Here is a 140,047-nt window from a genome sequence, read left to right as displayed (position 1 = left end):
GTGGATGTGTTAGTGAAGTCCTGCATGTGGAAAAAAAAAGCCATTTCCACATGCATGAAACAGTACAAAAAACTTTTAACTTTCATTTTAAGTGAATTCCTTGTTTATCAAACATGAAAATAAAAAGCCAATACAGAAAAATCCCAAGTACTCTCCCCTTTGGCAAGCCATGCTTCAGCCATTGGACTGGCTGGTTAGTTTGTTTTTTCCCATTGTATGTGAATCTGGGAATAAAATTAGAAGAGATACATGATTTGTAGGAGGAAAGAGGCCTGAGACTGATGAGATTGCCCCAGCTCAAGGTTATTCCATGGACCCATGCAGGTCTGTACTGAGACATCCAGATGGCAGGACGTGGTATTTGACCCCGTCCCAAGCTTTTGCTTTGCCCAATCTCCTTATTTTTTACAAGTATATTGACATGTTTATAATAAGCTTTTTTAAGCAGTGACAGCCGAATTACAAACCATCGGGAGAGAGAATTCACACATTGCTGTGTTAGCAAACAGCATTCCAGTTTCTTTCTTCTGGAAAAGCTATTGCATGGTAGGAAATGTTGAAGCAGGATGAGGGCTTAGGAAGATGTGCCGTTCAGAAGAATCTGCTGGGTATTCAGCCTTTAAACCTGCAGACCATCAGTCTGCTCTTAGCAGACAAAGCAATTAATCTGTACAAGAGATGCAGATACTTAGGTCAAGGTCTTTTCTCCCAGTTTATGTACTCAGAGTGGTTTGAGAGGTACAGGAACAAAATGTCTAGAGCTGAGGATAATTCATCCTTGTCTCGGACATATTGCAGACTTGTTCAAAGGGGCAGTATTTTAGTGAGGGTTTGACAAACAGAACAGTAGTCAGATGTCGATGCAGAGAGAAGCCAGTGGTAGCTCATGTTGAAAATAAAGGATCTCCTGGGCAGAATGACACTATTTATACTGCACCTGCATGATGGGTCCCAATCAAGCCTGGCTGCTCATACAGGGTGCATCTCTCTAGCCTGAACAGAGCCAGGTCTCGCGCATCTATCCACGCTATGACTGATTCATGATTTGATCCAGAAACCCAGCTCGTGTTTGGGGTCAAGAGCTCTGAGAGGCTCTCGACATAGGAGCTTGGTCTCCTGTCTCCTGGTATGTATTCTACAGCATTGCACATGGCGAAAACAGAAGTGGACCACACTTCACAGGAGGGGTTAGTCCCATGGAGCTGTGATGAGGATGCCTTGAGAAAGGGTCGCCTCCTGAGGCTTGGGCACAGCTTTGAAATGTAGATAGGAGGTAGGTGAAGAGCTGCTTAGTAATGGGAATATGCAAAGCAGAACTGCAAGTACCTCCTGCAAACGCTAAGGCCTACGGGGCTATTGCGTGGGAAGTTTTCTCATTGCAATTTTAGATGTGTGTTATTTTGGATCTATCTCCATCTTCCATATTTCTGTGTTGCTAGGAATCAAGGTGCAACATGCACTTACTAACAGGATAGCTTGTTCCTTTTGGGGTCAGGTGTCCTTGGACCAGCTTTTGTTTTGTATCAGTCAGAGGTGGTCAAGTAAAAGGCTCCAGGAAGCACATTTGGGCTCTGGAGTGGCTGTGAAATAAAGGCTTTAGAAGAAAGAGCATATCATATTTCAAAACTGACAGAAGGAAAGAGCATGGATATGAGGGCTCTGTGGAGTTGCTTTGATGTTTTCTGTTCAGAAACGTGCATGGAAAGCTGTGCTCTTCTGAGCTTGCCGGGGACCTGCCTGGTCTGCGCGGTGCCGTGGGGAGGATCACTGTGCTGGTGTGTGCACAGATGGAGATATAGAAACGTAGTTGTTATGATGCTTCTGTCTCTGCTCGGAGTCAGGTGGTTGAGAGGGGCATTTGCTCACTTTCTAGCTGTGCAGGGATGCAGTATGACAGAAAGGGAAGGACTGGTGGGATTCCCTGAAAATGAAGCAGCTTGTAGAGAGGGGCTCCCAGCAGGGTCTGTTAGCTCAGTGGTCTGAAAGAGAGTGACTCTGAGACAGAAGGACTTGCCTGTAGGATTGCATCTTTGATTTTCCTGGAATGTTTTAAAGACCAGGCTTGCAGCCTAGCTGTCCAAGAGAGATGGTCAGGGAAGTGGTGTGATGCTATCAGTGGGAATCCTTTTCATGTTTTAGGAAGGGGAGGACTTACCTTCAGGTGTGGTAGGAAAATCACTTTTAGAGTAGTGGAATCTGGAAAGAAGACCCTCACTGCTGCTAGGTCACCTGAGTTGCTTTGTTCCCTGGTGTGAAGTGGTTGTCCTGGTTTCAGCTGGTATAGAGTTAATTGTCTTCCTAGTAGCTGGTAGGTGCTATGTTTTGAGTTCAGTATGTGAAGAATGTTGATAACACTGATGTTTTCAGTTGTTGCTAAGTAGTGTTTAGTCTAAAGTCAAGGATTTTTCAGCTTCTCATCCCCAGCCAGCAAGAAAGCTGGAGAGGCACAAGAAGTTGGCACAGGACAGAGCCAGGGCAGCTGACCCAAACTGGCCAATGGGGTGTTCCATACCATGTGATGTCATGCCCAGTATGTAAACTGGGGGGAGTGGGGGCGGGGGATTGCCGCTTGGGGACTAACTGGGTGTCGATTGGCGGGTGGTGAGCAATTGCACTGCGCATCATCTGTATATTCCAATCCTTTTATTATTACTGTTGTCATTTTATTAGTATTATCATTGTCATTATTAGTTTCTTCTTTTCTGTTCTATTAAACCATTCTTATCTCAACCCACAAGTTTTACTTCTTTTCCCGATTTTCTCCCCCATCCCACTGGGTGGGGGGGAGTGAATGATTAGCTGCGTGGTGCTTAGTTGCTGGCTGGGGTTAAACCACGACAGTGGTCACGAACAGATGTGCCCAACAGGAACTGGTCAAGTTTAGCAAAGACAAATGCAATGTCCAGTTCTTGGGGCAGAACAACCGCATGCGTTGGCACAGGCGAATGACTGACCGGCTAGGTGGCATTTCTGCAGAAAAGAAGCTGGGTTCCTGGTTGACAACAAGCTGAACACGTGTCAGCCCTGGGACGCAGCCCAGAGAGTTTGTGCAATCTCTGTCCGTGGAGATTTTTAAAATTCCGCTGGGCAAAGGCCTGAGCCTTTTGGCTGGACTTTGAAATTTGTTCCATTTTGAGTGTAGTTGGACTATGTGAGCTCCTGAGGTCCCTTCCAACCCAAATTGTTCTGTGACTCTGTGACCACAACTAACCTCCAATTTTTTCTTATTATTTTTCCCCTGACCCTTGTCAGCAAATTGCTCACCCGTGTGGTTCCCTCACTGATCTGTGTCTCTGTTTCCCTTGGTTCAGACTGATGCTCTTCCAGTGTCTGCACTGCTGGCACAGCCATGCCAGCTGTTTGCTGCAGCAGGGAGGGGACAGCACAGGGAGCAGCAGAATGGGGCCAAGAGCTTCCCGTCCTGTTCATGGTCTGATTCCCTGCAAAGGTCCTTCGCTGCCACAGGGGACAGGTGCTGGCAGTCTGGCACAGGACCAGGATTTGAAGGGGATTGTTTTGAAGTCAAGGAAGAGAAAGAGAAATATCATGGAGCAGTGGGAGGGAGAAAGTGACACCTCTGTCTGCTTCTCTCCCCTTATTGTCACCTGCTGTCACATCCCAAGCGTCTGGAACAGGCAGGCACGGGTGGCACATACCATGTGAAGGAGTACAGCTTACTGCAATTTCATCCTGCCCCTCATCTTTGCACTTTTCTCATGTGAAAAGATATCCAGACTTAAAAACTGTAGAAAGAAATGGCCACTTCTAATATTGCTAAATGCATCTTTCTCTGAAACTCATTCACAAGGATAAAGCCAGCAACTTCTAGTTTTACCTGGATCTTTCTAATTTCCTATGGGTGTAAATACCTATGATAGCCCTTGGTGCAGGGAACTTCACCCAGTACTTTGTCTAAATGCTTAGGGTCGGCTTGGATGTGTGCCTCCAAGTTCCTCCTAGGCTGAGGAGACTGATTTGTGGTGGGGTTGTAAGCAAGCCCTCCGCTGCCCCTAAAATCACCAAGCCACGAAGCAGCTCTGTGTTAGCGCAGCCAGCATGTACACAAGGTGGACCAGCTTCCCGGGAAAGTGCCAGATCTCCCTTAGCCAGGCAGCTGCCACACTAATCCTTGTACTAAATCAGACAGGTAGGGTTGAGACCCAGCCTGACACCACCTTCTGCCTGAGACTGCCATCCACAGTGGGCTGCCAGACCCCTTCTGCCTCATGTAACCCCAGGAGAGGGAAAACAGCTGAAAGTCCCACAGGGAGAGGTATGTCCTGTATGCCATTAAGTTAAATGTCTGTGTCTCCCAAGTGCAGGGTCAAGACACCATCTGAATTTAGCCCTCTGGTGTCTCTTTAGGAAGCGTGGCTATTTGCCATGGGCCACCAGGGTTGTGCTGTGTCTCTGGGGGCAGCTGGCTGAGGACCTGGTCTTCACAGTTTGTCTTTCTGCAGGGACATGTGGTAGTTGAGATAATAGAGCTACAGACTTTGCAAAGGTTTCTTGACCCCCGTATTATATCGAATTATGTGAGAATCAGAAGGAAAAATACAATCCTTTTTCTTGGCAACAGATCCTTTCACTGCTATAGCACATTTTCAAAATTTAGGGCAAAGTCCTCCAAAATGTCCTCTGGCAGGAAAAATTTGCATGGTTTTCTGCTCTACAGAAACACGTATGTTACTGTGCAGACAGAACCAGCCTGCAGTGCTGGACAAACACACCCCTCTCTTTCCCTATTCCTGATCTGAGACTGAATTGTGTTCCAAGTCAGGTCAGAAGGGGCTTTGAGCAACCTGATCTAGTGAAAGATGTCACTGCCCATGGCACAGGGTTCAACTAGATGATCTTTGAAGGTCCCTTCCAACCCCAACCTTTCCATGATTACAGATTCTCCCATTACGACTTGATTCCTTATTTTGCTCCTGTGGCAACTCTAGTATTCCTGTCCCACTGTCCGAAAGCTGGAATAAAATTGCTTTCCCTTCATTTCATTGCGTTTGTCCGGGTCTGGTCTGTGTGCCAGCCGATGGCCATCAGTTATTGCCTCCTTTAAATAGACATAGTGGTGCTGCTTTGCATACAGAGTAAAGCCACCAGGACAATGGTTGAACATACAACCAGTTTATAAAAAGGGATTAGAACCCATATGGTGTTGTGTTCCCCAGACCCTCCCTGCTATTACCAGAATAAATGAGGGGACAGCAAAGAACTTGGCATTTACCGCATCTAATACAGACTAAGGTTTTGCAGACTAAGGTAAAAACAAACTTTCAGTGGGTGTTTGTGTGCATATCTTTTTCTTAAGCGGTTAGAGAAAACATCCCTTGCAACCCTTACCAGATGTGTTTACAAGATGCTGTGTCAAAAGTTACTGCCGCATCTGGATGCTGTCAACTGAACTAGATTTAGCACTTTGCATTGCAGCCACTTGCTTCAGCGGTGCCCTGGGTCTCAGTGCGGTTTCAGGGGGATTCAAAAAAGAAATTAAATAGCTCAACTACATGCTTAGGTTTTGACGTAGGCATGTGGTTGTAGATCCTTTTTTAAAATTCTTCAGGCTGCTGCTACTCGCTTTCTTGTACTAATCCCCATTGGGGGGAAGCTTATTTTTTAAAGATGTCTTTGAATAGAGACTGGGAGAATAAGGAATGGGCAAAGATTCTGCTAATCTGACTTAGCTTCTGAAATGCAGTAGAAGATTGTGTTGCTACAACTTGAGAGGGAAAGAGGAAAAAGAAGATAGTTTTATGCCATATTACTCTTCTGCCCTTTCCACCCCCCTTTCTTTGTTCTTAAAGGGCTATTTTAACCAAACAATCACAAGGTTGCTACAAAGCTGTGATCTCCAAGTATCACTGACTTATGGGCTGGAAAAATGAATAAGTAATTTGTTGCAGGTGATACTGTACTTCACTTTTCCTCCCTGTCCAGCTTGGACTGCAGTGACCATGGCGTTTTGTGCCTGCAAACTGGTCTGCACAGTCCTGTGGCCAGCCTGTTCTGCCTGCAAAGCCACAGCTGGGAGTAGTCAGTGCTAAATTGTGCTGGTTAGCAGGACTTCTGGTAACACAAATATGCAGCCTACCCCTCTGAACAATCCTATATCCCTGCCCTATGGAAACTGATAGGACAGCCAAGGATTTTTTTCTTCTGCTGAAACTCTGGACTATTTATACAGTTAGGTTTTGGGATCTCTCAGTACCAGAACAGTGCAATACAGCTTTGGTGGGAGTCAGAGATCTCTGCCACTTAACACAGAAAAGGCTACATCTTTCCACTAGTACATGTCGTGATGCCGTCCAGAACGTGGATTAAGAGTGTGTCCACCAACGGCATCTCTCCCATGTGCCTGGACAGCTGGGTGTAGAGAAATCATGGTTCTTCTGGTCAAAAAAGAGGGGATTTCTTTTCAGCAGCTTGACTGTGATAGATGATGTAGCAGTATCCCTCACAGCTGATCCTCCCCTTAGATCCCTGGAGTATGTTGGAAGGCATGCCCAGTTCAGGCTGTTTCCTATATAATACATTAAGCTTATAAAGGTTGGGTGTTGCTTGATCAGCTGTCTACAGAGGACCCTAGAGAAAGCAAAGAAAGGTGAGGAAGGGGGGCACTGGTTGATAGACCCTACAGAAAAAAATAATTTGGAAGAGGAACCAGTGGAGAAACCATTTCACATGCTGTTAGTAGTGAGGTTCCTGTGCTGGAAGAATATGAAAGAGCAAAATAGGCCTGGGTAGGAGGAATGGTGACAAGAAGAAGGTTAAGAGTAGGCAAGTGTGTTTAAAGAAGGTAGAAGCAGAGGCTCCCTCAAAAATTGATGAACAATGAAGCCACTGAGATGGAAAGATCTAAAATGTTGTCCTAAGCATAATGGGCACTTTGTGCTTGAAAAGCTGCAAGTTGGAGATTGGAAAGGAGGAAGCTGTTGGTCAGGGCATGAAGAGTGATGCTGAACTTGCGTTCCCAGTCTCTTTTTGGTCAACACGGTGTAACAAAGTGGGGGAGGTAGGGGTAGAAAAGGAGATGGCGATGAAAACTCTGAGTCAGAGACAGGAATGAAACTTGTATAGCTGGGAAGGTAGAAATAGCAAACCAATGCAAATGGCTGATAGGGGGTGTTACAAAGTGCCTGAGGGCCAGGCATAGGATCATAGAAAGAATCATGTTGGAAGGGACCTCTGGAGCCATGTAGTCCAACCTACTACTCAAACCAGGCTTAAATTCAAAGTTAGAGCAAGATGCTCAGGGCTTTGTCCAAATAACTTAAAATTTTTTTCAAAGATTTTTTCCAAAAGTTGTGATACCATAACTTCTGTGGGCATTTCTCCACTAACCTTGATGAAGGCCAAGGAGGTCTTTTTGCTAGTGCTGACTATCAGTAAAAAACTTCTTCCATGGAGGCCTTTGTATTACCAGTTCCTGAAGTAATCCATGCAGCTCAGAGGAAGCACGTTCTGTTACACTGCTATATATCCCAAAGGGTGGCTAGTGTTAGGCATTGTGAAAATGTTCCTGTTCCCTTGTCTGAAGACTAGAATGGAGTGTAATAACTTGATGTTAGCTATCTACATTGCAGTCACCCTTAAATCAAACAGCGTTAAGGGAAAAACAAATGTTAAGTGTTTATTTATAAAAATCTAAACAATGAAGGTGTTAATGCCAAAAGGAAGAAACCATGTTTCATGTACTTCCTCAAATTCAAACCTGAAAGATTTCTGTCCTCTTATCTTAGAAGTGTTTGCCTTGCCCACATGGCCACAGACTACTTGAGTCTGAGTTTTCCTTTTGAGGAAAGGACCATGAAGAACAGTGCTAACTTTTATGCCCTAAATCTTATTTGGAGCTTGCTTTGGTCTTCATTGAAATAATCTCTCTCCCTTTACTCACTGGACTTTTATCTTTCTGATTTCCCTGACTTTTAATACTTGTTCCTCTGTCTTTCTTCATGCCTCGGGAAATGGTAATGTCCTGTTCTTATGCCAAGACTAGGCATCTCCTTCCATTGACAGAACCATTATGAATATGAAACTTTTCCATGTGCTGAACCTTCTAGTCCATACAAATACAGACGTGCTTCATATGTACAAGTAAGATTAAAGTGTGTATCTTGCTACTGGCTTTTGACTGAGAGTTATTTCCATCACATCCATGTTGATACTGGATATAAGGTAACTAACTCACATTTCAGTCTTTAAGAGGTATAAGGCAGTGCAGGGAGTCAGGAAGTTTCTTTAACATACTAAGAGATGGAAAAGCAGAGAGATTATAAGAACAGGTTATAGGGAAGAGCTTGGTGAATACAAACTACAACTTAATATCAATAGAGCATGACACGAGAGAGTGGAGACTAATACTGATCTGTTAAATGGCATGATCCCAGTGGGAACAATTAAAGTAAATGTCTATCAGAGACATTAAGTATAGGCTAGAAAAACAGCAATCAGTCTGAGTGATAGCAAGCTGCTGGTGTGCATACAGGATGAAGAGAACTTCTGAAAATGATACAGAAAGTCAGCTGTGTAGGTAAGTCTCTCCTGAGCAGAGCTCAGACATGCTCCATATAAACTGAATGGCAATGAGCACGTTGGGGGAACCATGGGCCAGACATTAATGTCGTGCAGCTGTCACTGCATACAGCAAATGTTCTGAATTGTACACATTATTCCCCTGACAATATGCAAAATACTGGGCAGATGGGGACCCATCCCAACCACTTATATTATGAGAGATTTAGAGTGATAACAGTTTCCATACATTACAAGATTTTCAGATTTACCAGAATCTGGGTGAGTTTTAATCTCAGAATTCCAGTTCAGATATGTTATACCTGTAAATATCACAGAAACAGTTTCCACTTGCAAAGCGAAACTGGTAAAGATTTGTCTAGAAATACTAAAGAAAATTAATAGTTACTGTCTCCAGTGTGCTTTGTTTTGTGTATTCTTGCTGCTACAATTAAGGATTTCTTGTCCTTATCACTTTCTGTGTGTCACTATAGTTTTCTATAATTTATTGGGGAGAAAAGAGGGAAAGACATTTCATTCATCATTGCAAATTTCTTTTATGTGTGTTAATATGCTTTGTATGAGGTGATTACACTGACAACAGCAGCATTTGGACCCTAATTTATTATGCAAATAACTTGACCTGCATTAACTAATATGTGCCCTCCTGGGGCAGAATCAGAATTGCATGGCTTTGTCCAAACTGCTTTGAAAGGCCATACCTGACATCTCAAGTGGACACAAATGAATCATTTTCCTTCTCTTGCCTGCCTCCTCACCAGATATTTGCTACAGAGATGCTTGTTAAATGTAGACAGCTTGTTCCTGTGCCTGATGGTGCTCTCATCCATAAGCTAGATACAGATTTCTAGGCTGAGCCACGTCACCTAACTTTAAAAGACATCAGTGTTGATCCCTACATCTCAGGTCAACAGCAAAACTTTCTGAACAGTTATCAGAGACAAATAAGGACTTTATAGTGTTATTTATCTGACTTCATTTTGTACAAAATATTCAATACATCTCCTGTCAGATGGTTACAAAATTAAGACTTTTTCTTAGTCAAAATTTTGAAGCCTCATCTTCACCGACTGACATTTTACCTTTGAGAATGCCAGCTGTTCTTTTGAAATCTTGTCCTCCCCTCGCTGCTGTGATGCTTTTCCTTCCTGAGTTTCCTGCATTTCTAATCACTTTGTGCATGTCCTTGAGTGAGTTTTCCTCCCTTCCCTTCCCTTCCCTTCCCTTCCCTTCCCTTCCCTTCCCTTCCCTTCCCTTCCCTTCCCTTCCCTTCCCTTCCCTTCCCTTCCCTTCCCTTCCCTTCCCTTCCCTTCCCTTCCCTTCCCTTCCCTTCCCTTCCCTTCCCTTCCCTTCCCTTCCCTTCCCTTCCCTTCCCTCCCCTCCCCTCCCCTTCCCTTCCCTCCCCTTCCCTTCCCTTCCCTTCCCAAAATTCCCTTCCCAAAATTCCCTTCCCATTAAAATCATGGTTCTTTCCCTCGGCTACCTGGCAGACACAACTCCCTGTGGTGAAAGCAAAGTTTGATATCTTTCTGCAGCTGTAGGTTTTTATGACTTGCTTGCTGCAACATTTATTTTCCTTTGGCCTCAGCAATGTAATCTAACCACATTTATATCTGGTTAGATACTTATATCCAGGGTGCTACTGCAGGGGTTATCTTCCCAGCTTCTCACTTTCACTGTCTTGCCACTCTTTACATTCCTCTACTGTCCCTCTCTTTGTCACATTCCATTCGTCCATTGTTTTCAAGGTCTTTGGGATGTATCGTGAACCAATGTTTAAGTGAAGGCTAAAGGAGGTCACAAAAAGTCTGGGAAGTGACAAAAAAAAAGTGTATGTGATGCAACAGCCAGCAATACCAGCTTTCTGCATCTAAGACTTACAGGGGTGCTCCTTCTATTCTTGCCCAGTGTGTGTGTCTGTGTCTGGGCATGCAGGACCCTAGATGAGAGTGACAGGCTCCTCCAGGCTCATCTGATCCCTGCTTTACTTCAGACCACTTCTTATGTCCTTGTCCTTTTTTGGGCACTGAAGGGAACCCTTCAATACTGCTCTCCCCTGGGCTTCTTCCTTCGCACCTTCTCAGGAGCTGCTTTTACACTGAGAAAATGCCTGTATCTCACTTGCTTTCCCAGTAAAGGGGGAGAGAGCTCTACTCTTAGCTTTTTGTGCTCTGATGCACCTGCTTGTGCAGAAGCAGCTCTCGTGCTTTATAGCTGGCAGGGACCCCCTGCAGTTAAGGGCTACTGTGCACGGGCAGCATGAGTCAGTTCAGGGTGCTGTGCTGCTTGGCCTGGTGCACTTGGTGAAAGAGGTAAATAAGACTCTGAAAGGTTTTACTGATGGCTTTGAAGTTCTTGTAGAGATGGACCCCACTGTTCTCAAGGTAAGAGCCACCCCTGCATCAGTGTTGCTCCTTTCTGGGCTGAAATTAGGAGGAAAGAAAAGCCTAGTTTTGAACTGCGAAATAAGCAACTTGCCCTGTGGTCACCCCGATTCACCAGATTATCCAACCTGCATGTGAGTAGTATGAACATATGGGCATAACTGGGCTAGATGATGTCTGAGCTATAGTGAAATATCAATATAAGTTCTGTATGGGTTGTCTAAGCCCCAGTTCTCTTACTCCAGAGAGTTGCGAAGATTATAGTCATTCATGTCAATGCATTTGGTCACCGAAACCCTGGATTTGTTGTTTGCTTTTATTTTAATAGGAAGTTTTTGCATGCAGATGGGTTGCTGTGGTTAATAGATAGCTGAGCTAATGTAACCAGTGATAAGAGTCATAAGTAAAATCACGGGCTGCAAGACCTTTCACAAAATACCATTTGCTTTTTATTTGTTCAAAGGAAGAGGGGGTTTAAGGTTGCAGTATCCCTGTTGTACTTCTGCACTTGCAGCAAGCCACTACTGGGGTGTTAATACTGTAAAATTATTAGAAACTTTACAATGATTTTAAGCTATTTTCAAGGTAGCCTTGATTAAATTACTCTAACCTGTGACTTTATCATAGTATCAAATAGCTGGTATTGTGTGAGTCGACTCTCAAAACTAGACATTTTTCCTGTCAACCATAGCTGTGGCTTTAAAAAGCTGAGGATAACAGAAAGAGTAAGCTAGAGACATTGCAGTGGGATTTCTTGTCCTGTCTGTTTTTTCTTCCTGTCGCTTCCAGTAAGTAAGGTGGTCTAAGCATTTTATTCTAGGACTTTTAGATAAAGCCTCCTGGGAATTGATGGAGAGTTGCCCCTCTGACTTTTGCAAGCTCTGGATCAGGCTCTGGGGAAAGTGGCTTAGCCAGCAGGGCTGGACGGGCCAGGTCTGATATAGCATGAGAGAGGAGTGGAGGTGCTCGTAGGTCTGAGGGCATCAGGACCTCACTGTAGGCAGCCCCTCCATATAGGCAGCTTTACGGAGGTACGTCTGGGCACTGTCATGAAACTTGTCTTTTCCCCTTACGCAGGTTATGCCTATGCTTTACCATTACAAAACAGCAACCCCAATGACAGCAGTAGTTTTTCCTTTGATTTTACAAAAGCAAAGGCAAGAAATTTCCAATTCACAAGAAAATAAGGTGGAGAGATGTGTCATTGCAATATTAGTAATTAAATAGCTCCTTCCAATGCAGAAACACTCTGTATTATCACTCTAGCATGATGGCAAGCTTACCTTTGTTGTAAAACTAATGCCCTTTATCTAAAAAATAAAAAGAAATCTTCTATCACAACAATCAGTGATATCAATGTATTTATTCTTAGCTATGTCTTTGTCTTATATTCCTACTGAAATTTAAATTAAAAGGAAAACTACTGAATCAAAGCATAAGACAGTAGAATAAATTACTGTGAAATACATACTTTTGTGAATGATTTTGTGCTGCTTCATGTGATGTCTGGTTCAGAATCTAGATCAAAACTGAAATAGTGATTCCAAGCTAGACAGAGTTTGGAAATTATTACCATTAAAAATAGCTCATAGTCTGTTGCTGAGCCATCCTGTCTCCTCAGCTAGTTCATCTTTGATGCTTTGTGCAGAGCAGAAGATGGAGAAGCACATTTCTCATCACATTCAACTGCTCAAACACGCATCAGTTCTTAATGTCAGACTTCTCAAACCCTTGGATGAGTTCAAAGTATAAACTTTCAACCAAGGAACTGCTAAAGCATTCATCTCAGGGAGGCAGAGTCCTTTACAGTATGCTGCAGCGCTCTTCGGCAATCATTCAAGTTGCAGTCTGACAATATCTAAAGCTCTGTTAGAACAACTACAGTGAATCCTGCACTCCTGCTATTGGAAGGCAAATCCTGCCTTCAGTTTTCCATTTTCAAAGCTCCCCAGCTTTTCATGCTGCCTTATTCTTCTAGTTAAAGATGGCAAGGATGAGAAACAGAGAAGAGGTTGTTCGTCCTTTTTTTCCCCTTGCTTCTTGCTTAGTTTCCAAAAGTGATTTGCAAAGTATATAGTCTTGATATATTCTTTTGTTGTCTCTAAATCTAGCAACACAAATCTGCTTTTTTTCTTTCCCTTTTTCTTCCTTTCTAAATCAACGTTCAGTGCACAACATCCCTTTCTGAGGCCTTGTTTGTGAGTGCTGTCCATGTTTTCACCTTCATTAATGTACATGTTTCCTCTCTCTGGCCTCATGGCCTCTAAAGTCTCGCCCACATCAGATTTCCTAATATACCAATACTGAAGTAATCCCTTGACTCACAAGTAACGCCATGCCTGAGTCCCTTGAAAATACTAATACTTTATATTTCCCATTCAAGTACTTTCCTCAGATTATTTGCTCCTCACTGCAGAACATTATGCAATCTTTTGCATATCTGCATTTTTTTACTTCTAACCATCTCCTTTTATGGCTCTTTTTTAATCAAGCTTTGGCTTTTAAAAAGATATCAGCCATCTTGGGGAGGGCTCTGTGTGAAGGAATTATGTGAGATGTGAACTCGAGCCTCAGAGAACAAGCTATCTCATCATCAGGTCTGCACTCCTCCAGGGGGTGGGTTACTCACAAGCCTCAATGGCCAAATGCTGCTGACTTTTTCAATGAGTCCTTGAACCCTCTTAGGTTCTTAGGTATCCACAGATGTTGCGGACACATATTTAGCTAACGGTCGCAAAAGTATTCCAGATGCCTTTAGAAGGCCTTGAACAGAATAAACAAGAAGACAAAAAAAGGAAAGATGCCAATTAGAAGAACACAGGTGCACATTCCAAGATAAAGGGAACTTGGCACGAAGAACCTCAATTCGGCAGTTTATCTTAACCAATTAGGCTGAGACAAGTTTCGGATGTTTTAGTTAGTATAACCAATTGTGTCCTATGTTTAGGCGCGTGGACAGAGATAGTATAACCAATTATATTTTAGCTTTTGGCACGTGGACAGCTGATGTTTAGCTTGACAAGGTATATAAGCACGCTATTTGGGCAATAAAGGGAGAACAACTTTAACCGTATCGGTGTCCGGTTGTTACTCGGCTCACGTCTCCAGATGGTTCCCTGCTACACACAGAGGAACAGAGCATGACCAAAGACCTGACCTCCACAGAGCTTAAAGGAATTACTCTTAGAATTTAACAGCTAAGCTTTAAGTCTACCTGAATTTTCTGAGAGCAATTTTTGGTCCCTGAAAAATAGATTCTTTTTAGGCATCTCAGGATGGGGATTTTGACATAAAACCCTTTAGTAAATAGCCTGTCTGGAAACTAGCCTGATGCTGTTTTTAATTTACCATAACAACCGGTTTCTAGCGTGACCCTTTTCTTGAAGGGTTATGCCCTTCAGGAGAGCATGGTTTCTTTGAGGAATGCTTCCTATCTCCTTTTTTATTGCTACTCTAATGATTTCTGCTGTGTGTACTCAATTCACATCTCACTTTCTTCACTCTGTATCCCATATTCTGAGGAAGGATCAGAGGATGTTTTATTTAGAGTTCATCACTGCCTCTCACCAGGCCACCAGAATGAGAGGCTATATTTCATCTGGCCTAACTGTTTGGTTCCCCGTCTCCCTTCAGATTGCTTCCTCTCAAATTGCCTTGAAGTTAAATTACTGCAAAGACACTGGAAACTAGCATCCCTATTCAGAGCATAAGAAATATTTTTGAGTTCTCCAACCAGTGTAGTATCTTTTTTAATTAATGAAAAAGGAATTAGACTCTCCTTCAGTATCAGCGCTCTCTACTCTGGTCTTTGTGAACTGGGATTGGCAGAGAGAGCCTCAAGTGGAGCATTAAAAGGCATCTGGTTCTGGTAGGGGGTTTAGTTTAAGACCTTCTATGGCACTGGCAAGAGAGAGCTGTCACCTACAGCTTTTAACACTGCATGTGGACCTAAAGGCAGTGCCTATTACAAGCCTCCATGGTGGAGGCCAGAGGATGTCTGGTCACCATGTGAGGTTACTATCTGGCTAAGTGCAGCCAGCATTTCAGGCAGTACCTAAGATCGGAGAGGGATGCGGGAATCCTGCCCCTGGGCTTGACTGGTTTCACGGTTTGGCAGACCAGAGGAAAACTGTTAAAGTACCTTCCCCTCTGCTTCCTCACAAAGTGACATGGTCTCCTCATCTAGATTAACTTAAGCCTCAGACAAAGAAACAAAGTTTCTAAGGGAGTCAGAGCATCACATTGTCTGTATTCAATTAAAATTAAATGAAAAGAGACTGAAATGCATACTAAGATATCTCTAGTCCATATCACCTTATTCTACATTGCAAACATGTTCAGTGAAAGCAGTGATTTACCACGTCATTCACTGAAGCTGAACCTTTTCTTGTATCAGCGTATAGGAGGCACATTTTTGAACATGGGCTTGAGTTTTGTTTCTTTTTTTTACCAGTAAAGATCTCTAACCCTTCTTTCTGAGGCAGTGCTATTAAGAATACACTAAAAAAAGCATGTTTATCGTGCACTTTTCTTGGGTCTCAGGCTGTATGTGGCAAGGATGTAAACTAGAAGGTGATCTGCAGTGAAAAACATTCACACCGATTCCTTTTAATGAAGCAATGCTGATTATGAAGATTTAGCTTATCTGTATACTATGAGTTAAAGGAATTACTGTGATTAATCTGTCTCTTTCTGTTGATATCTCACAGATTAAATAAACACAGTTCTGCAATCTATGGCACTGTTCCTGTTCTCTCTCATTTCTCTTACAAAACCTGAAAGATATGGAGCCAGCTTGCAGGCCACAGTTACATTTATCACACCACGATCCCTAGTAGGAGCGTTGTTAGGATGCCCAGAGGTCTTGCCTCACCTCTGCTCTTCCCAAATAATCCTCTTAGTTGAGTCAATCCACTTGCCCAGGCCAACATGCCAGGTGGTCTCCTTGGGGAACAGGCAGGAAAAAATACGGCGGTAGAAATCACTTCTCACCCATCTACCCAATCTAATATGTGCTTGGCTTTGTAAGGCATAAAGGCCTTATAATAAGGCATTATTGCTGTGTGACTGAACCATTTCTGAATCTACCATCCAGGCAGGATGCCCCGCAGGGTCGTATGTACCTCTGCCTGTGTCAGCAGCTCCCTAGATGCTTCTGACAGTCAGGGTGAGAGCTTGAAACCACATCACAGAGAAATATCGAGTGGATCTTGACTACGAAAGATATTGTGTTTGGTCTTTCCCACTCTGAAACTTCTAGGACAGAAGAGGCCAAAGCACACATTAAAAGAAATCCAAGGTCCTCCCATTGTATGGTCTTTTTTCTCACTTGGTGGTATCCAACACTGTGACATATGCTTGAAGATAAGCTTGCTTGGTGTTGCCTGTGTGTCTGCAGTAACAGGGACCTGGAGGGGCATTTGTGCTTGAAAATGAGGTAAGCGGCAAGACAAGCTGGTAGTTTTACACTCCTCAGAGGGTTTGCTGTCAAGATCAGTGACAAAGACGGTGGCTTGGGATGTCAGGCACATTACTCAGTATTTACAGCTATTTCTGGGTCAAGGGCTGAGACAAGAATTGCATATGAAATTACCCTTCCCTCTTAACACAGTACTATAAAATAAAGAAAAATGAAAAGCAATTTCAGGAATCGTGGGGTGAAAATTGGAGAGAAGTAAATTATTCAACTTGCTGCCAAAAGAGACAATTATGGGCAGTCTCTGTGGCAGTCAAATTCTCTTTAGAATTATCATTCAGTGCTGTAGTGCCTTGGAGCCCTTTCCATGGAGCAAGACCTCATTGGTCTCAACAATTTTTTTCCGTGAGTGTTCACCATTTCATTAGAGAAAGACATGCTCCCATCCCCATGTGGTTTTTGATTCTCTATTGTAATGAAAGGAGGAGACTCTCCTATAATACTCCACATGCAGAGTCCAACTGGGAGTGTTGCGGCAGCTTCCTTTAGTTTGCTGGATGCTGCCCACATGAAAGTGCATCGGACTGAGCAACAGCACTGCAGGAGAAAAGGGCAAAGAAAGCCCCAAGGTCTCTGGAGCAGCCAAAGGCTGTCGTTTCTCTGTACAGTGTGTCTGTAATATCAGCTTGAGCTATGGCTGCTCTTGTAACTAATGGGCTGATACAACTGTCTGTGGGCCTAGTCTACAACCTGGCTTCTGGAACTGTCCTACCTTTAAAAAGCAAAAAATATGCTTTAATCTTACTTTAAAAACAAAACCAACCCATTGCACTGCATTGAAGCTCTGCCTAAGACTGTTCAAGTTATTTTTGTATTGGTCTGATGCATAAGGACTGATAAACTAAAGGCCCAGAATTTTAATTCCTGCCCCAGCCAGGTGATCTGAATCAGTATTTATGTCTCATTTTGAAAGTAGCTGATTTGAAGCTCCCTGGCATGTGCATCTCTGGACCTTTCCATGTTGAGCAGGCACCAGAAAAGACTTACCTATTTCTCTCAAAGAAATGGTTTCTAAAAAGATGTGTTTCCAGACTCAGCAAATCAAGGACAGGATGGATGTTATCACTGCTGTGAGCTTCCTGTCTGATAAAAGTCTTTGTTTGCAACTTCTCAAAGGAAAAAAAAAAAGCATGTAAAAGCCCCACAAGAAATGAACTGAATGAGTTATCATTTCACATGTATAACAGCTTCCTCACAAATCATTTATTAGTAGTAGTTGTCACTAGAGAATTTCCCAGATGAATGATCCTCTTTATTATAGTGATGAAGCTGGGGTGGGGAGAGGGAAAATGGATGTTTCTAAACCCCATCCTCCTGCTCTGCCAAACTACAGCTGAAGAGATCACTTGTTTTTAAAGTAGCTGAGCAAATTAACAAAATAACTATCACTCAGGGGCAGACAACACACGATTTGCTATTGAATATGGAACAATGGGTGAATCATTCTTCAATCCACCACAGTATCCTTGTTTGTTTTCATTGCAAGCTGAGCTCTCCTTTCCGAGGCAGGCTGTCAGGATCCCCAATGACACAGGGTTTCTTTTGTTGCTGCCAGAAGCACTCTTTCTGATGGACAGTAGAAAGTTGTCTGGTTTTTCAATTCAGGTGCTCACTGCACAATTCAGGCACAAGCAACTAATAACCCAGGCATTGCTGCTACATTGATTTTTGGGCAAGGTGTTCTATCATTTTATGGCACTGAGTTTAGACACAGTTGCTTTAATTTTCTCCTGAGGAAACATAATGAAATTTCTATGAAAGAAATATGCTTTTCCCCGTAATTGCGTCATTCTTTGGTTTTTTTTTCCCCTGCAATTTCTCCAAGGACTGACATTTTTATTTCTTAGACAAGTCATTGAGAATTCCCATGCCAGTCTAAGTAATCCCTCAGAATCGAATGTAAATGACTGCTCAGCAGTACCAATGGCAATGGAAAACCAGGTTGTTTCAAAAATGAACAGCATAAGAATTAACTGAAACTAAGTACATTTTGACTTGGGTGTACACCCTCTCTGTCCTCTCTCCAGCATCCTACTGGATATTGTGCTTCTTTAGTATGAAGACTTCAGAACGTGTTGTTAAAATTGAGGTAAGAAACTCTCTCCAGTGGCACTGTGGGAAAAAAAGTTTCATATTCTCAAACAACCCCTTTTCCCTAGTGAAACATTGCCTTTTGCTTAAAGAAAACAGCACAGGATTATACTGAGTGGAGAAGATTTTTTCCAACCTTTTTCATACAAAAATAAAATATCAAACAGAGCGCTGAAGGCAAGCAGTGAAGGTTAGTAGCATGGAGGTTTATAACACAGGTCAGGTGGAGAGTCACCAGTTTCTTTCAGAGAAAGTGTAAAATGCACCATTAAATGGGAAATAATAATTCGTTCTGCAAGGTCAGCGCCTCCCTGCAGGAGTTCAGCAAACATCAGTATATCTGAAGCATTACTGTTTTATTAGCGTGTTTAATTTTGGCACTGAGAATGAGGTGACTGAACAGAGGTGCCCAGCTGGCCATTAAAAGTGGTCTACCAAGGACTAGTTCTCTAGGCTCACTGGATATTTTTGAGCATGTGAGGAGCTCTCAGGCACTCTAATAACTTGAAAGAAATAAGACTGAACTTCCATCTTTGCCTGCTTCCTCTGAGAAAATCCTTTTCTTGGATGAGGCAGGAAATAAAATTAAATTATGTCATCCTTACCTTAACTGCTGACTTCAAAATTAAAGTTAGCTCTCAAAAACCCCAACGGCAGAATGATCATATTTATAAAATAGCTTTCTAGTTTCTCTCGTTCTTCAGTTTCTGAGATTCTAGAGTGTATTTGCATCATGGTTTCTCTCCTAAAAACAGGAGTACTGGAAATGTGTTTTTAAATGAAAATTTACAGTACCACCTTATTAATCATGTGGAGGGTTATAGCTATCAAGAATAACACCAAATAGTGCAAAAGCTCACACCCTGCTTTGAGTTCTCTCCTTTGTCTGTAACTTCCTGCTGTAGAAAACACATTCCCTGTTCTCACCCCCATACTGGAAAAAGAAATTGTCCACACCTGTCGCTAGATTTAATATAAATCTATTAAGCCAAGATGCCTGGCTGTGTGCTGAGTGAATTAGGGAGCACCCATCTGAGATGCTGTGCTGGCTGCCTGGAGCAAGTGGTAACACTGGGATGCAAAGAAACCAGTTTGTCGGTAAGAAAAGCAGCACATCACTATCAGTGAAGAGGCTTTCTTTACTGGGCCAAACATGCGCTTTTCTTGCTTCTCCTCTCTCAACCAGTGTGCTTTGCTGCATGGAGCTAAGGGTTGAGCATAGCACTAGTCCTGCTGGAATGTCTTTTGTGTCCACCTGTTTGCTTTGTAAATGGCTCCCCAAAGGGGGTTCACGTGCTGCTTTTCCAAATGGTGCCTATGAAGCTCTATCAGTTATCATTCTCTACCAAGCGGTGATGTACAACAGGTTTTTCCTGAGATGTTGTTAACTGTCACAACATAAATTGAACAAAGATACAAATGTAATTTATGTATTTAATACCGGTAGGGAGATGATGATTAAATTATCATTATCTCTTTGAAAACATACTGTCCCATGCAAATAGCAAACAAATTGCGCAAGCACTTTGCTCAGACTTTTACCTAAATAACGTTATTACTTGGCAACTGTGAACGCATTTGGCGTCAGACACATTAACAATGCTCTGATCTCCTCCCAAAGAAATGATGTCTCAAATAAACATTTGCTTCACCTGAGATACAGCAGCCCTGTCAAACACTGTTGGCCAACTGTAACTTGTAAGCGCTCGAACGTGCATATTTTTTAATTTCCCTCCTCCCACCCCAAGCAGCTAGCACCCTGCCATTACAGAAGCCACAGGCTAGCACGGACGCGCCAAACCGGCTGCAAACGGGGCAGAAAGCGGCTGGGAGACCGTCTGCAGGTGGGTGGGGGCAATGCGGAGCAGCAGGCGCTGCGTGGCACCGGAGCGTGCGAACGTTGGTTAGGCCACGCCTCCCTCCTTCGCTTCTCGTTAGTGTCGGTCCAGAGGAGGAGGCCGGGGTGAACCCCGGGTAGTTTCAGCCCAGCGGGAGGGGCGAGCCTGGAGGTCAGTATCCCCATCCCGGGGCTTCGTGGTCCTGTCAGTCAAGCAGCACAGGGGTCCGCTAAGCTGCTTGTGCCACCACACGATATTTGCTGTGACCTTCACCTGCGAGGCCGCGGAAAGCCTTCCACAAGTTGACTTTGATTTTGAAGCTACGAGGGAAGTTGGGGAAACTCTGTCGTAAGACCGAGAGCGTTACGGCCGGACGCTGGCTGAAAGCCGGCCTCCGGGGGCACAGGGATCTGCCGCCTCACCCCGTACGCGGGAGGCGGGCTTTGCTTCACCCCAGGGAGGGCGCTGGGACCCCGGAGTGCCCCGGCCCGGCGGGGAGGCCGCTGTGCCCCGCTGCACCGCCGGGAGGAGCCGCCGTTGCCCGTAACGCCATTTACGACAGTCTCCCGGCCTCGCTGCACGGCGGCTGCGCGGCGGTTGGTTTCCGGCGGGGACTGGCGATGGCGTCTGGGTTTGAGAGCGAGCGGAGCTTGGCGGAACGTAAGGAGCAGCGGCAGGCGCTGCTGGCGCAGGTGGGGTGCCCGGCCCGGTCTCGCCTTTCCCCGGGGACCGCTTAGCCCCTCTCCCTCGCTCCCCCAGGCCGGGTGCTGGGGCCGTCTCGTCTTGCGCGGGGTCGGTGCGCTCCTGAGGGCGGCCCTGGCCGCCGCCTCCCGCCCGCAGGCCCGCCAGCGGCAGCTGGAGGAGGGGGACGCCCTGGGGAGAGCCCCTTCTGCCCCGAGGGGAGCTGGGCTGCGGTACCGGCAGTGGCAGAAAGCAACCGGGAACTCAGCTTTGAGTGGCAACCGCCTGAGTTCATGCGTTTTGCTCCTTGTAGTGGTATTGAGCTACTTGGTTTTTCACTTATTACGTGCTTCTGTGCGTACGCCTTTGGAAAGAGTCAGGGTCGGTCTTCTTTACACCCTCTCTTCAGATATTTGTATACATTGATAAGATGACGCCACCCCCGCTCCCTGGCCTTCTCCTCTAGGCTAAACAGTCCCAGCTCGCAGCTTTTCCTTAAATGAGATATAAAAGGCAACTCTTCTTCCATCTCTTCCTGGCCTGTCTTTCCTAAGAGTCAGTATCCCTCCATTACAGCACTCTGGTCATGGAGTAGTAGTAACTTGAACAGAAGTGGGACAGCCTGTTTTCATGGAGCCAGGATGTTACTTGCTTGGTTATATCTTGCTGTAATGTTAGTTGAGAATTAGGAGGCTCCTACTCGCAGATGCTTTGATAGAGTTGCTGTGACTTTGAGACCTGTGCTAATCCTGATGCATTTTATTCAAAATCTGCCTATACACCATGCTTGGTACTTGTGTAGTAAGCTGCTGATTCTTGTTGTAACTTGTAGGTAGACTGAATGATAAAATAGTAAATGGCACATCAGTTAGATGACATGACTTGTTTTGAAGTTTAAGGAGTGGGTGATAACTGTATGGAAAGGAAAGTGTAAGAGGAGGACAGGGTATGGAAAAAGTATGAGGTTGTGATGATGGGCTTTTGAGAGGGAAGGCCAAAGTAAGCAGCAACCAGATCTTACTGGGCAAAGATATTTTCAGAAAAAAAGTAATGAGAAAATGGCCTGAATAGCCTGAGGCTTACACAGTAGTGATGTCTTTTCTCAAGGCAAAGAGGGAAGACAGAGATTGGACTTCAGGTAATATATTGTGTCTCTCTTGCACAGTTGTGGAACTGTTTCTACGCAATAGAAGTTCCCTTCAGTGACTTTGCAAGTGTGGGATGATCCTGCTGCACTGTGTGCTTCCCCCTTTTTGAGAAGCAGTTGAAGGGAAATTCCTTTAACTTAGTAATTGTTGTGGACACATATTTAGCTAACGGTCGCAAGAGCGTTCCAGATGCCTTTAGAAGGCCTTGAACAGAATAAACAAGAAGACAAAAAAAGAAAGATACCGATTAGAAAAACACAGGTGCGCATTCCACAATAAAGGGAACTTGGCACAAAGAACCGCAATTTGGCAGTTTATCTTGACCAATTAGACTGAGACAAGTTTCGCATGTTTTAGTTGTTATAACCAATCATGTCCTATGTTTGTGCACGTGTACAGAGTTAGTATAACCAATTATGTCTTATGTTTATGCGCGTGGACACTATATGCTTGCATGCGGCAACCAATCAGAGCTTTTAAGGAGCTTAGAGTTTTGTATAAGAATGATCAGCTATGCTCAATAAACTGGCGACTTTGATCATCATATTGGTGTGCTGTCATGCGTCCCTGCATGGAATTTCTCTACAAGTAATAGTGAATCATACTGTCCTGCAAAAGTTTGTTGTTGTTGTTAAGATGTCTTTTGCTTTACTTGAACTGCTGTATGATACATTTAAGAGTGCTCCTTTGCTCCAGTCAACCTCTTGGATGTTCAGAAAATACTCTTAACTGGAAGCGAAACTTATGTAGGAAACCATTATACTACTTTACCTTTTCTTCTCAGTTGGTGCCACTTGTACGGCAAGCTATCTGGGGCAATGCCACTCTCTTAGAATCATAGAACAACCCTGGTTGGAAGGACCTTGAAAGTTTACCTGGTCCAACCTTCTGTGGGAAGGGGAGCCTAGATGAGATTATCTAGTGCTCTGTTCAGTCACGTCTTAAAATCTCTAGTGATAGGGATTCCACCCCTTGTACTCTACATGTGGCTCCCTCCTTGTGAAGGGAGAGCCTCTGTCCTCTTTACAGGTGTCCTTTAAGTCCTGGAATACTGGGATGAGGTCCCCCCCTTTAGGTCTTTTCTCCCTGGAGAAGAGACATCTAACTCCTTCAGCCTTTCCTCATAGGGCAGGTTCTCCAGCCCACTGATCATCTTCGTGGCTCTCCTTTGGACCCTCTCCAGTCTGTCCATGTCTTTCTTGAATAGTGGGGGCCAGCACTGGACACAGTACTCCAGGCACGGCCTGACAAGCGCTAAGTAGAGTGGGATGATCACGTCTCTATCGCTGCTAGTGATGCCCATGCAAATGCAGCCCAGGATCCAATTTGCCTTTGTTGCTGCAGCAGTGCACTGCTGACCACTGTGCAGCTGGTTGTCCACCAGGACCCCCAGGTCCCTTTCAGCAAGGCTGCTCCCCAGCCACACAGATCCGAACCTGTACTGGGCTCTTAGGTTACGTCATCCTAAGTGCAGGACCTTGCACTTGTCTTTGTTAAACTTCATACAGTTCTTGCTAGCCTGCTCTTCCAGCTTCTCCAGGTGTCTCTGTAAGATGTCTCACCCTTCTGACGTGTCCACCTCACCACCCAGTTTGGTGTCATCAGCAAACTTGGTGAGGGTGCTTTCAGTCTCATCATCCAGATTATGAAGATGTCGAGCAGTGTGGGGCCCAGTATTGATCCTGGGGGACCCCACTTGTGACAGGCATGAGTAAAAACATTGGTAAATGGTTACTTTTTGTAAAAGCTTTTTACAGTATCAGGTGTTATTGTAGTAGTTTATTAAATAATCATTTTCCTCTGTTCTCATTTGCTTCTATTCGCATCAACAGTTTAACATGAAATAAAAGTGTTCTGTGAGGATGTTGTTTAAAAATTTTGATGTAACTTCCTCTTTCCAAATATCTGTGGATGGGTTTTACATTTTTGTTAATATCTCTAAAGTACTGTTAATTTGAAGCAAGAAGTCTAGCATTAAACACTTCTGTGATGTTTTTGTAGTAACTGGATTGTGTTATTAAATATGCTGCAGTCTGTGGAAAAGGCAGTAAATTTGTATTTAACCTCTCATTGTGTAAGGTCAGTCTCAATTCAGGGAGGTAGTAAAGCTGAGAAAGGAGGTTTGGTTGCAGTAGTGTTGGGAGAAATGCTACAGCAATGAGCCAAACTACTCATAGAGAAAAGGTTGAAGTCAGGGATGAGAGCACTTACTCATACAGATGATGTGCAGGGAAAAGGGGCGAAGGTTGGTTTTGGCAGAGTTTAAGTTGGTACTAGAAAGCATGGTATCTTGAGCGTAGGGGCTATGCTTCTTACTGTTAGGATATGTCTCAAGAGGTCTTTGATGGTAATGTAGCTTCATAGGTCCTAACTCTCAGTGTTAATATGTTCTTGTAGGTTTAGATGCTGCTCATCAGCCTTGTTGAAGAATATTAGAAAAACTGTTTTGGAGGTTTTAGAATGAAACTAAATCTGGTGTGTTTTCTTATCAATAGGATGCACTCTATTACAAGGTATGTATATAGGACCTGTGTTGAATTTTTTTTTTTCTTTGATTTGAACAAGAAACAGAGCATTGTATTGTTCAGTGTGTTTTTAAAATGCCATGAATACAAATTACTCCTAGATGGAAATCTTAAAAACATATCTGCAACTTTTGTGCGATGCTAAATAAAACCAAAATCACAACCCTAATTTTCTGTATACAGCAGTGGGCTCAGAGTTGACTATTTACCACTCAGGACTAATGACTGGGGATTGAATAGCTCTATAAAGATGCTACATCATTGCTCAGACAAAAGCTAATCAAGTGTTAGAAGTTGCTGGGAAAGCAACAAAGAACAAAGGAAATGGTTACACAGACAAATTACTGATTTCTGTATAATATCAAATAGCATATGCAGTCCTGGTCCCAGCATCTCAAAGAGAACTGAATAAACTTGCAGGAGGTGGGAAGAAAGGTGTCAGAGATGATCTTGGTACAGACTGTCCAAGGAGACTAAAGGTTTTGAGATGGGGAAAAATAGGCTGAAAAAAGTTAATATGAGAGAGTTCTGTATAATCATAAGTGATATGGAGAAGGGAATAGAGAATTGCTATCTGCTGTTTCTTTCAACACAAGAACTATGTCCCATTAAGGGATTTGCAGGTAGCCAGCTCAGAGCAGACAAAAGAAATGAACTTTCAGATGATGCACAGAGAACTTGTAGGGCCTCTTGTATAGCATGTTGCAAATACTGACACTTCACTTCTATCCAGACAAGAGTAGCCTAAAAGCAAAAATATATGTTGGTAGTTATTAACTGAAAAGCTGCTGAGCCTCAAATTGCTGGAGGATACAGGAATATTTTGGAGATGTCTTGCTTTGGGCTTAACCCTGTATTTACTTCCGTCAGCTTCCCTGGACATTACTGGATGTTTTTCAGTTGGGGTACTAGCTTAGATTCTCAGTTCTCAGAATGACAGAGTGCTGAGAAATTCAATCCAGGGAAGCAGGATGGAGTAAAATTTGTGAAATACCAGGCACTATGGTTTTACAAGTCAGTTTTTTTTGTGGAGTGCAGGAAGGGGTCTTGAGACAATGACATTGTTTTCTACAGGATTTAACCATTAGAGGTGTGTGGTCCCTATATGGCCATTGAGAAACTCTTGCAATATGACTTTTCAGCTTCTTTATTGAAAGTGCACATTCTGGAGTCTGTGTTATTTTTCCATGGTATTATCTTTCCACTTTGAGCAACCTAAAGCTAAGGCAGACTCCATGACTTTCAGGGATTCGCTTGGGTGCATTGGGTAGCACTGAAAATGTACATTAGTGATCAGATGTTTTCCATTGCTGTTGCTTGTGGAATTGCTGTGTTCATCATCATATGTATGTCCTTGAACTATTTCTTTTCCTTGCAGTAAGAACTAAAAGTTGAAGTAAGGAGAGGACATGCTGAAGGTTGGTAGTTTCCCCCCCATCCTCCTTTCTGTACCAGAGTTTTAGAATGTGTTAGCAAAAGTGTATAATAAGCAATTTTATCCTATTCAAGTTGATATGGGACACAGGAAGTTATAGAGTTTCCTTTATCCCTATTTTGGCTGATAGAGAAATTTAGGAATGAAACTTTTTTTTTAAAGAAAAAAACCTCTTTACATGTTTCTTCTTCCCATTTATGGACTGAACAACCTAACATTAAGCTATGTAAAATGGCAAAATTTTTAAGACTTCTTATGTAGCTACTCTGTTATTTCTGTGCAAAATCAGTTTAGCATTTTGTAACATGGAAGCATGAGGATGTCTTGGTTGCCATGTCAGTACTCTGCTGTCTGCTATTCAGAAATGGAACTGACTTGCTGCCAACTTTTTGCTGACAGAATAACATTTCTGTCTTCCTTGAAGTTGAGACACGCTGTAACTTGCAAAGCCTGGAGATGAATATATATATAAAAAAATATATATATAGAGGCTATAGATGTGTGTACATATAGGATATAGATATATATGTAATGTGCTAGTATATATGTAATATGTACTGGTACTTCAGACATGTGGTGACATACTACCATTTAAAATAGCATTTGATACAGTGGTCAAATCTATATTTAGCTTAAATAATTGATGTTGTCCCCATTAAGTATCACACATTTAGCAATAGTCAGTACTTAGCTAAATTTGAACTCCATTTTTGTTTCTTATGTTTTGAACTTTTCTTAATAAACTCTCTTTGGAATTAAGTTAAAAACAGATTTTCTTATGTGCAGGCATGAAAATCTTTCTTCTTCTCTGTCTGTTCAGAAAAAGAAGAAAGCAGAAAACAGACAAATGAAAATAACTAACTGCCCCTTGGGGGTGCTCTGCCTGAAGTTTTATGCAGGAAAAATGTTGCAAATGGCAAATTAGTTGGTAGGGTTTTTTTGCTTCCCTGCTTCTTACTGGGGAAGGAAAACCAGTCCTCAGTTGAAGAAAATGAAGTATTTCTGAAGTTTATGAACTCCTAAAGATGTTCATCTATTCATTAGAAGAGGTATATTATTGATAACATCAGTAACTGAGAACGGATTAATGTTTTAAGTGTATTGACTTTCTCTGCTTTACCCAGGTTACTTTGATTACGGTTAGACTGCCTGCTGCTATAGTGGTGGAATAGAACTGGGAGAAAACTACTGCAAGGCTTCATCTCAGTGCATTTTGGCCGTGTTGCTTGCAAAGGCAAAAAAAAAAGACACCCAGGGACTTTTCGCATGTGGCTGATGTAGTCAAGACAGTTATTTGGTGGTTGCAATCTTGGAAGCTCCTGCTTTTTGCTTTGTGAAATACACTTGGGAAGCTGCATAGGTTTGTCTTCTGATAATCCGAGAAGTTTGCAGAAATGACTGTACGTCAGCAGTTCTGTTTCTGGAAAGATGAGATGTTCAACCAACTCACCTTAAGGAGCTTTGAGTTATAAAATATTGGAAATTGGTCTGTCTTCTGTTCTACAGAGTATGTAGTTGGGGCTAAGATAAAAGGGAGCTCTTTAACTCTGGTTCTTGATAGTTAGGACACTGAGGAGTCTGAAGGAATCGTCACAATCTCTTCAGAAGTAATTCTCCCCCAATCACCGAGGTCAGTAGAAGAATCTGGGATTAGCTCACTCTTGCAGATTCCATATCCACAATAATCAAGAAATAACATATATAGTAGATTTTGAAACAGTTATAGAACAGATTAATACCTTTTAAAATAAGCTAAACAGAAGAAGTTGCTTCTTGATTTTTTTAAAAATTTATTTACTGTTTAATGTTTTTGGCCAGTTATGAACTTACACTTCTTCTGAAGAACCAAAATGCCACCAAACTCATTGATTGAGATTTCTCTTTTATATTTTGGAAATGTATTCTTTTATTTGTGTAGTCTGTCCTCCCAGCTGCATTGGTAAAACCCAGCAGCTGGTAATATTTATGATAATGATCAGTAATCACATAATTAAGTGTTGACATGCAAATTGTTATTAAGCTCCAGAAATAGCATCTTGTTTTGATGAGTGGGATAGTTTGTGACACTACTGTTTTAGTTTGCAAGTTTAGAACTAGAAAATAATCTGATGGGTGTTTTGGCAAGTTCAGGGATGTGTACTTTACCTAGACATGAATGTTTTTTTTTTTTTGGTAAAAACTAGCAATAATTCAATTTTGAATTAATTCTTGCATCTGTGCTAAGACATGGTATTTCTGTACTTCAGGGTTACTCTTCTGTTACTTGTTTTTTTTCATGGACTTTGAGTCTTTCACTCTTTGGTCTCTGAGGGTGATGTGATTTGACCGTTCCTTGTGCACAAAATCCTGCCTTTTAATTATTAAGGATTACTGATAGATTACAAGTTTCTCTTGATAGCAGTACGTATTGATTTAAAAAAAAACCAAACTTGAGCATAGGTAAGAAAGACCTCACTCAGTATTTCAAACAAATAAGATATATCCTTGAAACGATGTAAATAAAATGATACCTTGAAACAGGTTCATTGCACAAACAAGAAATGGTGTGTTTAGTTTTACTTATTTAGGTTTCTGAAAAAACTGATTTGAGATGTGCAAGCCATTACTTCTGGAAACATCTTGTTTGATGCTTTTTACTCAGACTTCTACCTTTATTTTTGTTTTATTTTTTTTTGGTTTATTTTCTTTGAAAATACAACCTAAAATTTAAAAAAATCCTAATGTGTAACAATATCACTGGGTTCACTGTATTTGAGCTCTAAACGAGCTGTGAAATCAGCAGGTTTTCTGGTGAAGTACAATCAGGTATTTCCTCATAAAAGCCTTACCATTGGGTTGTTGCAGTGATTAGCATTTGCCAAGGTGATGGAATGCTTTGGCAGTATTTTACATGGCAGTTGTCAGCGGAAAATTACAGAAATTTCTCTTTAGACAGGAATTAGTAGCAAAACATATCACTGTTAGGGTTTATAGAGCTGTTATTTGTTGGAAGTTGCTTTGGTGCTGTAATACTAAGCACCTCCTTTTTGTTCTTTCTCTTTTTTAAATCCTTTATGAAGTGTTACATCCCTGACTCTCTGTCAAAGGAAATAAGCATGTCAATATTACTATACTTACTTAAATCTTTGAGTGATATTAGGATAGTAACAGCACTGAGAAATGAATATTGCCTTTTCACAAAAGGTTTTCAATGACGTTTGACAAAGCACCTCTATAGGCATTTTTGCAAGCAACATCTTTGATTTAACAGACAGGTCATTGTAGAAGGTGAGTGATGAAGACAGATGTCTTCATTGTTGTATTCTGTAAGTCCTTCCTCTAGAGCTTGCTCTGCTACAGGAATGGAGAGGTCCTACATTAATGTGAAGTATCTGCCTATGGTTTCCTAGCAGTAGTAGCTACTGTAGTACATCTGTTTATCTGTTGTGTCTGCAGCTGTACCAGCAGAAACAGTTCCTGCCTCCCAGATGTTTCTGACTGAAGGTTGACATCTCCTACATCTGCTCTTTAAATCGCATGTCTGACTGTTCTGTAGTGGTTATTGATCACAAGAAGCTTAAATGATTTAAGTGATGGTCATTTCAGTGACCTGTCTTCTGTGCCTTTTGGCAGGCGAAAATGACGAAGAGCGGTGATGTCTCCAGCTGGCATGGCTGTGTCTGCTGGAGGTGGAGGTACAGGCAAGCACTCTGACTCGGTTGTGATTTGGGAAGTTGAGATGGAAGCTGAGCCCTTTCCTGTGTTTCCACTGCTGTCCTCCTTGGGGAAGCTTCATGGATGTAACAATAATCGGAATATTGAAGGATGAAAAAAGTCTAAGCATTCACAAAAATAAGTGTGTTACTCAGAGAATTGGTAGGGCATCAGAACTGCAAGGAAGGGTATGTTCAGGTTCCCTGAAGGTAAGCACTCATGTAACCAGGGCTCTCCTGCCCTGAGCTTTGGGGTGATGGAAGCCAGGAGGGTAATATAGGCCACAGCAGCCTTTCTGATAGCTGAATATTGGAACTGGTAAATGAGTGGAATGGTTTGTGTGATAGGATGGGAGGTGGTCCTGAAATTAAAAAGAAAAGCTCATTGGTTAGATTTCGGGTGCCTTATGTTGGCGTCTGAAGGGTAGACAGCAGGAAGCTGCACCGTGCAGTTGGTGGGATTCATTTTGTGTCAGGGTGGTCCTTGAAGTGGCTTCCCCTGAGGCCAGAGTGCAGGGACAGGCCTGTGTGGGGAAGGTAGTGGGAACACACGAGGGGGAGCGTGGAGAGGAGAGGTGTGGGAACAGAGCCCTGCCTTTCAGTGGCAGGTAGCCATTAATGCAGCTTAGCTGTTACTCTCTGTGTTGGATGTTTTTGTCACACTGTGTTGACCTGGTGTTGTGCTGTAGAGTTTCTTATGATTGTTTGTCAGAGAAAAAGGGAATTTTTCTTCTTTTGGATGGAGACATTGACTACTGAATGGTGGTGATTATCATCTGAAGAACTAGAGGTTGACCACAGTTAAAGATGGGAAATTGCATGGTCTCTGTAGTTCTGTGGAAAACTTTCTCTGGCCTTGGCGAGAGCTGAAATGGTAAATAGAGTTGGGGTCAGGAAAGAGTGTTGGTCAGGGTTTCTGTGAGCTGGGAGGGAGTGTTTTAGCCTGTCTCCCTAGGTGACATCCCTGCATCCCTTTTGGACATCTGTGGGGGACTGTCATGTAACAACCTCCATTTATTGTGTGACCTAGACTTTGGCCATTGGCAGTGTCTTTGATCTTTTCTGCTTCTTCCTGGGGTGGCATGGTGTAATTTGTACAGCTTTTGGTGTTCATGTCTGCAGTGTATTACAGGCTGTTTGGAGGAAGTTTTGTTCTTCATTTAGCAGATACTGTTGTCAGCAACCACGCACGCTGGCCTTAATGACCTGCCTAATGAAAACCAGAAAGCAATTTCCCTGAACTTGATTTTCTTCCTCATTGAGATGGGGCTGTGAAATCCAAGACCCTTTGGCCTGCTTGTGGTAAAGACTACAAAGTTTGGCTCTGTTCACCTTGGCAAACGTTGCTAACAGAGTGCCGTAGAGTAATGTTTTTGTAGCACCTTACCAACAGACCTTTCAGAATGCTTTGCCAGCATTATACTTCACCTCGTGCTTGTTGCAAAGGAGACTATGAGCAACTTTATTAGGGTGTTGCAGAAGTATGTAAAGTAGCACGATGCTTGCCCTCCTTGACAGATTGTGGCTTCTAATGGTCCTCTGTGTTTGTGTGTAGCATGCACAGTCATTTGCATAATTAATGCATTACTTTGAAATACAGGTATTTCAGAAATGTAGCATCCTATATTTATGGAGAAAAAAGTTAAAAATATTGCAGTGGTGACCTAAAATGTACCTAATGTTAAGTACTAATTTGTGAAGGGGAAAGGATAAATTGTTGGATATTTTTGTGGTATCATAAAGTATTAATGAACCTTAATGTGAATTAAATGCTTGAACTCCTGTGGGTTGAGAGATGTGAAACTATTAGAGTTAGCCTTCGTAGCGTAGAACAGTAAGTCTGACAGGGGACTTAACTAGTTTTTCTTCCTTTTCTATATTTTATAAGATGCTAGTAAGCCCTGCATCATTATAAAAGACAAGTAGAATAGAAAGGTAAGGTTTGAAGCTAATAAAGTAGTGTAGACAGGTTTTCCTCCTCCCTCCCACTTGAAATAATTGTGTGTGTGTGTGTGTGTGTGAGGGGAAAGCATTCACCAACAATAAAAATGAATATTGTAATTTGATGGTAGAGGGAGCTGGATAGTTTTTAGAGATAGAAAGGATCAGAGGCTATCGCTGCTAACTTTCTAGTCTCATGTTAAAATGATAATTTAGGTGAAAACACAACTTCTTTAATCTTTTTAAATCTCTAGGCAGCTTTCTCTTTTTATTTTACATACAGATATTAAGATTCTTCTATGTTTTTTATCTTTGTCTAAGAAGAAACAAACTTCCACCTGATGCTTTTGTGTCTGTCTCTCTCTTTTTATCAGTCTGGTGGTATTGCCACTATCGATTCATCTTGCCCAATCCTGTTTCATTTAGTATTCAGGAGACAACAGTCTGCAGTTTGATGATTTCTGGTCATTCTGTGTTCTGAATATGTATTTGTGTACTTCAGTCAAGACGATGATCCACCTCTTTTTTTAGGATCATGTATCTCAATTACCTAAATACTTGCTTGCATTTTTTCTGTTTATTCTTAGATCTAATAAAAAGTATAAAAACTCCTTTTGTACCTTATTTATAATGTTAACTCCATTTTATGCAATGTTTATTTGTAACTTTGGTAACATGAAGGAAATAGTAATTTTATTTAAAATATACCTGTTATTATAGAGAAGGGTAAGAGGCTAAATTTTCCTAGACAGGCAAACAGCATATTAAATAAAGACATGTTGGTAAGCTGATCTTGATTGCCTTTTGAGGTGTTTATAGATTTATATGTCCAAGAGCTGCTAAAGGGGTGGAAGGGAACTGTTGACTCCAGCTGCACGTCTTTCTCAACCAAAAGTGAAATGGAGTATGCAGAAAGCCTGTTCTTTTCCCAGTCTAAACTTTGGCAACATGTTTCATGTTTACTTGCAGAACAAACAAGTTTGGAGTCTGTTTTTGTTGTGTTTTTCCCCATCTAGAACTATATTCAAGTTCCCTTTATCTCCACTGTTTCATCTCTGTCCAGTTATAAGCTTAAGTTTTGTGTATGTGTGGCTTGTAGACATTTTGTGAGTTGCATAGTTGAGGTTATTACCCTTTACTTGTCCACAAATGTGGCATGCTTAATTACTTTATTTTGGTCAGATGAATCTATTTTTAAGACAGAAGGGCCATTGTCATCTGTATGGACTAGAACAGAAAATATGAGTCAGCGATTTCTGCATGAACTTTCAAGGGTGTTGTCCCAGGTGGATAGATGTCTTAGGGTGGCCAGAGTTAGCCAGTGAGCTCTCTGGATCATGGAGAGGTAGCAGGAAACATACCTGCATTTTTTGGAGTCGTGGGTGGTTTTGGTGGCCTGAGGAGATTGAAGTAGACGGATGCCTGTGAAGTTGAAAGCAGACGACCCTTTATTGCTAAAACACACACATACTTATAGTCACATATTCTGCAAAGTCACAGCACACGCGCACAAGCATAAAATATGATTGGTTATATCAACACTGTACACACGCATAAACATAGGACATAATTGGTTATACCAACTAAAACATGCGAAACTTGTCTCAGTCTAATTGGTCAAGATAAACTGCCGAATTGAGGTTCTTTGTGCCAAGTTCCCTTCATCATGGAATGTGCACCTGTGTTCTTCTAACTGGCGTCTTTTTTTTGTCGTCTTGTTTATTCTTTTCAAGCTCTTCTAAAGGCATCTGGAATGCTCTTGCGACCGGTAGCTAAATATGTGTCTACAATTCCACCTTTTTTGTTTTTTGACAATTAACACCTGCTGTATTGCCCTTTGCAAAAACCTATGAACACAGTTAATTAAACACGGCAAAAGCAACATTATACCTAATAAAATACATAAGAATAAAAGACTGTTCAGGTAATGCCAATGACACACAAAAAGAGGTTTGATTAATAGCTTTAGCCAGTGTCACCCAAATGTTCTTACTGTCCCACGGTGTTAAACGATGTGGATCAATCACTGGTGTCACTGTCATGCTGCTTACTACAGTCAGTGTGTTCCATATCAATCTCAGCATAAGGTTTTGTCCATTTAGTTGGAATCCACTTCGGCCCATTTTCTGTAATGACAAAAGCATAACCTTGGCCCCACGTTATTACTTTAAAAGGTCCCTCCCATTGCTGATGCTCAATATTTTTAACCCAGACTTTCCACCCATTATCAATATTTTGAATCCCACTATTCATTGTCTGAAAATGCTGAACTACAGGGGGAACAACTGACTCCCCACGCAGAGTCAAAAAATTCATCACATATATTGCTTTCATGAGTCTATTTGAAGGAGGTTCCCCTAATTCCCTCATTTTTTGTTTTTCCAAAAAATCTTTTAATACTTTATGAGTACGTTCGATTATAGCTTGACCTGTGGGAGAATGAGGAATGCCGGTAATATGAGTAACTCCTCATTGCTGAAAAAATTCCTGAGTCCGTTGTGCTATAAAACATGGTCCATTATCTGTTTTTATCTGGGCCGGGACACCTATTACTGCAAATGCTTGTTGTAAGTGTGTTTGTAGATGTCGACTTGTTTTGCCCGCAAGTGCTGTGGCCCATATTATCAAGGAATATGTATCAACAGAAACATGAACATAACACAATTTTCCAAAAGCTGGTACATGAGTCACATCAGTCTGCCACAATTGCAAGGGTTGCAGACCCCTAGGATTTGCAGCACCATCTCTGTGCCCAGATAATTTCTGGCACTCAGCACAGGATTGAATGATGGCTTTGGCATCTGCTATAGAAATTTGAAACTGTTTGGCTACTACTTTTGCTGGTTGGTGGAAAAAACTATGAGCTCCATGTGCCTGTAGAAGTTTATTGGGGGGTGGCCCAGTCCATACAGGATTAGCTAGTAAATCAGCTCGTCTATTCCCTTCTGTGATCCATCCAGGCAAACTGGTGTGACTTCGCACATGCATTATATAATAACACTTTGTCCGTTGGTTTAACAGAAATAGCAACATCTTAAATTTTTCAAACAATGTGATGTTATAAATTTCTTTCAAATAGGCCCGTCTCAAGCGTTTTACTACACCTACCACATATAAAGAATCAGCAATAATATTGACCTCAACATCCTGCCACTTTTTAAATACTTCTATTACAGCTTGAAGTTCCACCACTTGGGGGGAGCCTTCACATGTGACAATGTGATTTTTCCATACCTGACCTTCTTTCCAAACTACTACTGCCTTTCCTGTTTTTCCACTGCCATCCGTAAATACTGTAGGACCATCAGTAGGTAACTCTGCACACAATTCTTTTTCTTCTAGTTGTATATTTTGTAGCAAGGTAAACATTTTGTGTGCAGGAAGATGAATATCTGTCTTTCCTTTGAAATCTGCAAAAGCAATTTGTAAAGTTAGGCTATTCTGTAGACACCATTGTAAATATCCTTGAGTCAAAGGAACGACAATCGTGTGTGGTTCTTGTCCACAAATCTCAATAATCCGACGTCTCCCCTTTATAATTAATTCTGAAATCAAGATAACTTCTTGCTAACTTCTCAAATTAACAGTGAGGTGTGCTTTGCAATGGAGTATTTGCCCAGAGAATTTTTTGAAATAGAAAAATCAGAAGTCCACTATATCATATCATATGTAGTTCATGAAGGTTATAAGAACAGAAGACTTCTCAGAATGAAGAACCGAAGTTGAATGTTTTCGTTTCACTCTTGTTTAGGGTGATAGGATGAAATCAGTGCTAGAGGAGCTGCAAAGCTGTAGCTTGAGAAAGTAGGGTGCATAATATATTTTAGCTGAATTTCCCCTTTAACATGTAATCCAAAAGTATTTTTATTGCAGTCCTCTAAAAGGAAAAGTTCTCAAGCACAGTTCTCAACATTGTGTATGGTTGTGTCAGTGTGGCTTACAAAGGTGTGTCTGTCAGTAAATGCTCCTGGACTCCGCCTGGTTATTTTTCTTCTCTGTTTGTCTTAGGCCAAAATTAGTTATGAAAAGGAGCAGAGGCACAAGCTGCTAAAGCATCTACGAGGTGAAAATACGTGGATGCTTGCTGATGTGAACGAACGTGTGGAACAACTGGAAAAGGTGATGGAACAGTAAATCATTGACTTGTGTTGTTAGCTTTACAGCATGTTTGAACAGAAAGCTTTGAGGGCTTTAAGATGATCTTTAAAAACCTCCTGATTTTTGAATTCTTTATGCTTTGATATTAGCTTTTTTTTAAGTGGAAATAATCTTTTACTCACAAAGAGGAAAAATTTCTGTCATTCAATTCCAGCTTTAATTTTTACCAAATGCAGAAGAGCAAGCACTGCCAGACAAGAATAGTCCCATGGGAAGAAATCTGGAGGATCCAAGGCTTCATAGCAGTCCCATTTGTGGTCATTCACATGAGAAGCCTTAATGGCACCTCTGAATATCACATCCTTTTAGTGTAGGAATCTGGGCAGATACTTCAGCAAAGGACAGATGTGTATTGATGATGCAGTGATTCTCGAGGAAATAGATTTGACCGAAATAAAAGTAGTGTAGAAGATATTCTATGTATAGTTATAGTTTCTTAGTTCCAGTGAAAAAGATACTGAGAGGGGGAAGAAAAATTGATTACGGATGTGAGGCATGCCCTCCCTGCCTGTGCCCAGTGTTGGTCTCAGCCCCCCCCCCGCCCCAGTAGAAGAGAGAGAAGGTAGTAGAACTAAAATGTAGCTATGTCCAGCTGTCTGTGCGTTACCTTTTTCAGTGTGGTTTGGTAAATAGGTTGTGATTGTTTTTCTTGTATGTGGGTGATTTGGTTTACTGGATCTCATTTACAAACATTTACTTGTAGGAACATTCTGTGCAGAAAAAAAAGAAAAAGGATAAGCATTCAAAAAAAGCTAAGAAAGAAAAGAAGAAAAATAAGAAACAAAAATCTGAAAAGAAGGATGACTTACTTGATAGTTCTTCAGTAAGTAAGAAACTTTAAAGTGCTTCAAATGACATTTTTAAAACCTGCACCATTTTAGTTTCTGTGGCTACACATGGTTAGTAAAATTAAGACTCATTCTTGCCATTTTCTGTTGGGAAAAACTGAGGCAAAGTTTGCCTTTTTAATATACTGAGTATTTAATCAATTTAAAAGATGCTGTTATTTGAGTGCTTGTGAATTTTATAATATTGAATTCACTCATTAGGAACAAAGGTATTTACAGTTTTTCAGGAGAGAGAACTTGGAAAAAAATCCTCATTCTAGGACACCGTGCAAAAATTCGTAGGTTCCCTGTTGTCAGTTGTATATGGTAGAATGGTGTGTCTAAAATTGCAAATACTTGACTTTGATTTTAAGCATGAGTTACTGTTGCCTTTTTCCATGGATGTTCAGCCACCGAAACTCCCAACAACATGGGAGTTGTATGTGGATCTGAAGGAAGGCTCAAACTTCTGCATTTGAATCTGTACACAGATGCCTTCACATTGAGGGGCAAAACAGTACACAGATGGTATTAGAAATCCGAGTGCTGCTTTCTGACCATGTTGTGTAAAACATCCTCCCAGCATTTTGGTGCAAGTCAGGTAGCACTGTGATTTTTTTCTTTTCAGAGAGCCTCTTTTATTGAATGAAAGAACATGCAGTATGATGAGATTTATTTTCCAGGGAGTGATATCAGAGGTGAACTAGGCTTTTCAGTGTGGGAAGTAACCTTAGGCACAAATGTCCCACATTTCCCATAGGAGTCATCAAAACCCTTCAGATCACATCAGTGAGACCTCGGAAACAACACAGTCCTGGCTGATACCTTTGATCCAAAGTCTGTTATTCCCATGACAGGTTCATGTAAATAGCAAAGAAACTCTGTTCAATGGAGTCCTATTTGCTTCAAGTGTAAAATCTCAGTATGCTGTGGCAAGTGCAAGTGTAGGAAGTTGGATATGAAAAAAGGAGGAGGTAGCATGTACAGTGCTTTATATTACACTGTGTTACCGATTTTACTTTTTTAATGTAGAACATAGTAATGAATTTAGATTTTTTTAATTTTGTTTTTGTAATGCCATAAAACCAATTGATTTTGGTTTCATTCTAACAGTTTTAACTTTAGCAGTGTTATGCTAATAAACTGCCAGTATGAACTAGTGTTACATAACTGTGATGTGCTCATGAAGTATAGTGGAATGTTTTGATTATGAACGAACAATCTCCTATGGGAATATCAATATTCTATTTTTATTATCAGTATTTTAAAATAATAAACAGCATTATATTAGTAATGCTAATCAGGATCAATTTTGATTATCAGTATACTTGGTAAGTATTGCATTTTATCAACATATAAAATATGTTAAGGTGTTATAGTTATTCTTTACATTAAACTCTATTTTTAGGATTCGTCAGTTGAATGGGTTGAGTCAAATGTGTCACAGTCAGATAACACAGAAAAGGCTTGGAAGGTCAACAAGCAATCAGATGCTGTGAAAGATCCCTCCCTGCAGGTGAGCAGCCTGATAACTACTCTAGAAATAAATTCAGCATGACCAAATGTGAAACGTGCTTAGGTTTCTTGACAGCTCTTTTGCAGTGTGTTGAACAAAACCTATTTTACAGACAAATGTCTTTGTTTAGCTAGGTAAATGTTACATTTCATTCATTGGAAGACTTCTCTACCTAATACTTGCTTAGTATTTAACAAGGCACTACACTTGAAGTTGCTTGGTGCTAATTCCTTTCATCATGTTTTGAGGTTCTAGCAACTTAAGCTTAGTTTTCTTGAAGAGGTCAACTTAATGATCTTGACTAGACATGTTATTTTTTTCTGCATAATTTTGGTGGCTATTCTACAGTTGAATGAATTTTTGCTTCTGTGGTGCTTAAACAGATATAAGGAAGAGAGGTGTAGAACATTTCAGCAACAATATTTATGGAATCAATGCCTCTTTTGATCTTCCTATGTGAATTCTGTGCCCAGTAAGCAGTGTTTATTCTGGAAAGTGGAGTAATTCTGAAATGAACTGCTGTGATTTTAGTAATGTAAATGTACTTACATATCATGACATCCTCAGTTGTGTGAAAATGATGATTTTTAATTTAGTGTCTAATTCCACTCCTGAAAAAGTTCCTGTTTCTCATTCTGAATTTGTGCATCTTGTTAAGAGAACTAAAAAGGATCTCTGAATCATATCTATCTTCTTGGAAAAGTATAAAGTAATGAAATATAAATCCTTATGTATGTCGTGATAACTTATACTGCAAAACCAGTTTTTTTTCCCCAAGCATTTCTCGTATAATGTGTGCCCTGGGCTTGTTTATTTTTGGAGCAAGAGCATGCTTTTGAAAGGAATCTCCTGGTCATCTCTTCTTTTTGTATTTTGGCTCACATTGTTACATTTTAAAAGAAATCAAATCTGATTACAACTGAAATATTAGGAATATAGAGTTGTGGGGTGTAACCATAGTAGATAAAGAACTTAAAGAATGTGCAGTACTGTACTTTTAGCTGATTATCGTTGGCTTATATTTTCTTTTAAGAAGCCAAGAAGATTCGCTTCTTGAAAACTCCCTACCTTTCCCATTTTGATAACAAACTGAAAGACCAATCATTGAAAAGGTTGGATTTCAAAAGAGAACATAGTATACATTTTTATGCAAACTAATATAGATAGTGATGAGAATCATACTGCGCAGAATCAGCTAAAGGAGGTCAAGAAGCGGACAAGTGAGGAAGACTATGAAAGACCACCAGAGGGCTTCTGAAGACCACCAGAGACCTTTGCTGCGCCTGCGTGAAGAGACATATACATATGCTAATGATTTACTGGAAAGTTGATGATTATGTATAACATTTCCCAGAAACTTAATGAATATGTATAACAGGTGTGTATTTAACTGTATCGTTAGACAAGACAGGTGCACACGATAGGTGGAGCGATCCCCCGTGTGCCCAGCGCTGCAATAAAGGAGTGCCTGCTTCTTAACTTCTCATTGCTGTTAAGGAGTTTTATTCCGGATTTCGGCAACAACATTATGAAAAAGTCTAGCAGCATGTAAATCCATTTTCTGTTGGATTAAACTGAATTAGAAGATATATTCTCAAAGTGTACCTAAAGTGCTCCACAGGACCAGTCTCGGACTAGTCCAGAATGCTTACTTAAAAAAAAGACATAAAAAAAAAAAAATCCCCAAATGGCTGATTGGAAGCCTGTATAGAAGACAGTCAGGCTCTTTTCGGTGGTGCCCAGTGACAGGGCCAGAGGAAATGGGCACAAACTGACATACAGGAGTTTCTGTCTGAACATCAGGAAACAGTGTTTTATTTACTGTGAGGGTGACCAGGCACTGGCACAGGTTAGCTGGAGAGGTTGTGGAATCTCCATCCTTGGATATATTTACAAGCCATCTGGATATGGTCCTGGGCGACTGACTCTAGGTGGCCATGTTTGAGCAGGCGAGTTGGACCAGATGACCTCCAGAGGTCCCATGCACATCCACTTCTGTTGATCCACATTGCTTGCTACTGTGGGTGTAGATACTATTGAATCACTTGAAGATAAATTACTTTTCAGTTCCTCCTCTTTTCTAGAAGAGATCCAAGAAGTGGAATGTTGTATTTCACCTTTGAAATTCTCTGGTGTGTTGCCTAATATAATTTTTAAGTAACAGAGAAAGCGTGACATATGGTATCTGTTCAGATTGACAACTCAGACTTGAACCCTACTGAAGACATGAAGACTCTTCTGCAAGGACATGTTTCAAAATAGGTGTAATCTTGTCATTTTGGTTGCTATACTATCCACAGAAGTGTTCCAAATACTTGTTTTTGTAGAGTAGTTTATAATGTGTATGTCACTGCTTTCTTTCAAGGCTTCAGGTTTTGTGCATATAAAGGTGGTAGGTATATCTAGGCTTTTTATATGCTGCTTTTCTTTAGAGAGTAGTCTTCATTTTTAAAATGTCCTTGGTCTGGCTTAGGTTTTGTAAATGCAGTTTTCTACCTGTTATTGTGGGTACAGTTCACAGGATTTAGATGTGTAACTGTTTGAGGGTGCAGTTAGTGCCTAGATATCTGAGGTATGAACTGTGCTCAGTTACTGATTGTGGATTTTGTATACACTAGAAGACATGTAAGAGGTCGTGAAGTCAGAATTAGCAAGATGGAAAGGAATTGGTCTGGATGTACAGTGCTTGTTTAAGCAAATAATAAGCAGTCTATATGGTTCGCATGTTTACTAGTGTCTTAAATTGTGAAGATTTCAAATTACAGAAAGACATTTGTGAAATTTATTTGTGTAAGTGAATATTAAATAATTGAAAGATTGGGATTCTTAAAATAATACTTGCTTTTCATTAAAGTATTTCATATGTGTTTGTAAAACCTACACTGTTTATTGTAAGTAACATTTGTCAGTAGTTGCACTGATTTGATTTGTGCCTAACCCATGCTTTTTTTTGGAAGTATGAACACTGATTCTTTCTGTTTATTTTAAAGAGAGAAGAATGGATGAATTTAGACTTTATGTCATTGAAAACCACGTCAGCAGCAGCTGTCAGAGGTGAAAGACACAAAGAAAAAATATTGGAACGACAGAAAGCTCAAGAACTTGAGCAAGTAGGAGGAATTAATATATCAATTTTTTTCTGCATCTTACTAAATTTTGTGTGATGAATGAACCAATGAATTGGTTCAAATATGTTAAGTGTTTGTATAGTTTTTAAACTAATGCCTGATGTGTTGTGTGATAGTGATTTTAATTAAATTGTTCAGTTATTTGTTCTGTTTGGGATGGGAAGGAAGGGTTCATACAGCAGGCTTATCTTGTGGAGAAAAGACTTTAAACTATCTCCTAGGTAAGGAGAAAGCCAGTTTTGTTAGTACCAAGTTCTGTAATATTTGAAGTGCTTCTGAGATATTTTCCTTAATGACAGACTGTTGGTCTGGCCTTCTTCCCCATGGTGTGTGTGAAGGGAACACCATTATTTTGTGTGATAAAAGCTTACCTAAGTTACTGTGTTTAAAGTGTAGGGTGCTGAGGCTTGTTTTCTTCCTGAAGAGAGAATTCAGAGCAGTTGCTGTTACTTTCATGCCACAGTTGTGCATGAACATATGGGTGGATCAGGGTCTGGCTGGGGAAGGGGTTGCTGTCATTACATTAGTTCTGTTTACATACAGTTGCTGGCTGCTTCATTTGTTCATTCAGCTCCTTAAATACAATACAATGTAGTCTGATCTGAAAACATAGTTTTGGTTATTTGTCTTATGAGAAGGGATATTTGTTTTTTCCCCGCATAATTTTTTGCTGAGCATTTTTTCTGAACTGCTGAAGGACCATTTAATGTGGAGATCTTAAATCACCATAATGTCAGCATGTATTATATGGTTGATGATGATTTATTTGTATTTGTGGTCCTAGAAGAATACAATTTTTATAGACTCTCCCACCCAACCACGTCTCTCCAGTTTTATACTTTTGTGTTTTCTACACCAGAATGTCTGTCCTTTCTTTGATACCTGAAACAATATATACAACAGGTGCATACAGCATGCCAATGGTGGTGATGAGTGTCAGTGCTGGAATGCATGATCAACCCTTTTCTCCAGTGGACTTCCTTGCCTGCTTCCAGAGAAGTCAGTTGACAGAATCACCATAAGAGATCTAGTTTGAGGGTGAAAAGCAGTAACTTGAGGTAAAACTAAGAGCCCCCATAACAGCAGGGCTTTGGACACAAGTGCATATTACTGCTACGCTGGCAATGCAGACAAATAGTAGAACTGCTTCTGTGTAATAAGGGTGCCAACTAAGCACATGTTTGAGAGCTTTGACTCAGGATAGAGTTACATTTATTTCTACCTGTGTTTAGATAGCACAAGTTATGAGTAAGCTGTTCTATTCCCACACAAGTCTCACAAAATTTATTTATTGAGTATTATAGAAAATACAAACCATATGCTATGCACACATTAAAATTATTTCTGTTTTAGGCCATGCTGTCTGAGAGAGAACTCAATCCCTATTGGAAAGATGGTGGTACAGGTTTGCCACCAGAGAAGGATGAAGCAGCTTCAGTTAAGAAAGGTAAACAGCAACTTTTAGTAATAATCTTAAATTTCTGTCTCCAGTCTCTGGTCTCTGTGTTGCTAACAAGTTACTACTAATGTTGATGGAAAGGGATTATGAATAACATGTAATAAAGTAAAATTTGGATGAAAATTCAGTAGTGAATATTGGATTAACATCATAGTATGTTGTTTTACAGAATTTCTCTTCACTGGTTTTTAATCTTGAGTGGTTTGACCTTCAATACCTTTACAGAAATTCTCCATTTTGAACTAATTAAAGGAAAGCATGATTTAACCAAGACAAGATAAATTGTTGTATCTCATTTAGTTCCTCTCATTCCATTACACAAATCATAGTTTTAAAATATTCAACCACAGAAGTCTGAGTCACATTAAAATGAAGTACCTTACAGATACAGAGTTTGCGAAAAATATTATTTCTGTAACCTTTTCACTTCTTCCTTTACCCTAGGGTTATCCTGCCTATTTCCAGCAAGAGCAGTTAGAAAAATGTTTTTCATAATGTCATAAAGCGTTTATTATGTGATAAAAAGGTGTATTGGCTTTGTGTGGCAAGGTTTTGGTAGCGGGGGGGTTACAGGGGTGGCTTCTGTAAGAAGCTGCTGGAAGCTTCCCCTGTGTTCGAGAGCGCCCATACCAGCCGGCTCTGAGATGGACCTGCCGCCAGCCAAGGCTGAGCCAATCAGCGATAGTGGTAACGCCTCTGTGATAACATTTTTAAGAAGGGAAAAAAAAGTTGGGACAGATGGGAAACGGCAGCCGGAGAGAGGATTGAGAACATGTAAGAGAAACAACCCTGCGGACACCCAGGTCAGTGAAGAAGGAGGGGGAGGAGATGCTCCAGGCGCCGGAGCAGAGATTCCCCTGCAGCCCGTGGTGAAGACCATGGTGAGGCAGGCTGTCCCCCTGCAGCCCACAGAGGTCCACGGTGGAGCAGATATCCACCTGCAGCCTGTGGAGGACCCCACGCTGGAGCAGGTGCGTTCCCAAAGGAGTCTGTGACCCCGTGGGAACCCTGCGCTGGAGCAGGCTCCTGGCAGGACCTGCGGATCTGTGGAGAGGAGCCCACGGAGCAGGTTTTCTGGCAGGACTTGTGACCCCGTGGGGGACCCACGCTGGAGCAGTGTGCTCCTGAAGGACTGCACGCTGTGGAAAGGACCCATGCTGGAGCAGTTCATGAAGAACTGCAGCCCGTGGGAAGGACCCACGCTGGAGAAGTTCATGGAGGACTGTCTCCCGTGGGAGGGACCCCACGGTGGAGCAGGGGAAGAGTGTGATGAGTCCTCCCCCTGAGGAGGATGAAGCGGCAGAAAATAACGTGTGATGAACTGACTGTAACCCCCATTCCCCGTCCCCCTGTGCCGCTGGGGGGGGTTGGTAGAGAATCCGGGAGTGAAGTTGTGCCCAGGAAGAAGGGAGGGGTGGAGGGAAGGTGTTCTGAGATTTGGTTTTATTTCTCATTACCCTACTCTGGTTGATTGGTAATAAATTGAGTTAATTTTCCCCAGGCTGAGTCTGTTTTGCCTGTGACAGTAATTGGTGAGTGATCTCTCCTGTCCTTATCTCGACCAACAAGCTCTTTGTTATATTTTCTCTCCCCTGTCCAGCTGAGGAGGGGGAGTGATAGAACAGCTTTGGTGGGCACCTGGTGTCCAGCCAGGGTCAACCCACCACAGAAGGGTGCTTGTATTCTGTCAACAGGGAACAGTAGAGTTCCCGGCTTTTCTCTTTGGGAGCCTTTCCTGTGGACAGTCTGTCCTGCAAACCATTAGCCTCATGCCCACTTTTAGGAGTCAGAGATGAGCCATCTGTAAGAGGTGACAGGCATCAGTGAGTATATGTCCTGAATGTTAAGACCTCTGCTAGCTTCTCAAATGGAAAGCAGTGGTTTACTCACTAATTTTCTGAGAAGGAGAATGCACTTGTTTGTATGTAAGGAGTATGCCAAAGAATGGACATGGAAAGTGGAAATAAGAAGAAGGTTCTTTAATTTTGTAAAAAAACCCCCACAACTTCTCATATGCCACTCCTGTCTTGTAAACTGCTTGTTGTGTTCTGTGATAAAATGGAGAAGCTTAAATTAAATCAGTGGTATTACTGAGGTATAACCAGCATTAACTTACAAAACCATGTAATTTTATTATAATATTCTTTGTATTTTTCTTTTGCACCCCTTCAATTTTTACATTAAGTTTAGGTGAAGGTTTAATGTCACGTACAGAGTAAGGTTAAATGGGAGTAACTATTGAGATATAAAACTATGACCTCTCATTGTTTTCTGCTTTAGTTACAGTGGTAGAAGATGCTGGATTAAGTTGGCTACAAAAATCATATCAAAGAATGAAGGAGCAGGCTGAGAGAGAGAAACGAAATTTTGAGGAAATTGTAGCTGAGAGATATGGGGTAAGGATCTTCAATTAAATTTTTGTCATACTAATAGATGCTTGGAAAAGGTTACTTTCATGTAAAGGCACAAATACTTAATGTGTAGTGTAAGACATAAGGAAAAAAGCAGGAAGAAAAAGCCTCTGAAGCTTATCTCAAGCTATGAAGAGTTTAAAGCTACCCAGCCTTTTAGATCTTTTTTGTGAAATATTTTTTAATATATGGGATCCTATAGCAAATTTAAGATACTTAGCTTCTACATCAGGAGGTTCAAATGATCCCAGTTACAAAATACCCGAGTACTTCCAAAATTATGATGTATACTAGAAAATATATTTTGTTCTCCTGCATGTAGTGGATAATAACGCATGTTGTGGATAATAATAATGCCAAGATAATTTTGAGAGCTGTGTCAGATTTTACCTACTATGAATCTTCTGGCCACTTGTGATCTGCTCAGTCTAGCTACACTGAGAAAGCTGCTTGCTTCTGAAGGGTTTAAAAGTCTTCAAAATTTATTTTTAATGAAACAGTCTGCCATAACAATATTAACTCTTTAAAGCTTGCCCCCTTTACGTATTTTATTATTGCCTTTGAAAGCATTGGTCAAAGGGGTGGGGTGTTAAATCTTGGCCATAGTGTTACATTTGAGTTTTCTGTGGGTTTTTTGATTGGGCTGGTTTGGCTGTGGAAATCTTGGGTAAGACAGTATGACTTCATACTATTGTCTTTGAACTGAACTGTAGTCACTTCTGAGTGATAGAACCAACATGGTCAGTGCTGGTGGAAATTATTCAGTGCCAGTGATTGTAAAGAAGATTATTTTTAAGAATCTTTCTCAGGAAACTAGAGTTGAAACAGCATGAACCACTCTGGCTGCTAAAGTACAGCATAGTGATTGAAAGAGATCCCTGCCTGATTTGCTTCAGTATGTAATGTTTTGAGGAAAAAAAAAAAAAAAAAAGTAGTTGGTGGCTTTTAATTCAGCTTAAAAGAGGGAAGAGGAACAGGCCACATTTTGCATAATTGCCTAATGGATAGAGTATTTGTCCAGAACCTGAGACAGGGGTTCAAAGCCTGTTTCAAGCTAGTTTTTGAACCCACTCTCCTGTGTTTTAAAAACACAGAGTTTAACTAGATTGTAAAATGGTTTAGTGGGAACATCCATTGGTTTTATGGAAGCTGAGCATCTGGCCAGCATAAATGCAAAGTTATTGAGTAAGAAAGAGGAAGCCTTTCTCCCTAGCTCAAGCCCCTAATCTCCAGGTTGCCAGGAGGAGACAGTTCTGAGGCTTTGGTCCCTGTTCCCAGGAGTGCTTTAGCACTTTACTTTAGAGCCACGGGATGAAAGTTAGAAATAGTCCAAGAGAAGGGAGCAGAAAGCCTTCCCAACAGACAGTCTTAGACATGAGGCTGTAAGTTCCATTTTTCATACTACTCTTCCACTCCATGGTTCATGCCTTGCCCTTTGCACAGTGACTCATTTTCACAGAATGGTGCCTTTCTTGTAATAATTTTGTAGGGAGCTTCACGATACCCCATGATCTTAAAAGCAGCATGACTTTTTTTAATTTTTTCTTATAGTCAATGGAGGTATTTCAGTCACGATTAGAAGAAGCTGAAAAAGTTGCATCCAGAAAGGAAAATTATTATCAAAGTGGAAGATGGAAGAAAACTGACTATTCAGAAAGTGAGAAAGAAAAGAAAGAGCAGCATATCAAAAAGGAGACACGAGATGAAGATGATAGAAAGAGGAATGTGTTTGGGGGTTATACTAGGGAGAAGTATGGCAAGGGATGGGCGCAAGAAGACAGAGGTTACAAAAGAGGTATGTCAGGAGAAGGCCAAGAATGTGGACACAGTAGCACAGACTCAGTATTCAGAGGCTACAGCTCCAAAGCAGAAAAACACTCCGATGAAAAACAAAGTCAGGAAAAGAGTTCGTCTCTAAGCAACATGAAACAAAAATTTCTGAAACCCTCTGAAGATGATTTATCCTCCTACAGTGCAGCTAGAGACTACAGGTCACAGCAGTCCTCTTCCAAACTGCCAGTTCATAGGTCTTTGAGCAGCCATTTCCAAAAACCTAGTGAGGATACTGCACTGTGGACCAAAACACGCGCAGAAGATGACAATGAGAAATTAATGTCTGATCAAAAATCATCAGGTACTAGGGAACAAATTGATGACAATAGTTGGGAAAGAACTCCAAGTGATGAAAAACAGAAGTTGCAACAGGAGTATCCAAGTGATATCGCTGAGAAGAAACGAACGTTATCTGACAGTAAAACATCATGTTCTAGGTATTTTACAAACATTTTTACTTGTCTTTTATTTGCTGTATTTTTCATGGCAAAGTATACCAGAAACTCTATCTTCTTTGTAACAGTATTAGATCTGATCATATCATATCTCTTTAGTTAGGAGGAGGCTAGCCTCCCAGGTAGGGGCAGCTAAAACAGACCACTGTAGAAGTAATGAACAGCCCCTACTTGTCCTGTCTCCTCAGCATATTTGAGAATTGCTAATGATAGATTATTTTCTGCTTCTTTCTAATGTTAGTTCACACTGCAGTAAAATTGGCCTCTTGGGTAAAAACCTGCAAAACAGTATCTTAACTGTTGTTGAATTCATAAAAGACAAACTTGAAATGTTAGAAAATGCTGACAAAAAACTGAATTAATTAATTCAGCAGGGATAGATTTGCCACCTGTGAGATGAAATCATATGCTGAAGTACTAGCATATGAAAAATAATAGAAGGTATTGATTAGAAAAGTGCATTTTCTGTGGAAAAGAGGAAAGATGAATATGAGTGGCAAGGGAAATGCAAACTAATACGCAGTAGGAATTTCAGTTTGCCTGACTTGCTTTAGTGAAAGACAACAGAGTAGTAAGGAGAGGTGGTCAGAAAAGTAAGTTGTGGACAACTGAGCTTTTGCTCTACTCGAGGCCACCTGTTTTCCAGTATTACCAGTTTGCTGGTTCTTCCAGTGATACAAGTAGTGTGGTTATTACTGTGAATGCTTTCCTTCAGATCTTCCCAATAATAGGTAGGCACGTGCAGAAGTATTTTATAGTCAGGATGGTGTTATTTAATTGCTTGGGAAAGCTGAACAAGTTAATATTCTTGGTCAGAGTATGTAAGAAGGATGATATGATTTAGTTGGAAACAACATTTGATGAAATAGGATCAAGCGTAATTCCTTCTTTCTTATATGCTTATGTCAGTTACTTGCAGAAAAAAGTTCTTATAGCAGGGTTATGAATTTACTTTTAATGTTTAATTGTTGGATTCTAATAACAAGATGATACCTTAAAAGTATTTATTTTATTTGTAACTGTTCCTGTATGTAGTACTTGCAGATACCTCACTGTGTATTTGCAAAGAAAAATGGTATATTAAATGAGTACTGCATGACTAACCAGGAACAGGCAGCTTAGTCTACACAATTCTTTGTACTGTATAGGTTGGGTTTTTCCAGATTTTTACTTGCTGTATCTTCTACTTTGATAGGAGCCAATTAAATTTACATTTTCTTTGACAGCAGGAAGATAAATTGTTTGCATGATGTTCACCTAATCTAATTTATTTATTTATTTATTTTAAAAAAGCATGAGTTTGAATATACCATCATGGCAGGAGTAGTTCCCAATTCTGGCATGAATAGTTTGTATGCGCTATGGGAAGTCCCACTCATAAGTGTTTGTCATGTCTTGTTTTATTGTTTATTTTAGTATTTGCCTAGGTGTTATTTTGCTGGAAAATGAGAAATATATCTTTATAGTTGTTTTAGTTACTCTGAAAAAAAATCTTGTAGCATTAAGCCTGCAGTGTATGAGACAATATTCGACATTTGAATTTAGTGATCCTCTGTTTTTCTAGATACTGCCCAAATAGTTACTGCCGTGAAGCATCTGGGGTTTACTACTTAAGTGCACTTTGTAAACTCCTGATAAGAGCGATTCACAGTGTGTCTGAGCTGGGGCCTATGAGGCTCCCTCAGCTCTTGAGTTCAGGTTTGTTCATGACTTTGTTCAGGTGCAAGATCTGCACAATCCACAGTTGTTCTCTGCCTGCCTTTGGTAGTGCATTGGTTTCCATAAGGAAACATAGGTATTCATGTAAGGAGGGATGCTGTGGTGAGCTGGGAGAGTGCATCTGTGCTGCAGTTCAGGCACAGACTCCATGAAAATGAAAATATACACTCAGAACTATATGTCTGGAAAAAATCCACCCTGTTAAGAAGCTTCTTTTTTGCACACATAAAAAGGCACAATTATGTGTGGTTAGAGCCTTATACTTTATCTTTAAATATCATGCACCTTTTTAACAAAACCAAATACTTCATTGATTAGCAGCAAATAATCTGTGTAAATAACATATAATCCCTTAGTAAGTCTACCTTCATTCTCAGTTTTGTTTTCTTCATGACTCCTGGAAGGAGAAAGCAAAATCTAACAGCTATGTCACACAGCTGATAGCAAACAGGAGTTCTGACAACCAGTATACTTTATTTGACTGTAGTGAACTACCGGTTTGGACTGGTGATTGTTCAAAATGCAGAGACTGAGTGAGAGAGACCATGTGAAGACCCGGCACCTTGTTCTTTTTTTTTTTTGGAGGGGGGGGAAGGTGTGGAGCTGGGTGTTGCTTTGTGTGTGTCCTGTGTTGACCCTAGCAAGCAACTAAGTGCGTACCCAGCTGCTTGTGCATTCTCTTTCCTGCAGAGGGAATCAGAAGAGCAAAAGGGAGAAAAACTCATGTATTGGAAACAGTTTAACAAGCTAAGGAAAGAGACAAAAATAAGGGATGCAAAGGCAGTCGGTCACTCACCACCTCCCACCAGCAGACTGATGCCCAACCAGTCTCTGATCAGCAGCTACTTTGGAAAGACTGTGCTCCCCAGCTTTTATTGCCGAGTGTGGCGTTATGTGGCATGGAATAGCCTCCTTTGGCCACTTCTGGTCGGCTGTCCTGGCTGTGTCTCCTCCCAGCCTCTTGCCCACCCCAGCCTACTTGGTGGGGGTGCAGAGTGAGAAACGGAGAAGGCCTTGAGGCTGTGTAAGCACTGTGCAGCAACAGCCCAAACACTGGTGTATTATCAATTCTGTCACCAGTTAAGTCCAAAGTACAGCACCATACGGGCTGCTATGAAGAACATAAACTCCATCCCAGCCAGACCTACTAAAGCATATAATTATTGAGTAGAAGTTAGTTATACCATTGCCTCATTTTTGCTACCTTAAAAGAAGCAACTACTCCTCTACAGTCTTATTTTTTTGTTAAACAACGGTGATTCACTTTTTAATTGCAAGTACAAAACCTGTACCTTTTAGCTTTTGGTTACCACATGTAGTAAGTGCAATGCTAATTGTCACTGAGCAGAGCTGCAAATTTTGGGAAACTAGATTTTGTATGGAAGTGGTTTGCTTATTCAAGTTCAAAGAATTAAATTATTATGATAGACAATTATTTACTTTTCCTCACAGAAGAGAACTAAGCATAGAAACTATTTAGCTGATATTTTCTTTTGCATGTGTTTTCTGGTTTAGTACTGTTAAACCCAATTGTGCATCTTCTTTGATATTTTAATTGTGTTTCTTAGGCAATACAATTACTGAGCTGATTTATTAGTAAAGTGGAGATTACTTAGGCCTGGAAAACCATATAGCCTCTGCTTACTGACTTATTTGTTTCCAAGTTCTTTTAAGCTGACTGAGATTGTGCACGACCTGTCTTCCTGTTTCCTTCAGTGAGAATTGTCTTTTTTTGGTAGAATTTTGTAGAATTCTGGCTTTTGGAACATTTCAGGTTTGGATATGTGGGGTAGTTATCTGTTGGGAATAATTTATAAGCTGCTGCTTTCTTTTTCTTCCTAAAGTTTCAAGTCTTGTAATACATGTACTCTTTCAGTGGTGTTGTCGGTCAATCACAAAAAGTAAATTGTCATCGACGTGAAGGCTTGGATTAATAGGTGTTGCTAGTTCAGTTCCTCATCTATCATGCTGGCAATGTACCTTTTAAGTTTTCTCTCTTCTAAAACACAGAGAGTTTCTTCAGCCTATAAAGCAAAGTATTTTGGACATTTATGACACAGGTTAATTAAAAGTGCTGACTGGATGTCCAAGGGATCTCCCCAGAGGAAAAGTCCATCCAGCTAGTGTTTGCTGAAAATCGCACTTAATAATGTGACTGCTTCAGAGTTTGAGACAAGATAAAAAGAAATCAAAACAATGTCTCTAGTCTCAAAAAGTTCAGACAATGATTGAACTGCTAGCACTGCTTAAAAAAAGCATATATGAAATAATAAACACCTCTTGCTCCCTTTATTGAAATAGTCTGCCTTGTTTTGAAAAATACAGGTTAAGTAGATGTGAAAACTTCATCTTTGAGGACTCTGTTTCTGGTGAAGTTAATGTAAGTGTTTCTGCTGAGTTTTGGGGTTTTGGATTGGGCATCTTCAAGACAGACAAAAGTAACTTTGGTAATTTCCTCAGGGCTGGGGAGATCTGGCAGTTAAAGATGACACCATCTTCAAAGTTCTCCCGTTCTTCAAATCCTACAGGGTTTAACCATATTGAGTAATGAGTGAATTCTCTCGCTCTCTTTTAATAGCAGGAACCAATACCATAACTGTATTGTTATGTCTCTTTTGTGTTAGATATTTTTAGAGTTAGTTGGTTTTAGTCTTTCCTAGGATTAGAGCAAAAGAGCCAAACTTGTTTGCCTCCTTGCAATAATTCTTAGAGACCTTATTTATTATCATAAGAACTCATACACTGACCTTTTAATATTAAAAGTAAGATAAAATACTATTTATTACTAGCTGTAGCTTCTCTAGGGAGACTTCATATTTTAAAAACTGTACCAGTTAATTTTCCATGGAAACTCTACCATATCAGACATACCATCTTTAAAAAGCAAAGATTGTACTGTGAGCAGATAAGTATGGGCATTTAAGTAGTTTTCAAGGGATGGAAGGCCATTTGGCATACAGGAGAACTGGGAAACAGGTGATTTTGCTGGAGCTGAGAAGTAAAAGCATGACCAAAGTCAGAAAGGAGAATTACAGAGTGGGTTTAAATTACTCTTTCTGCTCCTCTTTTCCTTGCTTTTTGTTTGCTTACAACTGCTACTGTCTCTTGACTGTTTTTTCATGCTGAGAAAATGTTCATGGATAGTGCTTTTCATTTTAATTGATCTCAAAAGTAAAAGGAAACATAAAAATTTTCATTCAAGCTTTTTAGTTTCAGAGTCCTTCTGACTGCAAATATATTTTTACAGTATGTTGTTATCAATTATTTTGACAATAGGAGCATATGTACCAGTACAGTAGGCACGTAATACTTAATTACACAGGTGAATACTACATTGTTTTTTTATGGGTTTAGTACTGCTGGTGTTTTACAGATACACATCAAAGGATGAGCTGCCTCGGGTCCTTAGTGAAGAGGAGATGAACAGACTGGGAGCGAGGATTGTGAAAGCAGAACTCATGGGAGACATGGTAACGTCTTTGAAAAATTGCCATGATTTACTGCAATTTTTCTTCGAAGCTCACAGTGATTTAGCTGTTTAAAAAAAAAAAAAAGTATTGATTCAAACAAATAAAAGTCCTGCAAAATTTGATCAGGTAGGATTTGAAGATACTGCTTTTACTGTAACTTCTGCTTTAAATGCAATGGTTCATAGACTAGAATAGAGGATTCAGGTCCCCAGGTTTTGTCGGCTGGGCAGCGTATCCAAACCCAGTTGTCCTCTGCCTTTTTTTAAAGGATTGAATGTCTTTTTATTAAGCAGTGAGCAGGTGAAAACTACAAAGCTCCCAGTCTGTGTTACAAGGTCGACAGTGTCTGGAGCTTTTGTTATTTCACCAACTTTGTCACAACCAGATGCTTGTGGTCCATAGCTCTGCTGTATAAGCATACTTATTAATTATGATATGGAAATATAAAACTGAAAGGAACTGCATAGGCCATTGCATCCAGCCCTGCAATGAGAACAACTATGTAATGCTTTGTAGTCAGCTTCACAGAATGTCTGCCCTGGGTGAGACTGGGTTCATGGAGCTGAGATAATCAGCTGCATGTTTAAAGTTGCTTTAGGAGGCTTGTTTCAGACAGCAACCTGAAGGAGGAAGAATTTCACTCTTTTGGAACACTCCAAGCTCTGGAAGTGTATTTTTTTAATTACATTAAGTATGGCTATAGTGAGTTAATTGCATTCAGTAGTACTGCCTGGAAGTTTCAATTATAGCAAGGTCATAGTCTGTTAGTTTTTAAGCTATGTTTTACAAGTGCTTGCTCTGAATAGCTGCTCTTAAGGAAGTATTGCTGAAATTTTTTGAAGGATATAATAAAATAACATCTCTTAGAAGTGAATCCTATCACTATTGGCCTTTAGTTTTTTTGGTTTTTTTTTTAAACATTGTTAGTGCACCTGTTTACCTTGCCTCTTATGACAGAGTATTTGCACCCCTAAGAAGTAATAAGACATGTTACAACTTCAAGTGCCAAATTAATATTTCCTGGGAGCCATCAATTCTTTGATTTGTGGGAAGTTTTAGGGTATTTGGCATACAAATTTATTGCTGGATTAGGACATGGTGTTGGTCTTTGTGAAAGCCCGTCACATAAAATTTTGTTAGGAGAGTGTCCATCTTATAAATATTTTCTTTTCAAACCGATTTTATATTATGAATTCTGAGTGTTAATGATTTAAATAGATGCCTCCATGTTTTAATCTGTAGTTGTCCTAGTTAATATACAAAAAAAATACTAGCGAGGAAAAAGTCTGTTTATGAATGTAATTATATGATAGGTTTGTCTAATGCAGGACTGGCGTTAGTCACTATCGTGGTTTCAGCCCAGCAGGTAACAAAGCATCATGGAGCTGCTCGCTTACTCCCCACCCCTCGCCACGGTGGGATGAGGAGAAAATATAAAGAAAAGCTCGTGGGTCGAGATAAGGACTGGGAGGGATCACTCCTCACTTATGGTCATGGGCAAAAGACGGGCTCAACCTGCGGAAGAAACAAAATCAATTTAATTTACTACAAATCAAAACAAAACAAGGATATTAGGAAGTAAAACCAAACCTTAGAACACCTTCCCCCCACCCCTCCCTCCTTCCCGGCTCAACTCCACTGCCGGTTCTCTCTCCCTCTTCCCGCGCAGGGAAACGGGGTGGGGGTTGGAGTCAGCTCGCCACACGTCGTCTCTGCCGCTCCTTCCTCCTCAGGAGGAGGACTCCTCACTCGTCCCCTGCTCCGGCGTGGGGTCCCTCCCGCGGGAGACAGTCCTCCACGAACTTCTCCAGCGTGAGTCCTTTCCGCGGGCTGCAGTTCCTCACAAACTTACCTGGCGTGGGTCCTTTCCGCAGGCTTCAGCTCTTCCCGAACTTCCCTGGCGTGGGTCCTTTCTGCGGGTCGGTTTTCAGTCACACGCTGCTCCAGCGCGGGCTTTCCCATGGAGTCGCGGCCACCTTCGGGGGCCTCCGCCTCTGCTCCACCGCTCCCCTCCACGGGCTGCAGGGCGACAGCCTGCTGTCTCGCCACAGGCTGCAGGGGCATCCCCTCCTCCAGCGCACCTCCTCCCCCTCACTGATCTCGGTATCTGCAGAGGGGTTCCTCTCACATTCCTATTCCCCTGCTCACTACCGGTTCCCCTTCTTAAATCTGTTCTCCCAGAGGCGGTACCACTGTTGCTGATGGGCTCGGCCTTGGCCAGAGGCAGGTCCGACTTGGAGCCAAGGTAGCCTCGAGCAGCTTCTCACGGAACTGGCCCTGTGGCCCCTCCCCTGCTACCAAAAAAACCGTGCCACACAAACCCGTAACAGTCACTTAAGATAATTATTTTAAGGCATTTTCCTACAGGGGAAAATGATTGAAGCTATCTGTACACTACTTGCCATAAAGTACTGGGGAGGGGAAAGTTTTCCAAAGACTGTCATGGAGAGCAGCAAAAATTTGTAAACTTCTTTTTTTCTATTGCTCAGCTTCAATAGCATTGTCCAAATAAAAGTTTGGGCACAAGTGTGAGTTTTTTCTTTTCAACCTGACAGTAACCGAATAAGAGTAATCTGAATAAAAATATAGAGGTGTTCCATGGGGAGAGTGTGATTCTTTTATTATTCTACCGTTTTGACCAAAATCATGTAGCAGAAGCCAACATTACAATTTTACTGTTAATTTTATATACACATTTTTCTACATCTGCACTCTGAATTAGCCTAGTTAAAAAAAGCAAAACAAAACAAACACAGTAGAAATAATAAAATAGCGAATCTTTGCCTTGTTGCTCTTTAAATATATTTTCATGGACTTTCTCTGGTCAGATTGAAAATGCAGCTTATTTAAACAAGTTCATCCCCACACACCAGAACAGATGGTTATGTAACAGCCTGTCCTGGTGGCCAGAGCTCAAGGTTGACCATGTGGGACAAACAAATTCTGAATCTGTTTTTGTTAGTGACTTGCTGCTTGGTGTTGATCAAATGACTTAATTTTGGGGTGGCAAGTATAGGAATGATTGTTGGAGTCCAATCAATGAAATGGCAAAGTGGTCAGAGTATAAATGGTTGTATTTCTTATAGGTTGATAGGTTGACACCTGGCAATTCTTAGCAAACCAAGATACTAAAAAAATACTTGTATTTATTTAATAAACAGATGGACGAGAGAGCAGGAGCATCAAAAACGATTTACACAAGACTGTAAACAGTTGTCATTTTCCACCTCTTGTCCATTTTAATACCCAAAGTAAGGTCTTAAGTGCCAAAATTGGACATGCGGTGTAGAGAGATGTGAAACTGCACAGCCAAAATGTCTGAGAGAGAGTTCCCTAAACCCACTGCGTGGGGGGTTGTGTGTACATATGTGAGTGTGTGTGTGTGTATATAAGAATAAATAAAAGGATATGTAGCATAACATGGAAAGGTTATACACTTGATGTGTTCAGGCTTCCTTATTTGGCTTCCTATACATAAAGTAGTATCTATGCTTAGCTACATCGAACATTTATTAGTATAACTGAATAATGTTTAAGCATAATTTTTCTGGTGTTTTTATGACTATATGTTTCTATACTTTAGATGCCTCTGTTCTGAACAATTTTTTATTTTTATCTCCAGTAAAGAATTGTGTGAATTATATTGACGCTTTCTTTAGTATTTTTGTGTCATCTGAGTTTAAAAAAATATATCAAAACATAAAGAAATGGAATTAATAGTTAATTCTGATATAAAGATCTGTAGAGGTTTAAAATGGTTAAACTAATGGAGTACTACCACTTTCTTTGAAGGAGTTAGCTTCAAAACTTCAAGCAGAACTTGAGAACGCTCGCAAATTGAGAGAGACTCAAGGGCAGATTCCAGCAAAGTCTGGCAGAGAGGTAAGGGGAAAATATTCTTTTTTTCTTTGTGCTAACACAATGGTATAATACAGGTAGCAGCTGAATTATAGGAAATGTGAAACATACTTAGGAAAACTACAAGGTGTGACTTCAGGCAAGTTACTGTTCTAATTGAATTGTACTTTTTCGTGGTAAACAAAACTTTCTCCATTGTACTTTAGCAACTTCCATAGGATTTTTTTTACTGGTAATATTTTCTCAGCAATGATATATATCTTCCATTAAAAATAAAACTGATATGTGTCGTGTTGTTGACTGTGCTGGCTGTCACAAAACTGATGTCTCTGAAGAAGCTGGCACTTCAAATGTTGTTCTTTTTAAAGGGTGGTGGTCAAGAAATGGATAGTAATCTTCTTCCATACCAACTTTGATATAGCTACAAGGAAACAGGGTCGGTATCTTCATGTATGAGCTCTGTCCTGATGATGGAGAGGAGACTTTTAGGCAAAAACTAATGTTCTTGTTCAATTTGACACCGATTCCACAGTGAAAATTCAGCTGCAAGTCAGCTGAATTTGAAAAGCCACTAATGTTTTTTTTTTTTTGAAAAGGCTTCATCTCAGACCTCATACCTTGACTAGTATTTCTCCAGTCTTTAGAAGACGGACTCAACTGGAGGTTAATGTGTGGCCTCTTGCTGACTACATTATGACAATAGCATTAAAGTAGGAAGTCTCAGACCTTGAACTCAGAAGAATTTAAGATTACAAAAGCTCTGTGTAGGTAGACTCTGCTTTGTTGCAGTGCAATTCTTAGGCATGTTTTTTGTGTATATACAAAAAAACCTGAATGAAGCAGATTGGAGTTGTGTAATTACACAGGAAAAAATCCATTCAGATTTTAAAATTGGAAAGTAGAGGGCATGTTATGGGTGGTCCTCAGAAATGTTGGTAAAGACCTTTTCCTTAGAAATTGAGTCACGAATAACAATTTTGGTCAGCCTTAGTCTTAACCATAGTCTGATTTTTATTTTAATTTCTAACTAATGGATTTTTAGAACTAACAGCATGTAGTCATTGCAAAAGTACCAAATGTAAATACTACTTTAATTTTCAGAAAGGAAAAATAATTAAAAAAAAAGAGTGAAAACATACTTAGCACGAGGCCTCTCTTTCTAGCTCTCTCGATCCTGAGGGCAGTTGATCTCACCGCTTGTGCTTTTACCAAGTGATAGGCTGCTCTGCAAGAGGGAGATTCCTCCCTACATGTAGAAACACCAAGCTCAGCAATGCAAGGGTTTGAGGATTCAGAAGGATAAACTGACAAAGAAGAAATAGTCTGCATCCTTCTGGCCTGACATGGGTCCTGATCTATCTCTGGACTGGCATCTGAAAAATGTATGAGTAGTCCAGGAGGAGCCTTACTGAAAAAGAATGGTGTATTATAGACTTGGCTAGATTGGAAATGCTATCTTGCTGTCCTAAAGCCTCAAAGGGATTGACTTAGTCACTTCTATTCATGAATATGCTATAAGATAATTATGATTTTTGTTTTATCTTTTGTGTGCCTGTCCATATTGTTTTGCACTCTTGTGTGCTTATTTACTCAAGCTGGGTCTTGGGACTTAGAGGCCATGTCCATTCCTTGCCCTGCATTCCCTTTTAACATGCTGGAAAAGGTTGTGAATACCCCTAGTCTGCCCCCCTCTTTCTTCCTCTCCTGTGGGAGCTTGACTAAGCCCCCATTGACCACCTTAGTGTTGTAATTGATAGAAGCTTCTTTGGAAGATTGAAGGGATTTAAAAACAGGGCTCTTTCCTCTCTGAAGTATCTTGGATGCAAAATATCTACCCGTATGAGTTCCATGTTGGCTTTCTCTGAAGCTCAGGATCAGCTGCTTACATAATTCCAGATGTAGGAGCTTGATTTTTAAGTCTGTACATCTCAGAATGCCTATTTTTATGTTAGAGTCCATCTGCCTTGCAGCAATGATCTTTAGTTTGTGGGAGCCAGCACTGTTGACAGTCCTGCTGTTTTGGACTTTCCATGGTTTGGCAATGCAAATAGTTCCTTACAGATACAACGGGCTTGATGTTTGTAATTCTGGGAAGGTTAGCTCCTGAGCTGCATCATGCCAGAACAGTATCAACCTCTTTATAACTTGCTGTAAAGTTGCTCAATTTCTTTGGCAGACTCCCCCGACCATAGTGAAAACCTTGAAGTTTATTTGAAGTCATTCAGGTTTTAATTACTGCCAGGGCTTGCCTTCCAGAGGGTGAAGGTCCTCCTGTACATTTTAGAGGGTTGCTGTCTTGTCTTTATGAATATGCCTTGCCTGCGCCTGTTTCATGGCGACTTCTAGCCTGTATTATGTGGCTTTTGAGTGTGAACAGTCCAGCAAAGCCGACATTTGCTCTGTCCTAAGTCCTATCCTTGTGATAGTTGCCAGGGTAGTCTTACTGGCTTTATAACTTCAAACTGATTTTGTATTACTGGGACACAAGCAGAATGTGTTGGATGCTCCTGTGTATCAAGGGCCAGCTATATCACACTGTCTGTCTGAACAGCCCAGATGTTCAGAAACCATGTCATAACACAAAAGAGGCTGATTTGTGAACGTGCATTTGATACTGTATTAATCAGTCTTTCTATAACATTGACCACCCAAATGATAGCCTCAGTCAGTTCAGCCAGATGTATTGGAAGTAAGATAGCTGAAACAGTTTTCACAGAAGTGGTTTTCCGAATGGATGTCCCAAAGTTTGATAGCTTTGCCTCCGCTACTGATAACAAACTCAAAGCATTTTGTTTCGGGCAGGTCTGTCTCTGGTTCCTTGGAGCAGCATGGCCAATGTCATGCTGAAAGGTCCTGAAACATGGCTTTGGTTTATTTTCACTTCTGATGGGAGAACTGGGGAGATAAATCAGGAAGCAGCAAAGGCAATTCTGAATGCATCTCCCTAGAGAGGCTTTTTTTTTCCTTCTTGATTAATTGAACATGGATCAGTTTCCCAATTCAGTTCACTGTGTGACTGAATGAAGACTTGTGCTAGTATAATGGGATGTGCATGGGTGGCTGAGGTTTGTACAGAGGACAGGATCAATTCTTTTGACAGCAGTGCTTGTTTATTCTGCCTTAAAGTGATCAAGAAACTACAGACTTGAAGGGATTGTAAAGTGGTAGCTTAAGTCCTGGTTTTATTTATTTGTTTGTTTGTAAGTGAGAACAGAGGCAAATCTAGCTTTTGTAGTTTGTTTGATTTAGACAAGAATTCTACCCCAAGCAACCCCAAAAATGTGGTTTTGAAGGATAATTTTCAAATACTGATGTTTGGTGTTTAAAAACCTTACATTTATTAGCTGATATTTTTCACCAAGTGTACAGATCCTGGTAAGACCATTTTGTTACTAGTTTTTGTTTTGGCCAAAGTCATCTGTCATTTTGAGACCTGTTCTTTGTGATGCGTTTAGATGTTGCAAGTAGAGATTTCCAACTGAAAGATGCCAAAAAGCATGAATGTATACATCTTTCTGAACCTAGAATAGCAAGAAAATTGTAAAAGATACTGAAGCAGAAGAGAAGTCTACAGCTGCATCCTAAGTAAGCCCACTTGGGTAATTTTATAGCAAAAATTTACCTTGAGGAAGAGGATTGTTGCTGTTTTCTTTTTTTTATTTTTCTTTTTTTTTTCTTCTTGGTAGTTAGTGTGATGTTTCTATTAAATGAAGTGAACACCCACAAATAATAATGTTATAGGTTTTCTGTGTATGAAGTTATCCCAGGATAAAATTCAGTACAGGCTAAAACATGTTTGGATTCTCTTGATATTGGAAAAAAAAAATAGTAACTTTGTCTTAAACCATTTTTCAGCAGTATTGAAGTGTTTCTTTTATGTACTACCAGCCCTCATTTTGCCTGTCTAACATTTGATTTGTTTTTAACTGCTAGCCTTCCATGTGTCTAAAGTGCAGAAAAGATGAAAGTTTATTAGTTGAGTTGTTCTTAAAATTGTTTGTGGCTTTTGAGTAGCTTTATAAATGGAATTCTTTTGCCTGAATTGAGATATGAATTTTTCAATAAAATTTGTGTGGTTTTTTGAAGAGGTTAGTTTTTATATATATTCCTCTTCAAGGCATATGAGTAGCTGTTATCTTGCTTTTTTGGTGCTTCATGAAAAATACTAGGTAATGTTGTTTGGGGATATTGGTTCACTAATGTTGTTTAATTTTTTCCACATTTTTTTTCCTTCCTTAAATATTTAATTTCTCAATTGCACTTTTCCCTACTTCTTTCCTGTAGCTAATTTTTTTTGATAAAATATCTATAAGTAAATACAAATATATATATACACACACACATATATATGAAACCTAAATAGAGGATAGGTGTTTTTTAATGGCTTCTGAACTGGTGTGCTATCATAAGTATTTTCCTAGTAATTTGTGCTAGGAGAGCTAAGAAGCATTGCTGTTATCAGGCTTAATGCCTGAATATGCAGTTAGGAAGATAGAAGTTTTCTGCTATACAGTAAGCAGAAGGGCTGTGAGAGGACGCCACCGTGTATCAGGCTGCCATAAGTTGGGAAAGCTCCTCGGTACCAAGGCTTTTGTGAAACAGAACACAAGACTAGACAGGAAGATAGTTAGAGGTAAAAGGTAGATTTATTAATATTTCTCTTTGCACCTCTAAATATGTCAATATCCTTAAGTGCATCACAAGTTATTTTCTGTATTAGTAACATTAAATAAACATTTTGATCCTAATATTTCTAGTTTGAAACATGAAATTAGATTGGAACAACAGTTTAAGCACTCTAGATGCTGAACAAGCCTGACTTACGGCACATTGGAGTAGGTAGCTCTCATGGGGTAGAGAGACTGTGTGTGTTGTAAATGGAAATTCTCTGACCAAAAGCACGAAGTACAAAATGCATAGGTGTCTCAACTGGTTTTGTGTGTTCAGCTCCAGGGAGGGAGACATCGACTTGTCTGAATGTAGCATCCTGAAAGTCTGTAGACGGAAGTTACTTGCGTGGTGTTGCACGCTGGTGGATGTCTCAGCTTAGGTAGAGCCCCTCTATTCTTCACTGCAGGCTACCTTAAGCATGTAGTCCTATAAATTTTAGTAGGATTACAGTTAAACTATCTGTTAAGTAAAATTTGGGGCCTTAATGGCTATTGTACTTAAATACTTGAGTCACATGTATACAACTGCAATGAGTGCATGTGCAAAGACCCTTTTTAAAAGGATGAATTAAAATGTCAATTGTGCTTGTTTTGTCTTTACATTTGAGAAAGAGGCAACCTTCGAGCCTATGGAAATCAAAAAACTGAGTGAATATGAAAAGAGGCATGTGGGCTCTATGAAGGGACTAACCCTGAATTAAATATTTTAATTTAATTTGTGATAGAATTAAATGATGCTTATTTTCAGATGCTTATGTCTAATTTGTCACGGGCATTTTGAGAAAAGCAAAGTTGCAGTCTGAGCCCTAGTGAAACTATGTAAGAGAAGGGTACTGTACCATAGTGTTTCTGAGTTAGGATAGATGATGAAAATTAGTACTTACTGAATTTAAGGAGACAGCAGAAAATTGTGGAGACTTCAGCATTTAAAAAATAACTTCTGTGTGTTCATGGTTAACCTCTTAATTACAGTTTGTATTTCTGTTATCTGAAAGTGCTACACAACTCTTGATTTGAGTGCGTTGGTTATGAGGATGTTACCTTTGCCATTGTCAGTACCAGTCATAACTGATGTAATTTATGCTTTTATTCTGTACTTTTGCTTAACAAAATATATCTGGAACATTAGCACTCCTTTTGAGGCTCATCATTTGCAATGGTTTTTGGTAGTACAAAAATTGGGAGGTAAAATTTAAATGAGCAAGAGGCAGAATATGGAATATTTCAGTTGGAAGGGACCTACAACGATCATCTAGTCCAAATTGAAAAGGCAGATTAAAAACAAGTGGAAAAAAGGTGATTCTTCACAGAATGGTTGCTCCAGGGTGTTGTGGATGCTGAGAGCTTAAGTAGATTCAAGGAGAGACTGGACAAGTTCATGAAAAATAAATCCCTTGAGGATTGTACAGAAATGATGTCTGGTGCTTAATTGCTGAGTCACAAATGCTTGGAGGTATCCTTTCTTTTTATACTCTTCATTAGGCATTCACTTTTGGCTATTGCTGGAGAAGGCATGTTAGGCTTTGGTTTGATCCAGTATAGCTGCTTTTATGTTTTAATCTGCATGTAGAAAGTGCTTTTTATGGTGATTCCAAATAAGTTACGGTGTGCATTATTTGTGTGCTTTTCCTTTTCAAATTTTCAGAATTTTTTTCCATCTCTTCTCATGCTTCCTTCAGTATGGTCCCTGCATAAGAATTAGAGTCAAATCTGCTAAATGAAAAACAGTTTGCTTTTGTGTTGCTACAAACTGACTTAATTGTGTTTGGTGTTTTTTTTTTTTTTTTTTTTTAGTCAGGAAGTAAATTGACATGATACAAAATTAGGTAAATGTAGACTCAGTTCATGGTGGTGGATGAATGAAGTATAAGTGTATGCATTTTTTTAAAACTGTTTTCAATTCCAAATGAAGTAGGGCCTATAAGAAAAAAAGCTTCTCAACCCTAAGCCTGTTACTCTGTTCCATAGCACTTAATCAGTGTGCAGGAAACGGAAAGTAGTCTCTGCTGAGCAATTGCTAGAGACAGTTCTTAATAATGATGAATTGTGTTTAAAATACAGAATCAATACAAAATTGAATGAAAGCAGAAGGTGGTACTTTAAGCAAAATAACATGGTAGAGGATATACTATCATAGAGTATTTAAAAGAAGAGAGTGAAGTTCTGAAAAAGTAGAGAGAAATACAGGCTTTTCTGTCATGCGTTTGAGAAGTTGTAAGGAAAACATGAATGATTTCAGCATAGCAAATCTTCATTTGAATAACTGAATTTTCTATGAAAGTCCATCAGCCTTCAGTCTAATGTGATTAATTTAATAAATATATTTAAAGCATAAGGAATTAAACAGTGATTGAGACAAATATATATATACACACACACACACACACAAAATATATAAATATATAAATAGATTTATATATATTCCACAAGATATATTTGTTCCTCAAGATAGAGCAAAAAAACTCAGAAAAAAAAATCTCCTTAAGTTTTTCTAATGAAGGGTATGTAGTGCTTCTGTGAAGCCTCTTGGGCATGAAAGATATCTGTAGAGCAATAGTTCTCAATTTTGGCAGGCACCGTATTTCACTTTACAGTAGGCATCTGACTGACATGATGATGCTTTAAAGGAGATAACTTTCTAGGCTACCTGTTTCATCTGTAAAAGTAACACTCTCCAGTCCATTGTTTGTGCATCTTGGGTGGAGAAGATTTATAGTGCAAGGAAAACTTAATTTAGCTAGTTTTATGGCATGAGTAGGCCACGTCTTTAGTGAAAACCTTCATGATATCAAGAGCTTCATGTACTTCAAATGCTTCTGCATTTTTTATTTAGTTATTCTTCCCAAGTATAGATAATGATGATTAGGATGATTAGGATTAAGGATGATTAGGTTTCCAACACCTCCTTTTACAAACTACATCTGAACACAAATTTTGATGGATTGAAGGTCTGATGTTTAATTTGGATCCCTGCATTAGAGTCCAGACTGAGAGAGAATTCTGGGGAACCTATCTCAGTATAAATTATTTTCTTTTTTTTTTTTCTCCTTCTTTTTGAAGAATTAATACTTACCTTTTTTTTCTGAAAGGAAACTGAATACAACTTGGCTTATACCTCAGATCCTATTTATGATAAAATACCATCCATTGCATACCATTATGTATAGTTCTGCAGTAAGAGAGACAGGATGGAACATGCTGGATATTTACCCAGAGACATTTTTTGCAGCACAGTTATTATCCCAAGACAAGTAAACCATATGACATTAGGAGTAGCTGAGAAGAATCAGTTGTGGAACAGACCTGAAATAATATTCAATTGGTTCCAATAATGATAATAGGGAAAAATGAGAATGTTTCTTTATTTTTCATGTGTTTTCAAAAATAGCTTAAAAATGACAGTGATTCCTTGGAAAAAGAGCCAGTTATCTAAAAGTAAAATAGTGTGTTGTTTGTGTGTGTATATGTGATTCTACATGTAAAGTTTAGATAGTGATTAATACTTTGGAATAGGAAGTGAAAGAAAGAAGAAAAATAATCAGTGCTTCTGATGTGTGGTTTTTTTTTCTTTAACCCCCCGCCCCAAACCAACACCAAACAAAAAGAAAACCCAAACACCAAATCATCCTAAAAATTAACATTCAAAATTGCAGGTGTGCCAGCATGTTTAATTTTAGGTTTGGGAATTGAGACTATAAACAGATATTTTTCTGCAGTAAAAATATTTGGTTGTCAAAATTTACCTGTAATATATTTTAATAACACATGGTTGGGTGGCCTTTCATTGTGATATTCCCAGTGCAAAACTTAAATACAATTGTAGTAATGCTTTTAGACTTACGATATATAAAGAATCACTAAAAAAATTATTTAAAACTGCTTCTCAGAAAAATGTAGCTGAGACACTTGTATAAAAACTAGAATGCTGGGGATTAATGATCCTCGCTAAATGCACGATAAAAATCTGTAATTTCATTTGGAACTTCAGATGGTGGGGAGATAGAGCAACAGATGGTTCTTGGCCTGTTTACTCTCAGATGTTTTCAGCTCATCATGATTTCTAATTCCTGCTGTTACATCACACTTGAATCTCATCTGCAGGATGGCTGTGCCATTCTTTCTTCAGCAAAACTTTGTATTTTCCACACAAAGGGTTGACTAACTCTAACTGGAACAGGGAATAATAAAGTGGACATACTTTTGCAGAACAGCTTTAATATCATTAGTGCATACTTTTTAAAAATAATAGGTATATGCAGTTTCTGGTGAGTGTATTTCCTGAACACTCTTGTTGATGTCAGTAAGAGAAGATTACACAATTACTTATGAGACAAAAATGTAATAAGACAAAAATATAATAAGACAAAATGGCTTAACTTCCTGAATGAAATCTATAGGAAATTGTTTTTTGCAATTAAAGTACTGGAGAAATTGTATCAGTAACTAAATGATGTAAAATATTTTACTGGTTTCAGTACATACAACAGGTATAAAAGGGCAGAGCAGATAAAAGCCCTTAGAGTTCAAACTGATAATACAAAAGCTTTGGAGTATGCTTTGACACTGGAAGCAAAAGCTGTACCCAAGTGCCATGCAGCATTTGTAGTTGACGGTGCCATTTTTTTCTAGCTCTGTTTTTCTCCTAATACTATGTTGAATTTCTACATGTTTTTACTGCTGTATCTACCCTTTCACTGTGTTTCCTCAGAGTAAATTCTGGTTTTCTTAACAAATTTGACATACCCCCAACCCCAAGAAAAAACAAAAGCAAAAACATTCCTGGAAAGCCTTTCTGGTGCAGGAGATACTTCCATTCTGAAATGGAATGGTAGAACCTCACTGATGCTTCACTTGGTCCTCACACAGCTTTGGTAAATATACGGTATTAAACCTTTTTGGACTGTAAAATAATTTATAGGTAAAACCATTTATAAAAGTGTGAACCATAAATTAATATATTTTGTATGTTTAAGAAATGAAACACAATTATTGTGTTCAAAAAGAGGTTTTGAAAGGAGAATTTGATCAACCAATGACTGTTGGGACCAGCTGGTCTTTAGTGTAGTGACACGTTAGGTCTCATTAGCTGTTGTTACCAACATAAAGCAGAAACATTTTATAGACTGTTTAAGAGGATCAATTAAACTATGCACCCATCCTTCTAAAAGGAATGAAAACATTTGGCTTTGGGCCAGCACATCTGGATAATGAGAGACATTCAGCTAGCAGCATGGTTTGCAAAGTTGTATGCATGAGATTTTTGCAGAGGTTCTTCACAGGTGCTGCACTGATGGCTGTGGAGAGTGGGGCTCTCCACTGGTGTCTGGAATGGAAGTGCCACCAACAATGTCAGTGTTAGTGTTACCATTCTGTTCTGCCTGTCTAGGTAAGATGTTACAGGCTCCTTGCTTTTTCAAGTCTTTGGCTTTCTTCTGATGTCTCCCAAAATAACAGCAGTGATAATGGCTTGAGAGTATGATATACATGAGTAGAAGCTTAAAAGAATGTGGAGTTAAATCTTTGTTCTGCAACATCTAATTGTCCACATTGTTCCTCTGCTTTTTTTTTTTTTTTAAAGACTCTTTTCTAGATATACTCCTTTAATAATAATACTTCCGATCGGACTACCTCTCTTTATAATAAAAATGCATTATTAAGCTCCCTCATATGCCTGAATTGCTATTTTTTGGTTGTGTTAATCTGTTGCTTTCAGTTTGTAAAATTACCTTTTCTGATACTACAGTCTCTGAAAGTACCTCATATACCAGAGCTAGGGTTATGTGGCTTTCTGACATCCAATATTATTGTTAAGTTAGACTTGATCGCTTTAATTTTCCCTAGTACTAGGCACATCACTGGACACGTTACAAGCTGCTGTAAGTTACACATTACAAGTTCCAATCTTACTTCCACAGGCTGGCAGCATGACTTACTGAATTCGATTTGAGGTTTGTGTGCGTGTCCATTCTACTCACGAGATATTATTCTGATCGCCCTAGCTCAGAGGTGCTCTACGACAATGAGTACTGAGAGCAAATTGATACCGAAAAAGCCGGTCGAAGAAACTCTCTAAGACTCGATTTTGGAGTTTTAGAAAGCAGGCATTCTTTATTGCAGCGCTGGGTGCACAGGGGATCACTCCACCTATCGTGCACACTGTCAGGCCTTTTGGTTGTGCAGGTTAAGTACATGTTCTACATACATATTCACTAGATTTCCGAGAAATGGTATACATATTCATTAGTTTTCCGGGAAACTATTAGCATATGCAAATGTCCTTTACATAGGTGCATTGAAGGTCTCTGGTGGTCTTCAGGAGTCCTCTGGTGGTCTTCCATAGTCTTCCTCACTTGTCCGGTACTTGACCCTTCTCGGATGATTCTGCGCAGTGTGATCTTCTGCATGTTTGATACATCTTATCCTAAAGAATTCTCGTTAGTGCTTCTATTATCTATGTTTACATTTTGACATAATTCACATGGATACTTCTAAACTAAGTTACTTAAAAGGGCTAAAGTCCTTATCTTCTTCAGTGGGGGCTTGTCCGGGATGGCCCAGAAACTGCAAGGCCATCCAAAAGCAATTTCTCACACATTTTGTAACATACAGAACCCCCCATCCACCACTGATCAGCAAACAATCGGGTAAAGAAACAGCAGCGCCATTGTATTCCGAAAAACATCCTGCATCAAAATAGAAAGATTTTTGAATGCAGGGATGATTGGAGGCATTCAATATAAAGAAGAGATGAATAAAGAAGTCAGGTTACTTATTCTGAGTAATAAACAGTTTAGCTAAAATACCTTTTTTCGTAATATAAGAACAATGAATTGTTGAATTTAAAGGGCAACTGATTTTGTAGCAATAAGATGAAATTTTTAACACAACATGTTATTAACCTGTGTCACTCACTGACTGGGGGAAAGAAAGGATAGAGACCGAACAATCAGTAGTTATCTAAGTACCTAATCCTTTTCTAATAATTAATGTTTTCACTTATAAAAAGGAGCTATGGTTTGGAGTTTTTGTTTGGTGGTTTGGGTTTTTTTTTTTTCAGTCTTAGGCTTTATATGTAAACCTAGTACTACCTGATGAAGATACTCTTCTGTAGACTAGTTAATTTCTGTGTTAGAGCCTGCATTAGATTTTCTAATGCTTCTCGTCACTGTTAAGCACAAGGTCCTGATTATGGCAGACCAACTTTCAGATCTTGTAAAAACCTTTTTTAAATCCTATTTCTGTATTAGCTTAATACCTTTTGAAGTTATAATAGTGATGCTTATTACTATGTTTACTGAGTCTTTCTTGAAATACTAAATTTTTAACCTAGTTAGAAGTTTGCTCTTGCTTCCCTTCCTCATGCTGCTATTGCTCTTAATCTGATTTTTTTTCTGCTATAAGAAATCCAAATCAAGGATACGAGTTTTATACAGTGGCCTGCTGTTACAGACCTGTGACCATTTTCATTTCATCGTGTTGTGAGATCCAAACCTTGGTCTTCCTATGGACAATGGTCTGCCTTCTGATTTTATAAGTATTACCTCAAAGTTCACAGTTCCATTATTCATAACGAATGGCAGAGCCTGAAGGGTAGCTTAGGTGCTTTGAAACCTATGTTACATGGGGACTCCAGCTAGTGACTACACTGACTGCAATGATGACACGTGCCCTTATAAATAGCCAGCACTGAAGGAGGCAGACTGCTCCCTCTAAATGAGATTGGCTCATCCTTCTGGTAACTGTGGTGATGGTGTGTAAATGCACCCTGAGAACCTAACAGAAGGGTAACTGATGTGGGAGAAGAAAGAGTAATGGAAGAGAACAGGAGACAGTGGATGGAAGAAATAGCTACATCTAGCACTCTGAGAAGTGGTAGATGTCTTCTAGACACTTACTAGATATTATAATATAAAGACAGACTTTTCCAATAGAGGAAGAAGATGCTATTCAAAGCATTTTCATTGGCCATAGACAGTAAGAGAAAGGAAACAGGTTGTATGCTTAGTCCAGTATCTAATTTGTCCATAGCTAGCATTTAGTTGTAGAGGATTGTTCCTTGCTGAAAAAGGTTGCTGAACTTTGTTATTGCTTCGTTACACTGTGCTGGTACCATTTTAGTGTAGCTTTCGGTAAACATTTGCAGACAGCTCTCCAACTCACACAGCATGCAGCTTTTTGTTGGCTGAGTAATTAAAAAAAAAAAGTTTGTTTTTCCTAGCTCTTGTTGCTCCCTATCTCACAATATACTGACTCTTAAAATATATTTTATTCTCTTTAGCTGTTAATATTGAAAACCAGTTCCAGTTGAGTAGAGCCTATCTCAGATGCTTGGCCTGCTTACTCCCTTTGTTCAGCTACTCCAGTGTCTGTTCCTCAAATTAAGCTGTCCACCTGGTGGCACAGTTTTTCCATTTCCTCCTGCTGGATTATGGATCAGGCATCATCTCTGGAGAGTTCAAAAATCTTTTTCAGAACCGCATTTTATTTATTTATGTATTTAATTTAAAGCATTTATCTTTCAAAACCAGACTTGCCTGCTTTGTTCAGTTGGGTGTTAATCGCCGTATAGCAGTTTGTACATTTGGTGAGAACAACTGTGTACTTTGCATATTTAATTGGCCTGAAGTAAAAATTCATGTTCCTCAATTAATGTCAACAAACAATTTCCCTCTGATTCTGTAAATACACGCTATCTTTGTTCGTTTCAGACTGCAAATTATATAGTTTGTGTAGCAGTTGTCACAAGATTCAGGGATAGTGACTGAGCCTCTTCTCCAGTTTCAACTTTAACATTTAATAATATGTATCCTATTTAAAGTACTTTAAATATATTTTTAAAACCTATATTGTACTTATATAGATAGAGATAATATTTATCTGTTAATTATCAATTAATATATTACTATCACCATTTCTGTTTATAATATAGCTTATTAAATAAATATTATTAAATATTAAACATATTAAGCCATTAATTCAGAAACTTGAGAGGTTTAAAGTAAGCTATGTAATGCCATGCCACTGCATGAAGAAGTAATATACTTTCCAGATATTAAAAGCAAGTTAAAACAGAAGCAAAAAGCCAGACTCAAGTGAATGTCTACATAAAGCACAAAAAGATAATTCTTGCCTCTTTTATGAGAGATGGTAACAGTTCCTGGGAATATTTGTAAGGTTGCCTGGACAATTTCACAGTTTGTTAGTAGGAAAGAAAGTAGTTAGTCTATTCTTGTGCTATGCTGACTGGCACATAGGTGTTACTGTATACCATGTTGTATAGTTGTAGGAATGCAAGTCTATAAATTTATAAAGAAAATAGCAACAGATAAAGTGAGAGTTTTAAGTACACTCTTTCAGTTAGATTGGTATCCACACTCCTTTAAATCCTTCAGTAAAGTCTAATACTTCTGAGTCATGGCTTTTCCCTGCAAAGGCTCTTTCCCAGTATGCCACACTTGTTCAAGTGTAGAGGATTTCTGTTCTTTATTATGCTTGTGTGAGTTTGTCCGTTGCAAATGTTAGATGCATCGCCCCTTAATTCCCAGAATCAGCTTTTGGTGCATTTTAAAAGTTTATGTTGTAATTGCCACCTTCTGCTATTTTTGTACTGACAGACACCTATTTAAGTGATATAATGCATGCTGAAGAATGTGGACATTATGTATTGCAATTCTTTTTGGGAGCTCTAGTGAAAATAATCTCTTCATGGCAGCTTGCTTGAAAACTCTTTTTACTGATATTTCAATTTAAAGGTGATTCCTAAAGTTTGTTCCGTTTTTAAAAAGAAAAAAGTTGTTAAATAGGAAAATCTTATCTTTAGAATGCAAATAATCAAGTTATTATTCAAATGTCATCATCTGATACTGCTATAACCATTTGAGCATCTTTTTTTTTCTACCAGAAAGCTTTCTGCTTCTGATGTGTTTAGAAATAGCTTTAGTATTTATTGTTAGTAAGATCCTCCTCAAAATCAACTTTTGCCTTGCCTTTTTATGTTAATACAATTAACTTTCTATATTTATGCTGTGTTTTTAATTCAGTTCTATTTAGACAGGATTTTGACTTCTGAAGGATGTCTTTGCCTCTAATAACATCTTTAATCTTCTGAATAATCGTGCCTGGCGTATTTGATCCATTGGATTCATCTTGGTTCATAGTATGCATTTACTTCTAGTCTCTAACATGACTTCACATTAGTCTTTGTGCTGTTCATAATTATTTTATCCTTTTATCTGCTCTTTTAAATTTCTCTTTGATGAACTACTTTTTTTGTACCTTGTCTTCTAAAGCTAAATATTGCTATAGTTTTTTTGCCTTTTCCTTTTCTCTGAAATATTAAATCTAAATACGTTATGGTCAGTCTCATATACCTTGTGTCAGGACTCTGGACTTTTTGAAATTAGGAAAAAAAACTCCCAACCCTCACAAAACCCACAAACCTGCCAGCTCTAGGATTCTGAATCAAATAATTCAGTATGTATTATATCTAAACGTTTATCCTCTGCATCATTTCATGTTGTGTAAATCAGAGCCTGCTGAAGTCTCTCATTAGAACTTACTAATGCCTTACTTTCTTCCTCTCTAGTTTCACTGTACACATCTATGGTTCCTAGTAGTTTTCTAGCCCTTCTTGGTTTTAAAATAAACCACTAAAACCCCAAACATGATGATTCCATATTCTTCTTAGGCAACCGTACTGTCATTCTACACTCCTTAATGTTAGAAGAACCTTTCTAATACCTAATGTGCATTTCTTCTGCAATTTAAACCTTTTAGTTTTCCTCTTATTCATCACAAAAGGTTTTGGCAAGCAGAATATGAGGTTTTGTAACCTACCAGCATGTGTTCCCTAACTTTGTCTTCCTTCTCTTCTAACTCTTTTTTTTTTTTAAAGAACTTTTTCTTGTCCTCTAGTCATTCTTCTTGCTTTTTTCCAGTTTCTCTCCTGTTAAGTTTGCATGTTTCTTAAAGTGTAATGCCCCAAATAGGTTGTGAGGCCATCTGAAGTTTTGCATGGTGAAAAATGGAAGTATTTCCACACAAGTCAGCTTATACTGGTATACATCTTGTATATGTGTTCCAGTATAATGCTTGTTTTTTTCCACAAAACATAAGTTTACTTGGTTTGTGAACCATTCTGCATCTCCAAGATCAAAGCATTCACCTGGAGAAAAGATCATACCTAGACAGGACTACTTCTAAAACCAGAAGCTTAACAGCAGCTTAGTGTTTGGTGGCAGCTACTGAGTTTTATATCATGCTAAAATAACAAAATGTTCTAGTGCTGTGTTCAATTGGGAATTGCTTATTGCTAGAATAAATACACAACTTTGAAGGGCCTCACGGTATGATATTTATTGAGAAGCTGAGAAAGTGATTTTTGAGGCAGAACTACAGCACCTTTAAACAGTAAAAGGTGGGAAGGAAACATATACCTATTTATGTGGATGATCATTAAACATGGAAATAAAGCTTTGATATCTGTATCAAACATGATACTTTAAAACATTCCAGAAACATGTCCAAAATCATACTTCTAAGTCAGAAGTTAATCATTGTTTATGGGCAACTTTGGTCATTTTTCTTCTCTCAGTCTATAAAAAAAGATTGGGGTTTAGGTGTTTGATTACTGTATTGTATTTTTGCTTGATATTCAGTCAGATGTTTTAAGCTTGGTAGCAGCCTATGGGGAGTGTAATACTTGAAGTGAAACAGTTGATCCTCCTGAGGATGGAAACTTAATGAAGAATTTGATTATCAGATGCATTAAGAGAAAGGAGATGAGTGGGCACAGAGGCAGCTCTATTTTATTGAGTTCCTTCCCCACCCCAACTGATTCCATGGTTCAGATCCAGAAGATACTCTTCTACTGCCTGTATATTAGTATGTTGGCATGCAGAAACAAGAAGACGAAAGTGCAGCTGTTGTTAGGATCTAACATTTTGGAGCTTGTCTTCAAAGGCACATAAAATCTGTTTTTCTGACATGTAGAACACCTTGTAAATTCTGTTCATTTGGGGAAAATAATAGGCTACTCAACAATAGCATCCTTTTTGAAATGTCTGTATTTTAAAAACTTTAGTGAAGACACTTTAATCTTGGGATGGATGTTGTAAAAAGGAATTGGATGCTTGTTAAGTTGACTTAAGAATCTCATGTTTACTATTCTGTCCAGTTGCTGCAGCATTGATGTTGTAAGGTCTATTGTTTTTAGTGATTTATCTTTTTGAAAAGTCATGTGTGCAATGAGGTGAAAATTTAGAGACTGGGAGTGGAAAAGTTGCAGCCATTCCTTGTGGAAAATTTCCATCCCTTTTCTTGTCCGAGCAACACAAAGATGTGGGGAAGGAGGGACATGATTCACCTAAAATCAGGATCTTTTTGGAGACTTCATGGGGGCAGCAGGCCCCTTCACAGTTTTCAGTGAATAATCTAACAAGTAACCATTTCTGAAGGGTCCTGTTTATGTGAAATCCTCAGTCAGGTGCGTCTTTCCACTCGTTCAACTCCTGTTCTTTGCTGCCCCTCTCTGTGTGGATTCAACTAGTCCTCTTGGGAGAGCTGCTGTATCCCTACTTGGCCATGTGGGTTTGGTAGGTTTGAGACAAGTTGTTTTTTTTTCCTCTACGAAGGTCTGTTTCATTTCAGACTGATTAGCAACGCTCTGGATTTTTGAGTTTTCACTGCAACATCTGTGGTTGTATCTTCAGCTTCGAAACTTGTAGAGTTATCCAAGTCTTTAAAGAACTAGAAGACATGGCAAATGCCCTGTGATATGTTCTGTTGGTGTTAACTTCATTTTTGCTTTCCCTATCTGCCATGTATAAATTTTCAAAATTATTCCGTTTCCTTTCTACCTTTTTGTACTGCTCTTTTTATGATTTTTCGCTACATGATTATCTTGTGTTAAGTCTAAACTACTCAGCCTGTGAGTGCATTTGTCTTTTCCACCATTTCAGACAGAATTTTGTGCTTATTTCAACCAAATGTTGCAGATGGGTGAGTTTCTTGTTGTCAAGTGAAGTACTCCTTATGAAACATTCCCCCCCCCCCCAGTTTTTAAAACTTTGGTTTTTCTTTGACTTTCCTCTTCCCCAGCTCCTTCAACTGTTAAAATTTTCTACTGTCTGTAACAGTACTGAGCCTTGCTAAGTCATAGGTTGTTTAAGCATTACAATATTCACAAATGTCTACCTATTTTGTTTGGTTTTTTTTTTACATGCAGAAAGAAATGACCAACACCCTAGAAACTTGCATCAGTTACCTCTTCACTATTATATCCAGAATACTCCATTTGCATTTATATCCCATTTAAAAGTGTGATGTACATCCTGCTGCTTTTCGCTCATGTTGTATTCTTTCTCCACCCTGTTGTCCTTTGTCTTTGCTCATCTGATGCTGATCATTTTTTTTTTTGTTGTTATGTTTTCAAATTAATAGTGCTTTTAATACTGTAGCGGTAACTAGGCCTCACACCTGCCTGAACAACATAGTGATGACATGAAAACAGCCCCCCCCCCCCCCCCCCCCCTGGTTGTCTCTGTCTCTAGCCAGGTTTGACCTTTAGCACGTGGCAAACGTGAGGTGGAAGCACATAGCCTTTTTCTCCTATTGCGATGAATCACCTCTTCTCTCCCTCCCAACAGAGAGAAAACACCTTATCTTCTGAAAAAGTAACAGCTGAGGCATGTATCTGGCTGATGCTGGAAATAAGTACTGCGGCATATATATTCTCTGAAAATACCGTTATTGGAGCCAGACTAGTGTTGGACATCTTGGTTTGCTTTGCAGAATGAGATTTGCCTTTGGTGGTAAGAGAGAAGTTTGGCTTACCTAGACAGCTTTTTAGTCCATAACTTCCACCTTCGTGTGACTTTTCTTGGAAAAATATAATTAAGCCGTTGAAGCCAGCATACTTCAGTATCTACAGAATATTCAGACTTTATTGGGGTTTCTGGGACAAGCTTTCATTAGGCGAGGATGGCAGATGTAAAGCAGACATCAATTGTTTGGTGGAACATAGCTTCAAATTGAGATTAATAAAGTTGTTTATAAGATTTGACAAAGGCTGTCCTAATATCACCAGATTCAGTGATGTCCACATTATTTGCTCTAATTTAATAAACCGATTTGCCTAAACATCTTTGTAGTGTAATCAAGAAGCTCTCAGGCTTTTTAATTAATTTTTTTTTGTTCTTAAACGTTTAGAAAGTTAAATACTTATTTTCCTGGTGAAGAATTTCTGCCTTTGTAAAAATTTTTTATATGTATATATCTGTGTGTGTGTGTATTTATACATATATACATACATATATACACCTTTATTAAATCTGAGAACACCCCTGTGAAGTGGGAATGTACTGTTGTCCCTGTTTTGGAGGGAGCTGAGCTGACCTGGCTCTTGACAGGATGTCCATCATCTGAACGGACATCCATCAGCTGAAAAGGTGGTAACTTCAATTCCAAATGAGAATGTAGTTGGTGGGAGCACTTGAAGGTATGGGAAGGCTGAGGGCTGGGTGCATAAAGGGAGTGATACGGAACAGCACTTAGCACTCCTGTGCTTTACTTGTAGGCAGCTGGCAACAATAGTGTGAGCTGCACCTCTTAAGTACCTAGAAATGGAGTTTGCAATAGCTGAGGTTTAAGGAAGTATTTAAGAAGTCATGTGGGAAATGGATATATTCATTTTACTCCCTGGTATTTTGTCTGAAGGACTGGAATCCATGGGAGTGCCTTCATCACTGAGCTATATGATAATGCTTCATTTTCATATGTGCTGATAAATTCTGTCTGGCTTAACGAGTCCTTCGTGTCTATTTTTCACTCCTGCTGTACAGGTATTCCAGGCCTCCTCTTCCTCCTCTCTCTGCTTGGTGGGTAGAGAAGTCGTGGGAGATAGATTCGTAATCTTCCTGAGCTGCACTGAAGTTAAATAAGTGAATGATATTCCTCTGGAATATTTTTACAAAAGGGTATATTTTTCTGAATTAAATCTGTGGCTGCAGCCCTTTTTAATGAACTCAAGAGTGTTAATGGGCACTGGATGTGAACTAAGCCAGCGAGGGATAAAACTTAGGGATAAGGGTGTTTAGTCCAACCATTCTGGTTGGGTTTGGATATGGAATAGATGTTAAGCCACCCATCTCTGGCAAAATGGGAGCAGTTTTGGGCATGCTCGGAAGCATAACTCAATATGACTCTAGAACTCCACCAGGAAAAACTTAGGTGCCCATAAGATCTTAAGTGCTGAAGGGTAGACTAGGAGTTCAGGGATTGTACTTTTCTGTCCAAACTAAGAAGACCTCGCTTGTAGGTAATTCCTTGAGGCAGGTGTTTGCTTCTGGTCTTACAGTTCTGAAGGTGCCCAATATAATAAGGATTTACACTATCTGGCAAAATGTTCCTGTTATACAAGGAAATTGAGGGATCTCCTCTCTGCTCATACAAGTGATAGTGATTTTACTATCCATTCACCTGTCACTGGCTGACAGATTGAACTGAAGCCAGGCAACTGGCAGCTTGCTTCTTGGGTTCTGGTAAAGAAAAATCAACATTACCAGTAGTGTTCATATTAACCTTCTGTATCTATGTCTAATGGTAAGGACCACTTTGTGAACTTCTTTCTTTCTGCCAGCATTTAATGTGTTCACAGCTGTTCTGTTTTTCTTCTTTGTACTATAATCTCGGTCATAGTCTGAGAGTCATAGCTAATAGGGGTTTTTGTTGGTGTTTTTTTTCTTTTCCCACCTTCAACTGAAGTAGAGATTAGGAACATAATGTAGAATGGACATGCGCTTTTTTAGGATGGCATCCCTATGTAAGTTGTGACATGGATCTTGTGATACCTTTTCAGTAGTGATCTGCCTTTCAAGTTTGAAATGAAAGTTTAAAAAAAACAAACCAGAGGACTAGTTCTGGGTTCTGTCTTCTATTAGTTTGGGTCCTGGGACATGGTGCTTTGTGAACTCTGGTATTGCAAAAAAAAAAAAAAAAAATTGTGTTCAGAATGCTGATAGAAGTAATGAAAGGAAAATGACACCATTTATCTTAGTTTCTCATTGGTCTTTATTCAGTTTAAATAGAAGATGTATGTCAGACAAAGGATTCAGTTGACTGATTGCACTAGTTCTAGATTGAGTAACTCCTATTTAGAAGTTTTGAACTCTTACACCAGTTATAAGAAGCATATTAAAGAAAAAAGAAAATACATAATAATCTTTTTTTTGGCTCATAGGTCATAAAAAGGTCTCCATGCTTTGTCAGATAATAGTAATTGTGAAATAGTTGGTAAGATGTACATTTAGTGCTGTTAGTCTCATTAAAGAGAGCAGATTAGAACTTGTTGACTGCAGTAATAAGCAAACTGATTTTTGCTAAGAATAAAAAATTTCTTACTGACACCTGTTGATTACAAGGAAAGCAAAGGCAATGTGGAGACTTACAAAGCTCTACCTCCATTGTAAATAAGCAGTTGTATTATGTTCTATATAAAGAACGCAGGAAGTCTGCTTAAAGACTGTTTTGTATCTGTAACAATGTTAAATGTTAAAATATAGAGTAGAAAATTGCTGAAAAACTTCTAGCTGATAGTACAAAAGATGTTAATCTGAAAATACATTTACAAGAAATGCATTTCTGTTTAGTTTTACAGAGGGGGAAAATGATAACTTTCTATCTACATTTTTTTTTAGTATTTGACAAAACTGATTATTTCACTCAAGCATGGTTCAAGGCTACATACTTATATCATTAAAAAAATAAGAGTTATTTCAGAATGTTTTTCTACTGTATTTTGTCCAGAGCTAGAGCAGTTTTGGGAGAATGAATGCTTTAATCTTGTTTCAGTTGCCCATTTCCCTCTGTAATCTTACTAGTTTATGGGATCTTTTGAAAATTACTTTTTTGCAATTCTTCTATGGGTAGTAAATTGGTGTAATAAATTGCATGTTCCTGATTCAGGGTAGTGTTTTGGCCTCTAGAATTCTCATTACTTTGTATAATCTACGAGATGGAAAATGCAGCTCAGGATGTGATTACCTGACTCACAAACTCATTTTTTGATGTGCTATCAACCAAGCATCCCAAGTCTTTTTTTCTACAGAGTTGCCCCCTAGTTTGTCTTAAACCTTTGCCAATGCATGAGTTTTCCCCAGGTGCAAGACTCCGCATTTGTTTGAGGTTCCTATTGTCAGCCTATTTTTTCAGGTTGTAGAGCTCCTTCTGAATGGCAACCCTACGCTTAAGTCTATCAGCCTTGTCCCCATCCCACCTATGTGGTGTCTTGGCAAACTTGCCAGAGTAATTTCATTCTGTTCCATTGTCCAGGGTGTTGAAGTTAAGTTGTGTTGATAGAGATCAACCCCCGAGGAGTAGCATCTGTAACATTGTGCTAGTTAAACTATGAAGAGTGCCAGTTAGACCGTGGAGTATTGACAGCTACTCTTTGAGCCTGGTAATCCAAACAATTTCCCACCCGTCTTGCAGTCTACGCATCCCTCCAGTTTGGCAACAAAAATACTATGAGACCGCATTGAAAACCTTGCAAACTTCAAGGTAAACAACATCCCTGGTACTTTCCTTTTCACTGAACCAGTCATCTCACTGCAGAGGGCAGATTTATCAGGCATGATTTGCCATTTGCAAATCCCTGTTGGCTGTTTCCAGTCACCTTGCTGTTGTTCTTGGGCTTGGAAGGGGCTTCCACGAGGACTTGTTCTGCAGTTTTTGGGGGACTGAGGTGAGGGTGGTCATCCTGTTGTTCCCCAGGTGTTTCTTCTTCAACTTTTTGAAGGTGACTGTATACATTTACCTTTTTCCAGGGGCATCCACCAATCACCACTACTCTTCAGATGTGATAGGGAGAGACTTCTTGTCCAGCATAATATATGCATCCCATCTAGATCCATAAGCTAGCATATTTCCAGTTTGGTTAAGTGGTCCTTAAGTTGATCCTTCTTTCCTGCAGGTAGTACTTCTGTCCTCCATACTCTACTGCTAGGCACTGAGGCCTGAGAAGCCAAAGAGTAGACCTTGCTGGTGAAGATTGGCAAGGTATTGAGTGTCTTAGCCTCTTTCATGTCCTTTGTCACTAGGTCCTTCCTCTCTTTCAGCAGCGGGCCTGTGATGTCCTTGCTTGTAGAAGGATATCCAGTATGCTCATAGAATCCCTTCTTTTTGTTCTTCACATCTCTTGCTAGTTTTAGCTTCAGCTGTGGTTTTTCTAATTCTATCCCTGCATGCCTGGAAAGTGCATCTGTGGTCCTGCTGGGTAACTTGGCTCAGGTTCCACCTTCTGTAAGCTTCCTTTTTGTTTTTGAGCTTCCTTAGAAAGTTTCACATTTAGCCAAATAGTAGATCAAATGGACCCTTCTCATCCTCTGTGGAGGTTGTCCTTGAAGATCAACAGCTCTCTTGGGGACCTTTGTCATTCATGACCATCTCTCATGAGATCCAGTCAAGCAGATTCCTGAATAAGCTGAAGTCAATTTTCCTATAATCCAGGGGTTTTTCTTTGTTCTGTTACTTGCCTTCCTCATTTCCCCTAGAATCTTAAGCTCCACTATCTTGTGGTTGCTGCAGCCAAGGCAGCTGCTGACTTCCATGTCCCTTATTAGGCTGTTTTTTTAAAATTTGTGAGTAGAAAATTCAGTAGAGTAGCACTCCTAGTCAGTTTGTTCAGCATTTGTGTCAATACTTGTCCTCAATGCATTTGAAATCTGGATTGCTTGTGCCCTACTGTGTTGCTCTTCCAGCAGATGAACTGGTGGTTCCTTCCACCATGAGGACCAAGGATAAGTGTGTGAAAGCTTCCCTTGTTGCCCTGTCCTGTGTATGCCTGTCACCTCATATCTCCAGCACCTCAAGAGCTTGGTTTAGTTACATTTAGAAGACACCTTCCTCATGATTCCCAAATTTCTTTTGTAGAAGCAGTAATTAAGTAGAAGTGTAGTTTATGTGAGACTGAATGTGTTTGCCATCCAAAGACAAATGACTTATTTTTGGCGTATATCAGGTAAATGCTTGTTTTTGTTTCCATATATTTCAGCACACGAACAGATGATTTAAATGTTGTCATTTCTGCCTCAGTCTATAATTTAATTTGACCTAAATAATCAATGTACATCTACTCATCTATTTCTTCTTCACCATAGAGATACTTGTGTTGAGCTGTTTGTATTTCCTATACTGCATATCCTAGGATCAAGATTAAAAAAACTTCAGTATTACATTGTGATAAAAGTGATCTGTACTGGTGGTAGGTGCAGTGTAGGAAACAAAAGTCTGATCTAATGTGTTGAATGTGTTGAAAATGTGTTGAAAAACAATAGCTAATGTTTTGGCTAGTTTGTTAGCCAAGTTTTTAAAGGAAAAAAATATACCAAACAAACACTGCCTCCCCCCCCAACACCCCCAATCCACAAAAAAGCCCAAAAGTGGTGACGTGCTGCAGCTTTTCGGACAGTTTTCAGGAATACGCTGTTATAATGGTGGTGGTATATATTAATTCAATATTATCTATTTGTCTTCAGAAGCATTGTATTTCTTCTGGCAATGAAGCTTTATGAAAAAGAACAAAGAATACAAACTTGGTTGTTTTTGGAAAGGGTTTTAACTCTGTACTTAACTAGCTGAATATATTTTTAATATTCTGTTCTTTTTGAATGTGGAAAAGAATACCTTGTGTAAGGTAATACTGTCTGCTTTGAATTATAATGAACATGCAAAATGTAAAGGATCTGTTATTTAATCTTTAGGATTTTAAACATTTAATCAGTGTGGATTGGGTGTTTCTTTTGGTTTTGTCTGTGTCATCTGTTTTAAAACATATCTTAAAACCTGGCACAGGCTTCAAGCCATCAAGAAGATGAACAAGTGGTCCTTGTCAGAACAGATCAAAGTGGAAGGGCATGGCCTGTGACCACACCAGCTGAACCACAGGAGCCAAAAGGAGGATGGAGAAAGCGACAGATGGTAAGTTTTACAAATGTGAGTATTAAAGTGTAACTCTGAAATGATTTTGTAGTTTTACTTTTATGATGCCATAATTAATATGTGTCTTATCAGAATGTCAATAGGTAGTTAAAATGTTCCTTTCAGAAGATGATTGTAATTAAGTGTTAGAGTACATATTTATTAAGCATATAGTAGGTTTATTTTCAGACTGCATTTCCCTAGGGATCACTTTTAGGGCTTATTTAAATGCACATTCAAGGAAAAGTAATTTTTCCAAGTTACCACAGTCTCTTAGCCAAGTAGTTTATATTACATAAAGTTACATAAATAATGAAGATTAGCAGAGGTGAATATTTTCAAAATAAGAAAGATTTTACTGAGATACTCAGGACTCAGGGGCTAATTTTCCTTTCCTTTTCTTCTGATCAAAAATACTGCTACTGCTGATAGTAAAAATTATGACCTAATCTTTGTAACAAAGTGCTTTGGGGAGGAGTGAGAAGCTTGAAGCCTGGAGCAGTGTTTTATTCTTAGGATAATTGCTTGCAACAGTAAATAAACTAATATTTCGATCTTCTTGGGATGAGAGGAGGTGACAACACCTCATATTTCTAGCAAGCGTGTTCTTGATGAGTAGGGCAGATCAGTTTGTAACACTGCTATGGAGGAGTGAAAGGCACAAGAGGGTGAGGAATTGGTTGTCATCCTCCTGTTGTTTCCATTTTGGAAAATGCCATCTTGCTTTATGTTAATGACCATTGCCTATGCTCCTTCAGGATTTAGTTTAGTCCTGCCCTAAAGGACAAACTCTGTTTTCCTGTGCAGTCTGTCTAAGATGGCAACATTTCCCAGAAGAGGTACCACATTTATACAGGTTTTCAGTACTGTCTGTTATTGCTGTGTTTCAGTAGTGTCTGTGACTTCACAATTCAAAAGCTTCTGTAAATAATGAAGATTAGTTTTTGGAATATTCCATTTTTGTGAGCTGATTAACTGTTTCAGTGAATTACTGTACATCCTTCCTGAGTGGTAGTGTTGTAGCTTAAGGTAATAAAGGATATAGCAACTGTGGGAAGAGGCTGTATTTTTATTTAGACATACTGATGCAATTGAAGAAAGGTGAAGATGTTCTTTTTCTTAAGTCAAATGAAGCAGCAAGCCCAGTTGTTTCAGATGTGCTTAGCTTGATTCATGATTCTTTGAACTTGTTGAAATTATTAGCATCTGAATTTTATAGTTGATCTTTCTCACTAGGTTAATATTTATTTTCAATATGTTTGGTTCCAGGTCCCTAGTCATATAGATAAAGAAAGAGTAAGATATTTTCAGGATGATGATAGTATGAACCTGAAGGATTTGGTCAAAAACGAGAAGATGAGAACAGCAGAGGATCAAAACTCACTGTTCAGGCGTATGGTGTCAAAGGTAAGGTGTTGTGTGTATGGCTTTTTAATTAAGCATTTTATTAGAAATATCAGGGAGGACATGAGTCCTCAGTGCTGTAAGTATGTTGCTTTTGGTTGAGAATTCTGATTGTCTTGAATAATAATCAAGTCTGTTGTAAGATGGTTCTCATAGATGTTATCAAAGTGATGGAGACTTGTATGCATGCAGGAAATGTGGTGTGTTCAGTTCCTCTGCCTGTAGAATTTGATGCTTTTGAGGTGAATGCTTTTAGAGTGTGTTGTACATTAATAGGTTACTTATGCCCAACAAAGCATGTTTTCCCCAAATTAGTGACAAATAAAAGCAGCATTTTTCTTAGTGTTTAGAATGTCTCTTCCATCTAGAAGTTACAAGAATCAATGAGATTTGAAGCAAACTACCTGAAATTCCATCAGGATGTAATGGATAATGAGATAATTTATGCTCACAGGCCACACAGGTTTATACATTATGTTTCCAGGAGTGATTCCACTTAAAAGAGCAGCCAGCTCACAGACAGACAGTGCAGTGCAAATGGAGTGATTAATTTCTGTCATCCAAACTGAGTAATAAAGGATACTTTCTGTGCTTGAAGTGTTGGACGCAGATGATTTCCAATAGCTACAACATACAGTTTCTCTAGCATGCTTCAAATTTTACTAGGTTACTGCTCCAGTATTTTGTGCACCATCGAGCAGGTTTTGAAAAAGCTTGTTAGCATGGAATTAGTATCATCACAGACAAAATTTGTTTTTCCATTTATCTAGAAGGCAGACCAGATCTAGATCCTGGAGAGCAGTTTTTTGATTTGGTTTTTTTTTTTTCTTTTTAAAATTTCTGAAAACTCTCCTTCTTCCGGTGATACTTAGAAGAATCAGAAAAGCCATGATAGTGCCCAGTAGAAAACATTTAACCTGATGATATAAACCATCTGGCAGGAAGTTCTTCTGGAAAGATTATCAGAACTTAGAGTGGTTTATGCATCTTCTCATTCAGCTGCTTCTGGTAGAGGTTCTCATTCTGTGCCACTAGCATACTCAAAAAATGATGCCCTTGGATTCCAGTTAAACAAACACATCTTGTTGCCGGTATTTGATTTCCTTCTTTACCTTCCCTTCCAAAAAAAACCCCCAAACACATAAAACTTTGCTTCAAAACCTCTGTAATAGTACAAGCTATTAACTATAATTAACTAGCGTATCTGTCATGCAAACATTTACAAGTAAATGAAAATGTAAAGACACAATAAAACTCTGTACTGTCCGCAGCATATGATAATAAGCATAACAAATAGAAGTGGTTGTCATTTTCTCAAGGACCTTATTCTTGTATTGTCTTGTCTCCATTAAGTATTTTCTTTAGAAGGGGTAATTTTCATCAAAAATGGTGGTTAGTGTGTGTGTGTTTATGAATGTCTATATTAAAACATAAGTGGAATGGAATTTAAAAAAAATTTGAACTAAAATCTGGGCATCGAAGGTGAGTTTGTAAATCAATATTAACATGTCTTTCTGAAATTATTATTAATGTGCTCAATTTGTCCTGTGTTTAGTCTGATGTTTTCATGTGACTGCTTCCACTGAACAGTTTGCAGGATTGCTTTTTGTGCTCTGATTCTTTTCAGAGGTGTGAAAATAAAATCAGGCTAGTTTGAGATTCCTGAGTCTGGTAATAGCAAATGTTTGCAGTGCCCCTATGAAGACATAGTGGAAAGTGCTCTCAAAAAGAGAAATAGTTTTTTGCTTGGATTTTTCCAAACTCAAATGAAAGGCCATTTGGCCTTTTGTGAGAAACATGTGTGCATTTATACAGTAATGTACTTGGCTTGCCCCTGAAATTTCTAAACTTCGTGAGAAGTATTGTTAGTGTATTCATATATTTATTGATTCCAAATTTCTTCACCTCAAACTGGAAATAACGTTTGACTCTTGGAGCATGTTCAGTTGTCCTTGGTTTAGTTTTTGTATTTTTGACATTATATTAAGTAATTATTAATGCAAGGAAGACTAGCAAGCTATGTGAGAGAGTCACTCAGCCCAGTATTCTGTGTCCAACAGTGACTGCTTAGGAGAAAGAGTATAAGCACAGATCACATTTCCGATGATGCAGCCTTTATGTACTTTCCTGGCCTTTAGCAATTTGGAAGTTTTTATGGTACCTCCTTACCTGGTATTTCTCTCTGCTTTTGGTTTCTGGATAGTTATGTTAATTACGGATTGGACTGAATATCTCCTGTTACTTCCTTTCCGTGGCTCCTCATCCCCCATTCTATCATCTGTACGTATTGTTAAAAGGCATGAGGTATAATTATTGAATTTGAAGAAAACAGAAAACCAAATCCTGTACGCATAACATCCTTGGTTAGCATTCTTGTACCTGCAGCCGGTTTCTCAAAGATTTTAGTTACTTGTACTGTAAGGGTTTCTGGGAAAATGGTGTAATTTGATCCATTTAGGAGTGGTGCAGAAATGGCCTGGCTCAGTATGCAGCTGTGTTGTGGTTTAACCCCAACCAGCAACTAAGCACCACGCAGCTAATCGCTTGCTCCCCGCCCGCCCCCCCCCCCCCCCCCCCCCCCCATGGGATGGGGGGAGAAAATCGGGAAAAGAAGTAAAACTTGTGGATTGAGATAAGAACAATTTAATAGAACAGAAAAGAAGAAACTAACAATGATAATGATAACACTAATAAAACGACAACAGTAATAATAAAAGGATTGGAATATACAAATGATGCACAGTGCAATTGCTCACCACCCGCTGATCGACGCCCAGTTAGTTCCCCGAGCGGCGATCCCCCCGCCCCCCACTCCCCCCAGTTTACATACTGGGCATGACATCACATGGTATTGAATACCCTGTTGGCCAGTTTGGGTCAGCTGCCCTGGCTGTGTCCCCTCCCAACTTGTGTCCCTCCAGCTTTCTCACTGGCTGGGCATGAGAAGCTGAAAAATCCTTGACTTTAGACTAAACACTACTTAGCAACAACTGAAGACATCAGTGTTGTCAACATTCTTCTCATACTGAACTCAAAACATAGCACCGTACCAGCTACTAGGAAGACAATTAACTCTATCCCAGCTGAAACCAGGACAAGCTGTTTTAAAAATAACAATTCTGTACAAATGAGGATGAACTTTAGCAACTGAACTTCTGCATCCATGTACTAGAGGAAAATGCAATATAGTGTTTAACTTCTATAAAGAGGCAATTATGAAGAAACATGGATTCTCTTTAGTGGGAGTTTAAAATGAGTACGTAAAGAGAAAATGCTTGCAGGTTATGAGGGACTCTCCAGTACTCGGAGCTGATTGCACATGTATGCCACTGGTGAAAACATTCTAAGGGAGTGAACACCCTCCAAAAATGGGATGAAACTTTATTTAATTGTTTTTATTTAAAAATAAATCCAAGGGTGGGTAAATAGAAGACTAAAGAGCTTCTGGAGGTTAAAAGAAAAATCAAATCCAGAACCCAACCATTATTTAAAAAGTACTTGTCATGTCCCACTAAGGAGAATGGAAAAGAGTGAGAGCCTAGCAGGCTTAGAAGTAAGCTTTGATAAGAAAGATTGAAAAATTATCTTGAGGGAATTACTTTAAGTAATTATTTTGAGTTTGCTAAAAGCATAAAACCAGGAGGTAAACTCATTGGAAGCAAGAAGACTGCAGGAATGTGGTGTTGAAAAAACATGATCAAGGTATAATTAGAGCATTTAGGAAAGATAAGTGCATGCCGGAAGCACTAATGAACTATTTGCATTAATATCCTCTATAAATGAGGTCAGAGTGATTCTTTTGCATGAGCCATTATTTACAGGGAATAAGTGAAAAACTCTCTCAAGTTAACAGTGTCAGTAAAATGAATTTAGCTTCAATTTATAGAAATCCATTATTTTAAAAAGAAGCTTGGATTTTAGATGAATAGTAACAAATGACTAAAACCAAATGGTCCTCATTTAAGTGGTCCAAAAGAAGTCAAGTGTGGCATGCTGAACTGTGAACTGCTGAGTGTAGTTATTCATCCTGAGGAACGGAAGATGGCAAGTATAATGGCAATCTTTAAAATGAAAACAGAGGGCAGGAGTAAATGTTTTTTTTTTTTATTATAATAGGAGGTTACCAGTGGATTCATCAGGAATCTCTTCTTTTCAACACATACATAAACCATCTGGAGTAAGGGATACTTTATGACCTGACAATTTGTTATTGTTACATAATTATTCAGGGCTGTCAAAAATAAGGTCACTGTAAATTGTAGAATTTCAAAATACAAAGCTGGGATTTTTCTAACATTGTGAAACTTATATCTGAACTGATTCTTAAGAGTCACTTTAGATAGTTGCTGGAGACATGTACATATTTTAGTGGTGTGAGTCATCTGTCCTATTTTGAATGCTGTCTGAAAGACATTATGGGTATAAAAGGAATTAAGATGTCTATCTCAGACACAGGAGATTATGCTGTAGACCTCTCAAATAAGGAGAAAGAGATCCCACCACAGGTACTGAGGCAATAAATTCAGATGAAAGTCAGGGTTGATGGATGTAAAACGATGGTAATCGTGAAGCTGAGTGAAGCCATAATTGCGCATATACTACATGAGGCTGTTACTGCTTGATTTGAGAGTCATTGCGAGTCTGCAAACATCATCACAGTGCTGGTGTGATTAAAAAAAGAAACAGAATTTTGGAGATTGTGAAAAAAGGGAATTTAGGACCAATTTAAAACATATAAAGCTACTATAGCGCACCCATGGTGCACCCATAGCTTTAATGCTACCCAAGCTCGTAAAACATACCCTGTGATCAAAGGCACAGAATGGTGGCCATCTGAAGAAAACCTAAGTAAGCAAAATTTCTTCAGCCTGTGGGGGAGAAAAGGTAGCTGGTAGACTAGAACACACAATTAGCATATAAGTTCAATAGAAAACAACTGTTTTTGTTTCTCATATGTGAAGTGGTCACAGAGCAGAATTTAGCATGAAGGAGGGTTTTGGTGTTTGGGTTTTTTTTTCAGTGAAGAAGGAAATTGTAGAACTTGCGCTGTAGCGCATGAGATGCTGTGGAGGCCTTAACTGTGAGTGGGAGGAAAAAAGATGCAGTGACTCTGAAGTACAGTTGCATGGGTGGATATTAAATAGGGAGATCTAGATAGGCTGTTGGCTCAGGATTTCCACAGTGAAATGCTGAGAGCTGCAAGTGTGTAGTAGAACTGTCAGTTCTGCATGCTTTGTTTATGCTTTTCCCCATACATTTTAGCCATTGCTGGAGATTGATTTTGCAACATAAAATGATCACACTGGGTTAGAGTGAGTGGCGAAGTTTATGTTTCAATTTAAAGGCTTCTTTTTTTTTCTTTTTTAGGTTTAAGGATAAAATGTCTTAATAATGTTACAAGAATGTGTTGTGTTTCCTGGCTTATGCAACTGCTTTATTTTCATTTGGGAAGGCTCTGAAGTTCCTACTGACTTCAGTAAGCTTTGGGTCAGATGCTATGTACTGTGTTTCTTTTTTGCTACTAGGCAAAGATACACTACATCACATTATTTTATTAGAACAAGTTTCTTGAATAAATAGCTAGGTCTTGACTAATCTTTTAAGATTGAGCCATATCATTTATTTACTAGCTAAGTGTGCTGGAGCGTGTGCTCAAAGTAGATGTTTTTGTCTGTTACTGTTGCAATGGATTTTTAGTTGTCCAAATTTTAATTCATGGTACTGAAGTCCTCCAGTCCCATTGTTACCGAAATCCGGAATAAAACTCCTTAACAGCAATGAGAAGTTAAGAAGCAGGCACTTCGTTTATTGCAGCGCTGGGGTCACAGGGGATCGCTCCTCCAAAGGCATGTCCAACTTAGTATCATAATCCATCAGTGTTTATAGACTTTTTCTGTCAGGTCATTGTTACATAAGCAAAAATGCATACTATGCTCACTCTTAAACTTTATAATGATTGGTCCTTTGATTATATAACATTATCAATATTCTTCTTTAAAAACCAGTCATTGGTCAGTTACACTTAGCTCTACTGATTGGAATCTTCGATACTCAAATTAAGATGGGAAGGGTAAGGGGGTTTCGAAGCAGCAAACTGGTGTCCATGACGGTTTCCTTAGTTTCTTGAAACAAAACATAGAAAAACCAGTAACTTCCTGGTGAGGTTTCTATGGTTAGCTGTTTCAAACTTTAACAATGTTAAGGTTCCTATAGTCACACATAACACAGTTCCTAAAGTTTCTATGGCTACATTTCAAACTTAACAATCCTATACATTATGCTTCACAATTTTATGTCTTAATCAAACCTAACTCTTCTATGTGATTAAATTCTGATTTCTTTACCAGAATATTTGCAACACCATGCAATGTCACATTTAGGTTTTGAAGGTATTTTTGTCTGGCTTTCATAGAAAGAAGCATCATAGATGTCAGTTCTTCTCTGTTAAAATATGAAATGCTTTTGATAGTTTCTGTACAGGTGATTCCCAGCTCTTGTCACCACAAAATGTGATGGTCTTCCCCAGATGGTGATTGTTTCTTGATCCTTAATTAAGAAACTGGCTCCTAGGCATCCTGAATTTTCCATGTCTTCAGAATGCATTCTTGTGCACAGCATTACAGGATCAGTATTAGCACAGCAGTCTGAAAAATTTGGGCGTGATCACAGATATTCTAGGTTGTTTCTTTATGTACTTTATAAACCTATACTACAGAGAGTATCTGTATTATGATCTGGGGCTCAGTGAGACAATCTTCAAAAATCTTGCATCTCTCCTAAGTGGATTCAGCAAAGTGTTTTATGTCCAGCAGGAAGTCTAGCAACCACACCTCTTTTGTCAGTTTTAGTTTGATAACATAGTACACAAATTTGATGCATACGAGTTTCTTTCTTTCTCTTTGTGCCTTCATTTGAGAAGTGGAAAAAATATCCACAAAATGAATCTGTCATCTTTCAGAAGAGCGGTGGGAGGAAACTGCTGAAAGTCTATAAATGATACCCTACCTAGGATGGGAGAAAGGAGATCCTATCCCTTAAATTCTGCTGAATAATTTTATTCATCTTATCAGTCTGAACTGCCTTTATTGAATGATTATTGAGATATTCTAGGAGTGGCTACTGGGATAGAAGAAGTTATCCACTGCAGATGAGGCAGTTGCTTTTAAAGAATGAAATATAGGGTATATTTTTACCACAACCTTCCTACAAGGATCTCTATTGCACAATTGCTTCTTATTACAGTGGTGTTTTTGCTTCCATAAGTTCTAATGTCAAATCTGATGCCAACATAATTTGTGGGAAAACAGATGCTTGACGGGTGGCTCATCCTTAGGTTCAGCTGGATGCCTCTTTTCAGCTGAATGAAAAAAAAAACAAAAACAAAATTTGTTTAAATTACCAAAAATAATGATTTTTTTAAAAATCTGTTGCATTTGTTGTCTTAAAATTTCTGGCTGCTCAGCCAAGTAAAAAGAAAAGTTAGACTACAAATTTAAGGAGCTGCTGCTACCATAATATAGCCAAATATGTCTGGGTTTTTTTGTTTGTTTGTTTAGAGCTTCTATCTTACGGTCAGATTATATTTTTCCATATTGTCTATAATCATATTCAGTCCAGTGAATGTTCAGTGTCTGGCAGCAAGGTGGCTCTCCAGTCCTTACAACTCTTTGGTTATGTCGTGTGATCGCCCTTATTGCCACCTTTAATCCGATGTGAATTTACCAATGTGAACAGAGGAGCCTAAACCCTCCCTGTCTTCATCCCCCCAGTCTTGTGCAGTGTGTTTGCTCCTACTTGCGTGATGTGTTGGACCAGCCAGCAGTGTAATTCCCCATGCAGTTGTGGCTGTGGCCAGCTGTGGTTACCGCTAAGCATATAGACTACAGCACTATTATTTCCTTCATGGATTTTTCCAGGGCTTTTATCACTTTCCCAGACTATGCCAAAAAGAAAATTCCAGCCACAGGGCTGTTGAGGATGGAGGAAATGGGCACTGCTCTCACGAATGGGAACAGAAGGAGAAAGACCAGCATATTTTCCGGCTTTTACACAGCTGAACGCTCTGCTCCACGTGAACGTTACTTTCCCAATATTCAGTGGTTTAATGGTATTTCAAATGATATACAGGCTAGTTGTTCTGAATCTCTGAAGATAATTACATAATTGCAGTTTTGCAAAGGGAGTAGGGGATGTTGAAAGATACAATTCATAAAAGGATTTACTTTCTTAAAAGGGACTTGGAAGAAATGTCAGTACATAGACCCAAAATCTCTATCCATGAAACCTCTGGCTAATCCCATTGGCAAATGAAGGTCTATATAATGTTACCTCATGCCTGACTCCCACTCAGATTCACAGATTAAACATCTGATGTGGTCAAGCCATACTTGTCCTTACAAGTCTTTTTCCCATGTGTAAAGTTTCCTTTTCTTAAGAGCTCCATGAGATTAGGTGGAGCGAATATGCCATCTACTTGCTATTTGTTCACCTGTTGAGCCTATGTTTTAAATTTAGATAAAAAAGCAAATTCTGATTTATCATTCCCTTCTTGACCATTCTTTTTCTAGTCATGGTTCAAATACAACCTTGTTGTACTTGAGGCTCTTATTTCCTGTTACTTTTTGGCTTCTGTTTGAAGCAGGTTGATGTGGACATCAGTTATCTCAGTTTGAAATACAGCCTCTCCCACAGTTGTCCCATGCATGCTGTTATGTCACATTTATAAATATCAGGAAAAAGCCCCAAATCTTTAATTTTCAGAGGTTAAAAAGCTTTTTTTAAACAAAAATTAAAAACCCAACACTAATCTTTTTGATATACAGAAAAAAGCAGCCTTAAAGTCCGATTCTTTCATATTTCACTGTTACACCTAAAGAAAAAAAAACTGTTTGAAGTTACTGTATTTCTACTTTTTACTTTCTTCAGCTTCGAAAGCAGATGGGGTTCTCCATGCTACAGAAGCATGACTATAGGATACAAAAAAGTCAACAAAATATTTGAAAACTGATTCCTCCCCCCCCCCCCCGCCAGTATAGAGTACAAAATATGTGCGAAGTCTTAGGTTTTCACTACTGATAGCTTTAAGTACTCTGTGTGTAGTTCCTTCTGCCCTTGACTGTTCTAAGTAGTTCCATTTTCCCAAATTCATGCTGCTAAGACTTACGTAATCCTTTCACTTATGTCAATAGATGCTTGTGGGTGTATAGAGACTGATTTCTAGAACATTACCTCAATAGAAATTACCTTCTATTTGTATGCATAAATTCTCCTAAGGCTTTTTTTTTCTTTTTTATTGTGTTTTACTAAAAGAAAGCGAGAATAATTTGTGTTGTTCATCAGGCCATTTAAATTTTGTCCATAAACTCATTTTATCTAAAAATCTCTGCAGTAATCCATAACACAAATTTAAGCAGTGAAAAATACAGAACTACATTAGTAATGCTGACCTTCATTTATGGGTTTACTGAAGAGGTATGCTGGTATTACAGGTTTGCAAAAAGGGAATTTGCATGTTGCCTTTCCTTGGTTCTGAAGTCTGTAAAATGGAAAATTACTTTCAGCCTTATCATTTTTACTTGCTGTGCAAACCTACCTGTTGAACATCTTCGCATTTCCATCACCATAAACCAAAACAATAGCCTAGAAACATTTTAAAAGCTAAAGTGAAAAATGCAGGTTGTTGCTGCTGCTACTATTATGTAATAAACCTTTCTTTCTTCATATGGTGAAGACATTCTAGCACAGTATTTAATAGACATGGTAAAACTCTAACAAAGTTCTGGCGCACTGTTGCTTTTTACATTTATTTAAAGATCCAAGCATGTGCATGGTTTGTTGTAAAAAAAATAATATGAAAACCCAAGAGAAAATAATTTCAAACACCTTGTTCTGCGTTGCGCTACATTTTGGTTCAGTGCGCTAAACTTTCTGTGTATATTGTGTGGACACAAAGTTAAAGCTGTTTCTGCATGCGCAAACAAAGCAACAGCAGTGACAGCTGGATTAGGAAAGAAAGCCTGGGAACGGGAGGAACTTTGTAGATGCAGCCCATATTAAATGACTGCGTGAGCATTTGGTATTCTTCCTGAATTATGTTAAAATTACTAGATGTGTTGCAAGTGAAGACTTGTGCAGGACAGTCTTTTCTAGGCATTAAACTTATGACCAGGGATAACTGTAAAGTTAAATGCTAATCACACTTTTAATAGCAGAATTCTGTGGCTGAAGGTATTTTGTTTGGGTTACATTTCATTTCATTGACTCGCATATAAAGTTTTTATCTGTCGTAATAACCAATTATAGCAAAATCTACAGTTTTCATTTCAAATAACTGAAACAAAAAGGAGCTTGGTCCCAAACCATTGAGCAGTACTCTGCTGTCTGTTTATTGCTTGACTTCTGCTTGAAGGTAGTCCTGAACTACCTTGCGTATCAACATAATTCATAATATTTTCCTGTCAGTGACACAGGCCTCAAAAGCATTCTGTGCATTGATATGTTAAAATCCTTTGATGCTATGTGTTTAAAATACTATTTATTTCACTGGGATGATAAGTTTGGGAAATGCCTATATGCTGAATTGTATGTTGAATTAAACCTACACATTCAGATGTCTGTGCTCTTAGGGAGATTGGAGTGGTAATAAAGTTAACATGACAAAATTCTGTCTTGATTTGGCTTAAACAAATGCTATTTGAGATCAGAAAGACTGTTTTCTGAGGTGATTTTGTTGTAAACAATAGGTGCTAAATGCTGAATAAATTTAAATGTGTTGAGATGTGTTCATACATCACTCAGGTTTATATTCTAAAATAATAGTTTATTCTTCTTTATTGCAGCTTCCCAAAATATGAGTACAACATTCCACAAATATTAACTCTGTCATTTAAAGTTGAAGATGTCAGTGTTGCCATGACAATTTAAAACCAAACTGATACATTTTAGAAAATCTATAGACTTTTTTTCACAAATTTTCAGAGGACATGCACTTTTATTAGCTTATATGGAAGTAACTTTAACTATGATTGTGTTTGAAAACAGGAAAAGTAGTTCAATAGTTGCATACAAAACGGAACAAGAAAATAAGCAGATAAGTAAGTGTACAAAAAAGCTGAAAATAACCCACACTAGAAAGATGCAGGCATATTTTGTTACCATGCTAATTGTGTTTAATGGAATTCCCTGTTTCATCCCCAAATTTCAGAGGAAATTTAAAGGGGGGGTGGAAGGTATAATACCCTACTCAGGGTATTATATAGGAATAATCCGTGATGATTAGGAGTTCTGTGTCTTGAGGTTTCCTCTCAGTATCACAATGGTACTAAATTCTTTAGTAGGGCTTTCTTTCCAAAGGGTGCACCCAAAGAGCAAGGAATAGCAGCAGAGGGAGAGATAAGAGACGCAACATACAGCACACTTCAGATGGAGTGTGTAGGCAGCCAGCAGTGTATAAGACTCCAGGGGTTTTACTTTGGAATAAGAAAAACAGAATCGGTTTAAAACTGAGCTGTGAGATACAGTTCCAGCAATCTGAACACGTGTCGGCAGAAAAATGAGTGTGACCCTGGAGTGTACCTTGCACAGATCTACAAGAGTTACTTTAGGAGATAGCCCCATGCCAAGGTGCCTGATGGCTTCAGTAACATAAAAAATGAAAAAAGACATCAATTATTTTATGAACAGAATGTTATATAATGAAATTGTTCATGTAATGTATTCATATTATTCATGGTAATTATCATGTTAAGGATTTCATCAGCAAATACAACATTGTAATTTTTCCCTCTCTCAATTCTCATTTATGCACAGTCAGATGCTGATGTCTTTATGAATTCCTGTGCTGAATGGTTAGAGTTTTCTCTCCTTTTCTTGGGTTTTGGCCACATTTGCACTGTATTTGAGCTGTCCAAATAAGAGCCCAAAGGGTGATTTTTATCTGCTCCTGAGAGAAATTTGGATGCCTTCCCTGCCTGCTGTTTAAATGTTTGTGTATTACAGGCCTTTCTTGGCCAGGTGTCGTGGTTTAACCCCAGCCAGCAACTAAACACCACGCAGCCGCTCACTCACTCCCCCCCACCCAGTGGGATGGGGGAGAAAATCGGGAGAAGAAGCAAAACCCGTGGGTTGAGATAAGAACGGTTTAATAGAACAGAAAAGAAGAAACTAATAATGATAATGATAACACTAATAAAATGACAACAGCAATAATGAAAGGATTGGAATGTACAAATGATACGCAGTGCAATTGCTCACCACCCGCCGACCGACACCCAGCCAGTCCCCCGAGCGGCGAATCCCTGCCCCCCACTTCCCCGTTTCTGTACTGGATGGGACGTCACATGGTATGGAATACACCGTTGGCCAGTTTGGGTCAGGTGCCCTGGCTGTGTCCTGTGCCAACTTCTTGTGCCCCTCCAGCTTTCTCACTGGCTGGGCATGAGAAGCTGAAAAATCCTTGACATTAGTCTAAACACTACTGAGCAACAACTGAAAACATCAGTGTTATCAACATTCTTCGCTCTGAACTCAAAACATAGCACTGTACCAGCTACTAGGAAGACAGTTAACTCTATCCCAGCTGAAACCAGGACACCAGGGCAAGCAAAACTGTGATGCTGTCTCTGTTGGGTAAACCAAAACTGCATCCTGGTTGTGGAAAATGGATCCCATGTCAGATGGATGGTAGGAATTTCACAGTTGCACAGTTACTCTATGAGGTGTAGGAGGCTATGTCATTTTGCCTGGTGCTGAGAGTCCTAAAGCTGCCTACGTGTTCTCTGGTTAATCGGTCCTTGCCAAAAGAGAAGGGGAAGTTGGAAAATAGAGAGTGCATACAAAGGAGGAATGTGGCAGATGAACCCAGAACAAAAAAGCAAAATGGGAAAGAGAAGGCAAGGGACTGCGGAGATGATCTGTCTTGAGAGCACATCAGTTTAGGTCAGCTCTTGGTTTTGGCCAGTGTCTTGTAGAAACAAGGACTTCAGGTGCATTGCCTTTATAGATGTCTGAATTTCATGTATTAACTTTAGGAAGTTCAGTGATGTTTTGTGGGACATGCCAACTTAAAACTATATAGCACAGTGACTTCCTGCTTCTTTCCGATCTCTGTGCAGCACCTGAAATACAGTGAGGGCAATACTGAGCAATATCAGGCATGGTGAGGGAACTAAATACAGAACTCCAGAATGCATTTGACTTTCATGTTTAACAGGTGTGATGCTTCAGCTGATGCAGAACAGCAGCTTTCCAGCAACTCTAATACATTAGCATAGTTCCTGCTTTGGGTATGTACTAGCTATGTCTTTTGTATGGAAGATGATGTGTATGAAAGAAATCAGTTTTTAAATGATTACTTGCTTTCCTTCTGGCATTTTTGAGAACTCTCTCTTCTTGTTCTTTCAATTCCTGTTTAATTTTTTTGGAGAGATTTTGTTATAGCCAAATAATGCAATTGGCAGAACACACTGTGCACCTTAGTATAAAAATAAGAGTATAGATTTTTGGAAAGAGAATTTCCATTTTCTTCTCAAATAACTTTTCAATAAGGCCAATATTTAGAGTAGCAGTTGAAGAGTGCTCTTTAGTCTGCCATGGTAGCAGCTACGTTTTATTTTATTTCACTTCTGACACAGTTCAGATGTTTGGCATTTGTAAGATTCGAGGGATAATCATATTTAAGGAATTATGCCCTTAAAAAAAAAAGGTTTTTTTTCGTTGTTGCTGGCAAAGAATGCGTTAGCGACGTTCATTGCTACTATTCCAGTATTGCAGACTAAATGTCTTTAGTGGCTTTTCGTTTGTTTTTAAGGCAGAAAACATTGCTGCATGCATTTTCCTACTGGTATTCATATCATATCTTGTTTCAGTAGGAATACACAATTCTTGCTGGATGATATTTTTGCTTGTTTTTAGGTTTCTGTACTTTCTGAGCTGTTTCGAGGTATGTTGGAAGGACACTTGTTGCAATATGGGAGTTGCAAAGAATTTCTTATTCCTTTCATGACTGTAGTTTCTAGAGGTGGAAATGTATCCCATTTTAACACTCTTTTAAAGTCATCCAAAGGATGTGATAAAACATGGCAAGAAATCAAGATTCAGGGTGTCACGTCCCAATTTCTCAGGATGATGACTCAGGTTAGCTGATTCCCAAGTCAGGGTTAAGGTGAAACGACACCAGGGATCCTTTAACTCACAAAACTCAATTTTTATTTGCTCACCACCAGAATTGGTATGCTCACAACAAAAATTGGCATGAAACTGTCAGTAAACTGTGTAACATGTGCTAACCATACATCACCAAACATATACTACAGGCCTTGCTTATTTGGGGATCAGTTCAGGGAACACAATAAGGAGAGCCCTCCCATTGAGTCACAAGGTTCAGAGCGGACCCCCTTGCTTTCTAGACTCCTCAGCGAGGAGCCTAGGGGCGGCTGGATCTGCTCCTAGTCCCAGACTTGGTCAATGCTTTATGTCTAAAGGGATGAGGTGTAGGGATTACGGGAAAGGAAAAGGGAAAGAGAGAGAAAGAGAGAAAAGACAAAGATTTCACTAGTTCTGGATCCAGCGTTGGTTCAGTCAGCTGAGGGGTCCAGTTCTGGCAGGTGCATGCACGTGGGGCTTCAGTTTGTGTCCTTTTATCATCCTTGCCCCTCCTTTGGGTGGGCACTTGAACTCATTAGGCTAATTAGGTAGCCTTTGGGCCGTGGGCTCTGTGGTCCTTTGGGGAGTAGCTTCCCCTTCTCTGCCGATGTGATCTTTGGCCATACATGGTGAGCTGCCCCGTTCAGCACATCAGAACAGCACACCAGAACTCGGAGCTATGCACCCTCCAGCATGCCTTCCCCCTCCTGTTGCTGATGGGCTTCTTTTCACCTATGGTTCCTTGCTAGGCAGAGTTCGTTGTTATGCAGGTAGTCGTTAAGCAGAGCTTGCCCCACCACAATGTTTGAGACATTAACTCCTTCAGTCTCTCACACAGGGACAAGGTGATCATCTGTAACTTGGTCTCTTTGTCTCAGAACTGCAATATAATGGCACTGTGCATTGATGTGCTCGACTTACGATTTGAATAAAGATCTTGTAAACTTCTCTGTAAAGGTGTGAAAAAGGGGAAAAAACCCCCAACTCCTCATTTTTTTACTTTGTCGGTGTCTGTTTTTCTTCAGCAAGGGAAGGGTAGGTATAGTGCTTGGAAGAGCATCCAATTGGACATGAGTTATTAATGACTAAGCTTTTTTTTTATTGCACAAGCAGATTGAAATGTTTAAAGTAACTTTTTTCTTAGACCCCGCTTATTTCAAGCACTTATTTAATGTCTTTGAAGCTGGGGTGTTGGTTTCTTGAACTGCCTTGCATTCCTTCTTATCTTCTGTTTATTTGTTAGTATTGCAGTGGGATCTATAATTTTGTTGCTGGTAGACACTCTGTGGTAGAGGTAATCTGAACCTCATCTGTGAATACTCCTCTAAATATCCCTTTACTATGGCTTCTCTCCCCCAAATTCTGCACTGCTACCTACCTTATCTTGTTCCTTTACTTCTCCAAAGTAAACTTACATTTATTTTACTTCCTTCCCCAATGTGCTTCATCTAATTCTGTTGACCAACATATATTACATCTTAAACCAGAAGTGCAATGTTGTCTGGCTCCCATGGCCTCTATCTGTATGAAGAACTCTTCTACACATCTTTATTTCCAGGAAAAATCCAAAATTTTGTTTAAGACTCTCCACTGACTTACTCTAGCCTGATGGACAGACCTTGGGTGGGATCCAGGCTGCACTAGGAACTTGCATTGAATGGGTGATATATGCACGATTCCACTTATGTATATAGCCTGTTTAGTAGTATTAGAAGTGAAGGTATTATTTAATCTTTTCCATGTTTTCCCTTCACTTTGAGGACTTTAAATTTTGAATTCTGAAATACTACTGTTAGATTTCCAAAAAGCACTAGGAGAATTCTCTGGTGCAACTGGGGAATCTTTCTCACCATTCTTTTGGGTGACTCCAACTTTTGCCAATAGCTGGTTGGTTGGTTTGGGTTTTTTCCCCTTTTCCTTTTTTTTGTTGCATTTGTAGCTTGTTTTTTGAAGTCTTCTGAATTGTGCTTGTTTTCATTAACTCCACTCAAGGTCATGTTTTGGACTTTATATTGCTTCAGACCTACTCATAGGTTTGAGTCATTGAATTATGAATATTTTTTCATATTGCGTCAAACATGATGCAGAAGAGTACAATTCCTGAAGAACAGCAACATAATCTCTTTTTGGTCTTACTGAATTACCATTTGAAATGTAGTGATCTTCTGTTGGTCATGACTGTACCAGGAGAAACCAAATCTGGTCTTTAGACAGCATTTACTTTAATAAAGTTTAGTGCTTTTTAGGTGAGCATTCTGGTTTGGGTCCCAGATGTCTCATAGTATACAGCACTTTATCCACTGTTTAAGAAAGGCACAATCCAGCCTGTTTATTAAGATGAATATTTATTTCATCACAAGAGGATCTGTTGAGTATTTTTAAGGTGTTCTGAAAAGTACTATTATTTAAAAGGTCATGCATAACAAACCAGGAATTTCCATGACTACTTCTAAGTGCAAGCAGAGCAAAATAGTAATGGTATTCTGTGCTGCATGTGATATTCCTGATAGCCAAGGTGTTTTGATTTCCGCTCTTCTTTTTAGTCTGCCAGCTGTCTTGTTTCATGTGTATTTGCATTCTCATGGTAGACTTTTTATTTAAAAAGAAACCCAAAGAAAATAGTGAACCTTTACTTCTGGTAGTAACAAAGTGGTGCCATTCTGTAGGTAGTGCTTATTGGTGTTTCTTCTACTGAAGCTCTAATTTTACCTTTCTTATGCTTATATGACAGAATAACAGACACTTGATTTTTGACACCCATACCACTAAATATTTTTTCTAAAGGTCAGGAATCTCCTGTTTATTTTAATTACAGAATTACAGCATTGCAATAAAACAGAACAAGAATGGAGTTGAACTCTTGAACTGTTGATTTTAGTTTGCAGTGGCTTCCAGTAGGAAGTGCACATAAGCAGTTAAATGTATTATAGCTAAATAAAGTAATATTAAGGAGGTTGCTTCTCAGTTGTTTGGTAGTGAAAGTACTGAACATATTCAAAATAAGCTATTGGCCTGTGTTAGAGAATCGCAGTATTCAGGAAAAGCAAGAGCTGTTGTCTGTTTTTTTTGTGGGGGAAGTTATTTATCTACCCTACAAAATAAGTCTTAATTTGTTTTAATATCAGATTATCTACACAAACTACACCTGGGATATTTGGAAGATTTTCTTTTATTTGGAGACCGTGCTTCAATTATGATAGTATGACTTCCAAATGCCTTCAGTTAACATTAGTCCTTTGCTATGGCTACCACAGTCAGTATTCCGAAATATATTAGGATTTGTTGTGAAGACACTTCTACCATTTTTTTAGCAATTCTTGGAGAAAAACTACTCATACATAAGTCTGCCAAGACTCTGAAGGATCAGCACCTCCAGTATCAAGAAATCTGTATAGTGTACTGTTTTTTTTCTCTCCCTGTCATTTTGATAAGGAGATTACTGAAACTATTCAAGGTAAAATTACAGTTGAGTATAGCATAAAAGTGTTGCAGCACTGGGATTTAATTTAAAGAGAAAAACTTGAAAAAAATCTTTTGAATGCTTTTTACATTTGCTTTAGCTATACCTGTTGAATGTTTGATATTAATGGCACATAATTTTAAAGTCTGTTTTTTAAGTAGAGCAACCAAAGCAGAAAATGGAGAAATACTTTCCTAAGTCCTTTAAAAAGTTAATCTTTACAGTCAAGACTTGCTAAGTCTTGATTTAGGCAAGATGTCAGGGGATTTCTTTGTCATCAAAATAAAAAGAAGATTGTTAAAGCCTAATGCTATATATATAAAAAAAGTGTTCTGTGAGTTGTGAAGCTAAGTGAAATCTACTGTCATCTGGGTTTGAGTCCCATGACCCCTGTAATTTTCTTGCTTTCATTTCCGTTCATTGTCTCTTGCTGCTATTGCCGTAAGCCCACCTTCTTACCCTGTCCTCTCTCACCTTGCGTCAACTTCAGTTACTCCAGTTCCTATCTATGTTGCCGAAATCCGGAATAAAACTCCTTAACAGCAATGAGAAGTTAAGAAGCAGGCACTCCTTTATTGCAGCGCTGGGCACACGGGGGATCGCTCCACCTATCGTGTGCACCTGTCTTGTCTAACGATACAGTTAAATACACACCTGTTATACATATTCATTAAGTTTCTGGGAAATGTTATACATAATCATCAACTTTCCAGTAAATCATTAGCATATGTATATGTCTCTTCACGCAGGCGCAGCAAAGGTCTCTGGTGGTCTTCAGAAGCCCTCTGGTGGTCTTTCATAGTCTTCCTCACTTGTCCGCTTCTTGACCTCTTTTAGCTGATTCTGCGCAGTATGATTCTCATCACTATCTATATTAGTTTGCATAAAAATGTATACTATGTTCTCTTTTGAAATCTAACTTTTTCAATGATTGGTCTTTCAGTTATCAAGATGGGAAAGGTAGGGAGTTTCCAAGAACCAAATCTTCTTGGCTTCTTAAAAGAAAATATAAGCCAACGATAATCAGCTAAAAGTACAGTACTACACATTCTTTAAGTTCTTTATCTACTATAGTCACACACTATAACTTTATATTCCTAAGATTTTAGCTGTAATCAGATTTGATTTCTTTTAAAATGTAACATTTCCCCCCTTTGAAAGTTTTGAAAATCATTTCAATACTTTCACTATAATTTTACTGATCACTTACTATATGTTGGAGGATGCTCTGGGATTATTTGTCCATTTTGTTGTCTTGCAACAGCTTGGACGATCATATGATTGAAAGAAGTTTCACGAGTCAAACGTGTTAGCCGATTCATCATTCTCCAGGTTAGGATATATAATATTGTTGACAGAGTCAAACTGATCAAAACCGATATCAAAAGGACCACGATGGGGTGACATAACTTATTCAGGATGCCTGTAGCAGTAGGTGACCATCCGAAAAGTGTGTCCCACCATTTATGTTCTGCATCTTTTTGCACTCTTTTAAAAACTCGGTGTATTTCTTTCACATTGTTATGAACAGTTATTAAGGTTTTCTGTCCATTTTCCCTAATTTTTCCAAAATCTCAACTAAATCCTTGTGTTGTAGTAACTGTTTTACCAAAGCGAGATTCATTCCAATGGGTATAGGTAGTAATTCATGAATCAACATGTAGTTAGATTGCAAAAGTTGGTGAGACGTGACCGGGGCCGAATAGGAAAAGTCACATCCAACAATCTTAGTAAAATTGCAAACACAATAATTTGAATGATTTTTAGTCTCTACAACTACCTCGTCTACAGATAAAAAGTCACAAACAGTCCTCAAACATACACAGCCTTTGCCGATATATATAAGTACTGTTTCAGGGTTTTCATTAGGATGAATCTCAAAATGGCAAATATTTTGTTCAGTATCTAAACAAATATCTTGTGCCTGAATTGCATTACCTTCACAAACAAATCCTTGTTGTTCCCGTACAATGCAAGATTCCAAATTAACAGTTTGCCATTTTTCGTTCTCTTTTCGGGCCCATACTCTATGCTCAAAAGGATAGAGTATAGTTCTGTTGTGGTTCAACCCTAATGCAATAATGGGATAAATTGGGTATATGGTAGCATTATATATAGTAAGTACAAAAGTTGTAGCTGTGTTTGTAACGGGATCATAAGTAAAGTTTACCAAGTTCCACCAGGATTGGAGTTCCTTCTCAAAATCAGTGGCACTGTCCCAAATTATTTTCCGAATTTCAGTAGGGAGAATGCCTTCTTCACCTTCTCTTATAATTGAGGCGGCTACCGACTGCATCCATATTTGAGCCTGGATACAACTGAGAGCCAAAGAGAGGTTATTTTGGACCACCCCAAGTGCATCAGTAATCAATTCGTGGTCCCTTACATTTACCTCTTCCCATTTTGGTAATATATTGGACAACAGCCACTGGTTGGTTCCCAAAGCCAATAACGAGGATCGTAAAGGTTGTTGTAATTTAGTCAAATCACTAATTGAAATAGCCACCTTGTTCATTATTACTTCTGAGTCGATGCTATTTAGAACTCCCAATCCTGTTCCTAAAACACCGGTTAGGTCTCTCCGTGTTCTTCTCATGGGAAGAGTTCGTTTTTGCAGCCAGGTTGTCTATCCCTCGTAAGAAGTCTTTAGGAAAGGTGAGCAAGCTGGCTGAATGTCTGAAACATTGTTCTGCATCGACAATTCAACTCGTTTGAGAGACCATGTCGGGTTAAGCAACATTTGTTGTAGGCCTGTATTTCTGATTACATATGGTCCAATTTCAAAGATTTTTGGGTTAAGTACAACAATTGGTTGGGTAGTAGGTATTGCAACATCTATTTTAAATCCTCCTCAGTATTTTAGTATTATTTTTACCACACATGACTTTATAAGAATATTGTACAGCAGTCAAATTTAACCAACAGTCTAGATTTTGATTTTTACACAACAAAATAGGGTCATATGGTCCAATCCCATAACTATTTGTGGATTCAATGTGAGATTCAGTGATCAGTCTACATCTTATTGTGACGTTATCTCCTTGTATCACCGTAAAAGAGGGTATAACTTCATCCTTGTCAGTTAGCGGGAAGAGGGTATCTATGTCATTGTGCGTGACTACTGCAACAAGCATCACTAGAGGCCTAGTTACAGCATTCATTTTGAATTTAAATGTTAGGCCTGATAGTTCTCCTATCGGTGGATTAGATCGCCAATTGCACACCACATAGACTGGTTTGGTCAAAGTGAAATTGTACCAACAATCTCCTTGTTCCTTTGGTAATGTAATAGTTTTTGTAGGAATTAATGCCATTTGTAGGGCATTCCTTTTGGCTACTTCTCTAGCTGATTTATCTGCTAATCTGTTCCCTACAATCTCTTTTGTATTCCCTGATTGATGTGCTTTACAGTGCATGATTGCTACTGCAGTTGGTTTCCGAACTGCTTGTAGTAAATGTAAAATCTCTTCTTTATATTTAATGTTGGACCCCTGAGAGGATAATAATCCTCTTTCCTTCTATAAAATCCCATGGACATGGACCACGCCAAATGCATATTTCGAATCAGTCCAAATATTCACTTTCTTTTCTTCACTCAATTCTAGAGCCCTTGTCAAAGTCACTAATTCCGCCTTCTGAGCTGAAGCTGTGCTTGGCAAAGCATTGGCTTCTATAACTGATTTTTCAGTTGTTACCGCATATCTTGCGTAGCGGATTCCATTTTCAACAAAACTGCTATCATCTGTGTACAATTCTCAGTCTGGATTGTCCATAGGTACATCCTTCAGATCCTCTCGACTGGAATATACATACTCAATGGTAGTCAGGCAATCATGTTCCAGTTGTCCTTCTTCCTGTATAGAACTCAAAAAGACTGCAGGATTAGTCAAATTAGTGGTTTTCAAAAGTACATCATCTTGCTCCATCAAAATTACCTGATATTTCATCATTCTGCTTGGGGAGAGCCAATGGCCCCCCTTTTGCTCTAACACTGATATCACCATATGTGGTACATATACCACCATCATTCTTCCCAAAGTCAATTTTCGGGCCTCCTGTATTATCATCACAGTGGCTGCTACTGCTCTCAAACAAGCAGGCCAGCCCTTACTTACAAAGTCCAATTGTTTGGAAAAGTATCCAACCGGTCGCTTCCAACTTCCCATCTTCTGAGTCAGTACTCCCAGTGCAAGGTGTTGTTTCTCATGTACAAATAACTGGAAGTCTTTAGTCAGATCCGGAAGTCCCAGGGCTGGTGCTGTCATTAGGGCCTGTTTTAGATTCTTGAAAGCTCTCTGCTGATCTGGACCCCATTCAAATGGTGGACCTTTAAGAGCTTCATATAAAGGTTTAGCCAACAGACCATAGTTCATTATCCATAGCCGACACCACCCAGTCATTCCCAAGAAGGTTCTCAATTCGTGGGTATTTCTCGGCTCCGGGATACTGCAAATTGTTTCTTTGCGGTCTGTTCCCAACTGTCTTTGCCCTTGTGAGATTTCAAAACCCAGATATATCACAGTCTGTTTTGCTATCTGGGCTTTAGTTCTAGAGACTTTGTATCCGCTTAACCCCCAAAAGTTTCAAAGATCAATTGTTACCTTTATACATGCTGGTCTCTCTTCTGTCGCTATCAATATGTCGTCTACATACTGTAGGAGTAAATGTCCAGGTTTGGGAGCATCTCGTTTCCACATCTCAAGTTCTTTTGCTAATTGGCTCCCAAAAATTGTTGGACTGTTCTTGAATCCTTGCGGCAATCTTGTCCATGTCAATTGTGTTTTTCGTCCTGTTTTTGGATTTTCCCACTCGAAAGTAAATAATTTTCGACTTCCTTCTTCCAGGGGTATACAAAAGAAAGCATCTTTTAAATCAAGCGCTGTAAACCACTGGTGATTCTCCCCTAGAGCTGTTAAAAGTGTATATGGGTTGGCCACTACAGGATGTATGTCTTTCACTATCTGATTTATCGCCCTCAGATCCTGTACTAATCTATATTCTCCTGATGGCTTTTTCACTGGTAAAATTGGAGTATTATATTCAGATTCACACTCCTCTAAGATTCCATATTCCAAAAATTTATCAATTAATTTCTTGATTCCCAATCTAGCCTCAGGTTTAGCTGGATACTGCTTTAATCTCACTGGTTTCACATTTTTTTTTAGTTCTACTTTTACAGGCTGTGCCATTTTAGATTTTCCAGGTATCTCTGTGTTCCAAACTGTAGGGATCACAGCATCATCAGCTTCTTGTGGCATCTCCTGAATCTTAACCTTCTCCTGTATCATCAGTATTTCTCCTGTCTTTGATTCTGGTATTTTTAAAAGAATTTCTCCTCTCTCAAAAGCTATCTGTGCATTCAGTTTAGATAACAAATCTCGACCCAACAGGGGTATCGGACATTCTGGTACATACAAAAATTCATGTGTAATTGCTTTATTTCCAAATTTTAAATCAAGGGGTTGAAAGAATGGTCTATTCTCCTGTTTCCCAGTCGCCCCAATTATGTTCGCTGTTTTATTTCCCAATTTCCCTTTATAAGTATTCAAAACAGAATATACTGCTCCCGTATCAACTAAAAATTCAACTTTATCATTTCCCAGCTTAATTGTAACCAGAGGTTCAGCTGGGTTCCCCTCCGGTCCCCTTCATTCATTTAAAGTCATCATTTTTGCAGCCTCTTGCTGACTTATTTGCTTTTTGGGGCAATCCCTTTTCCAATGTCTATCCTCCTTACAATATGCACACTGATTCATTCCGAGGGGTGTATTAGGTTCCCGGTTACCAAAGTTTCTAAAACTTCCTCTTCCCCGAGCTCGTCCTCTTCCTCTTGCTGCATTCCCTGTTAAGACAGCTATTAATCTACTGTCTCTAATCTTTTCTTTCTTTTCTTTTCTTTGCTCTTCTTCTTTCTCTCGATTATTATAGACTTTCCATGCTGCTTCTAACATTTTATTTAAATTTCTTGTATCCTCTCCCTCCAATTTTTGGAGTTTCCACCTTATATCAGGCGCTGACTGTCCCATAAAAATCGAAGCCAATTGTTGTTGTTCTGCTTCTGTTTCCAATTTCAAATCAGTATATTTTCTAGCGGTTTCCTTCAATCTTTCCAAAAACACAGAGGGAGATTCATTTTTATCTTGCTTTATTTCATATAATTTAGACCAATTCAAAGCTTTCGGCATTGCATGCTTTATTTCATACAATACCTATTTTTGATATCGAGTTAACCTTCTCCTGTGTACAGGGTCATTTGGATCCCACTGGGGATCTCCCGAAGGAAAACTCTGTTCCAAAGTTCCAGAGAGCATTTCATTCATAAGTGTTGCCTCTGCTTGTGTTTTTCCAGTTTTATTATCATCTGTTTTTCAGTACTATCCAATAAATTATTCTCCCTGACTCAATACTCCTTTCCCGTGAATGTGAGGGAGAGAGATCCTGCTCCTCCCTTGGTGGGGTTATTTCTAATTCTAGTTCCATTTTATCTTCTTTTGGTACCGTACATTTAATGTAGCTCTTTCCAATATCACAAGCTGAACAACAACTCTTAGTTTTCTTATTTTCTGAAGTTAATGTCATCACCAAATTGTCTCGACTAATTAACTTGCATTCTTTTTGCCAATCCGTTTTCTGTCTCAAATAAAAGAACAGATGCACATATGGCACTTTACTCCATTTACCCTCTCTCCTACAAAATAACATTAACTGTAATATAGTATTATAACTTAAAGTTCCATTTGTTGGCCATTTTTCCTGATCTTCCAAAACATACAAAGGTCACCAATGATTGCAATATTCAATCATTTGACTTTTACATAAATCATCATGTAATTCACTCCAATGTGTCAATAAACATCCCAATGGTGATGTTTTTGGTATCTTTTCATCAGTGGTTATATTTCCCATACTCTTACTCTTAAATAATTTGGCTAATGCCATTATGCTTATATATCAATTACTAAATACACCAAATATCAATTATCAATGTTCCAAATATTAATAACCAAATATCAAATACCAAATACCAAATATCAAATACCAAATACTAAATAAATGCAAATGACAATTGTCCCAGATACACAGATGTCCAACCCAGCAATAGCTTTTGCTTATGACTTACGGGTAGACGCCTAGGCTTCTACACAAACGGGTACCCTCTGAGCCCCAACCCTGCGAAGCTTTCGCTGCGCCTTACGGGCAGGCTATCCGAACAGATTCCAAAGAAGAAGTGCCTTACCCTTTCTCCAGGGAACGTTGCGAGGAGCTTTGTGAGTCGAGAGTGATGGTTCCTCCCCGAGAATCCCTCAGTGCCGGCTGGAGTTCGATCACCACTCGATCTCGTCCAGTCTCACTCGCAAGGTCCCATCTGGGTCGCCAAAACTGTTGCCGAAATCCGGAATAAAACTCCTTAACAGCAATGAGAAGTTAAGAAGCAGGCACTCCTTTATTGCAGCGCTGGGCACACGGGGGATCGCTCCACCTATCGTGTGCACCTGTCTTGTCTAACGATACAGTTAAATACACACCTGTTATACATATTCATTAAGTTTCTGGGAAATGTTATACATAATCATCAACTTTCCAGTAAATCATTAGCATATGTATATGTCTCTTCACGCAGGCGCAGCAAAGGTCTCTGGTGGTCTTCAGAAGCCCTCTGGTGGTCTTTCATAGTCTTCCTCACTTGTCCGCTTCTTGACCTCTTTTAGCTGATTCTGCGCAGTATGATTCTCATCACTATCTATATTAGTTTGCATAAAAATGTATACTATGTTCTCTTTTGAAATCTAACTTTTTCAATGATTGGTCTTTCAGTTATCAAGATGGGAAAGGTAGGGAGTTTCCAAGAACCAAATCTTCTTGGCTTCTTAAAAGAAAATATAAGCCAACGATAATCAGCTAAAAGTACAGTACTACACATTCTTTAAGTTCTTTATCTACTATAGTCACACACTATAACTTTATATTCCTAAGATTTTAGCTGTAATCAGATTTGATTTCTTTTAAAATGTAACATCTACAGACTCCATCCCTCCCAAATATCATCTAGGTGAGATGTATCCAGTTTCTGTGGGTTTCCACTATTAAGGTCCTGTAAGATGCCACTGACCCTCAAGCATGTCGTCGTAACAAATTTAGGATTTTCAGAGTTTCCTTTTAAATGTGGCACATTTAACTAAAATGTAGCAGTTAATGAGCAAACCAAAAAAACCCGTGGATCATTGAGCCTTGTTTCTGGTAAAGTGCTAGTTGTGTTTGTTATCCATATCTAGCAACAGGTGCACTCAAGAAAGACTAAATATTGAAGACAAAGACTGTTTTCTTCACAAAATGGCTTGGTACTGTTCACTTGGTAAGAATAAATGTTGGCAGGTTTTCACAGAATATGAATATGTGGTGCAGAGTCATGGTCTAGTTATTTCACAGGAGATGATTTAATGAATAGTGATAGTCATAATAGGAGAGGAGGAGTAGGAGGGGGAAGACTGAAATAAAATATATGATAATATATGATTTAAAAAAAAGTGCATCTATTTAAAGCTGTAGTTTTGTCAGGATAATATTGAATTGGGATGGAATATAGTAATATACTCTTCTCACTGCTGTCACCCATCTATATTTTAATACCTATGCTATCTAAGATTGTGTATGACTAATCTCGGGAGATGTACCTGATGATTGCATGTGCTGCAGATGCCATATGGAAGGAAGCAATGCTACTGCTTACGTACTTTATGCTTTTCTCAATAAAGGATACTACAAAGAGCTAAGTATTTTTTCTTGTTTATTTATATATACATGCAATTTTTCTGTGTATCTTTTCAGCTCATGGAAAAAACTGACCAAGAGTACTACAGTCTGGATGACATGTTTGTTTCCAAAGCAGCCAAAAGAGCACGCAGTGGGGAAGAGGAAGAAATACAAAGAAGAAAAGCAATACATGAGCACCAGCAGCTTGCTGCACGCATGGAAAAGTGCCCATACTGCTTTGATAGCAGTGAACTTTCTAAACATCTTATTATTGCAATTGGCACCAAGGTAAGAAAATAGCAATTTAACACAGATGTAAAAATAAAAAAGGAATAAAGGAAGGCACTGTTGATGTTAGAGTGCCTAAGATTAAGAACGAAATCGCTTCTATGAAATGATTTATTGTTCTGCATCTTATTTTCCTTGCCCTTCTGATTGATTTCACAAATTCCTCAAGGGTGAGGGAGGAAAAGATATAAATCTGTCATGTGTTTTGAAGCTCATCTTTGATATCAGAACTTCACATTTGTGGATTCGTGGAAGACTGGAGTAATAATAAAAGGTCTGAGTGCAGAGATTAGACTGTAGGTGGATTTGTGGAAGACTAAATCACACTGCACTGAAGGAAGTTTGAACTGGTGAAGAACTGTATCTCAATGATATCAAGAAAATTAAGTGTAGAACTCAATTTTTAAGCCTAAAATCCTTTGAAATAGGCAGAAGTTTGATTCGGGGAACTTTCCTGTTTCTGTTAATGCTTTTAAAAGTTGCATAAATATTTGGATTTATAACATCTGAAATGCTTCAGTATAGGCTTTTTTGTCATTCTTTCACTAAAGTTTTCATTTATTATTGATGTTTTTAATTTGATTTGAAATTTTTTATAGGCCAAGTAATTAAATGCATAGATATGTATTATGGTACATTGCATTTATTTTTTATATAGATAGATTATATATATATATAAAAAAATGCATACAGGTGTATATCTGTGTATGTATATAATCTGTGTGTATATATGTGTTATATATCTAACGTACATATACAGAGATATATCTATATCTGTATACATTATATATTATATTTTATTAAAAATACATACATACATATATATATGTAAAATTAATTGTAATGGACTAAACAGTGTGATTTCATAATAGTTAGGATACTGGTTGGTCTATACGGCTGATATTACTGCCTTGGTGGTGGAACTGCTCTCTGGTTACTACTAGTTCATTGGAGCTGCTGATGGATAATGGGACCTTTTTAAAAACACTAAAATTACTGATACCTTGCTGTAATAAGAAGGTAATGGGTTCTATTGGTTTGACTTTAGCAAACAATGTATTTCTTAGCCTCAGCAACGGGAAGGATTTTAATGCTAGAAATATGAGCACTTCAGTTTTTGTTTGCTTTTTATAGGTATACTTGTCTCTACCAAGCAACCAGTCCCTTACTGAAGGTCACTGCCTGATAGCTCCTCTACAGCACCATACTGCAGCCACTCTTTTGGATGAAGACATCTGGGAAGAAATACAGGTCAGCTGAGAAACTGTCTTATGTTCTAACAGTTTTGTAAAATAAAGTTGTTTTGAATGATAATATGCTTGTCATAAGTACCTATTTTCATAATTTCCAGCCTGGCAGCAGTCTTCTGATTCCACTAAGGGGCAGAACATTTTTGCATTATCGATGAAAATTAGTGGTCAGATATTGAAAAAGGGAGATGCAAGGTAAACACTGAAGAAAAGTTCCCATTTATAAGCACTAGAAAAAGTTGCCTAGAATGGTGCAGAACCTCTGTCGCTGGAGGTCTTTGAAACCAGGTTAGAGGAACATCTTTTGGGGATGATGTAGGTACAGCCGATCTCTTACAGAAAGTGGAATAACTGGCTTCACAGTTAGGATTTCCTTGGGAGTGCCAAGGAAGAGAAAAGGAATGTCAGGGCAGAAAGATCACTTGTTATGAAACACAAGCTGAAGGTACATTGTTTAAATATTTTCAGGTTTTTTTAAGCTAATCTGGGTTTGGGGTGGATGTCAATTGAGCAAGAATGACGTCATTCTTCAAATCACTGAGGTCCCTGTTAGAATCCAATTTCCTACTTTTTTGAAAAGAATTATTAGAATAAAGTGCCAAGCATGATGGGTGATGCTTTCCAACTCTCTTGTGAAGACATTTTGAAGGTTTTGAGTTCTGTTTTCTTTGGAAAATGAAAATAGAGGGAGGAATGTAACAAGCTTCTGCCTAAGAGATTGACTGTGATTGTCAATCCCCCCCGCTGCTGCCATCAGGATTACTACAAGGGGAAGACAATTTCCCACCTCTTATATCAAAATAATGGATGGAGACTATTTCAGATTAGAGAAAGGCTACGTTGCTTGCAGTTGCTTAGATTTAAAAACAGGTTAGTTGATGAGTTTGAAATGGTTTAAGTAACATTCATCTTGGCTCAAGCCTGGCAGATGGATTCTCAGACTTTCCAGATTTGCTCCCTACATTGATTCTCATGGCTGATGTAATTTTTATACGGTGTTTCCTAGTAAATTATGCTCCCCACCAAGGAGGAAGGGAAAGGAGTTCTTTTGTATATGACACAAATACCCATGAAAGTTGGATAAGAAGCAAATAAGTATAACAAGTAGGATCAGGAGGAACAACAGAGCATGGGGAAAAGTGATAAATATATTTATTCTATATCTTCTATTTATCCTAACCTCTTTTAACTAAATAGATGATAATTTTTCTAAATTTGTATGAGAGGGAAGATAGGATAAAGAAAAGATAAGCAAAGGCAGTTCCTGTATTCAACGCTAGTCTTTTCCTTGCTAGAAAAATGCAACTGGTTGGTAAAACCATTATCCATTGACCCTGTGAATATATTCATAGACAGTTTAAACATTTCTTTGCTACAGAGCACTTTGGGAGGTGATGGATACAGGTGGGGTTTTTATTGGGGGGGGGGTGTTCAGATTCTATGTAGTTCAGCAGAAGGAGTCTGGAAGGCTTTAGCAGGAGTATAATAAGCATACACTTACTCAGTGACTAAACTAACTTTCTGATGCCAGAGCCATATTTTATGTTACTGTTGAGGGGAAAAAAAAAATATCACACTTCAAATATTCATGACATGTTGTACTGAGCACGTTTTAGCTAACTTTTTTTGCTGGGATTTTTTTTTAAGACATGTTGGAATAAAGTAAGAAGGGTTCTTTTATACCGTATGCCTTCAAACACTTGAATTTAATGTATTGTGTGTTTTAGACTGATGTGCTCACTTGCTAAAGTAAATAAGCATGTAATTTTTTTAATATGAAAAGATATAAATCTTTACCAAGCCCTCTTATTTGCTCTTATGAATGGTTTTGTCCTTTCCAGTGCTAATTATCCTTGATATTTTGGCCTGCTCAGAATTTGGAGGAAAAGTGCAATGTATTTAAAAACAAGAAAAATGCAGTCTGGGAAACGTTAGCTAACATCTGCAGATATTCTAGGCTTTTCAGTGGATTTGCATTTGAGTTGATATTGCAGGGTACACAGTTGCTTGCTTTGGTGTATTGCAGAAGTAGAGGTCTGGAAGCTGGGGGAGAAGACAACAAACTATTACTCCAGAGTTGTCTGTTGCTCTGCGCAGTAAAGTCCTGTATCAGTTGTGGTGCAGTGACCTATTCACTGGGCAATATCTTCTAGGTGTGTTTCATCGGTTGTGTTAGGGGAGTGGTGGTAGCTTTTTCTTGTCACAGCATGGAACAGCTTATTTGTGAGGAAAAATTCAGGGCACAAGAGCCTGCTTTGGAGAGCTTAAATGCATGGTTAAGATAGGTATTTGGCCAAGTTTCTTAGACTTTTAGTTTCATTCATACTGTGCAAGATGACAAAGGGGTGGGGAGAAGAGGGCTCAATTTCCAGTCCTGTTGCACTGAAAACCTGGTAGTGATTTGTTTTCCATCTGTTTTAATTCAGTACTTGCTGATGTTTATGAATATGTGTTTTTGCTTATGCTTGTTTGATTCATCAAGATAGGGAATCTTAAACTTTTAGATGGCATTAGCCTTTTAATTGTGTTATTTGTATTTCTGAGCATTGTTAATTGAACAAAAATCAATGCAAAAAGGACAAATTATGAGTTATGTGAGTCGTAGAGCTATGGTACCTGTGGTCTGTGAGGCTCATAAAGTTTCGGTGATTTCTTGGCTTACGCTGTGGAAATGGTATAGAGAACATGTATAATACAAAAATCTTCATTTTTAAAAAGCAATTTTCAAGATCTTGAGACACTTTCAGAAACATTCACCCTGTCATAAAGTCAGATCTTTTGTGCATTTGAAAATAAGTCTGACTGAGTCTCAGAAATCATCCCTTGTGCTTGATAATCTAGTTCATCATTTACATTGTAAGCTACAGAATGATGCTCTTGCATATCTTGGATGCAAATACCAACTGCCGAGAGTCAGGGAGCAGCAAGAATGGGCTGCTCCACAGGAAGGCAAGTCAAGGGTAGAAGGTGATGGGCAAGGCAGGTGGGGGAAGTCACCTCACTGACAAGGTGCAGGAGAAGCCTCCCAAACCAGGATAAGAGAGCATGTCTGATGACAGTAGACGGGGTAGGCCATGGCCCAGTGATGGCCAGACAAGTCTGCAGTGATGACTTAAGTTCAAGGTCAAGTCATCAAGTCAGTGCTGAGGTCTGCCAGGTACACGGGCTGGGCACAGGCATCCCTGAAACTTAGCTCAGGCAAGGACCAAAAGTGAGGGCCTGAGCTTAACTGCAGCTCCTGAATGACAGGGGACTAGGCCCCCACTTCTCACAGGCCTTTTTTCCCCAGCTCTTTCTGCTGCATCTGATGGCAGCTTACAGCTGCAGCATGTCAGAGCTGCCCATCTGCACAGGCAGCCAGAGCCCCAGCAGGTAGAAGAAGCTGCAGAGCCTGTTGAGCGTGTGCAGGGCCCTGACACTGGAGCTAGCAGAATTATAAATTGAAATACACTTTGAATAGGTGTAGCACCTAATCCCTATGAAGGGGAACTGGTAAGTGTACTTTGAGGCCAGGCGTATTAAGTATTATATTTTGTTAGCTTCCATACAGTGAAGATGGTGGTTATAGCTATGGCTTTCTTTTGAGGCAACATTAATATTTTCCTTAAAAGTCAAGCATGGCTGGTGGAAATGTCTTGTGTTTTTGGTTTGTTTTTTTTTTTAAACTGTGTAAGTGGAAGTAGTGGTGAAAGGATAATAGTATCTATAGTCAGTACAAGCCAAGGCATTAGCTTCTTAGAAACTGCAAGCTTGGGACCTACTGTTAAAGCAATATTGTTTTATGGAGCATCACAGTTATGAAGTTCAACATAGTTTTAATTTCAACTGTAAAATATGCAGTATTTATTAAAACTGAATTTGTAGTGTTAATTATAATGCATATTTCACAATAGTTTTCTAGACTTCCTTTGTTTGTATCATAGGAAATATAGTTCATATTCAATTGTTGAATAATACAGAATTTTCTTAGTATGATTGCTGCTGTTACCCATTTTATTATGAGTTTATTATTAATATAATGTAAGTGAAATAATATATTATATCTGAAAGCTTTGAGAAGTTAATTCAAATTATACATTTTTTTTATTTTAAACAGATGTTCCGAAATGCGTTGGTGAAAATGTTTGAAGCTAAAGACTTGGACTGCGTGTTCCTAGAAATGAACATGAATATAAAGAAACGGTATCACATGGTATATGAATGCATTCCTCTTCCAAAAGAAGTAGGAGATATGGCTCCAATCTACTTTAAGGTACACAAAAGTGTTTTTTCTTAGGTCATTTGAATGTATTTATCATAATTCATCTATTTCTGGAAAACTTTTTGATATTCAAGTACTATTTTTGAAAAGATGGATTCTTTGATCCTACTTCTTGATCCACTCTTTGATCATATTCCTTGATGTTAAAACAAGCCCTGTGAGGTAATTCTGTTTTTCAAGTAGTCAGTGGAAGAGCTGTATGTCACTGTGCAGTTGTGACAGTGCAGCACTCGAGTCTGACTGCACTGACAAATACTGGAAAAAGATGAGAGAATTGTAGTTTCTTGAAGTGCTGTAAGGATTGCAATACTTCTCAATTAAGTCCTGTAGTCTAAACTTAAAACCCCATACATGTGCCTTGGCAAGCAAAAAATGAGAAAATAACCTCAACTGTTTTAAGAAATACCAATATATAATGTTTCATCCCCATTTTATTTCAGTAAGCCCAAGTTTTACATGTGTCTTAGGTTTCTGATGAACATTAGACAGCATGATAGATATTTCTTCTATAGCTTTTCTGGTCTCTTTACCCTGACCCTGGAAGGAAAGGCTCATTGAAGCTTTTTACTGGAAGTGAGGCCTTTTGGCTTTCAGCAACTGGATCGTGATTTGCCTTTTATAAGTAAATTATTTTATTTGTTCTTTGAAATATTTTTGTTTTCTGGAAATAATGTGATTGGGTTTTGATTAAGTGGAGCAGTCAGTATGATGAACAGCAATGTAGTAACTTTTACCACATTTGAAACTTTCCACCTGGTTGATTTCATTGCTATGCTTCAAGTGCTGGTAAAACTTGCGTTTTGTCTGAATACTACAGGAAGGATGAAGTATAAGACTTAATGAAATGTCATTTGCATAAAACTTACTTTCAGAAGCTTCTTCCATTAAAATACACAGCAAATGAAATTTAAAAGGTACCTACAGTACACTATACCCACTTCTGTACTATGGAGGATAGAGAAGCAGTTTTAAAGGTTTTTAAGCGCAATCAGCCTTCTAAGCTGGATTCTCCTCTTAGTGTTTGAAAAAGAAAAAAGGCTAATATAGTGTAATGAATTCATAAGAGGTTTTGTATGAGCTTAGTAAAAAGAGAATGTGACCTTTCAGTTGAAACTTGTTAGAAATAATTGGTGTCAGGCAAAAGTTAAATTTAAAAAAAAAAAAAAGAGGAGCAGAATTAAGTAATTAAGTGAGTTTGAAGATACTGTACGATGCCTTTATAAAAAGTATGTAAGTTGTGGAAATCAGAAAGGTTGCCAAAAATAAAGTTACTTTGTTAAGAAATAATTGGTACTTGCAGTGCAATGTACTTCACTACATTGAAAAGTTAGCTCTTTGCTTGCTGTATGAAGGACTATTTTCACATTTAGATAAAATGATTTTACAGAAAGCTATAATGGAGTCTGATGAAGAGTGGTCCATGAACAAGAAGTTAATTGATCTTTCTTCAAAAGATGTTCGGAAATCTGTAAGTAATGAAATATATTGAACACTGAATTTCTCAGCAAATTCTTCTCATCTTTTTTGTTATTAACTGTTTCAAAGAGAAAAGAAAGGGAACACAATTAGATTAGTGCATTAGGAGATGGCATAGGTATGATTAGAATTAAGGGTCTGACTGAACTCCTAACTGACATTAGGGAAAAGATTCCCATTTATTTCCACAGTTGGTGGACTGAGCTGCAAGCATTGGTTGAGAGCAAAGCTGGCACTTTGAGGACATGTACCAGCATAATTTTGTTGATTAACTTTTAAGAATTAAGGTAAATCAAAGTTCTGCAAATTACTTTCCTGGAAAAAATATGGTGTGTTCATTGACCTAGAACAGCCTTTTGTGTTGCTAAATTTATGAAGCAAAAATATAAATAGTATTATAGTATTATAAGTCTTTTTATTCTAAAATAAGGGAACGGTACTCATATCTGTCTCCTGGATACTAAACTGAAACATCTTTGTATATACAAATTTTAAAGGAATAACACTGAAATTGTTAGGTTCAAAGATTTTAATATTGAAGTGAATGATTGAAGATTTTTAATATTGAAGTGAAAGATGAGTGTTACGTAGACTTTACCACAAGTAGTTTAGTACTATGTAGTAATAATACTTGATTTCTGAAAGTGGCTTTTAGTAAATATAACAACTTTACACTAAAAAAATCCTAGTTTAGGAGAAAGAGGAGATGGGGTTTAATAATGAGACATGAAGCCTAATATGACAAAGAGGGAGATTAAATGCAGAAGAGTAAGGGATTGCGTGTCTGTATAGTAGGAGAGATTTTGTATATTATGATGACTCTTGAACCAAACCAACAGTAGTACCAAATGTAGCAAAAAGACAAAATTTATTCTGCCACATAAGCTAAAATGTCATATAAATGGGAGTCAGTTATGGGTCACCTTATTCAAAGTGGTGAGGCTTCACCTGGAAAATTTGGTTCTGGCTTTGGGCACAGTGTTTTAAGACAGTTACAAAAGAGGAGAGCATAGATTAGAAAACTTAACTAAAGAAACTGGTTGAGGGGTTGTGCACTCTAGGAAAGAAAAGACTGAAATGGGATGTGATGGTAGTTTTCTGCATATAGGAGATTGTTTTAAAGAAGATACTAAGTTGTTTGCCAGCACTATTGGGTGCAGACAAGAAGGAATTTAATTGTAGCAAGGATTTAGGTAAGACTTTAAACTTAAGGTGGATGCAAACAGATAACAAAATAGCCATGCTTTGGATATCTTCTGCTCATAGGTGTTTCAGAACGGGGAAAGCCAACATCTGTCACAAATAAATGAAGTATAATTTTCTTGACGCATGGTAGGGCATCAGGACATTTGATTTCTTTAAGAATCTTCTTAGCCATACATTTTTGTGACTATTATATACCCATTTGAAGGTAGGCCAGTTTTCAGATTATGTCACGAGTGTAAATTGTTACACAGTTGTGTGATTTTAACATTATTTTAGTGTAAAAGAAATGCCTGTAACCTTCAGGAAGATAGGAAAGTATAGTTTAGAGACCAAGATGAGGTTTGGGAAGTTGGAGAGTTGTATTAGGTGATGGTGGTGCCTGGAAGGAGGGTCAGACATGGCTGAGACATCATCTAATAGATGGATTTTGTGCGGAAATTGGGACTATGGTGTCCAGAGGCAGAGTCTAAGCATCCAGCCCTTGCATAGCATCAAGGTCTTCTCTGCTTCTCCCTCTGCTCCCTGCAGTGAGGGAGCTGGGGGTGGGCAATGGGCTGGAAGGGGAGCACAGCCAGGAGACCTGACCTGGCAGCAAGCACTGTTCAGCAATAGCCAAAACACTGGCATGTTATCAACACAAGTTTAGTCACCGGTCCAAAACTCAGCACCATATGGGCTGCTGTGAGGAAAATGAGCTCCATCCCAGCCAGACCCCATACATTGCTAGGCACAAATAAGATAAAGCTGACGCTTTCCTTAAGGTGTCACCTGCCAACCCATTTTTTACCTTATTTAATGACTATTTTTTTTTGTTCATTTAAAATGTTTTATGTTTCTTGCTATGCTACGTTGACCCTCTGTATTAAGTCTTAATTATTTTTAGAGTGAATTTTCAAGCAAGATATTGAACATGCCTTGTGAAAATTGCACAGTTATTTAGATTGTAGCAGAGGAAATGCTTATGAATTCGAGGCTTTGTAAATTTTATCTGTACAGGAACATCCTCAACAATTAAAAGAGTGGAAAAATAACTTGTTGCAGTGAAGTAGCAGAATACTGCAGCAATAAATGAATTCATTTCTCACTCTGTCAGACTGAAGGGTCTTACCTTGTGGCAGGATAACCGGCGTCTCCTCTGTAGGCTGACTGAATTATTAAATTATCTGATTGGGCAAGTTAATGATAACGTCCAGTCATGTAGTGGTGTTTTCTGGAAGTGTATTCTCTGTAGAGGTGTTTCCCCTTCCCCCTGAGTGTCAATGTTGCCACTGGGTACATATTTCCTGGTATCACACAACACCTTATCTTTAATAAATGCAACTTGCTGGTGGTTGTCTTAGAATTTCTACTCAACCCATGTAACTCAGAGGTGTGCAGTCAGGAAGGCATTTGCTCAGTGTGCATGCTGCTGCCTGGTCCCTCCCCATCTCTTACCTGGCGCTGCAGCGGTGGTTGCTGGAGGTTCTGCCACCCAGTAATAATCTTTTCAGTTTTCAGTGTCTTTTTATCTAGTTGTTGTGTGTTTTGTTCTTTCCCCTTACCTGTTTGTTTTACTGTTTCTCTGTTGCAATTTTATGCTACGCATACTTGGTTTGAGGGGTGGTTTAAAATAAAATGTGATGTATTAACTGTAAAACCACTTTCAAGTTCATTAAGTTGTGGGGAGATTAACTAAATGCTTACAGTCTGTTAAACATCTAAAAATGTGGTATTGCGTGTATAGGTTCCTAAAGGGTTACCATACTTTTCTGTGGACTTTGGCCTTCAAGGAGGATTTGCTCATGTCATTGAAGATCAACACAAGTTCCCTCATTACTTTGGAAAGGTATTGTCATGTAAAAGATCAATTTACCAATTATACTTTGTTTTGTAAAATTTAAGTAATTAAAACAGATGCTTGCCAGAACAGTCACTTTGATGTACCTTATCCCAGTTTATTAGCTGGCTTTTCTCGGTAAGTCATTATAACTTGGCTTGTTGAATAAAGGAGTTGATTTCTTCACTGGCTGATACTCAGAGTGTGATTCTAGATCCATCTTTCTTTTGAATTAATAGGAGCTCTAGATATTTGACATATAATCTAATAGATGGAAAATACTTGCATCTATTTAAGAGTTTTCATGGCCATAGTATTGTCATATGGGTGCACTGACTTATGCTTGTATAAATTAGGGTGCATACACACAGAGACTCAGATGACTCCTAGTAAAATACTTGGGTGGTTAAATTACTCCATGTGATATAGAGAGTATAGTACATACAGGAAGAACTGCAATAAATTCTTCCTTTCTTTATTATGTCACAGCAATCATTTATTCAAAGAGTCAATATTGCAAAAATATTAAGAGTGATTGGGGAGAAATATAACTTCAGAAGGAGTTAAGAGCAAAGTGGGCACAGCTTTCTTTTTTCTGAACTTTTCTCTTAGTCAAAAGTGTACTAATTTATTAAGAATCTTGCAATGTTAGGATATTTATGCAGTGCATTGCTATGCTGTACTTGAAAGAATTTCACTGAGGCAACCATCTAACAACTACAGTTCTAATTTTTGAATTGGTATGTCTTTCAGAATTTCAAGTTTAAATAACTACCACTTGAAGAAAACAGTGACAATCTCATAATTTGAAAATATATATTTCTTTATTCTGTGGTAAAATAGTGTGAACTAATATGGTAATTATGTATTCATAATTATCTATGTTTCTTCTACTTGCAAAGGAAATTATTGGTGGCATGCTGGACTTGGAACCGCAGCTCTGGAGAAAAGGAATCAGACAGAACTTTGAGGATCAGAGGAAGAAGGTGTTGCAGTTTGCACAGTGGTGGAAACCATATGACTTTACCAAAAAGAAAGAATGAGCACATCCCTGCAGTCAAGGACTATATAAGCCATAAATTATATTAAAGGATATTTCCTATATTAAGAATAACACCAGTATGTTATGTATTGCTAATATATTTTAAAACCAAGGATATTGTTTAATTGCTGATTGCCTGTTGGTGGTTTGGACACAAGCCTGACAAACCAGAAGTGTACAGTGGTTTTAGTTTTTAACTTTTTAGCTGAGCCAAAAGAATAATATCCATGTGGCCATTGGAGTTCTTCAAAATGTAGCTTCTGCTTTTGGATTTTTTATAATCTTTGAGGCAACTTGATTTTTTAATATTGTATTTAGCATAGAGCCAGTGCTTAATTACCATGGTGACTTTTTGTAGAAAATGGTGTACATTTTAAGAAAATTTTGGTTAATACAAATACATTGTTGCAGAAGGAAGCTGTACAGAAAATAATTTTCTGATTTTGAGTCCTTGTGTTCTTTAAGTTGAGGCCATTGTGGTAATACAAACGTTCACGTAGGATGTGGTTGATGAACCTCCTCCTGCCCCTCTGCACAAGAATTAATGCAATTTTTTGTACTTTCTTTCAATATGAAGTAGTATTTTTCAAGCTGACCTGTTGCCCAAAGAATGATGAGACAGTCCATAGCTGGTGGCAAGTGACAGCTTTAATGGTAACAGTTACTTTTGATGGCAATAAAAAAAAAAAAAAAGAAGAGGAGTGTGGTAGAACCTTAAGGAAAAACACTCTCCCATGGCCAGCAAAGAAAATCATCACAGGTGTATACGGATGGGTTAAAAGATGGGATTTTAGTCCGTGGATGAACACTGGGGGAGAAGTAGATAGCCGAGAAAAACGCAGTCAGCACAGAAAATGGATGGTTTGTTGCCCGTTGCTTGGAATGCTGACCACGGAGATAAGAGAGCTGAGCAATACTGGGGGAGGACATGCAGCGGGCTGTTGCACAGCACAGCTGTGAGCATGATCGGTGCGTGACTGCTGGATTATGACAGTATGCTGCGTGTACAAAGCCCATGAACCAATAGACAGGGTGGCTACGGCTCGTGCAGCATGCCTGGCCAGCGAGCGCATGTGTCATAGGCTCCCTATGTTACAACTGAGGCGTGTTTTGGCACCCGCTGGCCATGTGTGCCGAAACCCGTTCTTCTGCAAATGTATAAATACCGGGATTTCCCGAAGAGCATCGGGCTGGTGTACAGCAAGGCCACCGTTGCCTCTGTGGGGACGCCCACATAAAGCTGGCACCTACCGATTGCTGGGCTGAGCTCACAGCGCAAGACGGCACAAGAATGTACAGATGGTCCATCTTCCTCACGGTCCTTGGGTCGGTATGTTAATTTGCTTTACAAGATACCCTTAGCATAATGCACATCTGTAGTTAATAAATGCTTGCTTTTTCCCTTATAGTCAGTGTGTGTGTGTTCGCCTTCTCGGGAATCCTTGAAACCACCCTAAAACAACAGGGATCTTGCCAGGTGGCTTTTCTTCCCTGGGCATCCCCTCTAGTGTGGCAGGTGGTCCGCCACAATACGTTTCTGATAATAACTATATAGTTTTCATGAGGACCTGCTCAAACTCCCTGCTCGTTGTTCCTGCTTGTGATGCTGTTAGCGCGGATTGGAGCATGCTCTGATCAGAGGCAAGAGTTGCACATTAATTGATTGTTAAGCTTTGTGTGTGGATGTCACTGGGAAATGCATGTCTGCTATTTAAAGGACTACTCTCTATTGTGTTATTCACTAGGTTTTGTTTTTTCTTTTGTGTAAAAGTTACAAAATGGGGGTAGGAAAGCGTGAGGGGGGGAAAAAAGGATGATTCTCGTATCGGTGTCAATCACTTTCCGTGGGAAACGTGATGTAGCAGGCTGAGGCTTTGCAGGTGCAGAGCTGGGAGAACAGGACAAGGACAGAAGGACGTGGATGAAAACATTGCCACAGCGTTCTCCCAGTGCATAAGGGAAGGGGTGCAGACTTGCAAACAAAAGACGGCAGTGCTACAAGGAAAGGCTCCACATGGCAAGTGGAATGCCCTTAGCATAGGAGACCTTAAGGCATTTTGTGAGTGTTTCAGCGTGCTTCTCGTTCTTTTCCTGCTGAACCATTGCCTTGTACAGCTCTGTTAACTAATGTGAACTGCTCAGGTTGAGAAATGGATCACTAAATATAGTGCTGAGTAAGTGTTCATTTCTAGTCCCTTGGTGGTCTTTTGCAACTTTCCTGAAGAGCTAGTACTTCCCCACCACCCCGTTTTGGCAAATAAGTCTGGTAGAGGTAGAAATCTATTGCATTGTGAATTATTTTCTGTAGGATCTTTGTGAATTTGGGTCACTACAAGAGAAATAACTTAAAAATCAGCTAGCATGATAATTTTAGTGATTTAATGTCTGATTTATACTATTTTTCACCAGCAAGCCATGAATAAAAGGGCCAGTTCTACTGTTCTCCAGTAAGTTTTGATCTTCCTCAGGCTACTGGGGAGATTACAGAGCAAATAGGACATGAAATAGTAGCTGCTAGTAGTTGCTTAGAATGTGGTAACCCTGAAGCAAATTTAAGTGAAGTGCTGTCTTTGGTGGTGTAAAGCATGACTAAAAATTGTTTTCTCTGAAAGCGTATGTTGCCTCCGGTCTCCTCTGCCCTCCCTGGAGGATAGCTTGGAAGCAGCAGAGGTGACTGTCTTTAGGCCACAGAAAAGTCTATCCTAATGCTGTGCTGGAGATGCAGTTTTTCTAAATGGGATCACTTGTCTCAAAATTTGTGTTCCTCAAGGGAAGCACTGTGTTTCACAAAGGATATCTAACTTGTATGTCAAAAAGTCTTTGTCTCTGACTTATGGTCTGTGTATATTTTATTATTTTGGTTTCAGCAAAACTACTGCTTTTCTTTGGATCAGAAAGGACTCTGAAATATGGAGTAAGGGTAACAATCTCAAGCTAGTGATACAGGAAAATGTGTCTTACCCTATTACAATTTTTCAGAATGGGAGGCTGTGCTTACCACATACACTGAGAATAGTATCTTGTTGTAATTGGTCACAGACCAGACATGCATATCCTCAGGTAAAGCTGTTCCTCTTCATAAGTATCTCTAAATATTCATGAGGCCATGAGAGTGAACACAGCTTGTTAGGGCACTTATGTGGAGGGCATGGTATGCTTAGGCTTCCGTCCTTACCCTTACAAATATTAAAATATTTTAAATAGACCTCCTTCATCCAGAAGAATACACAATACCTAAATTCTTTGGCACTAAGAGGTTGAAAATGTAAATTCAGGTGTCTTTAGGGAGAACAGGGTTCAGAAGCTGGATTTCTTACATTGCTGTAAATGTGCTCCTGTGTACTCTTTGGTGTAGCCAGGGAGGAAAAGCGACTTCTCTCTTCAAGTGAATCTATGTGTGTGATTTAACAGGTATTAGAACATATCCATGTCCTGCCTTGTTAGACAGGAAGATTCTTACACATAATATGTACTGCTACTCTTCTGCTCAGTGCCTGGCGTAAAATGCAATGTTTCCCTGCTATCAAGTCAGCTTTTTCCAACTCTGAGTACTCCCCTCTGTATTTCCTTGCTGTGCTGAAGGAATTGCGTCCTCTCGCCTGCATTCCAGATCTTTCAGCAGTTTCAGGGAAGGCATGCTGCACCAGCACAGCACCATTACTGCTGCTTGATCAAGCCCTGGGTGAGGTCTGAGCAGGAACTCGGACTGCAGAGCTTTTTATTCAGTTACATTTGCCACCAAGTTCTCTAGAGAGAACCAGGATGGGTGCTATAGTTAAGCAGATCATCTGCCTCAGGCCTTGATACCTTGGAAGATTCCTGGCCTGGGTCTGTCTTGGGGAAAATGAACTAAAGAGGCTTCTGTGGGATGTTCACTTTCTTCTTAGCTTTTTCTCAGGCTGTACTGTTCAACCTTGTATTCTCCAGACCCATGCGATTGCTGTAGAAAGCTGCCTGAAGCATGAGGCAGTTGTCTTCATATTAAGGGCCCACATTTTGAGGTTTTTGTTTTTGCTCAAATTGAAGGAAAGCACCATGAATTTGTACCACACCATTAGCTACAAAGTAAAGTGCAAAAGCTGCCATGGTATCATTATTCTTATCCATAACCAGTGGTTGGTTGATGTCAAGATGATTGCCTGAAGTCATCTGTTGATGTAAACTGAGGTAATGTAAAATGAGGTTGATGTAAGCTGAGGTAAATTCAGCTTACAAATGGAAAGGAAGGCTTTCTGCTAGTTACTGGTGTTCCTCCAGATAGCTAGTTCTCATTTATGTCCATATTCCACTTGCTTTTCCCTTCTCCTTTTGTGTTTTCCTTCGGAGTAAGACTGAGATGCTGCACTTAGTGCAGTTTTGGTGTAACAGTGGTGGATTGTTGCTCCGTGCTTGTTAAAATACCTGGAAGAGAACAATGCGGATTTTTGTTGCTTTGCTAGAAAATCAATACAGCAACATTCAATCTTAGGTCCATTTATTTGGGCTGATTTTTTTTCAGTTTGTTCATGAATCCAAACAATGAGTTATTCCCAGAGTCATTGTGGGGGACCTCAGCTGGACTGAGGCCCCTGGACGGGACGGCTTTGACCTTGAGAAGATTCCAGTCTACCCATGAGAGAACAAACAGGAACAAGAAGAACTGCAAGATAAACAAGTTTTGAGGCAGCATCGACCGCAAGACAGGGTGTACGTGTCCTTTTGGCAGAGGAGCTGAGTTGTGATGGACTGTGCAAATGTTAACCAATGATAAGACAGCATAACAACTTTGAACCAATAAGAAAGAGACACATCTGGGGCAGCTAAGGGGAAAGAGAGTATAAAGGAACAGAGAAAGAGAGCAATAAAGGCTTTTTGCACTAGCTTGCTTTTATAAAGTTTTGTTATCTTGTTGTTTTGTCCGTCTCGACCGTGACAAGTCATAATCAAATGTGATTTAGTGGGGTTTTACATATTGAGTTCAACCAACTTGTTTTAAATTTCATACAAGTTCTGACTGGAAAATAACATGTTAAAATAAATAGTAACTCTCATGGCAAGAGACCATAAATCTCTTGCAATCTATGAAAGAAGAAACATTTTGATGGGTCCCTTAAGGGTTCTTTCTTCGGTTGAAATTTCTTCAGCATTTCCTGTCTTCTACATCTGTATTTTTATCATTAAAGCATTTTCTCTTTCTAATTCCAGCTGGACTGCTGGATGAAAAGATGTGGAGACATAGGCTGCTATACTCTTACTTTAAGTGTAGCTGTTTTGGAAACAAGATCCTTAATATCCTAGCTGAAAGTGCAATTTTTAGCCCTCACAAATCAAGACAATCTAATCCAATATGAAGGAACAGACTTTAGATATCCAAGCTTGCTAACATCATAATTCTTGTGTGCATATTGATGTAGCTGTGTGGTAACATTACTTTTCTAGGTGTTGCATTTGTTTATGTCATTAAAAGCAAGAAGGAAGGGTAGGTAACATGCTTCCTTCAAGAAAGTCACACTGCTACACCCTTTACAGGGAAGTTGGTGTAATTTTTACCCCCTAACATAAGAATGACTGGAAGTTGGTTCTAAAAGAACATTTAAACTTTCCTTGGGTCCCAGATTTCAAAGCTAATAATACAATCCCAGGGTTGTCCCAGGGAAATCTTTGGAAAATAATTATCTATCATTGTAGAAGTTGATGAATTTGTAGTTTTAAACACTGTGTCCTGCTTGGTGATGAACCTTGCACAACTGTCCTGCTATCCGTGTTTATTCTGAGACTTACGATCGTGTCTGTGAAGTACTAGAACTATATTTTAAAAGGACTGCATAATTGTAGGACATCTTTACAAGTATTTTTACCCTCCCTGGTGTCCTCCCTCATAGGTGTGACCTAAGCACTGTACACAGTGAGCCCGGAGGCACATCACACCACACAAAATGAGTGTGTTGGTTACGTTAGAGAAAGTGCAGTCTGAGCTCTTGATGTGTGAGTAGATGTAAAAAGTTCATTCCCCAGTGCCCAAGCTGCATGTGCTTTTGTACATGTGGTCTGAGGGCAGCTGGTGGCCTGTAATGGTTCTGATGAACCTGCTTTAAGTTCTGTCTTAGAATTAAAAATCCATCAATCATTCCTTTTTGTTTTTTAGCTTTTTGTAAAGCAAGTACCCTAGAGAATACATGCAGTAGAAACAAATTTAGCAAAAACCACAAGCATCATTAACCTTATAGGGTAAACTTGAAGGCATTCTTCATGGCCCAGTGTCTTTGAGGGCAAATATTTTTATTAAAGATTTTCTGGTTTGTGATTTCTGGTCATTGATGCACAAATACTGGTCTCCTGTCAATCTGGAATGATAGACAGGTACAGTTTGGTCTTGAGACAGGACGAGATGGCTTTTCAAAGTCTCTCCCAGCTCTTTCCACTGTGATTTTAAGATCTTATTTAATTCTGATACTTTATATGAAAATGGCTTGGAGCAGCACTTGTAAGATAAGATACGAACAGCTGATAGAGCTGACGTATTTAATGTGGTATAAATACACAGTTATCACTGTGCAGCTTCCCCATTGCTGTTGTCACAGGTTTACAAGGCTTCATTTGGGGATGCCAACTGATACCTTATGTCTCTAGATGCTTTTTATAGTCAACTCCAGGTGCGTGCTTTGTAGTTGTTGGAAAGCATTATAGCTCTTCCAGCTGTTCCAACATTCTCCCTTTTAGTGCAGAACAACTCTTTGAATGTTTGACCCCAGTTCAGCGGGTCCAAGAACTTGCTTGTGAGGTGGAAGAAGACAACTGACAGTGTCTTTATGGATGATGGCATCTCCAACTGGAACTGAGTATGTAGGCTCTTAGTTTAGAGTTGACATGGGCAAGTTCAATCAGAAATGGTGACCTTGTGCTCTTTAAATCCCTTTCTCTTCTTTCCTGGCTACTGTTGCAGGAATTAGGTTTTCATTGTCTTATCCAAGCTGCTCTTTCATTAGGTAGATTGTCTTAGCAATACTTGCTAAGACTTAGCAACTTTTGCTAGGACTGGCTGGTTAAGCCAGTCAGCCACTAAGATTGACCAGTCTACTAAACTATTGGGTCTTCACCTGAATCACCCTCTCCCATGGTTGACAGTGAGGGCTTGCTACTATTACATAATAAAAAAGGTACAAAACCTGTCATGCCTACTGTTTGTTAGAGTCGGACCAGCACTCCGGTTCTCCATGTGACTGTGTGTATTAGGATATATATTGAGTACATTTAGAGAAAAACTGCTGAGACTTAATATGATTTCACTAGAGTTACACTGGGCTTTACAGCATTAAAAATGTCAAAATATGTCCCTTATCATGAGGAGGAGGTAGTTTTAAGTACATGAAAGGAATTGCAGCTTTACTTGTTCATGTACTTAATCTGCTAACACTGGATTTATGAAATGCATTAAGTAAACCTTAAGCCTTTCATAAGTGGTTTGTAGCATCCATAGAAGAAGAGGAGGAAGACAGGAGATAATTTTGTCTAGTTGATCCCAAGACAAGATCAGGTACATTTGTGGCATTCCTAGATCTGTTTTCTATATAGAGATCTCTGAGGAGGGAAAATTCACAGCCTTCCTGGACAACTTATGCCAGTATTCACTCTTTTCATCATGAAACGTTTGTCTTGCTACTCTAATCTGAATTGTCCATGATTCAAGTCCAGTATTTATTGTCTTGTCTGTTATGAGTGTGTGAAACATTATTTCATTCTTTGGAAGTTCCTTTTACATGTTTGAAGACTGCAATTAAGTTGTCTTTCCAAATTCTAGTCTTCAGGTTAAACTGTGCATATTCTTTTCTTGTGCATCTTGTTTTCTTGTAGGTTGTTTTTTCTGTTCTTCTTATCATTCTTCTGTGCTCTGGAGTCTCTCTGGTTCCTGAACATGTGATGTGATGGAAGTCTCGAGAGTGGATATGGTATCTCCAGGTGAGGTGTTATCAGTGTGTCTGATATGAAAGGGTTACTGCCCTTCTTGGTGGAATATCCTCCTATTCATTCCCCCCCGCAATGCAGTGTTTGCCTTTTTCACAAGAGTATGACATAGTGAAGCCCATGACTCCCTGCAATCTTCAGATCCTTTCCTGCTCCCAAGTCAACAGTTTGCCATAATAGCTGGGTATTTTTTGCCCAAGTCTAGGTTCTTGCTCTTATCTTTGTTGACTTTTTTTTCTTTTCACAGACTATTTTTTTCTATTTTGCTGAGATAATTCTGAATTCTACTTCTGCTTTTAAATGATTTTTTTCTTTACAGCCCCTCGAGTCACCTGTATTGTGGCAACTAGAAATTGATGCCACATTCATGTGCCCTGCAATATTTGTGTAGACTGGCTAAACTGTTTCCCTGCTATCACTTTTATTGTTGCTGGTGGACTTGGTGCAACTTCCAATACCATTATTTTTGCTATGGATGTGGGTGCTGTGAGCGTCACAAGTAGAAAAAGAAATAGGAAGGGTGGCTTTAGAAGGGTCAGAAACCAATATCATCTGGGAAACATGAGGTGGAAATGAACTCCAGGACTATATTCTATGTTTCCATGGGGGAAAAAATGGGCTGAAAATCAGACATTCCTGTAGTATCATTCCCATTCAGGTCATCTGCCTGGCTGTGTCCCCTCCCAACCTCTTGTGCACCCCCGGTGTATTCACTGGGGGGGCAGAGGGAGGAACAGAGAAGGCCTTGACGCTGTGCAAACACTGCTCAGCAATAGCTGAAACATGAGTGTGTTGTCAGCATTGTTTTGGTCACACATCTAAACCACAGCACTGTAGGAGCTGCTATGAAGAAGATTAACTCCATCTCAGCCAAAACCAACAGAGATACCGAATACAGGAGAAGAATGAATGTCAGGTTCTACTCAGGCTTGTATTTGGTTTGACTATCTGGGAATTGTATAGGATCAGAAGATAAGGTGGCAAATACCTAATTACTGAGCTGTTTTTCTCCATTTAAAGACTGTCACTACATTTCAGCAGGGTTAGGATGTGCTAGATTCTCTATGTCAGACTTAAGCGAGTGCCCCTTTGCTGCAAAGCAACATTTCTTCGTTTCCATCTATTGCTGTTCGTGAATGTTCTTGAAATGGGAAGAAATCTTTTTTACACACTGCAGGTGGCATTCAGCACAGTGTTAAAACACTCATGTGTCCACCTGTGAGCTGTGTGTCTAAGTTTACATAATATTCGGTGTTGGCCTAGTCAATAAGTTAATGGAGCCTTAGAGAGTGATTCCTCTTACAGTACTGTAGGTGACCTGATGGGTTAATTGAATCATTCACCAGGCTCTAGTGACTGTGTTGGTTAGGGACCAACACCCACTATTGTTAATTTTATTATGTAAAAGCAGTCAAAACTTGGCAAATGTCTGACTCTCTTAGCCAAGAGAAGTGCTTGATGGAGGTTTAGCCATCAGTGTGGCTATCCCTGTGTAGCATTTATCTGTTCCACACGGATGTAAGGAATCTTTCAAATGTTGCAAGGTACCTCTATGTCGAATAGGGATTTTACAGTCAGAAATCAGAGGTTTCTTTTGCTTGGGTTTTCATCTCTCTGATCAAAAGTGATCAGAGCACTGAGCCTCAGTCTGTCAGCAAAGAAAACTTGGTCAAAATCAATGTTTTTCAGTGAAACGGCTCAGCTTTATTGAAACAACTTACTGAATTAAACTTCGTGGCTGATGTCCTCAGCAGTTCTCTCTCATTGCTTATTTTGTGTTGAAAATTAATGTGATATTCCCATATGTAGTATTTTTAGCTAACTGCATTTAGAGTGAATGGAAAGTGATTGCCCGTGTAAAGCAGAGATCTGGAAAGCTTGAGATTGGGTCCTAGTTTGGTCCATACTGGTCTCGGGGCAAATTATCTACTTTCTTTGCCCTTTGGTATTGCCAGATAGCGAGAGGACGAACACCCAGCAGAAGTTTTGAGAGACTTGGCTGAAATTACGTGCCATGAGTGCTTGCAGTGATTTCCAAACAGGTTGATTGAATTTAAAAATATATGCTGCTGGCCATTCATGAGAACTCTGGGGAAAACGTTATCTGTAATTACAACATAGATTTGGGATTTTAAAAGCCCTAAACAACTTAATATGCTTTTGAAGGCAGAGAGTAGACAGAGAATTTGGCTATTATCTCTTTTTACAAACAGCACATGCTTCTCGAGAGATTCCTGTGAACCAGCTCTCCACTTTTCCGGATGTGTAGTCTTCTTTGGGAATTTTTGGGGGGTTATTTTCTCTTTAGAGCAAAAATATTTTGGCCAGTCTCAGAACAGAAACAGATGATATGAAATTCACCTCACATCTGTGTAGTAGTTCTTGTCTCTGTATATAGCTGTCTGGAAGACTGTGTGGATAAATAGCATTTTATATTTCCTACCAAATATGAAACCTTTTAAAAACTTTGTTTAAGACTGAAAAAAAAGAGTGAAGCCCTCCAAAGAAATCTTAATTCTCAGGATTTTCATCTTCACAGCTCTTTACAAACATTAACTTCATATGTCTGCAGGCTTTGACCAACGTAGCTCCGTGTGACAGCTGCGAAACTGCTGTCCCTTCGGACCGAGTGAATTTGCCCCCACGCCTCTGCACATCCCCTGCCCTTGGGTTTTGGGTTGCTGAGAGCACCCAGAAGGTCCTCTCAGATCCCAGATCCTTGTGCACCCCTGAGATCCCATTCACTTCAGTTGATCACATCTTCCTTGAAGTGCTCCTTGTCCACGGACACTGTTTTAAATGATTTATGACTGCACAGTCTTTTATTTTTAGCTTCTGTGCAAAGCTTCCAGATCAAATCTTGGTGGGAACTGCTGTCTGTGTTAATTTTGTTGTCTTCCTCTGCACTAATGGAAAACAAGTTCAGTCGTGCAGTTAAATGGGGTGGTTGTCTTCCTTAGTACATTTTTATACAAATCAAACAGGAATACAGGTAGATGAGAACGGTAATATGATTCTGGCATATTAAATAATTAATTTTAAAAAAGTCAGTGAGTCCCTGCCTAACAAAACAGCAGTGCTAGAAAGCCTGGACTGTCTTTTAGTGATGGAAAGAGAGGACATGTAAGTGGGCTGTGAGGACTCCAATTCACCATTTTCTTGCTCTCGATTCAGAGAAGAGTTGTGCAGCATTCATAGGAAGTGAGTTTGCTGTGCAGTGAGGATGCTCACTTCTCCCACCCATCTTCAATCGTATTTGGTTTCTATGAATTGCTGTGATTTAAACATTAATACTTATTTTTAAGGTATCAGAGATGTGAAAATATAAGAGGATGATAAGGGTTTCTTCCAAACTAGAAGGAAGGGGCTAGTTTGCGAGGTGTTTGGCCATCTCGTGGCAGAATCTTGGCTTTTTTTATGTCAGAGAGCAGACATCAGTGGCAACATTGCCTTCCCACTGGTACCTGCAACCTTAGTCTGCAAGGGCTCTACAGGGAGAAGCACAAAAGGCAGGAATGCAATGAAATTAGTATAGGACATATTTGCATTCAAGGAGACTCAGGACTCTGAAAAAGAGATTTTTTTTTTTTTCTTGGAAAAAACTCAGAAGGGCTGGAAGCAAGATGCTGAAAGATGACCAGAACATCCATATTGCAAATACATGGCCTGTTATAATCCAGAAAGGTAATGCTGACAATAGTTGCAGCTTCCTTCTTATACTTAGTGTTATGTCATACTAACATATATGAATGTGTGTGACATGTCTTTTCCAGCCAGTGGTGGCAGTGCCTGAGCTGGAGTAGCGTACCCTGCTCTGGGCTCCACAGCTCTGGGATGTGGAGATTTGGAGAAGAGGCTTGAAGAGCTTTTCTTGGGAATGGCACAGGTGGGGTGACTGTTTTGGATCAGCAGAGTGCACTAAATCACCCTCAGAGTCCCTCGTTGCCCATGGCCTGTGGTTTCTAGGGAATTTGCACACCTCCTTTGCTTGACAGTTCAGTTATTTTGTCACAGGAGTGTGGGATTAGAAAGAGATATTTTTGTCACCGATTCCAGGGGACTGATCCGCAAGCATTGGTCTTGACTGTCCATATTACAAGCCACAGATTTGTAAGTCTAAATGAAAAGTGATTAGCAGAGATCCGGAAAGGCTATAAACAATTGCGATTTTGCAGGAAATAAACAAGAAAAATAAAAGCGGCATGAATTTTTTTTTTTTTTCCCCAGTAGCAGGAACTGATGCTGCTTGGGAATAGAGTATGACTCATGATAAAAAGAGGGAAGAAGTCAGGTAACAGCTAGCCATGAATATGGGGGCAAAAAAGCATCTGTAAGGGTTTCCAGTGTCAATTCCAGATGCAGAACATCCCATCTCTTCCTGTAGCCTTGCTCTGGTGTTTCACAGGAAAGTGAAGAAATAATCCAGGAATCAGTTTTACACCAAAGGAGGCCAAACTCAGTTTGATTACTTTGGGGAAAAAATCATCAGCAACATTAAACATCCAGCAATTAATTTCTTTTAACTGGAAAACTCTAGCTTAAGGTCCCCCACCGTGAAAACCCATTCCAATTACAAGTATTTTGCTAACAACAATGCAACTTTACTTGATAATGGTTTTGTTAAAAGAAATCTTTGTTTCTCCACTGCTTATATAGTTTCCTTTGCTTTTATAATCAGGTGATTCCTCAGTTCTGTCGCAGCCAGTCCTGTGGTGTTTTGCACATACAGGCTGCGTTATTTAGCGCAATAAAATTGTGATGTTTCATTTTCTTAAATTAGCCTATACGCATTATTTGAGTAACACAGTCATCTTTGTACAACTTCTGGTTAATGTGTTTTAGACTCACAGAAGATTTCTGGCTATGCAGTTTTGATTGCGTGGTTGGGTTTTTTTTTCCCCCTGTAACGTTGCCTGCAGTACGTCTGCTAATTTGAGGGTGCCAGCAAGAACACTTCTCCTGCACGGTGTCATGCTTAGCATCTCTGTGAATTCCTCTTAGTTAAGTAGACTGGCACTGCCTGATCCAGGAGAGTCCTTGGAGAGCTCTGCTGTTCCCTTTCCTAATAGGTGGGGGTCTTGGGGACAGGGTTTGTTTATTGGAGATGGGGTGTGTGGTTATTGATCGTCTCCCTCCTCTGAAGGAAGAGCATTATGCAAGAGGACAGGTCTTGGGGAATAATCTAAACATGATCACTCTCACCTTTGCAGGGAGTGTGTTCCACATGTGGATCAGCCTATTAAGGATATTTACTAACGAAGCCCTAGTGTGGTGACACAGCAGCCAATTATTTTTTGCACTGAGTTCCCACTTGTTTAATGACAGACAGCAGGACCTTTTAAAACTGCAGGCCTGACAACTTTGTGTTAAAACTGTTATTTCAGTTTAGTCTTTAACAGCATGTCTAAACCCCAACCTGAATCCCCAAATATAATCACATTACAGACCAATTATTTTGCTTGCTGAGTCACTTCATCAGTTTGACAGTATGCCTGGCAGAAAATTTTGATTCCTTTGAATTCTTTGATTAAAGAAATCAATTAATTCAGAGTTTATTTTGTTTGGAGATACCAAGGTCTGACTCTCCCACTGAGTCATAGTCCCCACTGATAGTCACTGGTGCGATTCATCCTCTCTCCAGCCCTTTGAAGCTGCAGAGATCTCTTTTATGGTAAAGGTAATGAGCAGTCATGCTTCTGGGCAAAATCCTTCTTACTGCCATGCTAGGGCGCAGATCCCTGGTCTCCCTATATTTGAAGACCAGCTTATTGTTTGTATTGGCTAGGAGTTGACTGTATTTCTCTCTAGCAGCCATGAATGGCCAATGCAACAATTAGTCATAAAGAGGGGGTTGATCCTTATGAAGGATGTTTTCCTGATGGATTATTATTTAAAATGGGTAATACAAAGATGCGTAGACACTGTTTGGAGATGGGAAAGAATCTTTTAGATTTGAACAAGCTAGTCTTGAAGTTTGAAGTTGGCACACATTCATAGTGTTTGAACTTCAGAATATTTGGTTGCTTAGAAAAGTTGGGTATCTGCAGCCTGTAGTGAAGATTGAGAACTGTTAACAGAAAAATACTGTTATAGGTCTCTGTTTGCTTTTCTACTCATTAAAATGGGAAAGGAATAGTATTAGCATTGGCACTTTGAAACTGTTTCTCAAATGCAACAAATATGGTTTAGAATTTATGAATATTGTATTGCTATCAGCACACTGCAGACCACATCAGCTGTTGTGCTGGCTATTGCCCAGTCATGTAATGAGGCCACCCATGTCATAAAGAGTTCAAGCTCTAGCCAAAAAAAATCTCAAGAGCAGAGGAAAAATTCATACTTTTCACTCCCATTTTGCTAATGAGGAGTGACCCACAGAAAGATTAGCTCTTGTGGGGGTTTCCACTTAACACTGTGCAGTCCCTCCTGCTCAGATGTGGTCAGCACAGGGCAACGTTTAATGGGAGGAATGCTAATCCACTCCTAAATTATGGAAAGGAAAATTATTAGAGATCTATGTAAGGACATAGTAGGAACGTGTAGAGATAAAATCAGAAGGGCTAAGATGTGAAGTGGATTTAGTGACTTGTAGGGTCATAAAAGACAAGGAGAGACGCTTCTACACCTATGCTAAAAGGAAGGCAATGAAACCATGGCATCATTGCTGAGTTAGGAAGAACAGCAAATAACTGATGTTGCAAAAGACAGATGAAGTAATTTGGGCTTCTAACTTTGTGAAAAAGATTAATTTTGACCAGATGCTAAATACAGTTAAGTTTTCAAAGGAGAAAATAGTCACCAGGAATAAGGAAAGAAGAGGCAGAACAAAATGTTTGATAACTTGCATGCATGCCAATCTCTGAAAAATCAGCAAGAAACTATCTGGATGGTTTGGAGTATTTGGGGGAGATGTGAAAATACTGTTACCGCAGACTAATAAATATTTACAGAGACTTTAAAGTATAGTATAATGTTACAGTATGTGTAAAATTGCCTAGACCTATGGCCCATAGCTTTGTTCCTTTTGTCAAGGACCTTTTTTTAAAAAAAAAAAAATTCAGCAAACCTTCAAAAAGAATAATTTTTTTTTTTACATTCTCTCCATGGGGTTCTTCACACTTTCTTAAAAAGTTACCTTTCCCTCTGAGCAAAGCTTGCAGTATTTCTGCTTTGAGTTTTCTGTCATTATGCAGTCCAAATAAAATTCTTCTGTGAAAAAGTTCTTTCAGATGGAGCTTTACTGCCAAGAAAAAGAGTATAATTTTCACTATCCTCTTGGTGATTTGAGCAGCAGAAAGGTTGTTTTGAAGTGCATAAAATCTGCTCTTTGTGGTGGGTAATTTTGCAGCCTCTTGTGGGCACGAGGCTTCTTTTTTAGTCCCAAATGCCCTGAAGTAGATAAAACACATTGCTGCAAGAAGCAAAATGTTCAGATGCTGAAAGTCATCTGTATGCCCTCTCCCTATAATCAAGTTATCCACATCTGTTTCCAAAAGGGTATGTTCAAATAATTCTGTGTTTTAATGAACTTTTTCTCTTTCCTTACATAGTGCTCTCTACAACTGCTGAAAAAAACCCAACCCAAACCTCACCTGTGACAGTTAGTTTATGCTTAATAGCTACCATAGGCAGACTGGAGTCCTACAGTACTTTCTTGTCACCTTTGACAGGCTTTGTAGTATCACAGAAAAACAGCCCATGGGAATTAAAAAAACGAGCTGTGGTTTTGTGTCTGCATCTTCAAACATCTTTCTTCCTTCTGTTGGGACAAGCCCTCTGAGAGGAGAAACTGCTTCAATACTGGGACAATTTATGTATTCTTTCCAAGGCAGGCATCAACAAGAGGTAGTGAAGATCTGCATACCTCAGTGGTTGTCCATCTTTGTTCCCAACTAAATCACAGAACTGCTTGAAACTTTGTACATGTGCTGTCCATACGTGGAAAGAAACTTCTCTCAAATGTCCATCAGCATCCTCTGGGAGAGAACCTGATATGCAGTTGTGGATTGTAGATGCATTTCAACCAAGACCCCTTATATCTCTCTTAAGTCCAGTTTTTACATTGAACAATTTACCTTTCTTCCTCTGAGAAGCAACCGAAGACAGGGTTACCCATGCTGGCAAGTAACCCTCAGCCTTTGTTTCTTCTGTAACTTTCAGAATTCGTTTGGAAATGAATTCTGCAATTTCACTAGGAAATGTAGCAAAAAGTGTAGGCTTTTCACTAGTATAAGGAAGGTGTCTAAACTCCTTTTACAGTCAATACAGTGAGCGGAGTTGAGAAAGTGATTCAGCCCACCGAGTGTGGGTAGTGTTTTTGGGATGAGTCAGTGGACTCCAAGCCGTGTCCTGACTGGCTCTCCATGGGCTGTAATGGGAGCTCAGACACCTGCCTCACGTGTAGATACCTGCATTGTAGAAACTCAAATCCAGGAAGGCTGGATTGTAGCCTATATTTCTATGCAGAAAACTATTGTCATGATTTTTTTTCCTATATAGGAGTTATATCCTATAGAATACAACTTTTCTCCTGTGAGTCTTGCAGCAGCCATCAGAATAGTATTGAATTTTCTTGTTCTAAGGTATTAGCCAAATTGCGCCTTATTAAAGTTGGGAAAGTTTAATATGTTTCACATATTGAATGTTTAATGTTTGTTAATATAGCTTGATGTTCTGAGAGATGGGAGAGAGAGATGGGTTCTCTGCAGGGAGAACCAAGGGCTCCTCTTTCTGAAGGCACAGGATCTTAACTGAGGCCAGCCCCTAAAAACTGAGGGTAAGTTTTCACATAAACTAGTGGTTATACTTCAGAAGACAAAGGCATTGGGAAACATCCCAGAGGACTTGCAGAAGAAAAACATGTTTCAAAAAGCAGAATAAAGAGAACTCGGGGACCTACACTCTTCTAACCCATACCTTGGAACTGGAAGGAAAGCAAGTAAACATCTAAGGGTGATATACCTGGGTAAGGAAAGAAAAAAAAGGATTTTGAAAATTTCTCAAGACTATTTTTTTCTTTGAATGGCCTGCAGAGAAAGCAGTAGATATGATATATGTGGAATTTTAATGATTCTGTAACTCATATGTGATACTTCCATAAGCAACCTATGAGGAAAATGAAACCCTGAAAATGTTGGTTCGTTCCACTATTCAATCCATCTCTTTGGTGTCATATAGCAGTGGGATCTAGATAATTCTTATGATGCTATTAAAAGTCACGTGGTTGTTAAGTTTAGGATATATGATTTGTAAAGCCTTAGCACAACCCTAAAAATGTGAAGACCAGCAATGAGGTGATTTTGGGAGAAAGAAAATTATTTTGAACTTGTGTTCAAATCCCCAGTCAAGACGAAGGACCTCAAAAGACCATTTTGCTCAAGATGGGATGAGGCACTGTGTGTAGCAACACATGATGCTACTGGAGTGTAGTTCTCCTGCCTTTCACATAAAAACAAGATGGTGACATACTGGAGGTGATAGAAAAGAATGAAGGATGTACATTGGACAGAAGCAGTCACATCCCTCTTCTCCTTGTCCCCCTGCCCTTAATGAAAAGAATGTGAGAAAAGCAGCATACCTTTTTGTGCCCCTTACCCCCCCCCCCCAGCCAAATTTTGTCATGTCAGTTGTGTTCTGCTGAGCTCCAGTTCTCATACACTTCTTGCACAAACAGTGCTACCTATTCCCTAGGTTACATCAGTAGCCTCTTCATCTGACTGATTAAGCCCTCCTGTCTTTAATGCCTGCTGACTTTTACTAACCATTTTATTTAATGACTTCAGGTGAACTTTTCTTGCTTTCCCTGGTACAGGCCTCTGAACACATGAAATCTCTTGCTTCTTGCTGTTGTGGGTAATATAGCATTTTCAGCCAAGTTGTCAGATACTGGCAGGAATCCCAGGGGCAGGGTAGCTCCAGGCTCTGTGCTCGTGCTGAGCACAACCAGGAAGAAGAGTTGCTGGTGTGGAGGTCCAGACTCTTACGGTGACAGTGGACCTATTATTTCAGATAGGATATGTATCTTTGGAGGATCTAGTGTTCCTCGTGGCTCATATTTCTGGATGCACTGCAAGAACCCAAACAAAAATAAACACTTCCAGAAGATGTTTTTAGTATACCAATTGCAGCAGTTTAATACTATGTAAAAATACTGCAGAAAATAGAAGATTTTTGAAAAATAACATACAGCTGTAGAGGCCAGGAGTTTGGTTATGGATTCATGACTGCCTACATCTGCAAAAAAGTCTCTCTTCTTTTTAACTGTTGTTCAAAGGACTGAGAAGAGCTGCTGGCTCCAAACTAAACAGCCCAGGATGTGGCATCTGTTCTCCAAAGTTCCCTAAACAAGAAGTAGCCCAGATATTTCCCTAAGTTTGAGAAGATTATATTGTTGTTATATGAATCTCGACTGCCACTGCAACTGCAATTATAGCAGAAGAATGTTTATGTATCCTTGGGTTTTGTTGTTTTGTTTTTGTTTTTTGAAGAACTTTATTCTGATGGAACTGCTCAGGACTTTGCAAACAATATGCAGTGATGTTTCTGTCTTAGTTTGCTCATTCCTGATGATACAGATTTCACACTACTAATTCAGTTTTATGTTAGCATAATGTTATTGTCTCATAGTTACTTCTTTGAAGAAACAAAAGTGCTTTTGAAGAACAGAGAAAAAAATACATTATTTTATTACTACTCGGGTCTCCAACAGGATCAGACAAGAAATGCTGTGAATATACAGAACAAGAGCAGTTTCTATCCCAAATACATCATCATCTGTGGGAAAGGAAGGACTATTAGCCTATTATTTAGAGATGGGAAACTAGTGCAAAATGATAACTTTTCCTGTTATGCTACAGCTGTGATTATGGGTACTTGTATTCAACATGATTGTTTGTGTTCAGTTCTTTCAGATTTGAGCATGAGAAATATTGGCATTTATGTAACACCTTTCAACTACCTGAACCAAAAGCTTTATACTTAGAAACTATTGTCCCTCCTTTGGTGAGACAGAGACAGCTATTGGAATCCAAGCCAATCCAATCCAGTGAAGACCAAAACTCTTTGGTCGCTGGTTAATGGACCAGTAAAGGAACTACTCAGACACAGCCTTGAAGATATCAGCCTCAGATTTGTCACTGATAAAGAGAGAAAACATGAGTATTGTGAGTGTTGTTGGATATTTGAGGGGGCTTGTGGGCCTATGCAAAGCTAATTATGAGATATCAGAAGGGGTTTGTGGGATTATGTAAAATTTATTACAAGAAGTTTAAGGGAAGGGGATGGATCAGGGTGGATGGGTGAGGAACATTCATGAGGCAATTGAGAGAAGGAGGGATAAAAATGGCTGGCTGGACTGAGCCCTGTGCCTGACCACCACATCTATCTTATCTTCTTATTAAGTCCTTTCCTGAATCATTCTTTCTTTGTAATCTTGCTTTGCTGTGTGTGAGAACTGTGAGGTCTAAGTGCCAGCAGCTGGAGAAGGGGCTGTGGGTCCCAGGGCCTGGGGGTCTAGCTGTCAGCAACTGGAGAGACCAGCTTGTATATGAGAGACCTAAATGCCAGTGACTGGAAAAACCTGAGTGTGTTAATATTTGCACAGTGAATTTAATCCTGTATGCATATGTTTGCCAGCAAACTTTGAACTGGACTAGCTGGAGGAGACCTGCCTCTGGAAAGACTTGATGTCTAAGTTGGTGGTTGGGTAAGGGTCCTGGGGTCTGGGCATGGATGTTTGGTGGACTGAGAGCCTGTGCTGATATCTGAGGGGTTGGTGGGTGTGTGGT

At 39.2% G+C, this 140,047-nt stretch overlaps 1 protein-coding gene across 4 annotated transcripts; it reads left to right on the top strand.

Moving 5' to 3' along the window:
- Positions 1-20,884: 20,884 nt before the first annotated feature.
- On the top strand, positions 20,885-120,753 carry CWF19L2 (CWF19 like cell cycle control factor 2). Of its 4 annotated transcripts, none has more exons than XM_052812548.1 (18): positions 20,886-21,016; positions 35,755-35,865; positions 36,608-36,727; positions 38,140-38,247; positions 41,238-41,357; positions 42,729-42,822; positions 45,115-45,230; positions 46,797-47,515; positions 52,626-52,722; positions 56,515-56,604; positions 81,099-81,224; positions 82,494-82,631; positions 109,057-109,269; positions 110,404-110,520; positions 114,616-114,771; positions 116,168-116,248; positions 119,186-119,287; positions 120,181-120,753. In XM_052812548.1, exons 1-18 carry the CDS (start codon positions 20,945-20,947, stop codon positions 120,319-120,321), a joined length of 2,721 nt encoding a protein of 906 aa, XP_052668508.1. In that variant the 5' UTR covers positions 20,886-20,944; the 3' UTR covers positions 120,322-120,753. The 4 variants fall into 4 exon arrangements, with proteins under 4 accessions (XP_052668511.1, XP_052668508.1, XP_052668509.1 ...); XM_052812549.1 differs by having other exon boundaries at positions 20,897-21,016; positions 36,623-36,727; XM_052812550.1 differs by lacking the exon at positions 20,886-21,016 and adding an exon at positions 26,073-26,096.
- Positions 120,754-140,047: the final 19,294 nt, after the last annotated feature.

This window comes from Harpia harpyja, chromosome 17 (assembly GCF_026419915.1).
Source record: "Harpia harpyja isolate bHarHar1 chromosome 17, bHarHar1 primary haplotype, whole genome shotgun sequence".
In the NCBI taxonomy this organism is placed as follows: Eukaryota; Metazoa; Chordata; class Aves; order Accipitriformes; family Accipitridae; genus Harpia; species Harpia harpyja.
Note: the sequence above shows the minus strand (reverse complement) of the source record. Positions and strands in the feature narration are given on the sequence as shown.

Coding starts and splice junctions, on each gene's coding strand:
- CWF19L2 (XM_052812548.1), top strand. CDS start 20,945: ATGGCGTCTGGGTTTGAGAGCGAGCGGAGCTTGGCGGAACGTAAGGAG. Junction 45,231..46,796: donor TTGTAGCTGAGAGATATGGG/GTAAGGATCTTC, acceptor TTTTTCTTATAG/TCAATGGAGGTATTTCAGTC. Junction 119,288..120,180: donor TCCCTCATTACTTTGGAAAG/GTATTGTCATGT, acceptor CTACTTGCAAAG/GAAATTATTGGTGGCATGCT.